At 47.8% G+C, this 144,179-nt stretch overlaps 1 long non-coding RNA gene across 1 annotated transcript; it reads right to left on the bottom strand.

Moving 5' to 3' along the window:
• Positions 1 to 64,681: 64,681 nt before the first annotated feature.
• On the bottom strand, positions 64,682 to 121,239 carry LOC119962865. Its single transcript, XR_005459984.1, has 3 exons — positions 121,209 to 121,239; positions 67,584 to 67,731; positions 64,682 to 65,785 (listed from the first exon to the last, which is right to left on the bottom strand). It is a non-coding gene; the product is annotated as an uncharacterized LOC119962865 (long non-coding RNA).
• Between the last annotated feature and the right edge of the window lie 22,940 nt (positions 121,240 to 144,179).

Genomic DNA, 144,179 nt, shown 5'->3' with positions numbered 1-144,179 from the left:
TCTATGATCTATGATTAACCTAGGACAAAAGTTCGGCACAACATCGTGGGCCGAAGGACCTGTTCTGTGCTGTATTTCTCTGTCTGTCTGTCAACACTGATAACCCCCCCAAAAAGATACAATACTCTATAGATAACCCTTAATAACTTTCCTAACAACATCCATGACCCAAAACACTTTTTAACAAAGAGAGTATGTTTGAATTCTCTACAGAGAAGTTATGGTTTTTAAATTATCAAGTGATCCAAACACCTTGTTTAACATTCAGAGAGAGACCAGTATACATGTGCTTGGTTTGAATGCAGCTCTCCAACAGAAAGCAAAACTAAAACGCAGAAGCAACAAGAGCTTCCAGCTCAAACCGAAAGTAAAAAGCAGAATCACATTCCAGCTCCATCCACATAATGATATCACTGCAGCCATTTGATAAAACACACTTTTCTTAAAGGTACTCTCACATGACACAATTATTAATAGAAGTCTGGCATTTATCGGAGGATTGGTGACATTAAGGGCAGGATTTAGCAACCACCCCGCCACGTGTTTTTTGATGACGGAGGCGGCTGCCAGCGAGATCTACCGACCCCTCCATTGTCAACAGGATTTCCCAGTGACAGCACCGCATATCGCTGGGAAATCCGTGCTCCAGCTTGGGACCGGAATTTCCTGCCACCGTGAACAGCCGGTAAATCCCACCCTAAAGATTCACAGCGAGACGAGTGGAATAAAATTTTGGCATGAATGCAAAATACAGGAATGGCTTTTATTGCCTGTTATGTTGCACACCTAATATTCAACTGTGTTGAAATCAATATTCTAAATTTTTCCTGCCCATTCGTGATGGGTTGGGAGAGGGGAGGGCTGGCAAAATGTTGGGTGAGCCTGAAGTCTTCACTCCACATTCCAGTTTGCCAGTGGCAATTAACTGAGCCACTTAATGTGGTTGAATAAAAGCAAACCTTGACGATCTCCCACCCAATTCTGTAAGGTGGGTCACTGGTCCTGAAAGGGTACACTCCAGGTGCACCTGGTATAAAAATATGATGTGGAGATCATAGAATAGAATCATAGATTTTACAGTGCAGAAGGAGGCCATTTGGCCTATCGAGTCTGCACCGCCTCTTGGAAAGAGCACTTTACTTAAGCCCACGCCTCCACTCTATCCATGTAACTCAGTAACCCCACCTAACATTTTTTTGGACACTAAGGGCAATTTATCATGGCCAACCCACCTCACCTGCACTTTGGACTGTGGGAGGAAACCGGAGCACCCGGAGGAAACCCACACAGACACGGGGTGAACGTGCAGACTCCACATAGACAGTGACCCAAGCCAGGAATCGAACCTGGGACCCTGGAGCTGTGAAGCAACTGTGCTAACCACGGTGCTACCATGCTGCCGGTGTTGGACTGGGGTGGGCACAATAAGAAGTCTTACAACACCAGGTTAAAGTCCAACAGGTTTGTTTCGAATCACTAGCTTTCGGAGCACAGCTCCTTCCTCAGGTGAATGAAGAGGCCAACAAGAGGCAAGGCCACATTGGATTTGGTTTTGGGTAATGAACCAGGCCAGGTGTTAGATCTGGAGGTAGGTGAGCACTTTGGAGACAGTGACCATAATTCGGTGACCTTTACGTTAGTAATGGAAAGGGATAAGTATACCCCGCAGGGCAAGAGTTATAGCTGGGGGAAGGGCAATTATGATGCCATTAGACATGACTTAGGATGTGTAGGTTGGAGAAGTAGGCTGCAAGGGTTGGGCACACTGGATATGTGGAGCTTGTTCAAGGAACAGCTATTGCATGTTCTTGATAAGTACGTACCAGTCAGGCAGGGAGGAAGGGGTAGAGCGAGGGAACCGTGGTTTACCAAAGAAGTGGAATCTCTTGTTAAGAGGAAGAAGGAGGCCTATGTGAAGATGAGGCGTGAAGTTTCAGTTGGGGCGCTTGATAGTTACATGGAAGCGAGGAAGGATCTAAAGCGAGAGCTAAGACGAGCAAGGAGGGGACATGAGAAGTCTTTGGCAGGTAGGATCAAGGAAAACCCAAAAGCTTTCTATAGGTATGTCAGGAATAAAAGAATGACTCGGGTAAGAGTAGGGCCAGTCAAGGACAGTGGTGGGAAGTTGTGTGTGGAGGCTGAGGAGATAAGCGAGATACTAAATGAATACTTTTCGTCAGTATTCACTCAGGAAAAAGATAATGTTGTGGAGGAGAATGCTGAGACCCAGGCTATTAGAATAGATGGCATTGAGGTGCGTAGGGAAGAAGTGTTGGCAATTCTGGACAAGGTGAAAATAGATAAGTTCCCGGGGCCTGGTGGGATTTATCCTAGGATTCTCTGGGAAGCCAGGGAAGAGATTGCTGAGCCTTTGGCTTTGATTTTTATGTCATCATTGGCTACAGGAATAGTGCCAGAGGACTGGAGGATAGCAAATGTGGTCCCTTTGTTCAAGAAGGGGAGTAGAGATAACCCCGGTAACTATAGGCCGGTGAGCCTCACGTCTGTTGTGGGTAAAGTCTTGGAGAGGATTATAAGAGATCCGATTTATAATCATCTAGATAGGAATAATATGATTAGGGATAGTCAGCATGGTTTTGTGAAGGGTAGGTCATGCCTCACAAACCTTATCGAGTTCTTTGAGAAGGTGACTGAACAGGTAGACGAGGGTAGAGCAGTTGATGTGGTGTATATGGATTTCAGTAAAGCGTTTGATAAGGTTCCCCACGGTCGGCTATTGCAGAAAATACGGAGGCTGGGGATTGAGGATGATTTAGAGATATGGATCAGAAATTGGCTAGTTGAAAGAAGACAGAGGGTGGTGGTTGATGGCAAATGTTCAGAATGGAGTTCAGTTACGAGTGGCGTACCACAAGGATCTGTTCTGGGGCCGTTGCTGTTTGTCATTTTTATAAATGACCTAGAGGAGGGCACAGAAGGTTGGGTGAGTAAATTTGCAGACAACACTAAAGTCGGTGGAGTTGTAGACAGTGTGGAAGGATGTTGCAGGTTACAGAGGGACATAGATAAGCTGCAGAGCTGGGCTGAGAGGTGGCAAATGGAGTTTAATGTAGAGAAGTGTGAGGTGATTCATTTTGGAAAGAATAACCGGAATACGGAATATTTGGCTAATGGTAAAATTCTTGGCAGTGTGGATGAGCAGAGGGATCTCGGTGTCCATGTACATAGATCCCTGAAAGTGGCCACCCAGGTTGATAGGGTTGTGAAGAAGGCCTATGGTGTGTTGGCCTTTATTGGTAGAGGGATTGAGTTCCGGAGCCATGAGGTCATGTTGCAGCTGTACAAAACTCTGGTACGGCCACATTTGGAGTATTGCGTACAGTTCTGGTCGCCTCATTATAGGAAGGACGTGGAAGCTTTGGAACGGGTGCAGAGGAGATTTACCAGGATGTTGCCTGGTATGGAGGGAAAATCTTATGAGGAAAGGCTGATGGACTTGAGGTTGTTTTCGTTAGAGAGAAGAAGGTTAAGAGGTGACTTAATAGAGGCATACAAAATGATCAGAGGGTTAGATAGGGTGGACAGTGAGAGCCTTCTCCCGCGGATGGAGGTGGCTAGCACGAGGGGACATAGCCTTAAATTGAGGGGTAATAGATATAGGACAGAGGTCAGAGGTAGGTTTTTTACGCAAAGAGTGGTGAGGCCGTGGAATGCCCTACCTGCAACAGTAGTGAACTCGCCAACATTGAGGGCATTTAAAAGTTTATTTGATAAGCATATGGATGATAATGGCATAGTGTAGGTTAGATGGCCTTTAGTTTTTGACTTCCCATGTTGGTGCAACATCGTGGGCCGAAGGGCCTGTACTGCGCTGTATCGTTCTATGTTCTTGGTGGGTTCTAGAAACACATATATAGACAAAGTCAGTGATGCAAGACGATACTTTGAATGTGAGTCTTGTGATTCAAAACAAACCTGTTGGACTTTAACCTGGTGTTGTAAGTCTTCTTACTATAAAAATATGGGCATGTACTCACCATTGTCATACTTTGCCAGCACATTGGCCTGTACTGCATTCTCTTTCTGAGCAGCAGATCGGTTGACCCCACTATCCCTTAGTATGACTACAGCCTTACTCACTTCACTCTGGGGAACATGGAGATCATTCCTTTTGACACAAAATCGTTTTAACTCTCAGGAACTTGGCTGAACTCACCCAAACTTATCGATGCATGTTTACAGCGATTTGCTGCTGTGGTCAGAACCACAGTCTGCTCTGCTATGTTGTCTGCCTGATACTCATTGCACAGGTTCTCTATGCCCCAATAAATCCCACAGACTTTCCCCGTAACATCCAGCAATCAGCACAAAATTGTCCACCTTATAGCGATAGAAACACACAAGCTTCCGAGCCTCACTACTTTTCTCAATACCATCCTTTCCCGTTTGAGGAAAGCCATCGCTTCTCTCCCATAGGTGCTCAGCTTCCTGTCACTCTTCACCTATCCTTTCAGATTATTGGGGTGATCAGTGTAGGGTTTCCTTTGGAATGAGGGTAAACTCATTATCATCAGCCAAGCCCATTGTCTGCCTGCCCCTTGCTAATTCCTGTTCCTCTCTTTGCATTTCTATAAGGAGAAGGATTGAATTTTTGAACTCTTTGAGGAGCATTATTTCTCAAGGTTTTCATATGTGACCTCAACCTTCAGCACTGATATCCATCTATGAAACATGTGCTGCTTAAATCGGTCAAGTTCAATGTAGTTCTGGCCCCGCTATTTTCACAGGATACAGCATTTCTGATGGTATGCCTCCAGCAATTTTTATGCACTTAAAGTAGCTTTGTTTGCCAATTCATATTTTGCCAAACACTCATCAGGAAGTAAGCTTTGTGAACCTTGCTGGTGAGCTTGATTTGCAACAGCAGGGTACGGCTTTCTACTGGCCACCTTGCTGAGCTACTGTCTCAAAAGGCTACCACCTCTTCGTCATCAAACTCAGGGATATAATTGGTAAGCCTCAGTAACTCGGTGCCTTCAGTGCACACAGGGAACCTGTAGCTATGCTATTAAAGCATCCTCACCTCCCTTTGGAAAGCTTGCACCTTCCCTCTTTTCTCACTCTCTGTTTTCTCTCTCTCTCTCTTTCTTTCTGCTTTTCTTTCTTCCTCTCTCTCCTTTTCTCTCTCTTCTCTCTCACTTTACTTGTATTTTCTCTCTTTCTCTTTCCACAAATTGAATTTTAGCTCTGGCTGTTTCTGTGTTAGCTGTGATTTCACTAAAGCTAGGCTGCCTGTTGCAACATCTCCAGGTTTGCAATCCAGTTGTCCGGCCACGAGTTCGAAAGGTTCAGGTTTCCTGGCTTTTGGATGAAACTCCAATTCCAACTCCTTAGCTATACTATTCACTCCTTGAGGAATAGAATCTTAAATTATCAAAAGTAATTTCCATCTGTTCGAGAAAGTTACTGACTTTGGTTATGGACATGTTAGCACTTCAGCATTGTAAACCCAAGAAAACTAGTGTAGCAGTTCTTTTTTAATTGCTTCGAAGGGACAATTTACTTTCCCTAGTCAGATTTTCTCATACACCTGTGGGATCAATCCCAGTCTCGAGCCCCAAAATTTCTGTTACGATTACATGCCGAGGTTGAAGTGACTCCCCTATTCTCCCACTAGAGGACTGACCGTAACAGGGTTTTTTTTTTTATGAATTCAGAGGGGATGTGCTTTGCCAATATTGTAGGATTCCCACTATTTGTGCTTTCAGATTACAAAGAATTATACAAGTTTTTTTTAGGCCAAATAAAGACAAGACCAGTTTACTGAAACTGCATCCCAAATTTAAAAACAAACGGCAACCATCATTTATTTGGCACACACTCAACTGGGTACATACACACACCACTACAGGTGGAAGAATAGGAGAATAGCTTAAAGGCTTTTGGCAGATCATGAAGCAGACAAAGCAAAGGAGTATACAGTTAGCTGGTCTTTGGCTGGTCTCGATGTTATGATTCTATGTTGCGGCTGTTTTGTTCAGTTGTCTTCCTGGATGTACTTGTAAGGAGCAGATTTCTACATTTTATTCCTCAAAGATCTTGATTTGCAATAGATTTCACTTCTCAGGATGGTTACTTTGCAAATCTGGGCGCAGTAATTCTAAGAGAGAGAGAGAGAGAGCAAACAACTTTGGGTGCCTGTTTCAGCACAGCATTCTCTTGATGCCTCTCCTGCTTTGTAAACAGTCCGTAAAAGGACTTTGCTAGTTGGATATGCCGGAGACATTCTATTCGTTCATATCTGCTGCAATCATTGTTATAGAACAGGTAATTGTATTTCGATGTCTCACCTCAGAAGCATTTGAAATGTTTCATGGTAGTGTAAAGCCAGCAGAAGATGGGCTCTTTCATTCTCCCCAGGGGATTGTGAGTCGTTTTATTTGTTCCATCCCACTTGATGGAATGCAAATTGTGTAATATAGCAATCTGGGAAGTTTTCACTGTCTTTCGAAGGTTTCCATTTAAAAAATAAATCTAGCCTGAAAAAGATACTTTAGAAACCTTTTTTTAAAAAAGCACATTCTCGTAACATCACAGCACAGACAAAGGAATTCAACTGGGCACCTTATGTTCATTATTTGTGACAAAATCAGAGACCATTTATTAAATAGTCAACAGACGAAAGGGGTCTCCCCACCTGGCTTGCATGAATCAGTTACACATTGGTTTTATCAAATGGGCCATTACAGTGCCTGTTGCCTCATTTCACCAGCAATGTTGACATTTAGGATTCATTTATCTGCGTATGGATAGGCTGTCTCTGTTTTACAACATGACCCTGACCCTATAGTTATGTTAGTATAGATCCCTCCCTGACTGTACTGGGTTTTTTCCTAATCACTGTAATGAAATAGAAGCCTTTTGCAATTGATGGGTAATTGTGTAACGTTTAACCATGGTTCAGCTTCAACATCTAATTTATTTCCCGTTCAATCTTTTTTCCTCTGTTCTTCCACCATTCTTCTGGAATCATAGGGGATGATTTTTGTCTGTTGCATTAATCAGGTGGACAGAATAGGCTTTGGGATTGTGTGCCCACCTGATTGTGCCAGTAACCTGAACAATCGTGGCAAGTTACTTGGGTAAAGAGAGACCTAATCAGAACTTCTGGAGAAACAAAAGAAGAACATTTTGATTGATTTTGTAAGGAAACATTAAATTTACAATTTTAATGAAAATGCACTTCATTTCTTGACTGAAATCCTTTGAGGTGGTAAAGAAATTGGTTCACCTGAGTATTGTGGCAAAACTACGGACATGACCTACCAGCCTCTCTGCGCCCAACTGGGGACGTGACGAGGCCTGTAAACCTCGCAAAATCCTCTCGGGAAATTGACCCGCCTCGTCATGCCTCTATCAAGGGGCGAAATTCTCCCAAAGGTCTCCCAGGTGATTGGGGGGTCCCTGGGCAGTTTGGCACTGGACAGCGTGGTACCCTAGCACTCCAATACCACCCAGGCACAGTGACACTGCTAGTCTAGCACCTTGGCAGTCCCATCTAGGAGTGATAGGGTGGGGCTGGATGGTGCAGACTATGAACACAAAACAGGAGGAAAATCTGTTATCTTGCCAGAGCAAAATATAATTTGCTTCCCCTAATACTGATAGAAATGTTTCCAGAATCGTCATATTTTATTATGTTTGATGGATTTGGTAAATCATGCAAGACCCTTTTTAGCTTGATTTCTCAATGAAATTTTCGCACATCACTTTAGTAGAAGTGCGGAAAAAGATAAAAATACCTAGGTATAATTAATTTTTATCTTTGATGCTTCTCCACACAATAATCTACCGTGCATCATCATAGATGTTGACAGATGAAAAGAGGTTCAGCTCAGAATGTCACTTTACCCAGAATGCATTTGGAGAAGAAAAGGCAATGTCCTCCAGGTATTTACTTTAATCTAGATTTCTCTGCAGTGTGACAGCACATGCTTCAGAATCTTTGGCAGATGAGCTTATTTTCTGAATAAAGCATTGAATTTAAAAATAAAAATAGAATTTATTGTTTTTTTAATCTGCAGGGCTATTAGATTGCTGGACACAATATCTGTTGATTTTTAGTTTTGCTTGCTGCCAAATTACTGTGGCTATAAATCACTTTCTTTATGCCGCTTTTCATATGATGCCTCCGTGCCTCTGCTAATAAAATGTTCTTTCCTTCTCAAGGGCAATTAGGGATGGGCAATAAATGCTGGCCATGCCAGCAATTCTCATATCCCACGAATTAATAAATAAATTGTAGCTTTTGCTTGGCTGTCAAAGGTTGTGATTATAATATGTAACAAGATAAAAACAGTGTGAGCATATTGTTTGATAAATGGCATTTTTTCTTCTTTTAGTTGAATTTGTTTGACAGTTTAAACTAATAAGACAATAGCATATTTTTTGTGGAGTAAGTAGGAGCACTGAGTAACTGAACCTGACTTATCCCCTGAAGAAATGTTTGAAAATATTGGGGTCAGCAGTGAAGCAACAGCACTCTAGCGATCTCTGTGCCCTTTTCCAACTAGTTTAAATCTGGCACCAAATCAAAGGGACGGCTTGGCAGCAGCAGTAGTGATGTCAGCAAGCAGGTAAGCAGCCGCATTCACACACAAAAAGCCTACTATCCATCACTTTTAACTAAGACATTCAGATACCAAAATAAATTATTGTGATTGAATTAAGATATAAACTAAAATAAAGATAAACAGACATTTAAAAAAAACTATTCAGGGTTGTTGTGCTACCAGGGCTAGCAAAGTGTCTGGAGCTGCAGGATATGTAAAGCTTTTTATCTCTCTATAAGTATGTGCTCCACAGGAAGTCAGTAATATCACTGGTCTGTCGATCAACATCTGCGATAGTGTTTGCCTGGAAAAAGTAAATTATGCGTTCTGCATACTGTGTTCAAACCTCGATGCTTGTGCCAAAGACGTTCAATCTTCCGAACAAAGGCATATTTGCAACAGATTTTTTGTTCAAACCAACCTTAATCCAACAGTGGACAGGAGGTTGTTGTTTGCCCAACAGTGTAGCAGCATCAACAGTAGTCCAGTTTTATCCTCGCCGCCAGTTTAGTTGGACAAAAACGAGTCTGAATCGAGTAGGTTAAAGAATTGCGAATAAATTATATGTACAATGTGCATCAGATCCCAGCCGAGTTTGCTCTGATGGTTCCATACCTGGCCCACTTTATAGAGAACTCCATCATGAATGTCCTTGGGCTCCCCACCCCCTTAGTGGGGAATCTTGTACTTGGCGAGACTGATAGCTCCAACACTGTAAGTCTCGTGCGGATTAGATCAAAAACAAAATGAACATTTTTGTCATCATGGAAAGAATTGATATTGTAGACAAAAATAAAATTAGTTTCTCAGAGTCATTGCAGGTGTTTTACAGTAATTTTGAAGTTGATAAATATGTAGTTAAAAACCTAGTTACAACTCCTTTAACAAGGTGTAATATTTTCATGTATTTTACAGTAAAAACTAGTCGACTAAAAGGTTGAGTTCTTGTCAGTTCATTGAATGCTAAGTGATTGATGTCTGAGGTGGAGGGGCTCAACTGTTCACTCTATGGAGGAATGTAGAATCATTGACAGCAACATCAGAATTTCCTCATTTCTCTGCGCATGTGTGGACTCCAGAAATTTCGATTTTAAACAAAATTAATGAATGGGATGCTGATCAGACCAGTATTGATTGCCCATCCTTAGTTGCCATTGAGAAGAGGGTGATGGGATGCCTTCTTGAACCATTGCAGCCACTGAGTAACGATGAAGTATGCTGACAGAAGTTGGGTTATTATTTTTGGGGTGTAATGAAGATACACTGGATGAAATTCTTTGGCCTCCCCAATGCGCGTTTCTTGGTGGTGGGAGGTGGCCCGTGGTTGGTCGTCGACGGGATGTTCTGGTCCCGCCACTGTCATTGGGAAATACCATTGATTCCACCCCACGCCGCCAGAAAACGTATGGCAGGGATGCACCATCGGTGGGACCAGAAGGTCCCGCCAGCGTGAACAGCTGGAAAATCTCACCGAAAGAAAAGAAACCCAAAGTTTGCCTTATTTTCTTGTAAATGATGTACAGTATAAGAGCTTAAAATGTATCTTTTTGATATTTTGAGTAGCATGTACATTGCATGAAGCAATGAATTATTGACTACTCATCATATTTCTCATTCATTTTTCATTGTTTCATAAAACAAGCTCCTATGGCAAAAAAGAGGCCTAGTTGCACTTAGTCATTGCAAAACAGGACTTTAATGTACCAGTCTCTAAACATTATGTAGAAGCCACCCAAAGGATTGAAAATGGAAAAGAAAAATATTGTGGCTACTAGATATCTGAAGTAGAATCACCACAGACCAGAAGGAGGCTGTTTGGCCCATCAATTCTGCATCGAACTGTGATGTTCTTTGCTTTCTGAAGTGTTGTGTCTCACAAAGAACCTCAAGCTGGGTTTTGAACAAAGCTACATTGGGTAAGATGTAAAAGCTTACAGATTTACTAAACTATGTTTCTAATTACAGAGCTCCAGAAATCACGACAATTCTCTATCTCACCTAACAACCTTCTCCCTGAATCAAGAGTATTACAAGATTCATGTTTATGTGCTTGATCACCATCTTGTGGTTGGATGCAGTTACAGTAAATTGTTAACCCTTCATTATTCTGGGGCTGGTTTTGCACAGTGGGCTAAACAGCTGGCTTGTAATGCAGAACAAGGCCAGCAGCATGGTTCAATTCCCATACCGGCCTCCCCGAACAGATGCTGGAATGTGGCGACTAGGGGCTTTTCACAGTAACTTCATTGAAGCCTATTTGTGACAATAAGCGATTATTATTACATATTGTCACATTCTCCTTTCTTTGAAGTTGTTTGGATATTCATTCAAAATATATTTACAGTACATGTGCTTGGTTTCGCTGTTATTGACCATCAGTTAACATTTTTTTATTTTCACAAATTACATTTGTTTGTTTTTTTTCTGAGATGTGTAGATCTTCTCAGTACAACCTTTTCTTGCAGTTGTGTTTATTCCAATGCTGCTGTTGTGTTCGCTGCTGGAACGATGTCTTCCTGACATACCGTTGGAGTTGCTATGAGTAGCTCTGTATCTACTGTGATGTTTGGAAATGTGGGTTGAGTTGTCTTCACCTTAAGATTGAACCCTCTTCCATTGCTATTACATAAGAATGTGGAGCAGCCTGGCATATGACATATGCTATGCTCATCCATCCATTTGGAAGTTGTGCTCTGATAGTATCACCTTGTTCTAGCGGAGATAGATTTTTTGCTGTTCTATCATAGCACATCTTTGGACTGTGGGAGGAAACCGGAGCACCCGGAGGAAACCCACGCACACAGGGGGAGGACGTGCAGACTCCACACAGACAGTGACCCAGCCGGGAATCGAACCTGGGACCCTGGAGCTGTGAAGCATTTATGCTAACCACCATGCTACCCTGCTGCCCCCCTTTTAGGAATTGGGTAGTCTTCCCGCTTAATATTCTGATTCACATCCTTGGGATCGATACAGATTCTCAGGTCAGCATTGGCTTTCTTCACAAAAACCATAGAACTGACAGTCAGTTAGTTCTTCCACTTTGGTCATTATTCCCAACTGCTGCATATGCTCAAGTTCCACTTTCAAATGTTCCCTCAAAGGAGCTGGTACCCTCCTTGGAGGATGAATTACTGGTTTGGCGCTTGTCTTTATCTGAATTTTGTCTTCAAATGGTAGTGTTCCCATACCATTAAAGATGTGAGGAAATTTCTGAATAATTGCCTCAATCTGGACTTTGCAATTGGATGAAATCCTGCGCGAGCTGTAAATGCATTTCACGAGCTGCAGAATCTCACATGCCTGAACACCAAGTAATGATGATCTCATTGGTTCAATGATCTCAAATTCAATCGGAATCTTTTTCTCTTTGAACTCAACAGTTAAGTAGCAGGCATCCATTGTGGTTATCAAGTTGCCATTATAATCACATAGTTAGAACATAGAACAGTACAGCACAGAACAGGCCCTTCGGCCCTCAATGTTGTGCCGAGCCATGATCACCCCACTCGAACCCACGTATCCACCCTATACCCGTAACCCAACAACCCCCCCCCCCCTTACCTTACTTTTATTAGGACACTACGGGTAATTTAGCATGGCCAATCCACCTAACCCGCACATCTTTGGACTGTGGGAGGAAACCGGAGCACCCGGAGGAAACCCACGCACACAGGGGGAGGACGTGCAGACTCCACACAGACAGTGACCCAGCCGGGAATCGAACCTGGGACCCTGGAGCTGTGAAGCATTTATGCTAACCACCATGCTACCCTGCTGCCCCTAAGTTGACAATCATTCTCGTCAATCTGGCTATGTCTGTCTGATTAATGAGATTAGCTCTTGCTCCAGTATCCAATTTCAGCTTTATGTTGGTTCCATTTATTATTAAAAGAATCGTCCACTCATCAGTATTTTGAACAATGGAAATCTGTTTCAAAGTTTCCAAATCAGAAATTTTCTGTTGTGCTTTTTCTATGCTTTCCACTGTTTCAACAAAGAAGGAACCTTCGAAGTCAAATACATCTTCCTCTGAGTCAGGTTTGAATGCTTGCTTAACATTTTTTTTTAATGCTTACTTCTTGCACAGCACTTCCTTAGTTCAATGTACTAAGCTTTTTAAACTGCTGTGAATTCTTTCCCGATCTACATTGAGATGCATAGTGGTTTAGCTTGTGACATTTCGCACAGGTTTTACCATATGCAGGGCATTTTTTGATCTGATGCGCGTTGCCACACCATTTACATGTCATGACATTCGTGACATCATGCGTAAAATGGCTGCTGTCTGGAGCACTTTTTTTTAGGTGCGCGACTGCATTACTGGCGTCGGCCATGTTGTTAATTTTCGCACCACTTTCTCCGACCGAATTGATTTCTGGCAAGTTTGCTTGCTCTACACCTACTGATGGTACCTTCTAACGTCAAATTAGACTGTTGCAATAACCTTTCCCGCAGCTTGTCACTCCGTAGACTATCTGATCTCGCAAAAGTGAGTCTGGGAGAATCAAAAAATTACATGTCTGTGCTTTAAGTCTCAGATCGTTATGAAGCAGTCAAGCATTTCACTTGCTTTTTGCACTCTTTGTCTGAACATATACCGTTCAAACATTTTGTTTTGCGCAACTAGCAGTGCTTGTCAAATTTTTCAATAACATTGGTGTGATTTTTTTCATCTGCCTCATTCTCAAATCGGAACGAGTTAAAGATTTCAAGGGCTTGCGAACCAGCCTCTGTTAGAAACAGTGCTATTTTTCGCTGATCACTGGCAGCTTCTAGGTTTAGGGCTGAGATATACAATTCAAACTGCTGCTTCAAATTGCTTAATCAACATCTACTTTACCCGAAGTACGAAATTGCCATGGAATTTGCAGACCTTCAATCTCGCTTCGACTGAGATTTGCTTTGACGACGTCATTGAAGTCAGACTCTGGTTAGAACTTTTTTTCAAGTTCTGTTTAACAGAAATTTTTTGCAACTTCTCTTCTCTTGCTGAACCTTTCTACTTACCTTCAGCGGGTACCTTACGATGTCCACTTCTGGTATCATGTGATGATCTTTGCTTTCTGAATGAGGATGGCTTTGAAGTGTGTCTCACAAAGAACAAGCTAGGTTTTGGACAAAGTTAATTTATTTACACTACAACTAAATAGATTCGACTTGTTTGCTAATATATAAAAGATTACAGATTCATTAAACTATGATTCTAATTACTGAGCTCCCAGTAACACGACTATTCTCTATCTCACCTGACAACTTTCTCCCCGAATTAAGAGCATCACGTGATGCACTTGTATGCACTTACTTGGATGCAGTTACAGTAAATTGTTAGCCATTCATTATTCTTACAATATACATATTGTCACACAACCCTGCACTCTACCTGGGGCCATGCCTGCACCCTATCCCTGCAACCCAGTAATCCTGAGATAACCTTTTTAGACACTAAGGGAGAATTTACCATGTCCGATCCACCTAATCCACACATGGACTGTGGGAGGAAACCGGAGCACCTGGAGGAAACTCATGCAGACAAGGGGAGAACATACAAACTCCACATGGACAGTCACTCAACGTCGGAATCGTACCTGGGTCCCTGGTGTTGTGAGGCAGTAGTGCTAACCACTGTGCCACCATACCGCCTCTTAGTAAAAATAGAAAATGTTGCAGATACTCAGCAGGTAAGCAGGAAAGTAATGTTTCAGGTTGATGACCTTTCAACAGGACTTTTAACATTTCCGGTGATCCAGACAAGTAGCCCAACAAGTTAAAATAGAGGGATTAAAAGAAATGGCAGTGACATAGAGCTGGGTGTCATCAGTGGTTATGTGGAAATAGATGCTGTGTTTTTTGAGGATGTAGCCAAGGAGTAGTTAGCATATGGATTATAATAGGTGAGGACTAAGAATAGATCCTTGAGGAGCACTAAAGATAACTGTGCTGAATTGGGAAGAGAAACCAATAGAGGTGCAACTTCAAGAGAAAAGAAGCCTTTGGGCCATCATGCCTGCAGCCTTATATAAAAGCAAAATAACAACAAAGTGCTTGAAAAACGCAGCAGGTGAGATTCTCCCTCCGGTGATGCTGGAATCAGGAAATGCGATTCAGTGGAGAATCGGTTCCAACGCCAAAATCGTGGTAGGTGCCAGTTTCACACGAAATTGCAATTCTCCAGCAACATGACAGCGGCGAGTATTCTCCAGGGCATCCGCGCTTGTCTGCCTCCACTAGGGTGAATTCCCGATGGCGAGGAGCACTTGGCTTTGAAAAATCATGATGTGGAGATGCCAGCGTTGGACTGGGGTGATCACAGTAAGAAGTCTTACAACACCAGGTTAAAGTAAAACAAGTTTGTTTTGAATCACTAGCTTTCGGAGCACTGCTCCTTCCTCGGATGCATGAAGAGGTAGGTTCCAGAAACATATATATAGACAAAGTCAAAGATGCAAGACGATACTTTGAATGCGAGTCTTTGCAGGTAATTAAGTCTTTACAGATCCAGAGAGAGGGATAATTATAGGTTAAAGAGGCGTGAATTGTCTCAAGCCAGGACAGTTGGTAGGATTTTGCAAGCTCAGGCCAGATGGTGGGGGGGTGAATGTAACGCAACATGAATCTAAGGTCCCGGTTGAGGCCGTACTCATGTGTGTGGAACTTGGCTATAAGTATCTGTTGGCGATTCTGCATTGTCATGCATCCTGAAGGCTGCCTTGGAGAACGCTTACCTGAAGATCAGAGGCTGAATGCCCATGACTGCTGAAGTGTTCTCCGACTGGAAGGGAACATTCCTGCCTGGCGATTATCCCGCGATGCCCGTTCGTCCGTTGTCGCAGCGACATATATATACTATATATACAATTGCAATCTTGTGGGCTGGAATGAGATTGTGTGGGGAGTGAAGTGTGTATGCGGTTGCAGCTTGTCAGCTTCCCGAGTGTCAATCGCGGACCCAGTGAATCCAACACCGCTTCTCATTGGAATCCATTGTGTTCTATATGGCACCAGTGCTAGCCTCTCCACAGTCACTGAATCGGTCCAGGTGCATCACCAGTTTTGCTATCGTGGAAGTCCTCGAATCCTGTCCCGGTGTCAACACTTAGTGTCACGAACGGAGAATCCACCGCGCATCTAGAACATAGAACATAGAATAGTACAGCACAGAACAGGCCCTTCGGCCCTCAATGTTGTGCCGAGCCATGATCACCCTACTCAAACCCACATATCCACCCCATACCCGTAACCCAACAACCCCCCCCTTAACCTTACATTTTATTAGGACACTACGGGCAATTTAGCATGGCCAATCCACCTAACCCGCACATCTTTGGACTGTGGGAGGAAACCCACGCACACAGGGGGAGGACGTGCAGACTCCACACAGACAGTGACCCAGCCGGGAATCGAACCTGGGACCCTGGAGCTGTGAAGCATTTATGCTAACCACCATGCTACCCTGCTGCCCCAAAGAAAGAACAAAGTGTTGACATTTCAAACCCAATTTGACTCTTCTTTGGAACTTGCATTTTCTGTTCACAATTTTCCCAGACCTTTCACATGAGAGTAATCTACACCAACCTATTTATTGTCCTTTCCTTATGCCCTGTACTTTTTTCTGAATCAAGTAGTTATTTAATTACCCCTTACAAACTTACCTCTTATCAACTTGGATAATTTATGCCAATTCATTTTATATTCCATTCGCATTTTTCATGAAAATAATTATTTTGATCTCGGCGTTATAGAACAACCTTGTGGCACCCGATTTGATGGCTTGTCGAGGCTATTATATCCCACGAGGGGCCTCTTGTGAGATTTGCGTTGCTCGGAACGCCTCGCCAGTGAGGGCGAGATCCAGATTAACATGCTTAAGTTAGATATTAGGCTAATTTAAATATGTTTGCATCCAATTCTCCCGAGGTGTAACAGTGCCTGCAGGGGGTTGGGGGGGGGGGGGGGGGGGGGGGTGAGGGTGGGGGTGGGGCTGGGGTGCTCCGAGGCTATTGGAGGTCCCTGGGTAGTTGAGCTCTGAGCGGAATGGTACCCTGGCACTTGCGCTGTCACCTGGGCACCTTGCAACTGCCAGCCTGGCATCTTGGCACTGCCACTTGGGTACACTGGCACTTCCACCCTGGCAGTACCACCCTATTACTGCCAGGATGCCTGGGAAGCATTGCTTGGCTGGGCAGGGGTAGTTCCGGGGTTCTAATCTTGCAGTGTCAGGGTGCCTGGTGCCAGGGATCCTGGGGTGCCCTGCCCTTGAGGTGAGGTAAGTAGGGTCTCAAGGACCCCCTAAGAAGTAAGTGGGGGCAGTTGGGGGGGGGGTTCAGGTCCAGAGCCACGATGTGGTGCCCAAGGGAGAGCCGAGAGATTGAGTTAGTATTTTTAAATGCCGCCCCGATCTCTTCCTGCAATGAACAGGCAATTAGCTAAGTGCGGCCTCGGCGGGCCGTTCCCAACTGAGGGCAGAAGAAAAAGAGTCCTGTTTGATAGTGGGTTGTTCTTGGCACTGCAGGCACCGAGAAAGACCCCGCCATACCTGCCCAAAACGCGCTCTGCATTTTGCATGTTAAATCGCGCCACTCATCTTTTTATGGTTTTGGTGCTAAATTAAGGATGGCAAATAAAAATCGAATCTCAGCAGAGCAAAAGGTAAACATTAATTGGAATTCTTGTGCCCAGACTACAGTGATAAATCGCATTAAGCACTAAATGAAAGTGAAACAGGACCAGAGTTATCGTTTTTTTTTTGCATGAACTATACGTAGATCTTTTCCATAAAGTCACAGGAAGGAAAATGCAAGTCTGTCAAATTCTGCTGTCCCTGCCCATATTTAATAATGATTTTTCTATTGCTCATATAGAAAGCTGTTTGAGCAAAATGAAAATGTAGCTGATGCTGATGTCTTATTCAAACCTATATCCAAAGAAACACCAATGCAACTTTCAATATTTTTTTTCTCAGTTTTTATTTCAAATTGCTTTTGAATGAGCTTATTTGAAAAACAGCAGGTGGTATTTTACCCCGAGTGGAAACTGCTGAAGCATTTTTTTTCAACTTTCTACCATTTTCATTTCTCTGAAACAAGGTACAGGAAGATCACCTGTCTCTGAAGAGCAGGGGCCAACTTTAAATGGCAAAGTCACCCCCAGATGACATTGCTGAGATGCTCATGCCTATTAACTGCAGACTGAATGAGACTGCTCAGTTTTGGACCTCCAAATGCAAGCAGATCGCAGCCGCCATCGAGACACAGCGGAGTTGTTTCATTTTAAAAAACTTTATAATGATAATGATCGTTATTGTTGTCACAAGTAGGCTTACATTAACACGGCAATGAAGTTACTGTGAAAAGCCCCTAAGCCTAGTTGCCACACTCCGGCGCCTGTTCGGGTACACAGAGAGAGAATTCAGAATGTCCAATTCACCTAACAGCACGTCTTTCGGGACTTGTGGGAGGAAACCCACCCAGACACAGGGAGAACATGTAGACTCCGCACAGACAGTGACCAAAGCCTGGAATCAAACCTGGGACCCGAGCGCTGTGAAGCAACTGTGCTAACCACTGTGTTACCTTACCGACCATATAAAGGTTCCTCCTTTACTGGTGCTGCAACGATATCCCGGCTCTCTTCTTCTCTGACATTTCCACTCTGCTCTCAATCACAATCTAACCACTTTTCACTTTGTCTGAGGGTTTCTGTTGGCAGTCTGACCTCCCCATGCGAATATCTACATCTATTCTTTGTTGTTGGCATTATCCCCACCACCTTTAAGAGGAGTAGCTTATGAGGAGAGACTAAGCAGACTGGGACTATACTCATCGGATTTTAGAAGCATGAAGGGAGGTGTTACAGAAACATATAAAATTATGAAGGGAAAAGATTAGATAGAAGCAGGGAGATTGTTTCCACTGGTGAGTGAAACTAGAACTAGGGGCATAGCCACAAAATAAGGAGCAGCATATTTAGGACTGACTTGAGGAGGAACTTCTTCATCCAAATGTTAATGGAATTCCCTGCTCAGTAAAGCAGTTGAGGTGACCTTGATGAATGTTTTTAAGGCAAAGGTAGATAAATTTTGAACAGTAAAGGAATAAAAGGTTATGGTGAGCGGGCAGGTAGGTGGAAGTGAATCCACAAAACGATCAGCCATGATCGTATTGAATGGCGGAGCAGGCTTGCGAGGCCAAATGACCTACTCCTGCTCCTAGTTCTTAGATAAGTAGAAGTCGAAGTCAGAATGTTGCAATGGGGCTGGACATAAATTCTCCCATGTCTCACACTCAAGATTCACTGGACATATCAACAGCTGCTTCATCCATTGCTTTAACCCTACCTATCACTCCTAGTTAAAATCTTATTTAATTTTCAAATGGATTAACGACATCATTTGTTTGCTATGTTCAGTAGCAGGCCGAGTAGATAAATCTTAAGAAAAGCATGTCAGATAAATGTGAGTCAATTAACTTGCTTAATATTGCCCTCTTAAAATAAGAATTCATTTTAGCTGAATGTAATATTTCTCAGTTGTGTCAGCCAATGATTTCTCTGTGTTTGCTTCATTACCCAGTTAAGCCTCACATTAAAAAACAGATTTATAGCTGATAGAATTGGATATTGACTGGAGTCAGCAGTCTTACTTGCAACAGAGAAAGTCCTAATTTTTGAATTTCACCCTTCTACCCTTGTAGTCTTGTAGATGCATTCTATACTGAAATGGCAATTAAGGGCTTTGAACGGAAAAAAATGATAGTGATGTCAGTGTTGTCATTTTATACAACATATGTTGAAACAACTTGCTATCTTCACGGCACCAAGTATCAGTTCCCCAGGGTAACATGCGATAGACCACAAAATGTAGTGGGTATGAGGTAGATTTTGAAGCGTTAAAATTTGGCTTTGGTGGTGATGGAAGGCAGCAAATAAATCAGCAGCCCATTTTACACCCATACAAAAACAAAATACGGTGAATGCCGGAAATCTGATACAAAAAAAGAGCAATTGCTGAGGAAATGAACAAGGTCAGGCAACATTTGTGGAGAAGGAACCTGAGTTAACATTTTACATTGCTGATCTTGCACCAGAACTCAAAGTTCAGCAGAATAGTTTACTCCCAGTATGATATTCTGACCCATGGAAAAGCAAATCAATTGGGATGTAATGGCTGCCAATGCGCTCTGTGTTATTGCTGAATTTGAATTTCACATTCTATTGGTCAATCTTGTGGAACACTAAAGAATTTTATTACAATGTGTCTTTTTAATCAAGAAAATATGTTTGCAGTTGTTTAATTGTGGAAATAACTCAAAGGAATTCAGAGGTAATGCTCTCCATGTTGTTTATTTTCCTTAATTTGCTGGCAATGCTGACACATTTTATTGACACCACTTATTTAGCTTGTTTTCATTTAAGTACAAAAGTCCTTAGTACTGGAGAGTTGCAGCAATCTCTTCTGATGCCTGAACAGCTGGCATGTTTAATTTCTGTATTATGACCCTTTTGATATTACTATAATGAGTGAAAGACCTGAGACCTGTACGTCACTCCAAATATTGCCGTTAAACTACCTGATATGGTTTAAGTAAAACACAAACAACCAAATACATAATCATAGACTGATTAAGGATAAATTAATCTGCTGGTAAATCTGTAAATAATGCATCTGTCAGATTAAAATATTTCACTCTTTGAATGTATGTGTAACATTACAATAAAATTCTGATACATTTAATGATCGTGCCTCTTAATATTTCAATTTACTAAGGTATCTGATCTAACTCAATGAAAAATATATTTTAGAAACGTAATTCTTTCTGTTTGCCATCAGTAACTGCATATTTTGGGTGGAGTCTTATTGAAAATGGCAAAGTGTCAGTTCTGTTGAGGTAAACTGCAAATTCAGCCGCCGCCGTCGCCAGGAATTCTCATGGAAGTTTGAGCCGCTTTGCCAAAAAAAGGTGAGTGACCGTGGTTTGCGCCTTCACTCTGGTGGGGTGGAGCCTCTTCGAGCTGGGAACCGGCTCCAAACAGAACAGGACATTATCTGTACAGGCACCCCAAGCAGCACTGCAGTCTAATGGCCCCAGCCCACATCACAAGATCTCAGGGACTTTCCTTGCCTCCCAACATTCAATGCCGCAAATCTTCCCCCCCCCCCCCCCCCCAGGATTCACCTGGCCTCCGGGATTCACCGGCCCCGCTCCAGGGAGACATACCAGGGCGCCGGTTGTACTGGTCCAAAAAATGTTGACGAGTCATAACAGTGCCAGGGAAGGCCCCGCGGGCCATTGGAGACCCCGGGTGCTCGGTGGAAGGGAAGGGTGGCACCCTGGCACTCTGGCACCCTGGGCACCTTGGCACTGTCAGTCTGGCACCCTGGAAGTGCCACTCTGGCATTACCAGGATGCCTGGGTTGCCAGGTTGGCAGTGCCAGGTTGCCCAGGTGCCAGGTTGACACTTTCAGGGCTCGGGTCTGAGGGGGGCCTTGCCAGGTCAAGGGTAAGGGCCCACAAGGGGTGTTATCGGTGACCTCCGCGAGGTTGGAAGGCTGAGTGGGGGTCAAAAGAGCGTGGGTTGCCTGAAAGTGGGGGTGTGTGGAAAGATCGGGCCTGCCGGCCAAAATAAACGCCCCGATCTGCGAGGAGCTATCTGAGTGTCACCTTGGCAGGGAGAAACTCCCCGAAGTTAAAAAAAAATGCGAAATGTCATTGGATTATGGGGTGGTTCTCTGCATTGCAGCCGTCAAGTAGCACACTGCTAAACGTGCCGCTCAGCGGACTTTAACCTGAGTCTGCTGAACCGCACCTGTTAACTCTGTTTCTCTCTCCACAGATCCTGCCAGACCCACTGAGTTTATCCAGCATTTTATGTCTTTACATCAAATACTTTAACATATGTTCATAGTTTTATTCCAAGAATATTCTTGTACAATATTAAGGACCAGGTTCAACATTATTGCAGTGGAACCATTTTCAATATTCCAACCAAAACATAGAAGTAAAAAGTGCCACCACTTAAAATCCTCCATAGAATTGCATGCTTGCTTTGAGAGAAACATTCTTATTTGGACCATGAATCTTTCATAGCATTTTGGGTTGATTGTTTTCAGTGGCAATAAAAGAAAACCTCTGACAGTTCAGTCGCAGCTAGGGAATTTATTGCAGTAGTGAAAACATGATGGGTGGGATTTAACGGAAACCTTTCTAAATATCATTTTGGGCGTGATTGGCGTGGTGTATCTCGATGGCCGCTCGGACACGGCCGTGAGTTTCAGGAGGGGATGTCAGCGACATTTCAGTGAGTGCATAGCCAATTGGAGGAGTCCCAAATACTACAGGTGCAACACTGCAGCACGGTGGTTAGCATAATTGCTTCACAGCTCCAGGGCCCCAGGTTTGATTCCTGGCTTGGGTCACTGTCTGTGCGGAGTCTGCACGTTCTTCCTGTGTCTGCGTGGGTTTCCTCCGGGTGCTCTGATTTCCTCCCACAGTCCAAAGACGTGCAGGTTAGGTGGATTGGCCATGATAAATTGCCCTTCGTGACCAGAAAAGGTTAGGAGGGGTTATTGGGTATGGGGATAGGGTGGAGGTGTGGGCTTAAGTGGGGTGCCCTTTCCAAGGGCCGGTGTAGACTCGATGGGCTGAATGGCCTCCTTCTGCACTGTAGATTCTATGATTCTATGATGCCATCAATGCTTGGCACTGTGGCCAACATTGCTAGGGTGGCGACCGTAGTGGAAAGCCTGGAACACAAGGTCAGCGTCTTGAGTGGTGATGTCGCAGACATGATTCAGTCTGTGCCAACCATGGTTGAGAGCCTCGACATAAAGTCCCAGTCACTGAGGGACATATCACATAAGCAAGTGGATATTGAAGAGGCACTCTAAAGCATGGCTCACTCACTGAGAACCTATGCTGAGGGTGTCAACACCATAATGCAGGCAATAGTGAGGCACCAGGACTGGCAAAGTCAGATAGCGCCTTTGTAGCTTACTCCAGCTGTCTCTCTGTCCCAGGAAGTTCCCCGGGGCTCTATGGGCACCATCAGGGAGGATGAAGCACTGGAGGCCAACCCGGGGCTTGCCACCAAGGAGACAACAGTGATCATCAGTTCTTCCAAATCCCCCCCTCCTGACACCAGCGTATGTCAAGGGCAGTGGGTAAAACCAGGTGGCATAGCGATGCCTGTGACATCGGTATGTCGGCCGGGGCCCTCTGCCTCCAGGCCCTCCAGAGGACATCCACCAAGGGCATCAAAGACCACAGGGCGGGAAAGCAGCAGAATGCTTCCACCTTTGATGTGCATCCCAGGGACACACCTGGACGTAGCATTAGACCATAAGGTCAAAGAGATTGAGGATCACTGATTGGACACCGGAGGTAGGGGGCCACACTCTGTCGCTAGGGGGAAAGAAAATGTCAAATTTTCACAATTGAAATGCATTACACCTGATACATGTGAAGCCTCTGTCGGGTTAATCTTCACAGCAGGCCTGTCTGAGCCCCTACCCTGTGTTGACCCCCAATCCCCCCACACCCTGGCCCCCGGGCTGAGTGGTCCAAGATTAAACGCATGTTCTGTTCAGAGGATGGGGGTGCGCGTGTTGTTCGCAGAAAGACAGGTGTCAGACATTAACATAAACTGAGTCACACCAAAGCTAAGCTCACAGCGAGTTATCATCACTCTCCTGCCTTGTATATTGACCCGCTGACAGTGCTGACACAGGCCCATCATCCTGGAGTGATGTTACACAGATCCTGGGAGGGATGCTAAGGTGGGGAGAGGGTGGAAGGTCAGGGAATGCAGAGGCGGAGAAAGGAAGTGAATGGGGGAGGAGAATGTGAGGAAAGAGGAGGGAGGAAGGAGGGGAATGGGAGGGTTGAGCTGACGGGCAAAACCTCGTTCTATGAGGATCTTGTGAGGATGAGGGCATTTCTGGTCCTCCAGGCATGTCAGATCTTTGCCGCCTGTCCTCCATCCTCTGGGACCTCCTGCGAATACTCACCAGCCATTCATTTCATTCCCTCCTGGTCCACCTCCACCTCCTCAGAGGAGGCCTCATGTCCCTCCTCTGCCTGCAGCATGTCGATCACTGTTGTGCCAGGTTGTGGAGGGCACAGCAGACTCCCATGACATAGAGGAGACCGTCTGGGGCATGTACTACAGTGCACCACCACAGTGGTCCAGGCATCGGAACTGCATTGTCAGCAGCCCATTGCATCATTCAATGTTAGCATGGGTGCCAATCGGGTCATCGCCTTGGTCACTGGTCTCTGCATTGGTGTCATCAAGTAGGACCTTAAAGGGTACCGTTACCCCCCCCAAGAGCCAACCCGACATCCTGGGATGGTCCTACAAGATGCCTGAGCTCTCTGAGTGTCGCAGTGTAGCTGCCATACATGCTCCCTGGGAAGCGCGCACTCACATGCATGATCTGGAGGGGTGGTCGCACATGATTCAAACATTCAGGGAGTAGAGCCCCTTCCTGTTAATTAAGGGAACTTCTTGGTGCCCCAATGTGCGCAAGGTGACATGCATGCCAACTATTATCCCCTGGATCTATGGCATCCTGGCGATGGTGGAGAATCCTGCAGCCCGGGCATCTCAGTGGGCTTGGTCCAGCTCAAACTTGATATAGTTAGCTGCCAGGGCATACAGGGCATCCATGCCCTCACAGGTGCACTTGTGGGCTGCAGGTTGTGAAGTGCCACACAAGTCCCTGATTGAGCCCTGGAATGAACCGATGGCATAGTTCAGAGCAGTGGTGACCTTCACGACCGCTGGGAACAGGTTTCCTCCTTCTCCACAGGGTGCCAACTCTGTGAGGACATGGCACAGGTGCCTCACTGTCTCTCTGTTGAGGCGGAGACCCCTGCGCCACATGCTATCTGTCACTTTCTCGATAGACTAACGATGCCTGAGCACCTCGGGCCATCGCTGGGGTGCTACTCTGGGTTCTTCTTCAGCCTGATGGGTGGCCCGGTCTTCAGGGTGTGTGGCAGCCTCTGCACATGGGGTGTTGCCTCCAGCTGCATCAGTGCTGCTGCCTTCTCCAGCATCTGGCCACCTGGGCTGCCATCAGCATTGCAAAGGCATCCTTTGTGCCACTATCCATTTTGGTATCTGTAAGGAACTGAAATGAAAATGAAATGAATGAAAATCGCTTATTGTCACGAGTAGGCTTCAATGAAGTTACTGTGAAAAGCCCCTAGTCGCCACATTCCGGCGCCTGTCCGGGGAGGCTGGTATGGGAATCGAACCGTGCTGCTGGCCTGCTTGGTCTGCTTTATAAGCCAGCGATTTAGCCTTGTGAGCTAAACCAGCCTCTGGAGAAGGAGAGGTAGCAACATCAGTTATAGCTTCCACCCTGGGACCCTCAAACCCCCCCAAGCTTTCCCCAGCCTTATATGTCTCACCTTCTCTCAGAGTGCCATCCAGCAAGCCAGTTGTGCTGGAGAACCTCACTCTGCACATTCACCCACAGCCTCATTAAGAGCCCCTAGACCCCAGAGCCCTGCCAGGAACATGAGGGAGATGGTGCTAGGTGCCCTCCCTTGATCCACGCACTCACACTTTGGTCGCGAGGATATCCCCAGTGCTGAAGCCAGGCTCTTGAGTGTTGGCTGCTGCCTCTATGGTGTTGGTGCTTTTAGAGGTCAGGAAACCCATTCAGGTTTCATAGAATCATATAAGTTACAGTGCAGAAGGAGGTAATTCGGCCCTATGAGTCTGCACCTACTTAAGCCCATGCCTCCACCCTATCCCCGTAACCCAGGAACGCCACCTAACCTTTTCTCTTTTGGACACTGAGGACAATTTATCATGGCCAATCCACCTAACGTGCACATCTTTGGACTGTGGGAGGAAACCGGGGCACCCGGAGGAAACCCACACAGACAGGGGGAAAATGTGCAGACTCCGCACAGTGACCCATGCCAGGAATTGAACCTGGGACCCTGGAGCTGTGAATCAACAGTGCTAACCACTGTGCTACCACGCCGCCCCTGCATTTATTTAATGCCTGTCATGTATCAAAGCACTTTACAGTCAATAAATTGTTTTTGAAGCAAAGTTACTCTTATCATGTGAATTCAGCCTCGCGTCCACTACAAGCGCAAATGGTGACACCGGCACAAAATCTCACAGAACTCGGAAAATGAGAATCTCGCCAGTGAAATCTCATTTTCTGATTTTCCCTGCCCCTCGCCAGTGATGCCACAAGGTTCCTACATCTCCATACATTTCAGTACATTTTAATATAATTAGTGGACTCCCCTGCCATATCGTCCCCTCACCTTTGAAATTCCCCCTTCGTCGACATGGCGTCACTGCTATGCATAAACGTAGAATAGTCAAAGGGAACCTGCCGGGGGTGCACAGGCAAGTATATGGAGTTGGGGGGGGGGTACATGCATGCCCCCTGGCATTGCCAGGGTGGAAATTCCAGTGGGCAGTGAGGAGGTCCCAGTACAGCATTGAGCGGGCCCTCTGCTGAGGTCCATTGGGGCGGGGATTCCCATTGAGCGGGGGACACGCTTTCATTTTATATATCAGAGATGTGCTGCCCTTTAAAAAAGGCACCCCAGTCTTGGGATTTCCAGCTGCCAGCTTTCTCCAACCCCCCCATACCAGTGTGACCGCTTGAACCATACCTCCAGCATTTTATTCTCAAAGTCTCTAAAAATATGGTGGGAAAAGCCAGCAGTGCAGCCGGCAAGTGACACAACACGTTTCTCACCTGAGCCAACATTTAGAAACAAAAAAGGAAAATACTGGCAGTAGAAAACAAGGCAGCCATTTTTTATACAAGAACAAAAAGCAATAAACAAAACAGGTGATTTGTTTAGGTGTTAGCTGAGGGATAAGTCTTGGCCTGGACATGGAGAAGTTCCCTTATTCTTCTTCAACTAAAGCTGGGATAATTTCATAGATCATGTTTCATAGAATTTACAGTGCCAAAGGAGGCCATTTGGCCCATCGAGTCTGCACCGGACCTTGGAAAGAGCACGCTACTTAAGCCCACACCTCCACCCCATCCTGGTAACCCAGTAACCCCACCTAACCTTTTGGACACAAAGGGACAATTTAGCATAGCCAATCCACCAATTCTTTGGACTGTTGGAGAAAACCAGAGCACCCGAAGGAAACCCACGCAGACACGTAGAGAAAATGCAAACTCCACACGGACAGTCAGCTGAGGCCGGAATTGAACCCTGGACCCTGGAGCTGTGAGGCAGCAGTGCTAACCACTGTGCCACCGTTTCACCCACAAAGCCACTTGACATAATGGACAGGGTAGCAGTTTAAAATCCCATTGATAACACGGCACCTATGATAGTATAGCACTCTCTCAGCTCCTCGGCCTCAATGTTCAACTTGTGCAGGTGAGTGGGGTACAGCAGGGGGAACAGTACTCAAGAGCCCAGTATTGGATGAAGAACCCAGCTTCCATTTGAATAAATATTTGCAGAGCCCGGCCTGACACAAAATGGAAGTGATTTCCTTGAATTCATATTGTGAGGTGATCAATGGAGGGGCTTTTTTTTGTGGGAAGGTGAGTGCTGAAGCTTGGACCAATGCCAGGATTAGAGAGGCTCGAGTCGATGAGGTTTGAATTAACGTGGTGTCACTGGAGTCACTAGTAACCTCACTTTGATCGTCGAGTGCCTCTGTCCGCACAAGCGGAGAACAGTCAGCCTCGCTGTCACGTTGCACATCTTGTATGGGAATTGTGAAGCCTTCGTCACTTGTCTCACATACAGTGGGTAGACCTTCAGTGTCTTCTTGTCGGTTAGATGAGCTGGGTAGTGATGGATATCAATTCAGTCGAGACGCTGAGTGTAGTGAACCAATGCTTTAATAGACTAAAAGTGTGCCAACCTGTAGCTCCTCCCGCACTGCAAGACTGCCCCAGATCGACGGGCTTTATACCCCCTCAGAGGGGCGGAGCCACAGGCGGTGCCAACATAGATTATCATAGAATTTACAGTGCAGAAGGAGGCCATTCGGCCTATCGAGTCTTCACCGGCTCTTGGAAAGAGGACCCTACGCAAGGTCACACCTCCACCCTATATCCATAACCCAGTAACCCCGCCCAACACTAAGGGCAATTTTGGACACTAAGGGCAATTTAACATGGCCAATCCACCTAACCCGCACATCTTTGGACTGTGGCAGGAAACCGGAGCACCCGGAGGAAACCCACGCACAACACGGGGAGGATGTGCAGACTCCGCACAGACAGTGACCCAAGCCGGAATCGAACCTGGGACCCTGGAGCTGTGAAGCAATTGTGCTATCCACAATGCTACCGTGTTGCCCCAACAGCGGCACCAATAACAACATTCCAACAGTATAACAGCAACAACCAATAACAGAACAGCAATAACAGTAAGTATATAAGCAGTGGCGATAGTGATAGTAATAGAACAGTCGAACAATAGTGAACATATATACAACAGCCTTATGTAGCCATACGTGGCTCACCACAGGTAGACTGTCAGAGACTTCTTCTGGTTGCTCAAATAATCTGGGTGGACTGTCATAGTCGCTTTGTTGTTCACGTGAGCGTGGTAGACTGTCGTAGTCTTCTTGCTGTGCACTTGAGCGTGGCAGACTTGCATCATCTGCTGCTGGTTTCTCAGTTAAGGTTGCTAGACCTTCATGGTCTTGTTCATGTAAGGACTGCGCTCTGGAGTCTTGCGTTGCTCCCATCGTGGAGTCTGTCAATGAGCTCGCTGTGGAGGTTTGTGTCGCTCGCTCTGTGGAATCTGGCATCATTCCTGTGTGTGGAGTCATGCAGTGGTCTCACTGTGGAGTCGATCTGTGCGCTCTCAACGGAGTCATGCAGTGGTCCCGCAGTGGAGTCGATCTGGGCGCTCTCAACGGAGTCGTGCAGTGGTCTCACTGTGGAGTCGATCTGTGCGCTCTCAACGGAGTCATGCAGTGGTCTCGCTGTGGAGTCGATCTGTGCGCTCTCAATGGAGTCATGCAGTGGTCCCGCTGTGGAGTCGATCTGTGCGCTCTCAACGGAGTCATGCAGTGGTCTCGCTGTGGAGTCTTTCTGTGTTCTCTGTGTGGAGACGTGCAGTGGTCTCACTGTGGAGTCTGTCATCACTTTCTGTGCGGAGTCAGGGACTCGTCGTGGTGCATGGACCACTCTCTGTATGGAGTGGGGGACTCTTTGTGGTGCGTGGATCACTCTCTGTCTCTTAGCGTCAGGCCTCTCTCTGTGGGCTTTTACCTCTCTCTGTCCCTTGGCGTCAGGCCTCTCTCTGTGGGCTTTTACCTCTCTCTGTCCCTTGGCGTCAGGTCTCTCTCTGTGGGCTTTTACCTCTCTCTGTCCCTTGGCGTCAGGCCACTGTCTGTGGGCTTGGACCTCTCTCTGTCCCTTGGCGTCAGGCCTCTCTCTGTGGGCTTTTACCTCTCTCTGTCCCTTGGCGTCAGGCCTCTCTCTGTGGGCTTTTACCTCTCTCTGTCCCTTGGCGTCAGGTCTCTCTCTGTGGGCTTTTACCTCTCTCTGTCCCTTGGCGTCAGGCCACTGTCTGTGGGCTTGGACCTCTCTCTGTCCCTTGGCGTCAGGCCTCTCTCTGTGGGCTTTTACCTCTCTCTGTCCCTTGGCGTCAGGTCTCTCTCTGTGGGCTTTTACCTCTCTCTGTCCCTTGGCGTCAGGCCGCTGTCTGTGGGCTTGGACCTCTCTCTGTCCCTTGGCGTCAGGCCTCTCTCTGTGGGCTTTTACCTCTCTCTGTCCCTTGGCGTCAGGCCTCTCTCTGTGGGCTTTTACCTCTCTCTGTCCCTTGGCGTCAGGCCACTGTCTGTGGGCTTTTACCTCTCTCTGTCCCTTGGCGTCAGGCCACTGTCTGTGGGCTTGGACCTCTCTCTGTCTCTTGGCATCAGGCCACTGTCTGTGGGCTTGGACCTCTCTCTGTCCCTTGGCGTTAGGCCACTCTCTGTGGGCTTGTACCTCTGGAGTACTTGAAGGTCTTGAAGATTTCTGCTGCACATGCACCCCCAATAGTGAGCAGAAGCTTTATTTTCTATTTACAGTTTCCTAGTGTAATGTATCTACATTAGCCCCTTGTGTATTTACAGTGATGTATATCACTACACCGGACATGACTCCAGGCGGGGAGCACCAAGGAATAAGAGATGACACACTCAATGAAACAGCAGATGCCACACCATCTAGGTCGGGCGCTACCAGTTGGCACTGAGATTGCCGTGGCACCTGAACTGCTGCAAAACCGGAATCTCGAACATCTTGCTTGGGCGCTGTTGCTGGTAGTCATGGATTTGATGAGTTGAACTATAGAGATTCAACAAGCACTCACTGGTACCATGTTGTGTTATGTTTCTTCGTGTAGCATAAGCTGATTTCTTGATGTATACTCTGACAAAGGAAGGTTCAGACTTGGAGATAGGTTTAACACATTTATTGAACTGTTAACAATTCTCCTACTTGAGTTCGACTCTCCTGCTGATCTTGCTATAGTAACTCAATCTAACTAATCAGTCTGCTCTAATCCATGCGGTGGGTGTGATGCTTCCTGATCTGCCCCTGACTCTCTGAGTGTTGCCTGTGGAAAGAGAAAGCGCATGTGTGCCCTGTCATTTTATATGGGTAGCCCCCCTTGTGGTAGTCTCACCTCTGGGTGTGTCTTGACTGCCCATTGGTCGTGTCCTATCTTACTGACCTATTGGTTGAATGTCTGTGTGTCATGATATCTCTGGTGCTCCCTCTAGTGTTTATTTAGTCTTAGTGTATTCACTTTAACCCTTTGTATATTTACATTGATGCATATCACCACAGGTGTTATGTTGGACACAAGGGGGAAGGGATAAAATTTGGAGCCTTGAATTAAACACGTTCATGGTCACAAGTCTCACGTACAGTAGAATAGGGGAAATGTATAACACTTCAATTTTCCCTCTTTGGTGAGGGCAATTAATTTCTTCCTGTACTGGAGTCAGGTCAGGTAAACAGTATTGCCCCCAGTTGTCATGCTCTGCGGTCCACTGCCTTGACCATATTTTGACCGGAAGAGTGCTGGTTTAGCTCTGTGGGCTAGACAGCTGGTTTGTAATGCTGAACGAGGCCAGCAGCATGGGTTCAATTCCCATACCAGCTGAGAATTCTGAATTCTCCATCTGTGTACCCAGACAGAAGCTTGAATGTGACGACGAGGGCCTTTTCATAACTCCATTGAAGTGTTAATGTAAGCCTACTTGTGACAATGAAAAGATTATTATTATTATCTTTCTGGCACAATGGTTCTATTGACTTATCAAAGCAATGTGCTCTGATTCCTGTCCATTATATACAACCACTAAATCTTATTTCTTGCCTGGAAATGATAAAATGAGCCTGGGTGCAATTATGCAACAGTTTTGTGGCTTTCAGAATCTTCACAGGCTTCCAGAATACTATTGAATCGAAAGGCTCCCTTACGATAACAAATCGCATCACTTGTCTAAAATCCTACATGCCATTTAGATTTCCAGTTGTGTTGTTGCAGTTTCTCGTTCCTCCATTTCAACAATCACAAGCTGCAGTGTCAAACTATGAAGTGCCCACAGGGCTAACCAGAAATGAAGTGCCAAGCACTGGCTGTGAGTGGAGCTTTCTTGCATGTGGTGTGATGCCCATATTTGCATCAGGAGCCTGTGCACTGCACTTTGCTAAGTACTGTTTCAGTTTTCACCTAAGTAGTTCAACATCATTGGGAGGTACTTTATGGGGCCTGTATGAGCAAGAAACGCAGAAGGTGGGATTACTTAATTGGGCTTTCCATGGCAGTTGCCACCCTCTCAGGGAGGAAGCAAAGTGCTTACATATCTGTGACAAAGCAGAACTCATGATTCCATCATGTGCTCAGGCACAAATGACTTTGGGCATCTGCAACATATTTCCCCTAATATTTTCTGCCTGTCCAGCAGATTCCTTGTGATTGTGGCCAGAAACCCCGCAGCCTAGGGCTCAGCAGGGGCATATTCTTTGATCGTCCTTGCAGATCAAAGTTATGCAGTATAAAGCTCACGAAGAATATAAGGGATACTCTCTGTATTGGGAAATACCTGGCCTTTGAAGCATAGATTTGACTCTAGTGGTGTTGTACTATTGTTTGTTGTTGTAGTACGTCTTAAAAGTGGTCATGATCAAGATCTTCAATGTTTCCACAAATCACTGTTCCGATTTTGACCATTCCTTCTCTGTCACTAGGTTAGCATAGAAGAATTCCCTACTTAACACGTAAGAACACCATCACCAACATGATTCAAGGAGAAAGTCCACCACATTACCAGGGCAGTTAGGAATTGGAAATAAATGTAAAATTGACACTGTAGCCGATATCCAGAAATCAAGATGAAGTGATCTTTGTGGATTAGCTTAATGAGGTCGGTAGATCAGAATATAGAAGGCAATAGTTTACCCATGTGTCCTCTTTAAGAGAATTGCAATTTCCATGCCATTGAACAAATTGCTAATGTTGGGATTTGGGAAATGCTGCAGAGTGCAGGAGCAATCTTGTTGACACTACATGCCTCGAGCAATTTACCAGCCAACACCATTGCTGTTCCAATGAATATGCTTCATTTGATGTAGAGTGACTGCAGATCTATTTTGGAACTCTGTCAAAATTGATAGGAGGGACATAGAAGCAATTAACTTTTTTGTTACATTCATTCATCAGATTTGAATGTCACTGCCAAGGCCAGCATTTATTGCCCATCCCTAATTGCCCTTGAGAAGGAGGTAGTGAGTCACCTTATTGAGCCACTGCAGGCAGTGTGGTGAAGGTGCACCCACAGTGCTGTTAAGTAGGGGGCTCCAGGATTTTACCCCAGTGACAATAAAGAAATTATGCTTTAGTTCCAAGTCAGAACGATGTGTGAGATGAAGATAAGAACATGAGAAAGAGGAGCAGGAGTATGCCATTCAGCCTCTTGAGCCTTCTCCAGCATTCAACAAGATCATGACTGATCTGATTGTAGCCTTAATTCCAGTTCCTTGCCTAATGACCACAATCCTTGACTCCTTTATTAATAAAAAATCTACCTAACTCAGTCAAGAAAACATGGCCGAGCCTCAACTATTCCCAGGGGTAGAAAATCCCAAAGATTACCGTATATCCAAGAGAAGAAATATTTCCCCATCCCCTTATCTGAAAACTGTGTCTCCGAGTTCGAGATTCCCACAAAGGGGCAAACATGCTCCCAGCACCTCGCCTTATGTTTCAATAAGATCTCAGAATTATAGAATTGTTACAGCATTTCTCTGCCTTTTCCCCATGCCACTGCACATTGTTTCTATTCAAATGATCATTTAATACCCTCAGAAATGCCTTGATTGAACCTGCCTCCACCACACTTCCAGGCTGTGCATTCCCGACCTGAACCACTTGCTGTGGAAAAGGTTTTCTCTCACATCAAATTTGATCTTTTTGTACCTCTCATTTTATGATTCATGTATGTGGACACCCAAATCCCATCTAAAGTGTGAAATTTGGCTGACCACTTCGAAAACCATTGAGCCTTGCTTTTGTCTGCTAAAATTACTCACTATCCTAGGATCATCCTGTAATGCAAATATAACACCTGGCTTATGTTCTCTATGACAGACCACCTTGTTCCTTTCTCTTCTGTCCACTCCACCCTCACCTCCAGCAATAAGTGAAAAGAATGCATGGACTTCTTTGCTACTAATATTGAAACATCCCAATCAAATTCTTCTGCTGAATCCCTCCCGGCCAAACTTTCAATAATGTTCTCCCTGTCTTAGCCCTTAACTCATGGCTATGATTCTCTGACCCAGTTCACCATGGGCGCTAATCCCATTATGGCCACTGAAGGGATTTGCGGCATTGTTATCTCAGTTTGCGATCTCCCCCGCATCCCACCGCGATGTAATCAGGTTAATGCCAAATGATGGCGTGAAACTGATTATCATAGAAACATAGAAAATAGGAGTAGGAGGAACCTTTTGGCCCTTCGAGCCTGCTCCACCATTCATTATGATCATGGCTGATCATCCAACTCAATATGTGATCCCACATTCCCCCTGTATCCTTTGACCTACTTTGTCCAAAGTGCTATATCTAACTGCTTCTTAAAAACATAGAGGGAGCGGTTCTCCCTAAGTGTCATTTTGAGCAGGTTTTGCGGAATGATTCCCGTCACGTGTTTGGGCACGATCCACGCTTTGTCCTTTTTTGGAGCTTGAAGAGATTCTCACTGAATCATCCTGCACTTCGGATTTTTTCTCAGGTGGGGAACTAAAGATGCCTGCAACATTGGCTCCTCAGAGATCGGGGTGTGTTTTTTAAAGAGTGCCCTGTCTCAAAGTTAGGATGACGGTCCCCCACACCTCCACCCACAGACATCGCAACAGTCTGAGGCATGGGCAAGACCTCCTACCTTCAACCATGGAGGAGTAACTTCCCCCATCACTAAATGCCCATGTGACCCTCCCCTCCCCTACACACCCAGGAATTAGGGGGACCAGGCCTCACCCTTTCCATCCTTGTCGACATTAGGACATTGCAACCTCTCCCAAATGAGTGTACCCAGCTATGGTGTTGCTGAGGCTCCTCCACCTTTAAGGCTACCCTTCCCTTTTAGCCCCCTCTTTCAAGCATCCCACTTTCTGGCCCGTCCATACACCACTTCAGGGCCCCCCTTCAACCACCCTACCTTCATGTCTCCCTTCACCCGCTCAACCCCCAACCCTTCATATCCACCCTTCATACATCCCTTCAGGCCTCCCCCTTTCAGACACCCCCTTGATCCTCTTGCACTCTCCCTGGCATCTGGCCACTGCCCTTGGCAGTGCTGACCTGGCACAACTGTTGTACAAACCTGGCAGTGCCAGGATTCCAAGCAGTGCCAGGGCACTGTTCTGCCCTGTCTCCGACTACCCAATGGCTCCAATTGCCTCTGAGCCCCCCCAGAATGACCATTACGTCTGCTTTATATTTTTGGAGACCAGTACTGATTTGTGGCAGCCTCAGGCTGTGGCGATGGGGCTGGTAAATCCTGGGACCTTGAACGGGCAGCCCATATTTAAATGAGTTTAATGACTCATTTGAATATGCTAATCTGGATCTAGCTCGCATTGTGCACAACGAGTTGGGTGCATCGCACTTGGCCAATGCTCAGTGGCAAACCCATTTATGGCCTCTCCCAGTATTCACTAGGAATGATGGGAGTGGCACCGGGGGCACCAAGGTGGGAAAATCACACCCACAGTGTTTTGCCTCAACTGCTTTCCATGGTAATGAATTCCAAAGGTTTACTGCTCTCTGGGTGAAGAAACTTCTCTTCATCTCACTCTTAAGTGGTCTACCCCATACATCAAACTGTGACCCCTGGTTCTGGACACCCCCACCATCGGAAACAGCCTTCATGAATCAACCCTGTCGAGTCCTGTTAGAATTTTATAGGTTTCTGAGAACTCCCCTCATTCTTCGGAACTCTACTGAACACAATCTTAACCGACTCAATCACTCATCATATGTCCATCTTGCCATCCCAGGAATCAGTCTGGTAAACCTTTGCTGCATTCCCTCTGGAGCAAAAACATCCTTCCTCAGATAAGGAGACGAAAACTACACACAAAATTCTAGGTGTGGCCTCACCAAGGCCCTGTATAAATTTAGCAAGACATCCCTGTTTCTGTAATTGACTCTTCTCACTATGAAGGCCAACATACCATTTGCCATTTTTACCGCCTGCCCTACCTCCATACTTACCTTCAGTGACTGGTGTTAGAGAACATCCAGGTCTCATTGCACATCCCTTGCTCCTGATTTATGACCATTCAGATAATAGTATGCCTTCTCATCTTTGCTACCAAAGTGGATAACCTCACATTTATCCAAATCATACTTCATCTGCCATTCACATGCCCATTCACTCAACTTGTCCAAAGTGCACTGAAAAATCGCTGCATCCTCCTCACAGATCACACTCCCACCAAGCTTTGAATTTTGAATTTATTTTAATATTCAGAAATAGCTTAACACCGGAGACTCTGAGGTCATCAGATGCCCCCCCCCCCCCCCCCCCCCCCCCACACGGCATGACATAATGCCGGCAGGAATCATTACCACACGGGGGGCTCAGAGGTGAGTATAACCACCGGGTGATAAGGGACATAGCCGGGCAGTGCCCTGGCAGAGCTCCCTTTCGCCATGGCACTGGCAGGGTGGTGCCAGGTGTGGGGCCAGTTGAGAACCTCATTGGGTGGAATTCCCATTATGTGGGGGGTGGGGTGTAGCGATGATGGGGGTGTGTGGAAACGGGCACTGATGCCCCGATGCCGGCAATGATGGGATGAGAGATCAAGCTCTGATGTCCGCGATGAAGGTGTGGGATCGGATCACCATGATACCTGCTTGGTGTGAGGGGAGTGACCTGAACATTGAGTGCTTGTGGGGAGGTTCCCCATCTGTCTTCTAGGATTGGGGCTGTTCCTGCTATCAGCCCGGGATCTGGTATCCATGGGGCAGGGGTCTTGACTTTATCTTTGAGATTGGGTCGCGCTTCAAAAACAGAGCAGCAAGCTATATGGAGCCAGGGTTGCCGCTTCTATCATGCCCCAGTCTGCCAGAGCGACAGTGTAAAACACAACCCCCTACTTCTATTTGACAAAGTGTCAGAAGATCTGGACTGAAAACCTACCCGTGTTTCTGGGGAGAAATACGCCAGTTTTCAGTCAGAATCTGACACTTTCCCATTTGTTTGGAAAATTCCACCCTGCATATTTCTCCAGTTTCTCGCCATTCTCCCTTTGTGCCCTCTCTGAGATCACCCTGTCTATAAGACCCACCCGCTGTTCCCTTTATCTCATTTCCATTAAACTGCTGATTACTCAACTTCTCCAACTGCCACTTAATGTTAGAATCCACAGGATCCCGACAGTGCAGAAGGAGGCCATTTGGCTCATTGAGACTGCATCAACCTTCCGAAAGAGCACTCGAACTAGGCACACTCCCCTGCCCTTTCCCCTTAGTCCCGCACATTGATCATGGCCAAACCACCTAAATTGCACATCTTTGAACTGTTGGAGGAAACCGGAGCACCCAAAGGAAACCCATGCAGACATGGGGTGAATGTACAAAGACAGTCGCCCAACGCCAGAATTAAAACCACTAACCACTGTGCAACCATAAAAACTGTTATTTTTCTTCAGGTGTTGTGTCCTTCTCTCCCTGAAATCTGTTGTCATCATCCATCTCCTCAAGAAACTGACCCTTGATCCCACTGGCCTTGGGAACTGTCATCTCATCTCCAATCTCCTTTTCCTCTCCAAACACTTTGAACCAATTGTCCCCTCCCAAATCTGTTCCCATTTATTCCAGGAATCTCACCAATCAGGTTTCTTCATCTGTTACAGTGCCAAAACAACTGTTACCACAGTCATAAATAACATTCAATTTCATTTTTTACAAAGGTAAACTCTCCTCTCTTTTCCTTCCTGACATGTCAGCAGCCCTTGACAAAATTAACCAGGTCATTGTCCTCCTATGCCTCTCCTGGGTGGCATTGTTTCCACCTAGTTCAATTTTTATCTATCTAATTATAGTCGTAAAATCACTGGCAGTGACCTCTCTTTGTTCTCCTGCAAGTATGTTCCCAAGTATCTATCCTTGGCCACCTCCAATTACTGAGAGAACCTGTTCAGCTTCTTCAAGTAAAAATAGAAACTGATTCAAAAGCTGCAGCCTTTTTTAAAACCACATGAGTATGACTGATCTACATAGTGATCTCGGCAACAGAGTCCAATGGCAGTGTTAGCTTTCATTGGGAACGGTATCCTCACAGTCAACGGCACAGTGAAACGGTCTGGGAACATTGTCCTCGCAGTGAGTGTCACAGTGAAGCAGTCTGGGAATGGTGTCCTCGCAGTCAGTGTCACAGTGAAGCAGTCTGGGAATGGTGTCCTCGCAGTGAGTGTCACAGTGAAGCAGTCTGGGAATGGTGTCCTCGCAGTGAGTGTCACAGTGAAGCAGTCTGGGAATGGTCTCCTACAGTAAATGTCACAGTGAAGCAGTCTGGGAATGGTGTCCTCGCAGTGAGTGTCACAGTGAAGCAGTCTGGGAATGGTGTCCTCACAGTGAGTGTCACAGTGAAGCAGTCTGGGAATGGTGTACTGGCAGTCAGTGTCATAGTGAAGCAGTCTGGGAATGGTGTCCTTGCAGTCAGTGTCACAGTGAAGCAGTCTGGGAATGGTGTCCTTGCAGTGAGTGTCACAGCGAAGCAGTCTGGGAATTGTGTCCTTGCAGTCAATGTCACAGTGAAGCAGTCTGGGAATGGTGTCCTAGCAGTCAGCGTCACAGTGAAGCAGTCTGGGAATGGTGTCCTAGCAGTCAGCGTCACAGTGACGCAGTCTGGGAATGGTGTCCTCGCAGTGAGTGTCACAGTGAAATAGTGAAGCAGTCTGGGAATGGTGTCCTTGCAGTCAGTGTCACAGTGAAGCAGTCTGGGAATGGTGTCCTCGCAGTGAGTGTCACAGTGAAGCAGTCTGGGAATGGTGTCCTCGCAGTGAGTGTCACAGCGAAGCAGTCTGGGAATGGTGTCCTCGCAGTCAGTGTCATAGTGAAGCAGTCTGGGAATGGTGTCCTCGCAGTCAGTGTCATAGTGAAGCAGTCTGGGAATGGTGTCCTCGCAGTGAGTGTCACAGTGAAGCAGTCTGGGAATGGTGTCCTTGCAGTCAGTGTCACAGCGAAGCAGTCTGGGAATTGTGTCCTTGCAGTCAATGTCACAGTGAAGCAGTCTAGGAATGGTGTCCTAGCAGTCAGCGTCACAGTGACGCAGTCTGGGAATGGTGTCCTCGCAGTGAGTGTCACAGTGAAGCAGTCTGGGAATGGTGTCCTCGCAGTCAGTGTCACAGTGAAGCAGTCTGGGAATGGTGTACTGGCAGTCGGTGTCACAGTGAAGCAGTCTGGGAATGGTGTCCTCTCAGTCGGTGTCACAGTGAAGCAGTCTGGGAATGGTGTCCTCACCGGCAGTGTCACGCCCATTGGCGTGAAAAAGGTCCACACCAACTTTAGACCACGGAGAGGTCACGATCTCATGCTGGTGGAGCGTCTCTTTGGGCTGAGCAGGCAGGAACCGCTGGCATGTCACGCAGTTGAGGACCATGTTTGAGATGTCCTCATTGATGCCGGGCCAATAGACAGCCTGCCGGGCCCTGGGCCTACACTTCTCAATGCCGAGGTTTCCCTCGTGTATCTGCATGAGCACCAAGCTCTGGAGGCTGCGCGGGATGACGATGCGATCCAATTTCAGAAGGATCCCCTCGACAACAGTTCGGTCATTCTCTATATTATAGTATTGGGGGCATTGCCCTTTCTGCCAGCCATCTGTGAGGTGATGTATGACCCGCTGCAGCAGAGGGTCTTTGGCGATCTCTTCTCGAATGATGTCGAATCGTTCGTCGGATGACAGGAGGGTGCTGGCACACAGTTTCACCTGCGCCTCAATGTCGTGTATGAAGTCTACCTGCTCACATGGCGAGGTGATGGCACGGGATAGGGCATCGGCGATGATTAGCTCCTTCCCAGGTGTGTAAACCAGTTCAAAATCATATCTGCGGAGTCAAAGGAGAATGCGCTGGAGCCTGGGTGTCATGTCATTTAAGTCCCTGTGTATAATGTGCACTAGGGGTCTGTGGTCCGTCTCTATGGTAAAGGTCGGGAGATCAGACACATAATTGTAGAATTTCACAATGTCAGTGAGTAGGCCCAGGCATTCTTTCTCGATTTGAGCATAGCGTTGCTCAGTGGGCGTCATGGCCCTGGACACGTAGGCCACTGGAGCCCAGGGCGAGGTGTCGTCCTTCTGCAGGAGCACCGCCCCAATGCCGTCCTGGCTGACGCCTGTGGAGATCTTGGTCTCCCTTGCTGGGTCAAAGAAGACTAGAACAGAAGCGGTCGTTAGCTTTGCTTTCAACTCAAGCCACTCTTCTTGATATGCGGGCAGCCACTGGAAAGTGGTGGACTTTTTCACCAGGTATCTGAGGGCCGTGGTGTGTGTTGCGAGATTGGGAATGAACTTCCCCAGAAAATTTACCATCCCCAGGAAGCGGAGGACCGCCATTTTGTCCTCTGAAGTCTTCATCGTGTTGATTGCCTGGACTTTGTCTGAGTCCGGCTGCACGCCCTGTTGTGAGATCCGATCGCTGAGAAACTTAGTTGACGACCTGCCAAAGGAGCATTTGGTTTTATTTAACTTCAGGCCGTTGGCATGTATGCGCCTGAAGACTTGCTGCAGATGGGCAATATGTTCCTCCGGGGTCGTGGACCAGATGATGATGTCGTCAACATAGACCCATACACCGTCAATGCCCTCGAGCATTTGCTCCATTATTCGATGAATGACTTCGGAGGCCGACGCAATGCCAAATGGCATACGGTTGTAGCAATATCTCCCGCAGTCAGTGTTAAATGTGCAGAGCTTCCTGCTGGACTCGTCCAGCTGTATCTGCCAGAAGCCCCTCGATGCATCCAGCTTTGTAAAGAATTTGGCATGCACCATTTCACTCGTCAGTTCCTCCCGCTTCGGGATCGGATAGTGTTCCCTCATAATATTGCGGTTCAGATCCTTGGGATCGATGCAAATGCGCAGTTCTCCAGAGGGCTTCTTTTTTTTTTAAATTTAGAGTACCCAATTCATTTTTTCCAATTAAGGGGCAATTTAGCGTGTTCAATCCACCTACTTTGCACATCTTTGGGTTGTGGGGGCGAAACCCACGCAAACATGGGAAGAATGTGCAAACTCCACACGGACAGTGACCCAGGGCCGGGATCGAACCTGGGACCTTGGCGCCGTGAGACTGCAATGCTACCGTGCTGCCCCCCAGAGGGCTTCTTGACACAGACCATCGAGCTGACCCAGTCTGTTGGTTCCGTCACCTTGGATATTATTCCTTGATCCAGGAGCTCCTGCAGCTGCGCCTTCAGACAGTCTTTGAGAGGTGCCGGCACCCGGCGCGGTACATGGATGACAGGGGTGGCATCAGGCTTGAGCAGAATTTTATAGCGGTAGGGCAGCGTGCCCATCCCAGTGAACACATCCGGGTTTTGCAATAGGAGCTCCTCAATGGCGGCCTGCAGAGTGTTGTTAGCTGAGGACGTGGCATGTACACGCTGAACGAGATGGAGGAGCTTGCATGCTCGGGCACCAAGCAGAGGAGGGTCACACACAAGGAACAGCACTTTTATTTCAAGTTGCCTGAGGACGCGCTGGACTTCGCGAAAAGGAAAGGACTGGGGGTGAACTGAGAACTTTTGAACTTTGCTGCAAAGTTCATGTTTTTTTTTGTTTTTCTGTTCTTTTTAAAAAAAGTTTCTCGTTTCTAATTTTGTGGAAGCTGTTTGTAATGCATTTTGCATTGATTTGGAAACAGAGATAGAGCTGAGTGAGTTAAGGTTTTCATTTGCACTGTTGGGGGATGGAGGTGTGCTTGTTTAGATTTTGGTGTTTTCTGTCGGGGTTGGATTACAGAGTATTTGATGCACTATCAATTACTACAAAGACGAGAGTAGAGAATAATCGAGGCTTTATTGAGCTGAGATGTGTGGCCTCCTGCAGCTGCTACCAGAATGGTAGCAGCTCCAATGAACACGCACATTTATACGCCGGCTTACTGTACTATATCTAATATACAGTTAGTGGTGACTATCACATTCACCCCCTGTTAATAAAAGGAGTCCAGCGGGGGTGGTGGAAAAATTTACAGTTCGGGGAAAATCTACACGTTCAGTCAGCCAGGTGCCTTGATCCTCCACTGTGATTGCCTCGGTCTCGGTGGTAATGCGGGCGGCAACTTGGTCGCCTGTGACTCCGGGAGCATGTTGTCCTTGTCTTCATCCCCGGGTAGAACCAGTGGGAGGACGGATCATCCTGGGACGGACGGTCCTGTGGTGAGGTGCGCTGGGGGGAGGGTGAGTGGCACTGGGGGCAATCGGAGGGGGGGGTGTCGGGTGGTGGGCCTTGGGGCGGATGCCCAGCTGGTGCTAGGTCCCGGAGGGAGACTGTATCCTGGCGCCCATCGGGGGCGTACTGCTGGTTCGCGTGCAGTAGTTGTACTCTTTCGACCAATGGGTCCGCCTTGTGGGTCCGCACGTGTTTGCGGAGGAGGACGGGTCCAGGAGCTTCCAGCCATGTTGGGAGTGAATCACCGGAGGTAGACTTCCTGGGGAAGGCAAGGTGGCGTTGATGGAGGGTTTCATTCATTGCAATGCAGAGTAGTGATCGGATGGAGTGATCGGATGGAGCGAAACGCCTCAGGGAGGACCTCCTACCAGCGGGAGACCGGGAGATTTTTAGACCGTAGGGCCAGCAGGACGGCCTTCCAGACCGTCCCATTCTCCCTCTCCACCTACCCGTTTCCCTGGGGGTTGCAGCTGGTCATCCATCTCGAGGCGATGCCCTTGGTGAGCAGGAACTGATGCAGCTCATCGCTTGTAAAGGAGGACCCCCGATCGCTGTGGATGAGAGCGGGGAAACCGAACAGGGCGAAGATGCTGTTGAGCGCTTTAATGACCATGGCAGAAGTCAGATTAGGGCATGGGATGGCAAAGGGAAATCGGGAGTATTCATCGACCATGTTCAGGAAGTACGTGTTTAAGTCGGTGGAGGGTTGAGCTTCTCGGGGCAATACAAAATCTCGTAATTGTAGGTGGAGAGCTCGATCCTCCACCTTAAGATTTTATCATTTTTGATCTTGCCCCGCTATGCGTTGTTGAACATGAAGGCAACCGACCGCTGGTCAGTGAGGAGAATAAATCTCCTGCCGGTCAGGTAATGCCTCCAATGCCGCACAGCTTCCACGATGGCTTGTGCCTCCTTTTCGACGGAGGAGTGCCGAATTTCGGAGGCTTGGAGGGTGCGGGAAAAGAATGCCATGGGCCTGTCTGCCTGGTTGAGGGTGGCGGCCAGAGCGACGTCCGATGCATCGCTCTCGACCTGAAAAAGGGAGGGACACGTCAACCGCATGCATCGTGGCCTTTGCGATGTCTGCCTTGATGCGGTTGAAGGCCTGTTGGGCCTCAACCGTCAGGGGGAAACTGTGGAGTGGATGAGTGGGCGGGCCTTGCCCGCATAGTTAGGAACCCACTGGGCACAATAGGAGAAAAACCCCAGGTATCGTTTCAGGGCCTTGGGGCAGTGGAGGAGGGGCAGTCCCATGAGGGGGTGCATGCGGTTGGGGTCGGACCCTAGAACTCCATTTATCACATCATAGCCAAGGATGGCTACGCGGTTGGTGCGGAACACGCACTTGTCCTTATTGTACGTGAGGTTCAGGAGTTTGGCGGTTTGGAGAAATTTGGGAAGGTTAGTGTTGCGGTCCTGCTGATCATGGTCGCAGATGGTGACATTATCCAGGTACGGGTATGTGGCCCGCAGTCCATACCGGTCAATCATTAGGTCCATCTCACGCTGGAAGACCGAGACCCCGTTGGTGAAGGGAACCCTAAGGAAATGATAGAGGCAGCCATCTGCTTTGAATGCAGTGTATTGACGGTCCGCCTTGCAGATGGGGAGCTGGTGGTAGGCAGACTTCAGGTCCACTGTGGAAGAGACCCGGTACTGTGCAATGTGATTGACCATATCAGATATTTGTGGGAAGGGGTACGTGTTGAGGTGCGTGTACCGATTGATGGTCTGATTGTAGTTGATGACCATCCTCTGTTTCTCCCCAGTCTTTACCACTACCACTTGGGCTCTCCAGGGGCTGTTGCTGGCCTCAACAGTGCCTTCCCTCAGCAGCCGATGTACCTCCGACCTGTAGGTGGATTGGCCACACTAAATTGCCCCTTAATTGGAAAAAATAATTGGGTAATCTAAATTGAAAAAAAACACAGTTATTGACCCTGGCTTGGACCGGTCAAGCTCGAAAACGGGCAGGGTGCCAGCAATGGCAAAGGAACTAAAAAGGATCATGGAGCAGATGGGGGGGGGGGGGGGGGGGGGGGGGGGGTGAATCCGTGGAGATTTGAGCAGCCGAGGGTGAAGGAGTTCTCCTTCTACTCACACGCGCATAAAGAGTACTCCCGGATTGATTTCTTCATTCTGAGCAGGGCCTTACTGGCAGGGGTTGTGGACAAGGGGTACTCGGCAACCACAATCTCAGACCATGCTCTGCACTGGGTTGACCTGCAGGTCAGTAAAGACAGTAACCAGCGCCCGCACTGGAGGTTAGATGTGGGACTTTTAGCTGACGAAGGGGTGTGCGAGCGGCTGAGGAAATGTATTCAGAACTACCTGCAGGTCAACGACACGGGGGGAAATTTCAGCAGCGGTGGTCTGGGAAGCACTGAAGACGGTGGTTAGAGGGGAGCTGATCTCGATACGGGCCCATAGGGAGAAGGTGGACAGGGCAGAGACGGACCGACTGGTAAAGGAGATACTACAGATCGATAGGAGGTATATGGAGACCCCAGAGGCAGGGCTTTTAAGGGAACGGCGGAGGCTACAGGCGGAGTTTAGCTTGTTAACCACAGGGAGGTGGGTGAAGCAGCTGAGAAAGGCGAGGGGGGTAGGGGTGATCTATGAGTATGGTGAGAAGGCCAGCAGAATGCTTGCACAGCAGCCTAGAAAGATGGAGGCAGCCAGGGAGATGGGGAAAGTAAATGACAGAGATGAGAACCTGGTTGGAAATTCAGCAAGGGTGAATAAGGCGTTTAGGGATTTCTACAGTAGGCTGTATGGGTTGGAATCTCCTACGGGGCCGGAGGAGATGAGGCACTTCTTAGAGGGTCTGAATTTCCCAAAGGTGGACGGGGAGCTGGTAGAAGGGCTGGGGGCCCTGATCGGGTCGGAAGAGATAGGGGAGGGTCTGAAGGCCATGCAGTTGGGTAAAGCCCCGGGGCCAGATGGGTACCCACTGGAGTTTTATAAAAAGCTCTCTGGGATATTGGGAATGGTGTTGATGAGGATGTTCAATGACGCAAGGGAAAGAGGGGTGCTGCCCCCGACGATGTCACAGGCCACAATTTCGCTGATTCTGAAGCGGGACATGAACCTGGAGCTATGTGGGTTGTACAGGCCGATATCCCTGTTGAATGTGGATGCCAAACTGCTGGCCAATATATTGTCCTCCAGGATTACTGATTGTGTTCCGGACGTTATTGGGGAGGACCAGACGGGGTTTGTTAAGGGTAGGCAGTTGGTGGCCAATGTAAGAAGGTTGTTAAACATTATCATGATGCCCCCGGAAGGTAGGGAGGTGGAGGTAGTGATCGCAATGGATGCAGAAAAGGCTTTTGATCGGGTAGAATGGGATTATTTGTGGGAGGTGCTGGGACGGTTCAGATTTGAGCGGGGTTTTATTGACTGGGTCAGGTTCCTGTTTCAGGCTTCTGTGGCAAGTATACGGATGAATAGGACAACATTGGGCTATTTTAGACTGCACCGGGGGATGAGACAGGGATGCCCCCTCTACTCAATGTTGTTCGTGCTAGCTATAGAGCCGTTGGCAATTGCTCTGAGAGCCTCAAGGGGCTGGAAGGGGCTGGTCTGTGTGGGTGGGGGACGACCTGCTTCTGCATGTTTCGGACCCAATAGAGGGGATGGAAGAAATCATGAGGATTCTAGGGGAATTTGGCCGGTTTTCGGGGTATAAGCTAAATATGGGGAAAAGTGAGATATTTGCGGTCCAGGCGAGGGGACAGGAGAGGCGATTGGGGGAGCTGCCATTGAGATTAGTAGGGGGAAGCTTTAGTTACCTAGGCATTCAAGTGGCGCGGGAATGGGACCGGCTGCATAAATTAAATCTGGCCCGACTAGTGGATGAAACGAAAGATGATTTTCGGAGGTGGGAGGCACTTCTGTTGTCACAAGCTGGGATGGTGCAGACGGTAAAGCTGACGGTCCTCCCGAGATTCCTGCTCGTGCTTCAATGTCCCCCATCTTTATTCTGCGGTCCTTTTTTTAAACAGGTCAACAAAGTGATCACTGGCTTCGTTTGGACGAGCAAGATCCCGCGAGTAAGGAAGGTAATGCTTGAGAGGAGTCGGGGAGAGGGCGGGCTGGCGCTGCCAAATTTTAGTAACTATTACTGGGCGGTGAATATAGCCATGATCAGGAAGTGGGTGGTGGGGGAGGGGTCAACATTGGGAGCTTATGGAGGCGCCTTCATGAAAGGGTACCAGTCTGGGGGCGTTGGTAACTGTGCCTCTGACGTTCCCACAGGGACGGTACTCCACCAGCCCCATGGTGGTGGCGGCCCTGAGAGTCTGGGGGCAATGGAGGAGACATGTGGGAGCAGAGGGAGCATTGGTCTGGTCCCCAATCTGTAATAATCATCGGCTTGCCCCGGGAAGTATGGATGGGGGGTTCCGGATATGGCGGAGAGCAGGGATTGAGAGGATGGGGGATATGTTTACAGAGGGGAGTTTTCCGAGTATGAGGGCGCTGGAGGAGGAGTTTGGGTTGGCGAGGGGAAACAAATTCAGGTATCTGCAGGTGCGGGACTTCCTACGTAAACAGCTCCTACCGCTAAGGCGAATTCAGGACAGGGTACCTTTCAGAGGGTGGGTAGGAGAAGGGAGGGTCCCTGATTTTTACAAGGAACTTATGGGGTCATAGGAGACGCAGACCGAGTAGCGGAAAGCGCAAGTGGGAGGAGGAGATCGGAGGAGAGATAGAGGATGGTCTGTGGGCTGAAGCGTTGAGTAGAGTCAACACGCCCGCAACATGTGCCAGGCTCAGCCTGATACAATTCAAGTTCGTTCATCGGGCTCACATGACAGTGGCCCGGATGAGCAGATTCTTTGGGATGGAAGACAGGTGTGCAAAATGTGCAGGAGGACCAGCGATCCATGTCCACATGTTCTGGGCATGTCCGGAGCTTAGGGGGTTTTGGCAGGGGTTTGCAGATGTCATGTCCACAGTGTTAAAAACAAGGGTGGCACTGAGTCCAGATGTGGCAATTTTCGGGGTGTCGGACGATCCGGGAATACAGGAGGAGAAAGAGGCAGACGTTCTGGCCTTTGCTTCCCCGATAGCCCAGAGGTGGACACTATTAGCTCGGAGGGACTCAAAGCCCCCAAAGTCAGAGACCTGGCTATCAGACAGGGCTAGCTTTCTCTGTTTGGAGAAAAGCCTTGAGAGGGTCAATGTTCGGGTTCGCCCGGAGGTGGCAACCGTTTGTCGACTTCTTTGCGGAAAATTAATCATCAGCAGAAGGGGGGAAGTTAGTTTAGCTTAGAGTAGGGGGTTAATAAAGGTGGGACCTGTAAGGGAGGGAGACGGCTTTTGCACGATGTTTATAGTTTCATGTACATTGTTTTTTTTGTTATTGCTATAACATCAAAAATACCTCAATAAAATGTTTATTAAACAAAAAGAAAAATGGATGAGATTCTGCAACCAGAATTTATGGAGCAAGGAATTAGATTAAAAAACAGGACCCAGAAGGTAATAATCACTGGATTACTTCCGGTTCCATGTGCTAGAAATAGGAGGTTAGTCCAGATGAATGCATGGTTGAAGAGATGGTGCATGACAGAGGGACATTGGGACCATTTTGGGGGATGGTAGAACCTGTACAAGGCAGACAGGTTGGCCAGGATTCTCCCTTCTGGGGACTAAGTCGCCACGTCGGCGGGAGAACCATCGGCAACCACCCCGGCGTCAACAGCCCCCGAAAGTCTGGAATACTCTGCATTTAATTTCATTTCATTTTCAGGGGCTAGGTGGACGGCAGAAGGGTTGGCGCCGCTCCAGCCGGCGCCAAAGGGTCGGCGTGAGTAAGTTCATGCACCGAAGGGCCGGCATGATCTTGCACGTGGTTCCGCGCATGTGCAGACCGGCTGGCGTATTTTGGGGGGGGGGGGTTTCTCTTCTCCTCACCGGCCATGGCGGAGCCCTAAAGGGGCCGGCGCGGAAGGAATAAGTGCCGCGCGGAACAGGTCCGCACGCAGATCAGTGGGCCCCTATCCCGGGCCAGGCCCCCCGCCCCCGCCAACTTACCTGCCAGGTCCCACCGGAGTTGAGCAGGGCGCGGGGAGCAGCAGGAGATGCACAGTCAAAAATGGAAGAGACAACAAATGAGTCAGGAAGGTATAGGATTTCTGGATCAGTTAATTCACAAGGGAATTCAGCAAGATTGGAAAATAATAATCTTTATTATTGTCACAAGTAAGCTTACATCAACACTGCAATGAAGGTACTGTGAAAACTCCCGATTCGCTACTCTCCGGCACCTGTTCGGGTAAACTGAGGGAGAATTCAGAACATCTAATTCACCTAACAAGCATGTCTTTCGGGACTACTTGCCTTTATTAGCCGAGGCATAGAGTTTATGCTGGAACTGTAATAAAACGATGGTTAGGCCACAGCTAGAGTATTATGTGCAATTCTGGAATCCACATTATAGGAGGGATGTGGTAGCACAGGAAAGGGTGGAGAGAAGATTTACCGGATGTTGCCTTGGCTGGAAAGTTTTAGTTAAGAAGAGAGATTGGCGAGACTCGAGTTGTTTTCCTTGGAGTAGAGGAGACTGAGGGGAGACATGACTGAGGTGTATAAAATGATGAGAGGCATAGATAGAGTAGGCAGGAAAACACTTTTTCCCTTGGTGGAGGCAATAGGGGGCAGGAGGTATAGAGGGGATGTTAAGAAACACTTTTTCACCCAGAGTGTGGTGGAAGTGATGGGCAATAAAAATACCTGCCTAATTAGTGATGCCCACATTCAGGGAGGATCAAATAATGACAAGGTGTGTTGTGGTGCCTGCATGCCATTCTAATGAAAAGGTGCTCGGTAAAGCAAGGGTTAATGTGGTACCGGAGAATAGCACAACCCGTGGCATGATGTATGTCACATGGTAAGAGACTCAGACAGGAAACAGTCTGCATGGAGACAACAGCTCCATGCATGACCATACCTTGGATCTGTAAATAGTTAAAGACTACCAATAAATGGTGCATGTTTAAACATACAAGTCTTAAGATGTTCTCATTGAGACATTTAGAGAACCAATATTGTGACAAGGTGTTTACAAAATGGGATTCACAGGAGACAATCACAGCAGACAATGGACCACAGTTTATTTCCAGTCCGTTCACAGTATTCTGAACCAGCTACAGAATTCAACACTATCTGACATAATGATACACTGCACAATTTAATGATGGCATTGAACAATTCAACAGGATGATAAAGGGGAAGAGAAATTTGCTAAACAATCCAGTGCTATCCCACTTTTCGCATTTTGATCCACTCCGTACTCTCTGATTGGAAAGACACCGGCCTTATGGCAGGTTGTAAATTTTGCAAGGCGTTGAACATTCTTAAGCCATTGTCGTTCACTCAAAAGTATTTCAGAGCAAAAGTAGAGGAAATCCCAAAGAGGCAGGGTGAAGAAATAGCAGACTTTGACAAGTGAATGGGCAAGGAGACCACAATTTGAATTTGGTGATTGGGTTCACACCAAGCAGCCAAATTGCAAACTTAAGTTCACATCATCTCTACCTGGACCAAAGCAGATCAAGTGGTTGCTCGACTCCAAAGCTTATTTGTTGGATGACGACACAAAGTGCAACACATGTTTGAAAGTAAATAAACCAGGACGTTTTGAGGATAGTGATTATGAAGATACATTTCTTTGAGATACTGTGATGTGAATCATCCACCTCATCAAGCTGATCAGGCAGAACCACAATCTCAAGTCCACAGATCTCTGCTGTCATCAACAGCCTTCACATCTCAAAGACTATTCCTTTACTGAAAGAAAACAGACACCCTGAACTCTAGAAAATGACTCCATGTATATATGTTTGTTGTTTTAAAAGTTTTAATTTCTAATACATTATTTTAGTTTACAAGGGGGGGGGGGGGCATGCAGTCTTCAATTCTTCAATTGTGTGATGTTTGATTGTGTGTTTCTGTTCACTATTCACTGTGTGCTGTGTATTGTTCATGAAGCATGGGTGTGGTTACAGAGTGAAACAGAAACTAAGCAGAAAGCAAGAAGCTGGATACAAAGGGGGGCAAGCATTTTAGAAGCACTTGTAAATAAAAATGCTGTGCACATACAAACTGGTGTAATCTCCATATCTCCCAGGCACAAAGCACAACAATGGCAAGTAACCAGAGGATGGTCACTGGATAACAAGGATTACCCATTGATGACATGGCTCATGTCCCCAGTGCACAATCCATGCACACCTGAGTAGCATGCCAAAGTGCTTGTATGGTAGTACGTGGACTTTCTATTGCTTCAGGCTGAGTTTCCAGTGCAACAGCCAGACGTTGTCTGGCTTCTGATTGCTATGCAATTGTCATGACCCCCTGCGCTAGTGCACGGTCAATTCCAGCCCCACTTGACCTGGAGTTGCAATGCCAGGGAAATTAGATGCTATTTTAAAATATCTGAGGACCTTGGCTGAGCCCAATAAACTGCAGATTTTAAAATTTTAAACACAAATAACCTTTTATTATTTAACAGTAATATAAAAATGTTGACCAAAAGATGCAACTGGCTATCCTGTACCCCTTTCCCTACCTGCCTCCAATTTGACCCACCCTATATACATACAAACACACACAATCAACACAGAAAGAATGGGTGTTGGAGAGGGATGAAAATAATGATAAAATAAAAGTATGAAAGATGTCTGATGCACGAGGATGGCTTCCATTTCAAGTCTTTCAGGGGTTTAAGCTTTTGTTTCGATACTACTTCCTTCTCAGTTTGAGATGCTTTTCACTGATCATTTCAAATATATAGTCAAGATGTGCCAGGCATTCACTGGTTTTAGAACAATAAAACAGTTCTTTACTTCAGCAGCAAAGGAGAGAGAGACCTGCTACTCCGTTCAAGGTCTAATCACTTCTGCCCAGCTCTCTCAGAAGCATCTCACAGGAACCAATCACTGACTGTTGTCAGCCAGAATAATGTCCCCAGCCAATCCACAAGTTTCCAGCCAGCCAATAAAACCAACTTCCTCCAAAGCTGGTTCTTAAGATGTACCTGACGCCGACGAGTTTATTTAATCCTCACAAAAAACACATTGCCGTGACCAGCAGGCTGCCTTAGCTTAAGCTCATGCTTCAATGTACATTCCGATTATGGGTCCACGGACCAAAAGTAATAAAATAAAATAAATGGGAACAAAGGGTAACACAGTGGTTAGCACTGCTGCCTCACAGCTCCAGGGATAATTCCAGCCTCAGATGACTATGTGGAGTTTGTAGGTTCTCCCCGTGTCTGCGTGGGTTTCCTCCGGGTGCTCTGTTTATCTCCACAAGTCCATAAGACCATAAGACATAGGAGCAGAATTAGGCCACTCGGCCCATCAAGTCTGCTCCGCAATTCATTCATGGCTGATATTTTCTCATCCCCATTCTCCTGCCTTCTCCCTATCACCCCTGATCCCCTTATTAATCAAGAACCGATCTATCTCTGTCTTAAAGATACTCAGTCCCGAAAGATGTACTTATTAGGTGAATAGGACATTCTGAATTCTCTCTCAGTGTACCCGAACAGGCACCGTAGTGTGGCGACTAGGGGATTTTCACAGTAACTTCATTGTAGTGTTAATGTAAGCCTACTTGTGACACTAATAAAGATTATTATTATTATTATTATTAATCGCCATTTGTGGGATTCTCCATTTCGGAAACTAAGTGCTGGTGCCGGGACTGAATCAGTGGATTTCTCTGACAGCAAAATTGGTGTCATTCCCAGAGCAATTCATCAACCGTTAATGGGCTAGCACGGCGCCATGGGGAACATGATCAATTCGAATGGTAAATGTCTGACAAGCTCCAGCCATATATTAGCAATCCACTCCCCACACATACTGATCCCAGCCAACAAGATGGCGGCAAAGAGAGTGGCACCACAATTCACTGATGCTGAACTGGAGACCCTGCTGGATGCAGTGAAGGAGAGAGGGCATCATTGTACCCCGGGGTTGGAAGGAGGCTGCCACCCGCTGCTGTGCACTGGGTCTGGGCGCAGGTGGGAGAGACCCTGAGCACCATGGGCAACACCGCCAGGACTGACCAGCAGTGCCGTAAAAACCTGTACAACATTCTCAGGGCGCACAGGATGAGTAGGCAGCATGTGCCCCGGTACTAAACCCTGACCCACACACCCCTAACCCAACCCTTCTCCTCCACCACCCGGAGAGCGACTGAACCCGGCACCACCTACCAGCACCCATACCGGCTGCCATGGGCGGGTGCCCTGACCACGAAGGCCATCAGCTACCCACTTCCCCCTCCACCACCACCAGCCCCACCCCATCTCCCTCTTCACTACCCCCACACACCCCTCCACCACCACCCAACCACTATTCCAACAGCCCCCTTCCACCACCACCAGCCCCACCCCACCTCGTACGTCTTGCAGGATCTCAGGCAATGTGGCGTGCCCTTCTGCCACGCCGCACCCCAACCACAACCCTCGCTGGAGAACAGTGAGGGAGAGGATACGGACAGCGAACAGGAGTTCTCACACCGCAGTCCAAGACACCCCCGAGCAGCAGTCCGGGGATGACACTAACTTCCCATCACAGGCATCTCCAATCCACCTTCCCAGAGGCACTCACCTTGGTTGGGCATGTTAGTGAAGAGGCTCCTGAGATTCACCCTGCTCCAGCCTCCCACCCGGCGCAAACTGTGCTCCGCAGGATCCGCGCATGCGCCGTGGCGCCGGTGCCAACCCGCGCATGCGCGGTGGCCTCCCTCAACGTGCCGGCCCTGATGCAACATGGCGCGGGTCTTCAGGGGCCGGCGCGGAGTAAAATAGGCTCGGGGAGCGAGAGGCCGGCATGGTCAATACTATTCATAACAGTTGCTTATGAAAGATCTGTAACATCTGCTGGCCCAATAAAATTTCCTATGAGCACCTATATAAAAAGACTGCCTGCCACAGCATTATCCTTAAGATCAAATAAGATGGTTCGGGCACATGCTCAGAATGTACTAAGAGCGAAAACTGAAGGTTGTTCTAAGATGGACACCAACTGTGAAATGTAAATGGGGCAGGTCAAAAATAACATGGCATAGGATTGTGGTGGCAGAACTGGAAGAGATGGGGCTCACAGGGGGTGAGGCACAAGTTACAAAAAAGACAGGGCCAGATGGAGGTACATCGTTGTGGATAACCCAGCCGGGATTAAGAGAATAACTAACTAACTTGATGGATATCCCAGGCCTTGGGTAACCTGAGAAACAAAATGAGGCAAGGAGGGCATGACTCATGAGGCAATTGGAGTCCCCTGATCTCTGCCTTTGAGATCTTGCTCACCTCCAAATTCTCTCCCGTTCCCCATGATGTCTCCCCCACACACTAAGATCTGCACTACCTGACCAGGAAAGCTCTCAGTTGTGCCCCCCGCAACTCCAACCCTCCCCTCCCCACACCCTGTCTCTCTACCTGTTTTATCTCTTCTTAGGCTACAGCCTTGTACCATAGACTTTCTTTCCAGACAGACAATTGGTCAGACTGTCAATCAGGCAGTCACCCTGTCAACCAATGTTGGCGAGGTGGGTGAGAAACATGTGGAAAAACTTTAAAGACGTCCTGTGGTTAATTTCTCCAGGACTTCCAGGATTCCTGAGCGGAACTCCTCCCTGCCCCAGATCCCTCCCCATAAATATTGGAGCCCCTACTCAAATACTGGACGCTCTAACTCATGAACTATCCAGTGTATCCAAACAGTTTTTATATTCTTTGCTCCAGTGGAGCATTAACATTCACAAGAACTGTCAGAAATGCTGATTCCTCATTTCGTTATTCTGTTAAAATAGTTGCCAATAATAAATAAATCATTTGTTCTGCTTGACTTTTGCTTGACCTCTGTAGGCTCACTGGAGATATTAATGAAACCTCAATTGACTTCATTCGTTCTGTAATCCTCTCACTTTCAAGCTTGACTTGACCTATAATTAGTAACAAATGAAGCAAAAAATACATATAATTGAATTGCTCCTTTACTCTTTATTCTACATATTGAAGCACCTGGCATCAATCTCAGATTTCATCCTCGTAAGGTTTTGTGGAAGTTCTACGCTTCCTCATCAATAGTTTCAGCAGCACTTGTGGATCTTGGTTCCCTTTGTTGAAGCTCCCAGAGCATGTATCCAAAACATCCATCTTGTTTTTCCTGAGAACAGTGGCATATCTATTTAAACAGAAGTAAAATGACCTGCTTCATTTTTTCTCCAGCCCTAGATAAGAACATAAGAACTAGGAGCAGGAGTAGGCCATATGCCCCCTCGAGCCTGCTCCACCATTCAATGAGATCATGGCTGATCTTTTGTGGACTCAGCTCCACTTTCCGGCCCAAACACCATAACCCTTAATCCCTTTATTCTTCAAAACACTATCTATCTTTATCTTAGAAACATTTAATGAAGGAGCCTCAACTGCTTCACTGGGCAAGGAATTCCATAGATTCACAACCCTTTGGGTGAAGAAGTTCCTCCTAAACTCAGTGCTAAATCTACTTCCCCTTATTTTGAGGCTATGCCCCCTAGTTCTGCTTTCACCCGCCAGTGGAAACAACCTGCCTGCATCTATCCTATCTGTTCTCATAATTATATATGTTTCTATAAGATCCCCCCTCATCCTTCTAAATTCCAACGAGTACAGTCCCAGTCTACTCAACCTCTCCTCGTAATCCAACCCCTTCAGGTTTGGGATTAACCGAGTGAATCTCCTCTGCACACCCTCCAGCGCCAGTATGTCCTTTCTCAGGTAAGGAGACTGATGGAACCATCAATTCACCAGACACGTGTTTCCGATGTGAATCTAGGCTTTAATCGACTTACTTCAGAGCCAGCCTGTTACCCGTTGATGAACCCGAAGTGACCCAGGCTGACTCTGGACACGGATACTTATACAGCTGCAGTAGGGGGAGGAGTCATGGGCGGAACCAAGGGTGCAGACCAATACAAGTTCCTAAGTGCTCCCAGTGCTACTCCGCAAAGTGGTAGGATGGCGCTACTGTGCTTACAATAACAGTGTGAATTAGTATATATACATTCATATATTACATTCGCCACGTTCACCCCCTGCAAAAAGATCAAGTCCGGCGGGGGTGGTGGCCCAGTCTATAACGTCAGTCTGTCCGGCGGTCGGAGCACCGGGGTTGCAGCCTCTTGCGGTGGCTGGACGGGTGTAGTGTGTTGGGGTACGATGACGGGCTCCAGGGAGGGTTGTATTCGAGCTTCATACTCTTCTGGTTCGACCGGGGACTGGGGGCGCTGGGGGCTGGCCGGCGCGGGTGCGCGGAACTGGTGGAGCGAGCACGTGGGCTCGGGAGCGCAAGGGGGCGGCAGCATGGGGTGTAGGGTGAGAGGTCCTTCTGTGGGGGCAGAGGGGGCGCTGGATCCAGCGGGTGCCAGATCTCGGAGGGATACCGTGTCCTGACGGCCGTCAGGGAATTCGACGAATGCGTACTGGGGGTTGCAGTGGAGCAGGCGCACCTTCTCAATAAGGGGGTTGGTTTTGTGCCCCCTGACGTGTTTCCTCAGGGGTACGGGGCCCGGCGTCCTCAGCCATGCCGGAAGTGAGACCCCCGTGGTAGTGCCCCTGGAAAGAATGAAGAGCCTCTCGTGAGGGGTCTGGTTGGTCGCCGTGCATAGGAGAGACCTAATAGCGTGGAGCGCTTCTGGGAGGACTTCCTGCCACTGGGAGACTTGGAGCTTTCTAGACCGGAGGGTCAGTAGGACGGTCTTCCAGACCGTCACGTTCTCCCTCTCCACCTGCCCGTTCCCCCTGGGGTTGTAGCAATGCCCTTGTCGAGCAGGTACTGACGCAGCTCGACGCTCATGAAGGACGAACCCCGGTCGCTGTGTACGTAGCTGGGGAAACCAAACAGGGTGAAGATGCTATGCAGGGCCCTAATGACTGTGTGGGAGGTCATGTCGGGGCACGGGATAGCGAATGGAAAGCGGGAGAACTCGTCTACTATGTTTAAGAAGTAGATGTTCTTGTTAGTTGAGGGGAGTGGCCCTTTGAAATCAATCGCGAGGCGTTCAAAGGGCCTAGACGCCTTGACCAGGTGGGCCCTGTCTGGCCTATAGAAGTGCGGTTTGCACTCCGCACAGATCGGGCAGTCCCTGGTGACCGCTTTTACCTCCTCGTTGGAGAAAGGCAGGTTTCGGGCCCTGAGGTAGTGGGCGAGCCGGGTGACCCCCGGGTGGCAGAGGTCATTGTGGATACTTTTTAATCGGTCGATCTGCGCGCTGGCGCATGTCCCGCGGGATAGGGCATCCGGAGGCTCGTTGAGCTTCCCTGGTCGATATTTGATATCATAATTGTAGGTGGAGAGTTCGATCCTCCACCTCATCATTTTATCGTTCTTTATTTTGCCCCTTTGCGAGTATTCGAACATGAAGGCAACCGATCTTTGGTCAGTGATGAGGGTGATCCTCCTACCTGCGAGGTAGTGCCTCCAGTGACGGATAGCCTCCACAATGGCTTGTGCTTCTTTCTCGACTGAGGAGTGTCGGAGTTCTGAAGCGGAGAGGGTACGGGAGAAAAATGCAACGGGTCTCCCTGCCTGGTTTAACATGGCTGCAAGAGCTACAACTGAGGCGCCGCTCTCTACCTGAAATGGGGTGGATTCATCCACCGCCCGCATGGCCGCTTTGGCGATGTCCTCCTTGATGCCATCGAAGGCCTGCCGTGCCTCGGCTGACAGGGGAAATCGTGTGGTCCTAAAGAGTGGGCGGGCTTTGTCCGCATATTGAGGGACTCACTGGGTGTAGTAAGAAAAAATCCCAAGCACCGTTTGAGGGCCTTGGGACAATGAGGGGGAGGGAGTTCTAAGAGGGGGCGCATGCGGTCCGGGTCGGGCCCCAGGACTCCGTTTTCGATGACATAGCCGAGGATGGCTAGTCTGGATGTGCGGAAAACGCATTTCTCCTTGTTGTACGTTAGGTTGAGTTTCTGTGCCGTCTGTAGAAAATGGTGGAGGTTGGCGTCGTGGTCCTGCTGGTCATAGCCGCAGATGGTGACATTGTCCAAGTACGGAAATGTGGCCCGCAGCCCATACTAGTCCACCATTCGGTCCATTGCTCGTTGGAACATCGAGACCCCATTAGTGACGCCGAAAGGGACCCGCAGGAAATGGAAGAGGCGGCTATCGGCCTCGAATGCCGTGTAGTGGCGGTCCTCCGGGCGGATTGGGAGCTGGTGGTATGCAGACTTCAGATCCACTGTGGAGAAGAGCCGATACTGGGCGATCTGATTTACCATGTCTGCAATCCTGGGGAGGGGATACGCATCGAGGAGCGTAAATCTATTTATAGTCTGACTGTAGTCGACCACCATACGGAATTTTTCCCCGGTCTTAACGACCACCACCTGAGCTCTCCAGGGACTATTGCTGGCCTCTATAACCCCCTCACTGAGTAGCCTTCGGACCTCTGCTCTGATAAATACCCTATCCCGCAGGCTATACCGCCTGCTACGAGTGGCTACGTGTTTACAGTCCTTAGTGAGATTGGCAAAGAGAGGAGGGGGAGGGATTCGCAGCGTAGCGAGGCTGCAGATCGTGAGTGGGGGCAGGGGCCCGCCGAAGCTGAGGGTGAGGCTCTTGAGGTTACACTGGAATTCTAGGCCTAATAAGAGTGGCGCGCAGAGTTCGGGCAAAACGTAGAGTTTAAACTTCGAGTAATTAGTGCCTCAGATTGTGAGTGTCGCGGCGCTGCGCCCCTGGATCTGGACCGAGTGGGAGCCTGATAGTTTGCTGCGCAGGGAAAACGGAGAGCGAACAGTGTCTTACCAGGTCTGGGTGTATGAAGCTTTCAGTGCTCCCGGAGTCGAAGAGGCATGGCGTTTTGTACCCGTTGATATGGACCTCTGCCATCGAGTTTCGTAGGTTCTTCGGTCGGGATTGGTCTAGAGTGACCGCGTTGAGTTGCGGGTAGTCGGCGGCTCGATCAGCTGTGCTGGAGTGGCCCCGTGATGACTGCCCTCTGAGATCGTAGTCTTGTTCGAATTCCTCCGCTGAGTTGTCCGAGCGCGGAGATGCCGATCAGGCCTGTGGATCGCACGTGGCGGGCGGCGAGGAAGATGGCGTCCAAGATGGCGGCCCCCATGAGTCGCACGTGGCCGGCCGCGTGGTGGAGGTTTTCCAAGATGGCGGCCCCCATGAATCGCACATGGCTGGAGGGGGCGGAGTCGGGGCATAGGCTGCAGCGTTTCAGGCCCCACGGGGCTGAGAGTGCGGGGAGCAGTTACTGCGAGTCGCTGGGGAGTTGGAAGCTGGGGCCCATTTTGCGAGGTACACTCTAGCGTAATGCCCTTTTCGCCCGCAGCTGCTGAAGGTTGCGTTACGGGCCGGGCAGTGCTGCCGCGGGTGCTGGTTCTGGCCGCAGAAATGGCAGGCTGGAGCAGCATAGTGGCTGGCTGGAGCGGCATAGGGGCTGGCTGGGGCAGCATGGTGGCTGGCTGGAGCAGCATAGTGGCTGGCTGGGGCAGCATGGTGGCTGGGCGGCCGTGTAGCACAGGCCTGGGGGAGTCGCTGGTCGGGGGCCCATGATGGGGTCGTGGGGTCCACGGGGAACGAGTTAAGGCTGCAGAAGGAGAACTCCATCGTGGTCGCAGCTTCCACAGTCGTTTCTAAGTCCTGGGCCCCCTTTTCCAGCAGTCGTTGGCGCACATAGTTAGACCTGAGGCCCGCTACAAAAATATCGCGTACCACCAATTCCCTGTGTTCAGCCGCGGTAACCGCTTGGTAATTACAGTCATTGGACAAATTGTTAACTTCTCTTAGGAATTTGGCGAGTGATTCCGTAGGCCGGTGACGGCGAGTTGTAAACACATGGCGAGCGTAAACTTCATTAATTGGCCTTACATACATTTTTTCAAGAACTGCTAGTGCCGCAGTATATGAACTGGCCAAGTTTAGTTGTGTTGAGATTCTATGGCTCACCCTCGCGTGCAGTAGACTCAGCTTCTGATCCTCTGTAGTTTCGGTTGTGCTCGCTTCAGCCAGGTAGGCCTTGAAGCACCGGATCCAATGGGAGAAGATTTATTTAGCCTCTGCATCCTGCGGGTTGAGTTCCAGGCGTCCAGGCTTGAGGGCCGATTCCATAATCGATCTTACTGTTCTTAAGTCGATTAAATTGATGAAACCATCAATTCGCCAGACACGTGTTTCCGATGTGAATCTAGGCTTTAATCGACTTCAGAGCCAGCCTGTTACCTGTTGATGAACTCAAAGTGACCCAGGCTGACTCTGGACACGGATACTTATACAGCTGCACTAGGGGGAGGAGTCGTGGGCAGAACCAAGGATGGAGCCCAGTACAAGTTCCTAAGTGCTCCCAGCGCTACTCCCCCTAGTGGTAGGATGCCACTCCTGCGCTTACAATAACAGTGTGAATTAGTATATATACATTCATATATTACATTCACCACAGAGACCAAAACTGAACACAATACTCCAGGTGTGGCCTCACTAACACCTTATATAATTGCAGCACAACCTCCCTTGTCTTAAACTCCATCCCTCTAGCAATGAAGGACAAAATTCCATTCGCTTTCTTAATCACCTGTTGCACCTGTAAACCAACTTTTTGCGACTCATGCACGAGCACACCCAGGTCTCTCTGCACAGCAGCATGTTTTAATATTTTATCATTTAAATAATAATTCCTTTTGCTGTTATTCCTACCAAAATGGATAACCTCACATTTGTCAACATTGTATTCCATCTGCCAGAACCTAGCCCATTCACTTAACCTATCCAAATCCCTCTGCAGACAAGAGCTTCCAGTCTCTGATATAAAAGCAGAAATCTGCAGATACTGGAAATCTGAAATAAAAACAGAAAATGCTGCATAAACTCAGCTGGTCTGACAGCATCTGGGGAGCGAAACAGAGTTAATGTTTCGGATCTAAATGATCCTTCTACAGAACTGGCACTGGGTAGGGGGGGGTGCGAGGTTGGAAAATCATGTATTATGATCTGAAAAGTTAACTGTTTCTCTCCATAGATACTGCCCGCCCTTCTGAGTTTATCCAACATTTTTATTCGGGAATGCTGACCTGGGGAGGCTCCAAGACGCAGTGAAGGCCAGGAGGGATGTCCTGTTCCCTCAAGGGTCCCGGAGAGTCAGCCACAGGGCAGCTACTGCTGCCTGGGATAAGGCAGCGGCAGTTGTGTGGTAGTATGGCTAGGGAGATCATATTACCTTAGAACCAGGCTGCCATAGGTACAGCAGTCCCGCTGCCCATTGGCCCAGGCAAGTCATGTGCCTCTCTGCCAATTGGCTGTGGCTAGTCATGTGACTCCCCGCCGATTGGCCGAGAGGATGGTTATAAAAGCTCGCACCATGCGACAGTCGGCCTTTCCTTGTATGACCACTGCAGGGCTCACATCTAGCTTATCAAAGCCTAATATTTGAATCCTCTCTACGACTCGTGTCAAATTGATGGTACATCAAGTTGTGAGCATCGGGTGTGTGACCAGGAGGATGGGCCTCCAGTGCCGGAAAAAGATCAACGACCTACACTGAGCAGCACGAGTGAGTGGACACCAACAACCCCCCCTCCCTCACCCTCCAGAGACCTTTCTGACCCCGACGCGAGCATCCATCCCCCAACTCTGCCCCAGAGCCCCCAGAGAATGTGAGGCAGGGGCATTGAAGGCAATGGGACAAAGTAAGCAGCTGGCTGCCTCCACCTCTGATGTGCATCCTGGAGACAATTCTAGATGTGGAGCACCATGGCAACACAGTGGTTAGCACTGTGGCTTCACAGCTCCAGGGTCCCAGGTTCGATTCCTGGCTGGGTCGCTGTCTGTGTGGAGTCTGCACGTTCACCCTGTGTCTGTGTGGGTTTCCTCCGGGTACTCCGGTTTCCGCTCACAGTCCAAAGATGCGCAGGTTAGGTGGATTGGCCATGCTAAATTGCCCTTAGTGTCCAAAAAAAAAGGTTGGGTGGGGTTACTGGGTTACAGGGATAGGGTGGCGGGTGCTCTTTCCAAGGGCTGGTGCGGACTCGATGGGCTGAATGGCCTCCTTCTGTACTATAACATCTATGATTTTCTTGAACAGCGTAGCAATCAATGTCTGAACAGCTTTGGTCACTCAGTTCCCAGTGTAACTGGGGGTGCCATGAACAGGCCATACCTTTTGAAATCTAGGCTTGGCTATTTGTTCACTGAGTGGCCTGCTGGGCCATTTCAGAGGCATGTTAAGAGACAACCACAGTGCTGTGGGTCTGGAGTCACATGTAGACCAGACCAGGTAAGGATGGCAGATTTATTTCCCAAAAGTGCTTCAGTGAATCAGATGGGTTTTTATAACAATTTCATGATCACCATTTTATAATTGAGCTTACATTTTCCCAGCTGCTGTGATGGGATTTGACTCCAAGTGTGTTCACTAGCTCTCTTGATTACTAACACTGTGATAGAGAGCGTGGAATTATCCATTTTTGAGACTAAGTGAGCTGGCGGGTGACTTCAGGGGCGCTTTTCCCACTAACCAGAATAGCGGAATCGCATGCCATATTCTGCGTTAGGAAACTCATTGATTGTGCCCAGCCTCCTCACTGACCGCGGGATCCTCCATTCCAGCCACCTAACAATGGGATTTCCCATTGTGGCCACCTCACACCACCGGGAAACCCGCGGGCACGGGTGCGCTACCGGCAGAACAAAGAATCCCGCTGATGGAGAATCCCGTCCAGTATTTGGGCAGGACCGTTAATGCCCCATTTAAGACTTTCCTGACCATTAAATTAAACAAAGAATATTGAATGGGCCTGGCACGTCTCACTTCCAATTGGTACTGAGTGCACTTAATTCTTCCACTGAATGAACTAAAAGAGTGACAGATTAAGAATCAAAAAACACACTGGTACGACCCCCTAAGGAGCCAATTTCTTGGAGTACGAGCTCCCCAGGTGATCGGGGGAACCCCACAGGATATATCCCCAGGTCAGGGAGGGAGATCCTGTGAGGAGAGGAGAGAGCAATTATTGCACTATTAGAGGTAAATAGAACAAGTTCTATCCTACATACCCGGCCTTGTGTGGAGTCCTTTTGGTCTCAACACTCACACAATCTGGAAAGCAGTGAGCAAAAAGGAAACACAGGTCGCATGAAGAAGAAGAAAGAACTTGCAATTCTACAAGGCTTTTCAAATACTCAGGTTGTCCTAAGTTGCTTTAAATTACTTTAGAAATATAGGACGGGAGGCGTTTGCAGGGTGAAGTACCTGGAAATTCCTGGGACATTGCAGAAGTCGGGCAGTGTTCTCGGACCTCGGATCGAGGCCAGCCTAGAATCTAGCGCAGGTTTGATGGGGTGAGTAGCCTCCTACACTGATGAATGACTTTACGATTCAGTGCTGGAGTGGAGCTCAGAGCCACAATCAGGGACAAATATGCTGCTGCAGAAGTGGAGACTACCATCAGTATGTAATAATTTCTACCTCAGCCTAGAAAGTAAATGTGAACACTTAACACATTCAAATAAAATTCTTTAATACTATCTTATCAAAAGCATTAAACTGTTTATTTTAACTTTGTAAGTTTATACAGGTTAGCTCCTCCATTAAAATACAAAGTAATGTTGACAAACATTTTAAAAATGATATGCTTGTAACTTTTCAGTTATTACCTATAAAGGTCCTGCCTGCAAATTAAAGCTGTAACAAATTGTATTGTGTCCTTAGATTGCATCTGTCTTTCTGAGACTTCTAATGCCTATTGATTTTTATCCCATGGCCCATGTCCTTTACCATTTCAGAGTTTCTGGAGCCCAGTAGTAAATGTGCATGTCAGCCAATTGTAATAGTCTCTCGATGTCTTCACTAGGCTTATGTTGTATGTGATGTGACGGCTCTGACCTTTTGTGACTGAACATTCATTAGTGGTTCATTACATCTTGCCTTGTACATATTGTGCACCTCAAAGGATATCACCACTGGTGATTCTGAATTTGCATGACTAACACAGATTACCAGCACTTGTGAAGTTCAAGGATGCTAACCAAGTGAAAAGCATTAATGGTTATACTTTTTGTTGTGTGTTAACAGCTATAGAGTAAGTTTCTAAGCATGATGAGTACCAGATAAAATGCCTGCTGCTGTTGGTCTTCCTGCTTCTGCAATTTTTCACCAGTTTCCATACAGTAAGTGGATACAGTGGTGAAAAAGAAACTAAAAAGAAAACTTTAAGGCAGCCAGGAGATATGGAGCTGTCATGCGCTTTTAATCAAAAATACAAGCTTTATCCTACAAATTTAGTTAACATTTGTATAAATACACACAGTAAGAATTTTTATCAACTACAAACATAAAGGCCCTACACAGCTACAGTAATCTATGTATAACCCTTAATAAATTCCCCCATAACTGTTCCAATTCAATAACAAGATCCAAGTCAAACCCCAGAAACCCCTTTTCAAAGGTGTGGTCCAGCACACGGCATTCTCACTGGCATTAGGCTTGTTATTGATACTCTGTTCCCCTTTTCAAACAGCAGGTTTGAATTCCTTCCAGAAAGCAATTATCTCTTTTAAGTTGCCAAGCAGTCTGAAAACAGCTTTTAAACTTTAGAGAAACACTTCTTTCAACCTATGCAGTTCAAACCAGTCCAAACTCAAAGCTAAATTAAAACGCACAGAGCCACAGCCCAGCTCCACCCACACAATGACATTACTGAAGCCATGTGATAAGACAAAAACATTTCTTGTAGGGACACTCCCATGCCACCCTCTCCAGAGATATGGCTTCCTAGGTAGCAGGAGTGGTCAATATTCCCAATGTTCTGTTCCCTGATGGTGATGGGAGCGAATGGGTTGCCTTCCAGCCATCACTGTCTTGGTTTTCTTGGAGCTGATGTGTGGACTAATCTTGGCTTTTCTACTCTCAACACTGGTGGTCATGTCTTGGAATGTGCGCAATTCTTCAGACCAGCAGTGCCGTGTAATCTGCAAAATCCAGGTCCATCAGCCAGGAGTCATGGGATGTCAAAGTGAGCCCTCACCATTGCCTTCCTCATGATGAAATCATGATCAATAGGAAAAGGAATGGGGAGAGTATTCAGCATTTTGCCGTACTCTTGTAATGATGCTCAAGTAGCTTGTGGTGCTTGTGCTGGTCTTGAATCAACAGCTGGAGTCATGGTATAAGATTTTGAAGATGTTAAGATACAGTTTCGAGATGCTATACAGTCTTGTGATGTACCAGAGCAACTGCCGATGGATGCTTTTGAAAGCCTTTTTCGAATCAGTGAATTTGATAACAAGTGGCTTAAAACTCTAGACTCTGATACTCTGATGTTTCTGAATGTAATGATCTGATTGCTGCATGTTCTTCATGAAGGGTACTGTCTACTAATACTTTCAGTCTGTTGAGGAGCACCATGCTGAAGACCTTGCCAGGTATTGACAGCAGCGTTAATTCTTTCCAGTCATTGCAGCCATTGATGTTCTCTTTGTTTGGCAGCTTGACGATTACCCATCACCTCCAGTCATCCAGGACATCCTCTGCAGTCCAGATTTTGTTGGTAGAGATGTTCAAATTTGACAGAATAGATAGGGATAAACTGTTCACACGCCTAAAAGAATCAAGAATAAGAGGGCACAGATTTAAAGTGATTTGCAAAAGAAGCAAATGTGATGTGAGGAAAAATTTTCACACAGCGAGTGGTTCAGATCTGGAATGCACTGCCTGGAAGTGTGGTGGAGGCAGATTCACTTGTAGTATTCAAGAGGACATGAGATGATTATTTGATTAGAAACAATGTGCAGGGATACGGGGAAATGGCAAGGGGATGGCACTAAGTCATGGTGCTCTTTTGGAGAGTTGGTGCAGACACGATGGGCCCTAACCCTTCTGCGCTATAACACGTATTAATTGGCGGTACGGTAGCACAGTGGTTTCCACTGTTTCTTCACAGCTCCAAGGTCCCAGGTACGATTTCCGGCTTGGGTTACTGTCTGTGTGGAGTCTGCATGTTCTCCCCGTATCTGCGTGAGTTTCCTCCGGGTGCTCCAGTTTCCTCCCACAGTCCAAAGATGTGCAGGTTAGGTGGATTGGCCGTGTTTAATTGCCCTTAGTGTCCAAAAAGGTTACTGGGTTACGGGGATAGAATGGGAGGTGTGTGCTTGGGCAGGTGCAGACTCGATGGGCTGAATGGCCTCCTTCTGCACTGTACATTCTATGATTCCTGGCTTGGTTCACTGTCTGCGTGGAAGGGAGGCACAGACAGTGCTCTCCTATAGCTCTTCTTCATGGCTTTATTCCCAGCTTCCATTCTTATTATTGTCTTCCTGTTTTTGGTCAATGTTAATTTTGTGATTCCTCTTGCTCTTGCCAGCATTCTTTCATCAATTGACTTCTATATTGGGCCAGTGATTCCTTGTTCTTTGTTGATTCCTCTTCTCCTCCTGATAGTGACTTCTACACTCACTTGTCCTTTGGTTTCTCCATTACACGGTTGCTCCGTCATGGCCACCGTGACTTAATAGTTGTTGCCTTCTTCAGCTTCAGGTGGATTTGCCAAACTCAAGATGGTGGTCAGATCATCACCTTAACACATTCGGACATCTTGCAAGATGCACCTTTATTTGGATTGCCACCTTGCCAAGGTGAAGAGGCTTGAATGTTCCATTGATCACAAGAATAATGTTGTCAGGAGTCTTAAACTCCTGACAGGGTCACCCATGACAGTTGGGTTGGAGGGGCGGATCCAGACAACATGTAATCCAAAACAAGCCCTCAATGGCAAAACAGCCGGGAGATACTCATATGTTATCAATGGCTGCAATGGCTGATGAAGGTTGTAGCAGTAGGCAGATCCCCGGTCGTAGAGGTTCCCTGCCGCTGTCAAGGTCTTTGTGTGTATCTGCTGATGTTCAACAACATTTCCATGTTAAAAGATGGTTCTCACCAGGCGTCTGCCGAGAGTAAAACAATTTGCACCCCAAACACAAAAAAAGCCCTGCAATAATTAGTAAGAGGTGATGAGGACCGAACTGTGAGACCTGGAAGTCCCTAGCTTCGGACTGGCACATTTGCAGTAGAGTTTGATTCAGTCAACTTGCTCTTGGAACAGGAATAGGAGGGCATTTCGGCAGCTTTCTTCATGACTGAGCAGCCCTCTTCAGGATCCACTCTTTTCACCCCTCATGGGAAAGGGCTCGAAAATGTACCCGAAAAATAGTCTGTTCTGTCCCCAACCTGGCTGGAAAACCACATCCAACGGCCTCATCTACCTGCGGTCAGAAAATCAAAGTTAAACTCAATTTTGGAACCTGGAATGTATGAAACCTCATGGATAATGAGCAAAACAATCAACTGAAATGGAGAACTACTTTTGTTGCCTGAGAATTCAGGTACTTCAATATTGACGTCACTGCCCTGCAAGAGACCCAAAGAGCAGGTGAAGGGGACCTGAGGGAAGATGGCAGTGGTTACACCTTCTTCTGGAAAGGGGGAAGTGGTGGCACAGTGATATTGTCACTGGACTAGTAATCGAGAGACACAGGGTAATGGTCTGGTGTCCCAGGTTCAAATCCCACGATGGCTAATGGTGAAATTTTAATTCAATAAAAATCTGGAATTAAAAGTCTAAAGATGACCATGAAACCATTGCCAATTGTTGTAAAAACCCATCTGGTTCACAAATATCCTTCAGAGAAAGAAATCTGCCATCCTTACCTGGTCTGGCCGACATGTGACTCCAGACCCAGACACCGATACGGTTGACTCTTAACTACCCCCCGCTGAAATGGCTTAGTAAGCCACTCAGTTCAAGGGCAATTAGGGATGGGCAACAAATGCTTGCCCAGCCATCGACACCCACAACCCAAAGAATGAATTAAAAAACAGATTTTCAGTGGACGAACACTGAAAGAAATGGGAAACCTAGATGAAATTGGTTCAAATAAAACACCCTCTGCTGATTTCATTCTAACATTTAAATGATTTGTTGCTTCCTGTGAGCGTAATGTCTACTTGCACTCCTTCTCCCCCCCCCCCCCCCCCCCCCCCCCCCCCCCCCCCCCCCACTCTCCTTCCTCCCCCAATCAGGGTTTTTCCCTGATCTTCCACCAAATTTTTTGCAGCCAATCAGAATTCCTGAAGAGGTTCCTGGCACATATTAATGTGAACGGCTATTGATTATGACAATTTGAAGCTGTAATGTTCCAGATACTGAGACTTGGCTTGTCCCCCATTTCCTCAGAACACCTCCCCATCCCAACACACTAACTTTAAATAGTTTCTTCCTTAACCTTCACCAAATTCTTATCCAGTCACAGGGTTTACTCAGAATCCGCTGTGCTTTAAACTGATCTACAGCCTATAGGTGTCAGCCTTTGTTCAGTGGTAGTATTCTTGCCTTTGAGTCAGAAGGCTGGAGCACACAATCTAGGCTGGCACTGCACTACAATACTGAGGGAACGTGCCACCATTCGGGTGCTGACTTTCCTTCTCAGCTGGGTGTAAATGTTCCCATGGCTATTTCTGAAGAAAAACAGTTGAGTTTTTTCAATATCCTATTCAACAGATCAACAAGCATCACTGGAAGATATTATGGTAATAATTTGTTTCAATGCCGTTCGTAGAATTTTTCTGTGTGAAAATTTACCACCCTCTTTCCGTACTTCTCAACAGACACTTTGAAAGCACTCTGGGTCATGCTCAGAAAGTGAAAGACTCTGTTGAAATCTACAGGGTTCTCCATGTTCATCATCTCTTTCTTCAGTGTTGCCAAATCACTTATGGGACTGGAGGTACAACGTAATGGCTGTAGATAAGAGATCAAGAGCTACACTGGCTGCTTCACTGGTTCAGATAAACATTAAAGTATCTCATAACTCTGTTCAAAGATCTGCTGGAATTTCTCCTGTTAGCCAGGCCAACAAGTGACACTGCAAAAAAACAAAAAATATTCATTCAGTTCTTTGCTTTTTTTTGGAGATCTAGGCATGTGCCAGGCAGCTTCCTACACAGTTACTTGCAATGGAGTTGCAATTGTGTTAGATTGCCACTCCACTCGAAAGCTCTTACCTGAAATTCCAAGTGATCCTATCTCGTCCGACCTTCTGACATGGACCTGGCAGGTTCTGGGTAGCACAGCATGTCCCCAGGGCTTAATGTCAAGGGCTGTGGAGTCGAATATGAGTAAGCCATGCGTCTTTTGTCATGGCATTAGCTGCTGTAAACCAGATGTTTGAGAAATTCTTCAACTGGTTAAGCGAATAAGGTAAGAGAATAGAGTTCAGCCATGTTGGGGTTAGGATGGAAGTGGGGGGACCAGCCGGGTGTCGTGGGGGTCCTGACCTGTGGTGGTGGGGAGGGGGGGGGGGGTCGGAGGGGTCTTGGGCCAGGCGTTTAGGAGGATGAGGCCTGGTCAGGTCAGCTTGCTCTCTGCTGTGGGGGGGCCCTGTCGGCCTTGCCTTGGGGTGTTTGTTTTGGGCCATAACTTGTGGGGAAGTTGAGTTGTGTTGCAGATTGAGGGGAGTTGGTCAGGTTCGAATTGGTGTCTGGTCAGGTAGTATTGTGTCAGACCAGGACTTTGGTTGGGAAAGGGTTGGGTAGAATGACGACCATGTGGGTATGTCTGTTCGGGTCGTGTTGGGCCAGGTTGGGCCTCAGGAGTGGGATCCAGCCAGGTTAGGGTGGGCCTTGGGGTGGGGTGGGGATGAGATTCGGCCTGGTGTTGGAGAGTAGGTGGTCAGGCAGTGTGTTGGTTGGGGGAGGATGGATCTGGCCATGCCTTAAGAGAGGTGTCTGGGTGATGTTCTCTGGGGGAGGTGGTTGGGAAATCCTATGAGAGTGGTGGAGAAGACCTGTGGGGTAGAAGTAATTGGGGTTTGCGGGTGTGCCCCCTGGCAGTTTGTGGGAAGTCCCATTGGTGTGGAGGGGGGTTGGCATCAGTGTGGGTCGATACTCAGAAGCTAGAAGTGGTTTTAGTTCTTCTGACAATTGTCGGAGAGCTATTGATGCAACACAGTTGGAACCATCCGAAATTTACAATTTAACCCACAATTTACAGATGGTTCCCAGTGCAGGGCAATTTCCTAAGGGAAACTTGCACTTTCCAGGTAATTGCTGTACAATTCTTACCTCAGAGCTTTTGGTCACATTGGGGGTTGGGTGGTGGGGGGTTATCCAACACACTGGGTGGGATTCTCCGATCCCCCGCCGGGTTGGAGAACTGCCCGGGGCCGGCATCAATCCCGCCCTCGCCGCGTCCCGAATTCTCCGCCACCAGAGATTCGGCGGGGGAAGGAATCGCACCACGCCGGTAGGTGGGCCCCCTGCGGCGATTATCCGGCCCGCGATGGGCCAAAGTCCCGCCACTGTCAAGCCTCTCCCACCGGTGGGAATCAAAACACCTACCTGACCGGCGGGATTGGCGGCACGGGCGGGCGTCGGGGTCCTGGGGGGGGGGGGCAATCTGACCCCGGGGGGCGCCCTCACGGTGGCCTGGCCTGCGATTGGGGCCCACCTATCGGCGGGTGGGTCTGTGCCTTGCGGGGCGGTGGGGGGGCAATCTGACCCCGGGGGGTGCCCTCACGGTGGCCTGGCCCGCGATCGGGGCCCACATATCGGCGGGCGGGTCTGTGCCTTGGGGGCACTTATTTTCCTCCGCCTCCGCCATGGTCTTCACCATGGCGGAGGCGGATGAGACCCCCTCCCCTGTGCATGCGCCGGGATGACGTCAGCAGCCGCTGACACGCCGGCGGATGCGCGGACCTACGCCAGCCGGCGAAGTCCTTTCGCCCCAGCTGGCGTGGCGCCAAAGGCCGTTCACGCCAGCCGGCGGAGAGCCAACCACTCCGGCGTAGGCCTAGCCCCTCAATGTGAGGGCTTGGCCCCTAAAGGTGCGGAGACTTTCGGACGCCGGAGTGGTTCACGCCACTCCAACACGCCGGGATGCCCCGCCCCGCCGGGTAGGGGAGAATCCCAGCCACTATCTATTCTCCTAATCCAATTATTATGAAGATTATTGTCTTTATAGCAGGCTTGATGTCATTCACACGAGGCACTGGATCGGGCGGCGTATAACGAGAAGGTGAATGGTGCTTCCATGATGAACAGCGTTACAGCTCCACATCCGCTGGGCCATGGAACCAAGGGCTCCCCCTCAAAGGCATCCTGCGTGTCCATCTCGGAGTCGGAGTCGAGAACCTCTGTCATTTCGGCGCCCCTATATCCATGGGATTGTGCAATGAACTAAGCAGGCCATGAGTGCAGTGGCAGAGGGCGATCTTGAGGATGAGCTGTGTCCGAATCCGGTAGCTGCGGCTGGAGAAGTCATTTCCAGGGAGGGGGAATCTGTGGAAGAGGTGACCATCTGGACCGAATGTGGTCAAAATGCTTGCACACATGGTTTCCCGTCCCATTCTCATCGCCAGTTTTGTGAGGGCCACAAAGAATCCAGCATGAGTTTGTAGAGTCAAACAGAAAGTAACTTTATTTACAATAATATGTACACAGCAGCAGTAGTTCACACTGCTTCCGTCTCTAGCCGATACGACACTGGCCAGCTCTATTTATACACCTGCAACTACTTATGATTACCCTGCCCCACGCATTGGGGGAACTCATACTCCCCAAGAGACATGGGATTAGTCCCCAACCAATAGGATTCAATCAGGTTATAACATCTGTCCAGGATAAAAATGTAAAGACTAACATTAGACTGTTATAAAAATCCTTTATAATTGCTCATACCTACATTTAATTGATTTTCAACTGGTACCCTCAGTTACAAGACCCCGGAAACTCAGAAATATTAGTTGATTGACTTCAACCAGTAATAACAAAAGGAATAAAACTGGAGATGTTAAGATTCAAAACAGAGGTAAAAAAACCAACATAAGTGTACTTTACCTGAATGCTCGTAGTATTCGGAATAAAGTAAATGAGTTGGTGGCACAAATTATCGTAAATGACTATGATTTAGTGGCCATTACTGAAACATGGTTAAAGGATGGTCACGACTGGGAGTTAAATATCCGAGGGTATCAAACTATTCGGAAGGACAGAGTGGATGGTAAGGGAGGTGGTGTTGCTCTGTTATTTAAGGATGACATCCGGGCAATAGTAAGGGATGACATCGGTGCTATGGAGGATAAGGTTGAATCCATTTGGGTGGAAATCAGGAATAGTAAGGCGAAAAAGTCACTGATAGGAGTAGTCTATCGGCCACCAAATAGTAACGAGATGGTGGGGCAGGCAATAAACAAAGAAATAACTGATGCATGTAGAAATGGTACAGCAGTTATCATGGGGGATTTTAATCTACATGTCGATTGGTTTAACCAGGTCGGTCAAGGCAACTGTGAGGAGGAGTTTATAGAATGTATCCGCGATAGTTTCCTAGAACAGTATGTAATGGAACCTACGAGGGAACAAGCGGTCCTAGATCTTGTCCTGTGTAATGAGACAGGATTGATTCATGATCTCATAGTTAGGGATCCTCTCGGAAGGAGCGATCACAATATGGTGGAATTTAAAATACAGATGGAGGGTGAGAAAGTAAAATCAAATACTAGTGTTTTGTGTTTAAACAAAGGAGATTACAAGGGGATGAGAGAAGAACTAGCTAAGGTAGACTGGGAGCTAAGACTTTATGGTGGAACAGTTGAGGAACAGTGGAGAACATTCCAAGTGATTTTTCACAGTGCTCAGCAAAGGTTTATACCAACAAAAAGGAAGGACGGAAGAAAGAGGGAAAATCGACCGTGGATATCTAAGGAAATAAGGGAGAGTATCAAATTGAAGGAAAAAGCATATAAAGTGGCAAAGATTGCTGGGAGATTAGAGGACTGGGAAATCTTTAGGGGGCAACAGAAAGCTACTAAAAAAGCTATAAAGAAGAGTAAGATAGAGTATGAGAGTAAACTTGCTCAGAATATAAAAACAGACAGTAAAGGTTTTTACAAATATATAAGACAAAAAAGAGTGGCTAAGGTAAATATCGGTCCTTTAGAGGATGAGAAGGGAGTTTTAATAATGGGAAATGAGGAAATGGCTGAGGAACTGAACAGGTTTTTTGGGTCGGTCTTCACAGTGGAAGACACAAATAACATGCCAGCGACTGATAGAAATGAGGCTATGACAGGTGAGGACCTTGAGAGGATTGTTATCACTAAGGAGGGAGTGATGGGAAAGCTAATGGGGCTAAAGGTAGACAAGTCTCCTGGCCCTGATGGAATGCATCCCAGAGTGCTAAAAGAGATGGCTAGGGAAATTGCAGATGCACTAGTGATAATTTACCGAAATTCACTAGACTCTGGGTGGTCCCGGTGGATTGGAAATTAGCAAACGTGACGCCACTGTTTAAAAAAGGAGGTAGGCAGAAAGCAGGAAATTATAGGCCAGTGAGTTTAACTTCGGTAATAGGGAAGATGCTGGAATCTATCATCAAGGAAGAAATTGCGAGGCATCTGGATAGAAATTGTCCCATTGGGCAGACGCAGCATGGGTTCGTAAAAGGCAGGTCATGCCTAACTAATTTAGTGGAATTTTTTGAGGACATTACCAGTGCAGTAGATAACGGGGAGCCGATGGATGTGGTATATCTGGATTTCCAGAAAACCTTTGACAAGGTGCCACACAAAAGGTTGCTGCATAAGATAAAGATGCATGGCATTAAGGGTAAAGTAGTAGCATGGATAGAGGATTGGTTAATTAATAGAAAGCAAAGAGTTGGGATAAATGGGTGTTTCTCTGGTTGGCAGTCAGTGGCTAGTGGTGTCCCTCAGGGATCCGTGTTGGCCCCACAATTGTTCACAATTTACATTGATGATTTGGAGTTGGGGACCAAGGGCAATGTGTCCAAGTTTGCAGATGACACTAAGATGAGTGGTAAAGCGAAAAGTGCAGAGGATACTGGAAGTCTGCAGAGGGATTTGGATAGGTTAAGTGAATGGGCTCGGGTCTGGCAGATGGAATACAATGTTGACAAATGTGAGGTTATCCATTTTGGTAGGAATAACAGCAAACGGGATTATTATTTAAACGATAAAATATTAAAGCATGCCGCTGTTCAGAGAGACTTGGGTGTGCTAGTGCATGAGTCACAGAAGGTTGGTTTACAAGTGCAACAGGTGATTAAGAAGGAAAATGGAATTTTGTCCTTCATTGCTAGAGGGATGGAGTTTAAGACTAGGGAGGTTATGTTGCAATTGTATAAGGTGTTAGTGCGGCCACACCTGGAGTATTGTGTTCAGTTTTGGTCTCCTTACTTGAGAAAGGACGTACTGGCGCTGGAGGGTGTGCAGAGGAGATTCACTAGGTTAATCCCAGAGCTGAAGGGGTTGGATTATGAGGAGAGGTTGAGTAGACTGGGACTGTACTCGTTGGAATTTAGAAGGATGAGGGGGGATCTTATAGAAACATTTAAAATTATGAAGGGAATAGATAGGATAGATGCGGGCAGGTTGTTTCCACTGGCGGATGACAGCAGAACTAGGGGGCATAGCCTCAAAATAAGGGGAAGTAGATTTAGCACTGAGTTTAGGAGGAACTTCTTCACCCAAAGGGTTGTGAATCTATGGAATTCCTTGCCCAGTGAAGCAGTTGAGGCTCCTTCATTACATGTTTTTAAGGAAAAGATAGATAGTTTTTTGAAGAATAAAGGGATTAAGGGTTATGGTGTTTGGGCCGGAAAGTGGAGCTGAGTCCACAAAAGATCAGCCATGATCTAATTGAATGGCGGAGCAGGCTCGAGGGGCCAGATGGCCTACTCCTGCTCCTAGTTCTTATGTTCTGATGTTCTTAAAACAATTCCTTGTACAAGAAGATTTTTGAAGAGATTTCTTCGAAATGGGATAAACCGTGACATAAATATTTCTAGCTTGCTACCTTGTGCATTTTACATAGAAACATATGTAGAAAATAGAAGCAGGAGGAGGCTGTGGTGATACCCATCACTGTATATAGACAAGGGGTTAATGTAAATACACTACAACTAAGTAACCACTAGAGGGAGCACCAGAGATGTCATGACATGCAGACACACAGTCAAAGGGTCATTACAACAGGACACAACCAATGGGTAATCAGGACACCCAGAGGTGGCATTACCACAAGGGGGCACTTCACAACCCATATAAAAGGACATGCTCTGTCTCTTTCTACAGACAGACATCTAGAGAGCACATCTGGGTTGATCAACAGCATCACACCCAGCATGTGGCTCAGAGCAGGCTGGTAATGATAGACTGAGTTGCTACAGCTAGATTAGCAGAGAGTCAAACTCATTTAAGAACTGTGTTAATAGTTCAATAAACAAGTTGAACTCATTTCATAGTCTGGAGCTTCCTTTGTCAAAGCATACATCAAAGAAGCAGCTTATGCTACACAATATAACACAACAGAGACCATTTGGCCCTTAGAGCTGGCTCTGCCATTCATTTTGATCATGGCTGATCATCCAGTTCAATATCGAGATCCTGCCTTCCCCAAGCATTCCTTGATCCCTTAGCCCTAAGAGCTATATCTAATTCCTTCTTGAAATTACACAATGTTTTTGATTCAACTGCTTTATGTGATAGTGAATTCCACAGATCCACCACTCTGGGTGAAGAAATTTCTCCTCACCTCAGTCCTAAGAGGTTTACCCCTTATCCTCAAACCATGATCCCTAGTTCTGGACTCCCCCACAACTGGGAACATTCTTTCTGAATCTTCCCTATCTAACCCTGTTAGAATTTTATAGGTTTCGAAGAGATCCTCCCTGACTGTTCTAAACTTCAATGAATATAATCCTAACTGATTTAGTCTTTCCTCATATGACAGTCCCGCCATCCCAGGAATCAGCTATGTAAATATTTGCTGCACTCCCTACATAGCAATAACATCCTTCATCAGATAAGGACACAAATACTGAACACAATACTCCAGGTGTGGCCTCACCAACTCCCTATACAACTGTAGTAAAACATCGCTATTCCTGTACTCAAATTCTCTCGCTGTGAAGGCCAACATACCATTTTCCTTCTTTACTGCCTGCTGTATCTGAGCGACTGGTGCACAAACACACCAAGGTCTCTTGAATATCCACCTCTTTCAATTTACACCAATTTAAATAATAATCTGCCTTCCTATTTTTGCTACCAATGTGGATAACCTCACATTTATCCATGTAATACTGCATCAACCATGTATATGCCCACTTACTCAGCCTGTCCAAATCCCGCTGAGGAATCTCTGCATCTTCCTCACAGCTCACCCTCCCACCCAACTTTGTATCATCTTCAAATTTGGAAATACTACATTTAGTTCCCTTGCCCAAATCATTAATATATAATTGGGGCAGCAGGGTAGCATTGGGGCAGCAGGGTAGCATGGTGGTTAGCATAAATACTTCACAGCTCCAGGGTCCCAGGTTCGATTCCCGGCTGGGTCACTGTCTGTGTGGAGTCTGCACGTCCTCCCCCTGTGTGCGTGGGTTTCCTCTGGGTGCTCCGGTTTCCTCCCACAGTCCAAAGATGTGCGGGTTAGGTGGATTGGCCATGCTAAATTGCCCGTAGTGTCCTAAAAAAAGTAAGGTTATGGGGGGGTTGTTGGGTTACGGGTATAGGGTGGATACGTGGGTTTGAGTAGGGTGATCATGGCTGGGCACAACATTGAGGGCCGAAGGGCCTGTTCTGTGCTGTACTGTTCTATGTTCTATGTTCTAATGTGGTCAGTTGGGGCCCTAGCACAGATCCCTGTGGTACCCCACTATTCACATCCTGTCAAGCAGAAAAAAAAAATTCTTCTGACTTTTCACTTCCTGTTTGCTAACAAGCATTTTATCCATTTTAAGACACTGTCCGCAATCCCATACCCTTTAACTTTACATCGTAATCTTCTACGTGAGATTGTGTCGAAAACCTTCTGAAAGTCTAAATAAACTACATCCACTGGGTCTCCCGTGTCAGCACTACGACTTACACCTTCAAAGAATTCCAGTAGATTTGTCAAGCATGATTTCCCTTTCATAAATCCATGCTGACTTTGTCTGATTATACCACTGCGTTCCAAATGCTGTGCTATAAAATCTTTGATAATGGACTTTAGCAACTTCCCTACTCCTGACCTTAGGCTCACTGGTCTATAGTTCCCTGTTTTTCCTCTGCCTCCCTTCTTTAATAGTGAGATTATATTAGCAACCCTCCAATCTGTAGAAACCATTCCAGAGTCTAAAGAATTTTGGAAAATGTTCACCCTTGTACATATTATTTCTAGAGCTAGTTCCTTAAGTACTCTGGGATGAAGATTATCAGACCCTGGATATTTATTCACTTCCAATCCCATTAATGTCCCTAAAACCATTTCTTTTCTTATGCTAATTTCCTTCAGCTCCTCACTAAAACTTGTGTTTCTTAGAACCTTCAGTACATTATTCAAGTCTTCCTTTGTGAAGACAGAAGCAAAGTACAAATTTAGTTACTCAGTCATTTCTTTGTTCCACGTTATGAATTCCCCCGTTTCTGACTGTCTACATTAGTTTTTGTTTTATCTTTTTCTCTTTACATTTCTATAGAAACTTTTACAGTCAGTTTTTATGTTCCCCACCAGCTTATTAAATATGTTGTATTTTCCCCTTCTGGATCAATCCTTGGTCTGCCTTTGCTGAATTTTAATTTGTTCCTAATTCTCAGTTCGATTGCTTTTCCTTGCTAATTTGTATGCCTCTCCTTTGAATCTAATACTAACTCTAATTTCCCTTGTAAGCCATTGTTTTGCCACGGTTCCCTTTCTACTCTTGCACTAAATAGGAACAAACAACTTTTGGAGTTCACCGTTCGTTCTTTGAATGCCTGCCATTGCCTGTCCACTGTCCTTCCTTTCAGTAATTTTTCCCAGTCCACCATTGTGGGTTGTGAATAACCTGAAGAATAGGTCATTGTTATCTGTAAATGGTTATCCCGCAGGAGTTACTACCTCCAGTTGCAAAATCAGTTGAGTTAAGATAGAGCAATTATAAAAGGCTTTTATAATGGGCATATGTTAGTTTTTCCTTTTTTTCCCTGGACAAACAACTTCCAAGTAATTGAATCAGGACAATAATCGATAATGTCAATAGAATGTAAACTGTAGCCCAAGGATCCTGTCCTTGATAAGTGCTTTATCAAAAAACGTTTATGATACTTTCCTGCCGAGAATTTAGTATGGCATACATTGGAATCTAAGGTAATTGTTCCAGTGACAAGCAATGAGGTAAATGCATTCCAATCATTAAGTGCATTCCAACACTCAAACCTGTGATTGCAATGCATTTACTGCTCTTTGATGTGATTGATGTTTGTAAACATTGGGGTTTCAGCACTTAGAGTCACTCATCCATAAAGGGAGATGAATGAGTCAAGGCTGCAGCTAGTTTGTGGAAGCCGTCAGTGAACGGCTTGCAGCTAATGGGTCTGAGGGAGTGAAACATAGGTCACAGCTGTTCTCCTTTGAGGAATGGACAGGTGGCACCTCCACGTAAATATTACAGCTGTAATACTGCTCTGTGGACCATGAGCTTGGTGTCGAGTCTTGGTCTGCAAGCATTCTTCCTCGGGTGACTGAAGGCACACTTGAACGCAGTGTTGAAACTTATCGTTGATGTCTATCCTTGTTGACAGTAGGCTCTCAAAGTATGGAAGATGGTCCACTTTGTCCAAGGCATATTCAGACTTGCTAACTGTTTCGTTGAGAGTGTTTTACAAATATGGGTCGGTTAGCTCAGCTGGCTGGGTGGCTGGTTCGTGATGCGGTGCAACGTCAACAGTGCGAGTTCAATTCCCCTACCAGTTGAGGTTATTACATGAAGGTCCCCACCTTCTCAACCTTGCCCCTTACCTGAGATGTGGTGACCCTCAGCTTAAATAACCACCAGTCAGCTCTCAAATGGGGAGAGCAGCCTATGGTCCTCTGCACCTTTGGCGACTTTTACATCTAGCTTACAAATAGCTTGTCTATCAGCATGGTTGCGTGCTTGGATAACATAGTAAACTTGGGAGTTAAGAAAAATGGAAACTAATAAAGGAGATTGAAAAAGAAGTGGAATTGAAAAAACTCATTGGCTAATTTGCATTAACTTGGTTGGAATTGGTCCCAATTAAGATATATTGGAAAGCAATTTCCAGTGCTTGCACATGAAAGCGCCTCAGTTGAACATTTTCAGAACATGTGCAAAATAATATAGTGCAATGTTAAACTGAATAAAATCATTGTTATCCCAGTTTGCTACTGTTGCGATCCTGTTGACTTGCAGCCTGACTGACAGGGCAGGAGGGTGTTCACAGACAGTTAAAAAACAGGCTCAGCAGTGCAGAAGTGGCTTCATGCGCAGTGCCTGTTTTTATTTGTTTCCCGTTGGATAAATACTTTTAATTTGCTTACTGTTACATCTGAGTTCCCCAAAATATCTCAGCATCAAGAACTCAAGCCTGAAACTGTCGGTCTACAATTATGTATTGCATCATTGAGCTCCCCTAATTTAATCAAAAATCTAGCATGCTGTCAATGTTACTCTTCATGCCATGTCACTATTAGTTCAATCGATATCAAAGCTTTATTATTAAGCATTAAAGTAAAAATCTCAGAAATTCCATAAACATTTTGGCTCTGACGCAATTAATCTTAAATAAGACTTGTTTTCTGAAAATGCGAATTATAGAGATTTGTTTGATCTGGGCCATGAGTTGAAAAGTTGTCTATTGAGCAAACAAATGCCTCATGGTGTCACAAATTATTATTTTACAACCAGAAAATTCTGCCATTGAATGATTCAACATGAAATGACGGTGCTTATCTCTTCAGAAATATTTTATGCTGAGCAACATTGGGAAATAAAAACTTGTCTGCATGGGGAGGGGGCGGGGGGGGGGGGGGGGGGGGGGGGGGGCGAGGGATGCAATTTGCGACGGGCCTAAGCCTGATCCCATTGAGGCAGACAACTAGGGCAAACTCTTTTGCTTCTTCATTTCCTTGATTGTGGTGTGCAGCTGAGTACAGCCCACAGTGCAGGCCAGCTGAACACTTAGCATTGGCATTTACAGCCTGTGAGGCCAGTATTTCTTTACATATTCTTTCATGGGATGTGGGCATCATTGGCAAGGCCAGCATTTGTTGCCCTTCCCTGATTTCCCTTGGAATTGAGTGGTTTGCTCGTCCAATTCAGAGGGCAGCTGAGATTTAATTACGTTGCTGCGAGTCTGGAGTCTAATGTTGTCCAGATCTTGTGCTGCATAAGAGGGGAGGAGGAGGAATGGCAGGGTTATAGTGGTTGGGGGTTTCAAATGCAAGGGGAACAGACAGGCTTTTCAGGCTTCTCAGGCTTTATGGCTGCAAAAGAAACTCCAGCATGGTAAGTTGCCTTCCTGGTGCCAGGGTATGGGATGACTCTAAACAGTTGCAGAGCATGCTGAAGGGGGAGGGCAAACAGACAGATGTCATGGTACACATTGGTGCCAAAGATATAGGCAGAAAAAGAGATGAGGTCCTGCAAGCAGAACTCAGGGAGCGAGGAAATAGATTAAAAACAGGGCCCAGAAGGTGGTCATTTCTGCATTACCTCCAGTGGCACAAGCTAGTGAGTATAGAAATAAGAGGTTATTCCAGGTGAACGCGTGGCTAGAGAAATGGTGCAGGAGGGCGGGCTTTAGATTTCTGCGACATTGGACCGTTTTTGGGGCGGTGGGACCTGTACAAGGCGAATGGTTTGTACCTGAACTGAAATGGGACCAGTATATTTTCAGGGAGGTTTTCTAGTTCTGTTGGGGCGGGTTTAAACTAACTTGGCAGGGGATGGGATCATGAGAGAAGGTTCCGAATATATTATTCTCCAAGTCTGAATAAAGATTGTCAACTTCCAGTTGACACAAATACTTTATTCAGTGGGTTCGTTCTGTCTCCAGAGCTCAACCAGATGTTATACAGTCAAGAGGCAAAACAGGAAAAGCTAAGGTAAGCTGCCTATGCTGAGCTGTTTCTGTGTGCTGCTGCCCACTCAGCCCTGTGCTTCTAAAAGAGGTGGATCCTCCCTTGGGTCGGACCCTTTATACCCGCCTCTGGTGCTGCCCTCTCATGATGCTGTGGCTGTTACATCTGTGCTGTAGTCCCTGGTGTATGCGCAGATGTACAGATCACTACATCCCTCCTTTTTATTTGGCATGTTTTCTGTGCAGGTCTCAAGAAAACTGTACATAACAAGGGTTGAGTGGGAATATGCATGTCTGTACACTTTGAAAATAATAATGGTTATACAGAGCCAATTAACTGTGTTCTGAGTCCATTGTGAGAAATGTCCGTTGTCTTGTTTTTGTTTTGAATTTTCTTTATAAATCTAATCGGTCGGGTGCCTTGCGGCTTCTGCTGGAGTGTCTTAATGGTTGGAGTGGTGATGATGGTTTGATGTCGTTGAGAGTGTTGTCTGGCGTTGTGTGGTGAGGGACGCCCTGTTGATGAATGGACTCATTCAGGTCCAGTGTAGGAAATACCGGTGTTTAGGGTTGAATCTTTAATAGATCCCGGCGGTTGTGCCGAAAGAGTATTCCTGCTGCCAACTTGACAATGTAGGACCGCAGTGCCGCCTGTCTGATCACCGTGGCTGGATCAGACCATCCTCCTTCTGGGTCCCTGAGTCTGATGATGTCACCTATTGTCAGTGGCTTGAGTGGGATTGCATGTTGATCGTAGTATCGTTTTTGTTTGGAGCGCAGTTCCCGCATTTTGTCGAGAACCGATGCGTTGTCGGGGTCTCGGAATTGCATTGCCGGTAGGGTTGTCCGGATGTCTCTGCCGAACAGCATTTGCACTGGCGACAGTCCTGAGCTCAATAGGGTTGCTTGGTACAATAACAGAGCTAGGTTGATGTCGGAGCGTGAATCGGTTGCCTTGCTGATGAGTCGTTTAGTGATGTAGGCACCTTTTTCCACTTTCCCATTTGATTGTGGGTAGCGTGGACTGGATGTCACATGCCAAAAGTTGTAGCTGTCTGAGAACTCTTTCCATTCCCAGCTCGCGAAGCAGGGACCATTATCTGACATAACTGCGTGCGGGATTCCATTTCGTGAGAATGTCTCCTTGCACGCCTTGCTTATAGGTGAGGACGTGAGATCAGGGAGTTTCATTACCTCCAGATAGTTTGAGTAATAATCCATGATCAGGACTTAATCACGACCTGTGGCATGAAATAGGTCGATGCCCACATTTGTCCATGGCGATGTTGTGAGTTTGTGTTGCTGCAGTGGTTCTTTGCACTGATCAGATTGATGTCTTTGACAGGTGTCACATGTCATGACCATGTTAGTGAAGACTTGGTTCATACTGGGCCAGCACACAGCCTTCGTGCTCGCCTTTTGCATTTTTCGATTCCGAGATGGCCTTCATGAATTTTGCGTAGCATCTCGGCGCGTAGAGTGGACGGAATGACAATCTGCACATTGCGTAGCAGGAAGCCATCAACCTCAGTCAGCTCTGACTTGACATTTTGATATTGTGGACATTGACCCCTCGTCCAACCGTGCTGGAGTAGGTGCAGCACTCTCCGTAAGGTTGCGTCTTCCTGCGTCTCCTGTTGAATTAATCAGAGCTTCTCATCAGAATTGGGGAGATTTTCCATGCATAGCTGTATTTGGGCCTCAATTTCTCTGATGAATGCTGGTGGTGAGCTGTCTGTTTCGATTGATCTGGACAGTGCGTCAGCAATGGTGAGATCTTTCCCCGGAGTGTATACTAGGGTGAAGTCATACCTTTGCAGCTTCATCATGATGCGTTGCAGGGATAACAGCAAGGCTATTTTTCTGGCATCAGACGCAGTGGTCAGATCCTTAGCTTCCAGATAGTTATAAACTGCAGTATGAAAAGTTTCCAATTGGAATGAATATTACCGGTGGTTTTCAGCAGGCATGGAGCTTGAATTGGGTCCATCTTGCCAATTGGTCTCCAAAGGGTCCGAATGCTGCAAAGCCTTCCTTAGTTGAATGTCCGGTGCAAATTTTTCTTCTCTTGCTGGTGTCTAGCTAGCTTTTCTGAAAAATTATACCTGGTACCATATGTTATTCTCTAAGTCTTAATAAAGATTGTAGACTTCCAGTTAACACAAATACTGTATTCAGTAGGTTCGTTCTGTCCCCAGAGCTCAACCAGATGTTATACAGTCAAGAGGCAAAACAGGAAAAGCTAAGGTAAGCTGCCTGTGCTGAGCTGTCTCTGTGTGCTGCTGCTCACTAGCCCTGTACTTCTAAAAGAGGCGTATCCTCCCTTGGGTCGGACCCTTTATACCCGTTTCTGGTGCTGCCCTCTAGTGATGCTGTGGCTGTTACATCTGTGCTATAGTCCCTGGTGTATGTGCAGATGTACAGATCACTACACAGCACAGCCAAAATTAAAAGAGACATCCAGTGAGTCAGGAAGGTATAGAGGGCGCGATTCTCCGCCACCCACGACGGGTCGGAGAATAGCGGGAGGGCCTTCCTGACATTTTTCCCGCCCTCCCGCTATTCTCCCCCCCCCCCCCGCCCAACTCCCGACACGAATCGCTGCCGCCGTTTTTTTACGGCCGGCAGCGATTCTCAGCTGATAGATGGGCCGAAGTCCCAGCCCTTTACGCTGTTTTTACGAACGGCAAACACACCTGGTCTGGCCGTTCGTAAAAACGGCGGGAACAACTCGTTTTTTATAACCATGGCACCGATTGGCACGGCAGTAACACGGCCGTGCCAAGGGTGCCATGGGCCCGCGATCGGTGGGCACCGATCGCGGGCAGCAGGCACGATGCCCGCGCACTATTTGTCCTTCCGCCGCCCCGCAGTATCCATTCGCGGGGCGGCTGAGGGGCATCCCGGCCCGCGCATGCACGGGTTTCGCGCAAATACGCGATGACGTCATCCGCGCATGCGCGGGTTGGAGTCTTCCAATCCGCGCATGCGCGGCTGACGTCATATGACGCGTCAGCCGGCGCTAATTCCGGCAAGCGGGCTTAACAAAATTCGTTAAGCCCGTGATGCCGGAGCTTACGGCGTCGGGCTGCTAGCCCCGACCGGGGACCAGAATCGGTTCCCGGTCGGGAAGGGGCGCGCTGGCGTCAAACCCGGGCGGGTTTGACGGCAGCCTTACGATTTCTCCCGTTTTGGGAGAATCGCGCCCCAGAATGTCTAGACCAGTTAAATCACAAGGGAGTTTGGCAAGATTGGATGGTATTTATTTTAATGCAAGGAGTCTGAATAACAAGGCAAATGAATTGAGGGCACAAATTAAAACATGGGGCATGATACCAATGTTGTCACTGAGACATGGTTGAGAGAGGGGCTGATTGGCAACTCAGTATTCCAGGGTACAGAATCTTCAGGCAAGCTAGAAAAGGAGGTAAAAGAAGAGGGGGTATCGGAATTGTGATCTGAGAATCAATTACAGCAGTTACGAGGGATGATATCTCACAAGGCTCTTCAACCGATGCCATATGAGTAGAACTTAAAAACCAAAAAGGAGCAATCACATTGTTGGGAGTGTTGAATAGGACCCCGAACAGTCTGAGAGAAACAGAAGACAAGATATGTAGGCAAATTTCAGAGAAGTGTAAAAGTAATAGGGTTATTCATAGTGTGGGATTTCAACTTCCCCAATATTAACTAGGGTAGCCATAGTGTAAAGGTTTAGAGGGAACAAAGTTCTTCAATGCATCCAGGAGAACTTTTTAAGTCAGTACATATAAGGTCCGACAAGAGAGGGTGCTGGGGTCCTGGACTTAATTTTAGGTAACAAAGCCTATTCCTCGCGGCCATGGAGCACAGGGAGTGGACCATCTCTGTCTGGGACTGCACCACATCACGCTGCGACTGTGCCACCACCTTCTGGCTTTGTGTCACATCAGCCAGTGACTGTGCCATCTTGCTCTGGGACTGGACCCCCTCCCTCTGCGGCTCCGCCACATTGGCCAGCGCCTGGGCAATGCCACTGTCGTTCCCAGCCATGACCTGCTGTGACTGGGCCATGCTCAGGAGCGCTGCTGTGGTTTCCAGGTGATTGTGGGACATGGTTGCCTGTGGGGTGGCCACCCTGTCCTGGGTCTGGGCCAGTGCCTGCACAGAATGTCCCAGGCCTTGGACATGCTGATCCATAGCTGAAACTGTTGTCCTCAATGCCTCCACCGTGTACACCACCTGTGTGGTGTTGGGTGCCACGCATTGTCGGCACCACTTCCTACTTCTGCACGTGGTTGGACTCCTCCAACTGCTCATGCAGGTACTGGATCCTCGCCAACAACCCCTCATGTAGTCTCTGGCTCTGCGACTACATCTCCATCATGGATGGGACTGTTTGTTCCCGAAGCCCGACACCCATCTGAACGGCAGCACGTCCTAGGGATCGGGCTGCCTTGTGACCGTCCATCCCTCGGGAGTTCCTACCTCCAACTTTTGTACCGTGTCCCAAGAGGCTCTTCACTAAAGTGTCGAACCGAGGTGAGTGTCTCTGGGATGGTGGAGGGTGTTGGGATGGGAAACCTGTGTCATCCTCCGACCCGAGCTCCGGTGTCTCCTGAATCTTGGGTGCAGGACGTCCAAACTGTTCTCCTCGTCGCTGCTCGGCTCACAGGGAGAGTCCGGCTGTGGCACTGGCTGGGGGCTGGGGATGCCTGATGGGCCTGCCACATCTCCAGCTGGTCCTGCAAGACACAAGACAAGACGTATGATTAGAACGCGGGCCGGGGGGGAAGTGGGGGTGGGCGTGTGGGTAGGGGTGGGGGGGTGGCGCTGTTGGCATGAGGGTAAGGGTAATATGTGGGTGAGAGTGGTTGGCGGGTGTTTGACATGTGTCACAGGTAACTGCAACCCAGCTGGGTCTCACTTCCTCACCTGCAGCGGAGATCCACCTCGGCGACCTCCAGTTCCTCTACGCCGCCGACCTTGTCCAGGGCCTTCTGCTCGCCCCTGGTGAGGGGCCACAGGTCTGGCGGCCCCCTCCTATCGTTTCCCACTCCCGGCAGTTGTGCACGGCCTTCTCCTGGGGGGTGGGGAAACAGAAAGCGACAGTGTTAGACAGTCCGACGCATGCAGCAGAGGGGGTGTGTAGCTGGTGGCCTCAGTGGCCAGGCACCAGGCCATGGCAGCTGGTATGGGTACTGGGTTGTGGTACAGGGTGGGGGTTCAGCTGTCCTCCTGCTGGGGAGGGTAGGTATGGGGGTGAGGGTGATATGTGGGTGAGAGTGGTTGGGGAGGGGATGTTTGACACGTGTCACAGGTAACTGCAACCCACCGATGTGTGGGACCCGGGTGTGTGGGACTCAGGTTGGTGCCAGGGGCAGGGGCACGGTGCTGCTAACTCACCCTGGCTGCCCTGAGGAGGTCGTGCTGTTTTTTCTGGCAATGCTGGCCCGTCCGGATGGTGTTGCCCATGGCGCTCATAGCTCTTCCACCTGCGCCGAGGCATGGTGAACGGCGGCTGGCAGCCTTCTTCCCGAGACGGGGTCCGAAGGGGAGGCAGAGAGCACAGAGTCTCACTCGATGCAGATGACCTGCTCCTCTATATCTCGGACCCACAGAGCAGCATGGACGGAATCATCGCGCTCCTGAAAGAGTTTGGAGCCTTCTCGGGCTACAAAGTCAACATGAGCAAAAGCGAGATCTTCCCAGTACACCCGCAAGGGGGGAGGGGGGTGGGAGGGTGGGGGGCAGCACTAATGGGACTGCCGTTCAAACAAAGCCGACACAAATTCCACTACCTGGGGATCCAAATAGCCCATGACTGGAAAGGGATCCACAAATGGAACCTCACCAGCCTGACGGAGGAAGTAAAAGAGGACCTGCAAAGATGGAACACACTTTTCACAGTAACTTCTTTGAAGCCTACTTGTGACAATAAGCGATTTCCATTTCCACTCCCACTCTCCCTCGCGGGGAGAGACCAGACGATCAAAATGAACGTACTGCCCAGGTTCCTCTTCCTGTTTAGATCCATTCCGATCTACATCCCCAAGGCCTTTTTCAAAGTGCTGGACAAACTTATCATGGCGTTCGTATGGGGGGGTAAAAATGCTAGGAACCCAAAGAAGGTCCTACAAAAAACAAAATCCAGGGTGGGGGCTAGCCCTTCCGAATCTACAATTCTTCCACTGGGCGGCAACAGCCGAGCGAGTAAGGGGATGGATCCAGGAGCCAGAAGCCGAGTGGGTGCGTGCGGAGGAGGCCTCCTGCAAGGGGACCTCCCTCTGGGCCCTCGCCACGGCAGCACTCCCATCCCCACCCAAAAAACACTCCAGCAGCCCAGTGGTGACAGCCACCCTCCAATCCTGGAACTCCAACTCCAACTGCGGCAGCAATTTGGCCTGACCAAAATGTCGGACAAGGCTCCCATCTGCAACAACCATAGGTTCACACCAGCACTGACTGACGCCACCTTCAAAAGGTGGAGGCAGGACGGGGGGACACTGACAGTCAGGGACCTATACACGGACGACAGGATCGCAACACTGGACGAACTGACAGAGAAATTTCGGCTAGACAGGGGGAACAAGCTATGGTACCTGCAGCTCAAAAACTTCTTACGAAAGGAGACAAGGACGTACCCACAACCGCCACGACAGACACTACTGGAAGACCTACTGGACGCAAGTATCCTAGAGAAAGGGAACTGTCATGACATGTATGACCGACTGGTAGAAAGGGACGACACCGTACTGGACGCAACAAGAAAGAAATGGGAGGATGACCTGGGGATTGAGATAGGGTGGGGACTCTGAAGCGAAGCACTGCATAGGGTCAACTCCACCTCCACGTGCGCAAGGCTCAGCCTGACGCAACTAAAAGTGGTACATAGGGCCCACTTAACAGGAAACCGTATGAGTAGGTTCTTCCCGGAGGTGGAGGACAGATGTGAACGGTGCCAAAGAGGCCCGGCCAACCACGCCCACATGTTCTGGTCTTGCCCCAGACTTGTGGAGTACTGGACAGCCTTCTTCGAGGCTATGTCCAAAGTGGTGGGGGGGTGAGGGTGGAGCCATGCCCGATAGTGGCGGTCTTCGGGGTTTCAGACCAGCCAGATCTATTCCTGGGGAGGAGGGCGGACGCCCTTGCCTTTGCTTCCCTGATCGCCCGCCGTAGAATCCTGTTTGGCTGGCGGTCAGCAGCACCGCCCAGAGCTGCAGACTGGCTGTCCGACCTCTCGGAATCTCTCCAAATGGAGAAAATCAAATTCGCCATCCGAGGGTCGGACGACGGCTACCACAGAACATGGGAGCCATTCATGCAATTGTTCCGGGACCTGTTTGTGGCCAACGAACAAGAGGAAGAATAGTCGGGTGGCCAAGAATCAGGGGAAAATGGACGGGAATCGGGGGAAGGTAGCCGGGGGGGGGGGGGGGGGGGGGGGGGGGAGGGCTACGGGTTCGTTATGGGGGTCTGTTCGCATGGTTTTACGCTTATTTCTTTTTCTTGTTAATTTATTGTTTTTGTATTGGAGGGGAGGGGTTACTGTTTTTCTCTGTTGTGATAAAATTTGTTGTTGAAAACGTGAATAAAAATTATTCCAAAAAAAAGGAAGGACAAAGCCGCAAGCAATGGTCTGATGGCAAGCTAAGGCCCAAAACCAAATTGTAAATAAATGCCTATAAACATGTGCCTCGGCCATATTGGGGAATGTAAAATATGTATGTTGGTTAAAGGGGGCGGCCACAGTTGTTATTATGAAGATGCTTACCTGTAAATATACATGTTTTTTTGCGTGGTTTTTTTTCTAATAATTTGTAATTTGTTGGATATAAAATATGAAAACTCAATAAAAAACATTTCTAAAAAAAGAAAAAGAAATTGGCTAGCTGGAAGAAGACAAAGGGTGGTGGTTGATGGGAAATGTTCAGCCTGGAGTTCCGTTACTAGTGATGTACCACAAGGATCTGTTTTGGGGCCGCTGCTGTTTGTCGTTTTTATAAATGACCTGGAGGAGGGTGTAGAAGGATGGGTGAGTAAATTTGCAGATGACACTAAAGTCGGTGGAATTGTGGACAGTGCGGAAGGATGTTACAAGTTACAGAGGGACATAGGTAAGCTGCAGAGCTGGGCTGACAGGTGGCAAATGGAGTTTAATGTAGAAAAGTGTGAGGTGATTCATTTTGGAAGGAATAACAGGAAGACAGAGTTCTGGGCTAATGGTAAGATTCTTGGTAGTGTGGATGAGCAGAGAGATCTTGATGTCCATGTACATAGATCCCTGAAAGTTGCCACCCAGGTTGATAGGGTTGTTAAGAGGCGTATGGTGTGTTAGCTTTTATTGGTAGAGGGATTGAGTTTCGGAGCCATGAGGTCATGTTGCAGCTGTACAAAGCTCTGGTGCGGCCACATTTGGAGTATTGCGTGCAATTCTGGTTGCCGCATTATAGGAAGGATGTGGAAGCATTGGAAAGGGTGCAGAGGAGATTTAGCAGGATGTTGCCTGGTATGGAGGGAAGATCTTATGAGGGAAGTCTGAGGGACTTGAGGCTGTTTGCATTAGAGAGAAGAAGGTTAAGAGGTGACTTAATCGAGGCATACAAGATGATCAGAGGATTTGATCGGGTGGACAGTGAGAGCCTTTTCCTCGGATGGTGATGTCAGAGGTGACATAGCTTTAAATTGAGGGGAGATAGATATAGGACAGATGTCAGAGGTAGGTTCTTTACTCGGAGAGTAGTAAGGGCGTGGAATGCCCTGCCTGCAACAGTAGTGGACCCGCCAACATTAAGGGCATTCAAATGGTCATTGGATAGACATATGGATGATAAAGGAATAGTGTAGATGGGCTTTACAGGTTGGCACAACATCGAGGACCGAAGGGCCTGTACTGCGCTGTAATGTTCTATGTTCTATGTTCTAAAACAGGGGTGGGCAAACTTTTCCGTGCAAGGGCCACATTCAGAAATTCACAATTTTAAAGGGCCGCATATTATATTAATTAATAGTCCCGGTTGTAACCAATTAGCGTGCGGCATATACCTCAGCGCTTCCCCCGGCGGCATCCTGCCTTTAACCCTCTTTTTCTCTACTTTTCAAAAATGGCACTTCACCTGGTTATGATTCTGGGCGCCTCATATAGAACATAGAACAGTACAGCACAGAACAGGCCCTTCGGCCCTCGATGTTGTGCCGAGCAATGATCACCCTACTCAAGTCAACATATCCACCCTATACCAGTAACCCAACAGCCCCCCCCAATTAACCTTATTAAAAAAAATTAAAAAAAAAAAAAATTTTTTTTAAACAAAAGAAAGATTTTTTTTTTATGACTTGATCTTGGTGGGCCGCATAAAGACCTTTGGCGGGCCGTAGTTTGCCCACCCCTGTTCTAAAAGGTAATACTACGCATGTGCAGCAAGTTCCCAGCCGAGCATGAGCGAGAGACCTGGGGCACGATTTAATTGGAAATAAATCTATGTCCATTTTTAGGCAGGTTAAGAGGAGTGTTTCTCGGTGGCTGCAGTATCAAGAATCACCCAACTATTCAACGGCACTTTGCCGTCTTTTCGGGCCTCAGGAGTTTATCTCCGCCAACGCCACTCTTAGAGTCATTTCTTACTGGCGAGCCCAGAAGAAAAGGCTTCTCTTTGATCGCGGCACCAATTTGTCTGGCTGCCCCAATCTCCACCCTCTCCGCCTCCATTTTCAACACCACATCCCCACAAAACCTCAGGGCGGCCTGCAGGAACGCACCCACACATCCCCTCCACCTGGTAAGCCACCTCCCCCGGGCCTGATCACTGGCAGTGCCAACCTGGCATCCGGACACCCTGGCACTGTCAGGGTGCCCAGGTGGCACCGTCAGGACACCACGTTGGCAGTGCCAGGGTGTCACCCTGTCCTGTTCCCAGACACGTGGGGGTCTCTAATATCCTGGAAGATCCCCCCAGGTGCCATTATGACTGCTCCACATTTGTGAAAACCAGTACTAAACGGCACCCTGGTGAGGTCTCCCCAGTGCGGCTGTGCGGTCCTGGGCACCACATATTTAAATTAATCTAACGGATCATTTATATATGCTGATCTGAACCCTGCCCAGTGAGGGCGAGATCCAAATCGCGACGTCTCGCAAGACTCTGTTAAATCTCGCGAGCCGTTTTGAACATCTTAAAACACAAAAGAGGCCTCTCACGAGATTCAGGGGCCTCGTCCTGACACCAAGTTGGGTGTGACGAGGTCGGTAAATCCCTGAAGTTTCTAGAGTTTCCCACCTCCACACTGAAAACGGTGAGTTTGAGTTTCACCACAAGAGATAAATATTGTCCAGGACACTGAGCATAACTCTCCTGCTCTTCCTCAAAATAGTACATCTTTCACATCCAGGTGGGAGGGCAGGCAGGAACTCTGGTGAATTGCTCATCCAAAAGACAGCACCTCCAGTAGTCTCCCTCAGTACTGGAATGCCAGCATAGATTATTGTGCTAAAATCGCTGGAGTGCAAGGTGAGAGTATTACCAACTAAACCACAGCTGACAAAGAGCTCCTCTTTTCTCTGCATCAAGAAACAGCTCTTTTAGTGCCATTAGGGAAAGTACTTTGGTCTGCTGACGGTCTTCGTACAATCTTTTAAGAGTTTTAAGTGCTTGAAAAATATAGATGACGTAGCTTACACCGTGAGAGTCACTTACTGGGCTTTATATAAGTTTTCAGCTTTCAGCCAGGACAGGCTGAATATAGGAACATAAAAACAGAGAAGGCCATTCGGCCCCACGAGCCTACTCCAAATTCATTTGCTCAAAAGAAATTATCCAAACTCTGGATTGAAAGCTTCAATTCTCCCCAGATCGACAATCTTTTGGGGAGAAGCATTCCAGATTGATGCTCTTTCTGTGAAGAGATGGCTGCTGATTGTGGTGATATGCCTATGGGCTCTATCATAGTTGGATGGTGTGCAACCTCCAAACAGCAGGTGGCAGTACAGATATATCATGTGATCTCCAGACCAAGGTTATGTGACCTGGGACCCGGATATAAAGGGAGACACATCCGGCCATCTTCAGGAGAAGATGTAAGTTCCAGAGGAGTAGAAAGACTCTATGATGACCTGTTCTGTATCAGATTGCCATCTTACCACATGAGACACAATAAAAGGATTCTTGTTTGGACTTTTAAAAATGAAAAATGAATTGAAATGAAAATGAAAATCGCTTATTGTCACAAGTAGGCTTCAAATGAAGTTACTGTGAAAAGCCCCTAGTCGTCACATTCCGGCACCTGTTCGGGGAGGCTGTTACGGGAATTGAATCGTGCTGCTGGCTTGCCTTAGTCTGCTTCCAAAGCCAGCGATTTAGCCCAGTGAGTTAAACAGCCCCTACATATATATGTAGACATGTTTATATACATGTACATATACATGTATAGCCCCTAATACATAATCAAAGTATTGGTGAGTTACTTCATGAAATACAAGGGACCAAAAACAATATGGTACCACGAGTGCTGAAGATTTAAAGATAGCGACAGTAGTGATAACGTTAGGCATTTGGCTTGAAGACCAATCTGGAGAACTGCAACCTGAGTTGACCCAACGCGTGAAAACTGCTGAAGCTCAAGATGGGCAGACTGAGGGTCCCCCACCAGCTTCAGATATCCGGTAACGTAGATGAGAACTGGCGGTTGTTCAAACAGCAGTGTTTTGGCCTCGGGCCTGCAGGCCCAGCCTGATGAAAGGTGAATGACGTTGCTTCTAACACTGGCAGGTTCACAAGCACGCAAAACATATAACTCATTTGTCTTTTAACGTGAGGGGGATGAATTTTGATGAAGTGATAAAGCGCTTTGATCAGCATTGTTCCCCCACGAAAATGAAAAGTTTGAGTACTTTGGGCGAAATTCTCCCCCCCCCCACGACGGGTGGGAGAATAGCGGGAGGGCCTTCCCGACTTTTTTGACGCCCTCCCGCTATTCTCCCCCCCCCCCGCCGAAATCCCGACACGAATCGCTGCCGCCGTTTTTTTACGGCCGGCAGCGATTCACAGCTGTTAGAAGGGCCGAAGTCCCAGCCCTTTACGACTTTTTTACGAACGGCAAACACACCTGGTCCTGCCGTTCGTAAAAACGTCGTGACCACCTGGAAAAAAATAACCATGGCACCGATTGGCACGGCAGTACCACGGCCGTGCCAAGGGTGCCATGGGCCCGCGATCAGTGCCCACCGATCGCGGGCAGCGGGCCCGATGCCCACGCACTATTTGTCCTTCCGCCGCCCCGCAGTATCAATACGCGGGGCGGCTGAGGGGCAACCCGGACCGCGCATGCGCGGGTTTCGCGCAAAAACGCGATGACGTCACCCGCGCATGCGCGGGTGGAGTCTTCCCACCTGCGCATGCGCGGCTGACGTCATATGACGCGTCAGCCGGCGCTAAGTCCGACAAGCGGGCTTAACGATTTTCGTTAAGCCCGACTTGTCGGAGCCTCCGACGTCGGGCTGCTAGCCCCGACGGGGGACCAGAATCGGTCCCCCGTCGGGAAGGGGCGCGATGCCGTAAAACCCGCCCAGGTTTTACGGCAGTTTGACGATTTCTCCCGTTTTGGGAGAATTTTGCCCTTTATGTTTCGTATGCGTATGCATTTGACAGTTTTGTCACAGGTTTGAGGCTGAAGGCTCAGTCATGCAACTTTGGTGACATAGAATCTTCCTTAATCCTCGACCAAATTGTCTTTGGTTTGCTTGATGATAATCTGTGGACGATATTATTGTGGGAGGAAGGTTTGGTGCTGGAAATGGCAGTGAAGGTTTTCCAGGCGAGCGAGATTGTTGTACAAAGAATACCCGCACTTCTCAAAACATTTTGGCGCCAATGTGGATGAGGAAGCTAGCGCTATTAGTGCTGTGACGCATATCAAAAAGAAACAAGGCCTCAGTGCAGGCAGCCATTTTAGCGGCCGACAGCAGCCACCACCACTATCTTCTGACAAAAATGTGGCACTTGACATCCCCCATGGCAATGTCCGGCCTATGGAAAAGTTTGTTCCAGGTAAAATACAAGGGACCAAACACAACACTGATTTCCTGGATATTACCACGGTAATGACAGCAAAATTCTTTGTCATTACGCCACTGGATTGATAAACAGGGACAGTGTTATACCGTCAATTCACTGAGAGACTGTGAGAACGAGTGAATATAAGACTTTATTATCCAGGAACTCGCCTGCCAGTGTCTGCTGCACAATTGAGTGCCACCCACAGGTGACCGGTGTATAAATTGCCGTGGGGAGGGCGGAGCCAGAGGCAGAGCCCATCGGGGTTCCAGTACAAGATCATAGGTCACAGCACTATACAGACAATTCATATTTAGGTGAATACATTCACCACATTCACCCCCTGTTAAAAAAGTCAACTCCAGCGGGGGTGACGTGGGATCATCAAATATTCAGTCTGTCTGGAGGCCGGATCGTTCTTTTAGACATCCTCAGCTCTGGCGATGCAGCAGGTACGGTTGTTGCAGGTGGTGACTCCTGGGGCATGATGTTTGGAGCTTGAGCTTCAGTCCGGCGTGTCGGAGATGGTTGAGCGGTGGGGGTAGGCAGGGGGATGGTGGGTGGCAGCAGTGCAGGCGTGGGACAATACAGGAGACCCAAGGGGGCGTAAGGGGCGCTGGGGGTGGCGGTAGGCAGCGGGGAGGGGGGCGCATTGGCAAGGGAACCAGCTGGCGCCAGGTCCCGTGGTGAGACTGGATCTTGCCGTCCGTCCTGGTGCGCGATATAGGTGTACTGGGGGTTAGCGTGCAGCAACTGGACCCTCTCGACCAGGGGGTTGGTCTTATGGCTCTTCGTATGCTTCCGGAGAAGGACAGGTCAGCCAGGATGGAAGCGAGACCCTGGAGATGGACTTCCTGGGGAAGACAAACAAACGGTCATGAGGGGTCTCGTTCGTGGCAGTACAGAGGAGCGACCCAATGGGGTGGAGGGCATCGGGGAGGACCTCCAGCCAACGGCGTATCGAGAGATGACTAGACTGGAGGGCCAGAAGAACGGCCGTTCATACCGTCACATTCTCCCTTTCCATCTGCCCGTTTCCCTGCGGGTTATAGCTCGTAGTCCTGCTCGAGGCAATGCCTTTACTGAGCAGGTTCTGACGCAGCTCATCGCTCATGAATGATGTGCCCCGGTCGCTGTGGACGTAAGCAGGGAAACCGAACAGTGTTAAGATGCTGTGCAGTGCCTTTATTACAGTGGCCGAGGTCATGTCGGGGCAGGGAACAGCGAAGGGGAAGCGGGACTACTCATCAACGAAGGTTAGGAAGTATACATTACGGTTGGTGGAAGGGAGGGGCCCTTTGAAGTCAATACTGAGGCGCTCAAAGGGCCGGGAGGCCTTTACCAGGTGGGCCTTGTCTGGCCGGTAGAAGTGTGGTTTGCACTCCGAGCAGACCTGGCAGTCCCTGATCATGGCCTTGACCTCCTTGGTGGAGTAGGCCAGATTGCGGGCCTTAATAAAGTGGGTAAGCTGGGTGACAGAGATCATTGTGGATAGCCCGAAGTCGGACAACTTGCGCGCTGGCGCATGTGCCGCGGGACAGGGCATCTGGGGGCTCATTGAGCTTCCCAGGATGATACTTGATATTGTAATTGTATGTGGAGAGTTCGATCCTCAACCTCAAGATTTTGTCATTTTTAATTTTGCCCCGTTGTGCGTTGTCACACATAAAGGCAACCGACTATTGGTCGGTGACGAGGGTGAACCTCCTACCGGCTAGGTAGTGCCTCCAGTGCCGCACGGCTTCCACTATGGCTTATGCTTCCTTCTCGACCGCCTGGTTGACTGGCGGCCAGCGCGATGTCTGACGCATCGCTCTCTACCTGGAAGGGGACAGATTCGTCCACCACGTGCATTGCAGCCTTAGTGATGTCGACCTTAATGTGGCTGAAGGCCGAGCGGGCCTCAGCCGTCAGGGGAAATGTGGTGGTAGATGTAAAGGGAGCAGCGCCTTACCATGTCAGGGTGAACGAAGCTCTCCGTGATCCTGGAGTCGAAAAGACAGGGGGTCTCGTGCCCATTCACCCAGACAACCATCATAGAGTTTTTCAGGTGCTTTGGCTGCGACTGGTCGAGGGTGACTGCGACAAGCTGCGGGTAGCCTGCGTGGTCGGCGGTATCGGGGTCACAAAATGGCGGCCCCCATGAGTCGCATGCTTCGGGCTGGGTCGAAGATGGCGACCAAGATGGCCGCCCACATCGGTGGCACGTATCGGTCAGTGCCGGAGCCGGCGGCCAAGATGGCGGACCCCACGAGTCGCACATGTCGGTCGGTGTTGTAGCCGGCGGCCAAGGTGGCGTGCCCCACGAGTCGCACGAGGCTGATGACGCGTCTAAAGGGGGTGTTCCCGGCTGGCACGCAGCCACATTGTGGGGTCTGCGGGCCTGTGAGTCCATGGTTTGGGCCTGATGAGTTTTTGACATTTGGGCTTGAGGTCGGCCCAGACAGACTCTGACAGACACAGTCGCTGCACGTCGCTGTGCAGGCTGGCCACGCTGCCGGGGGTGTTGATCCTGGCCGCAGAGGTAGCACTGCGGTTCCCCAGTTTGAATGGGCAGCCGCACGGCCGCGCACTGTGATGTAGTCGGGTCCGATGGGGGCCGCGACGATGGTGTCCATGAGGGGTTCGCCGGGTCTGCGGGGAAGACACCGAGGCTGTGGTAGGCCACCTATAACGATGTGTCCTGCAGGTCAGAGATCCCGTTTTCCAGCAGGCGCTGCCTGATGTAGTTTGATCGGACCCCAGCCACGTAGGTGTCCCAGATCTGCAGCTTCATGTGTTCCTCCGTGGTCACATCACGATAGTTGCAGTTCCTAGCGAGTAGAGTCAGGGTTTCCAGGTACTCGTCCAGCGATTCCCTGGTGCTTCGATGGCGAGTAGTGAGGCGGTGTCGTGCAAACACCTCATTTATGGGCTTCACGAAACACGCCTTGAGGGTCGCGACCGCCGGCTCATACGTGGTAGCTTTTTCTATCATCACGGAGATTCGATGGCTCACCCGAGCGTGGAGGAGTCGCAGCTTGAGGGTTTCCATGGGAGGGGTTGCGGAGGAGTCAAGTTAGACCTCGAAACAGCGTGCCAGTGTGAGAAGATGTCCTTGGCCTCTGTCGCTTGCATGTCGAGTTCGAGTTTATCTGGCTTTAGAGTGGCTTCCATGGTGCTGTTGCTGGATAATAAATTGTTATACCATCAATTTACTGCGAGACTGTGAGAACGAGTGAATATAAGGCTTTATTATGCAGGAACTCGCCTGTCAGTGTCTGCTGTACAAATGAGTGCCGCCCACAGGTGGCCGGTCTATATACCGTCCCAGGGAGGACGGAGCCAGAGGCGGAGCCCACCAGGGTTCCAGCGCAAGGTCATAGATCACAGCACTATACAGACAGTTCATACTTGGTGAATATATTCACCACAGACAGGAAAACACAAGCTGTGCTCTGTTTCAAAGTCTGAAATGCGTTTAACTGATTGTATCTGGAACCTTTGATTTTTTTCATGCAGATTTGGGGTTCACAATGCAATTTGCGAGCTGCAATGGGGTCCAGATGGAGTATGATTGTGGCAGTGGGAAGGTTAGAAGACCCACCTCGGTTCTTGGAGACAGTGTCCCAGCTCCCATCATTAAACAATCCCAAACCTCACCCTCACCTCCCCACCCACCCTTCCATCTATCTAGTCCTCCTCAGATGCCCATGCTCTCTCCATGTCCTCTCAGATTCCTCATGCCTCGTCCATGTATCTCCCATCATCATTCATCCAATATCCATTGTGTACTGTCCTCAGGAGCTACAAAATAGCAATGGGGATTGTTTGAAAAGCAGGTGTAAACAAATTAAACCTGTGACAATTTAATAAAACTCTCCTTTGAAGATCTGTCTTTGATATTGAAAAAAAAACTGCAATCCATATGCAGAGCTAAAAAATCCTACCCAGAGTACATGATTACAATGTCTTAAAACAGTTAGTCCTTCCCCTGAGCAGCTGAATCAGCAAACCAAAAGTTTTTGGATACATTTTAAACATTCCTAATGACCACAGCTAAAACATTGGCTTTGAGGGCAGCACGGTGGCACAGTGGTTAGTACTGTTGCCTCACGGCGCTGAGGTCCCGGATTCGTTCCCGGCTCTGGGTCACTGTCCCTGTGGAGTTTGCACTTTCTCCCCGTGTTTGCATGGGTTTCGCCCCCACAACCCAAAGATGTGCAGGGTAGGTGGATTGGCCACGTTAAATTGCCCCTTAATTGGAAAAGAATTAATTGGGTACTCTAAATTTATAGAAAAAAAACATTGGCATGCAACCCTAAGAGACAGAAATTGAAAGAGCAGATGGTGAACAAAATTTCCGGCTCATGACACTGTAAACGCAAACCCTGCTCGGGTGGAGAATTGGGCGCCCAACCAATGTCGAGGTCCATGCCCGGTGCCGATTTGGGTGCCATGCTCCGGTCCCTTGCTACTAGCGATAACGAGGGTTGTGCCCGCAGCAGCGGTGGCATGCAAACCGGCATTTGCATGTATTTGAACGTGATTAGTGCATTTGACCCACTGTGCTCTGGGCCTCCACGATGCTACACACCTCTCAGGCAGAAGTCACACAGGCGCGATTTACTACAGATATTTCCAAATGGGGAGTGCGCATCTTGGTTGCTGAGGGGGAGAGAGAGGGTAAGAAAAGTTTGAAAAACGGTTAAAAATTGTACCACTTGCTGGGGGTGTGGCTGCCAGGGCCAGGAGGAGTAGCGGGGAGCGATTTACTGACAGCTCCGAGTATTCAGGGTGTCCCCCTCGGGATCGGAATGGCCTGGCTCAGGCCGCCATTGCTGCAGTGCCTGTTTTAAGTGCACCCACTAGGCACAAGTTACAGGCTCTTGGCAGCTCACACTGCTGACTGCTCACTGTGTCCTCTAAATGTTCACAGAACCTCTGGACATTTGGGAGGCCACCTCTCTGGAAACCCTCAGACCCCAGCTGACCCATCAATGGGGTAGGCATGGCCAAGCTCAATCAGTGGCACACCAGGTGGATGCAATTTTGAGAGACAGAATTAATCTGAATTTGGAGAGGCAGGGGTTAATCAAGAACAGTCAGCATGGTTGTGGTAGTATGATTAGGGGTATTACGGTACCTTGGAAGTGAGCTGCTATTGGTGCAGAGGACTCGCTGCCCATTGGCCCGGGTAAGTCATGTGCCTCTCAGCCGATTGGCTGAGAGGTAGGTAGCTCCACCTACAAGGCGGGATATAAGGCCCCGTGCTTCCTGGCAGGCGGCCTTTCCTCTGTACGTCTGCTGCCGGGCACACATTTGTGCATTAAAGCCTATCGTTTGGATCTCATCTTCGTCTTGTGTCCATTGATTGTGCATCAATTTAATGCACAAGTTTTTAAAGGATGGAGCTTAATATCAAGCCGGAGTGCCTTCAACTCAGCCCGCACGCAGCAAATGCAACAGCAGCATTTAAACACTGGCTGGCTTGTTTCAATAGTTACTTAAGCACAGCCGAAAACCGCCCGACGAGGGAACAAAAACTGCACATCCTCCACTCGTGCGTTGGCACTGCCGTGTATGCGCTCATGGAGGACACAACAGACTATGACGCAGCCATGGACTTGCTTAAGGGACATTTCATCCGGCCGGTGAACCAGGTCTACGCTCGGCATTTACTGGCCATGAGACAGCAATTCCCTGGTGAGTCTTTAGACGGATTCTACTGGGCCCTCATTGTTCTGGGGAGAAACTGCGCCTGCCCACAAGTTTCTGCGGCCGAGCACACCAAACTTTTAATCAGAGACACTTTCGTTGCGGGTATGCAATCTTCCCAGATCCGCCAGAGACTCTTAGAGAAAGAAACTTTAAGCCTCACCGAAGCACGGGCCCTCGCCTCCTCTCTAGATGTCGCTAATCGCAACGCCCGCGCGTACGCTCCCGACCGGTAAGACGCTGCGCGCTTCCCGTTTACCCGGTGAAACAAAGAATCGCTCTGGCCTCCGGTTCACACTCGGTTCAGATCACAGGGTGCTGCATAGCAGACCTCAAGGCCAAGGGGAGGGAGTTTAAAAACTCTAAACTCTTTGTCCTTCCTCACCTCTGCGCGGCAGCACTCCTGGGGTTAGATTTCCAATGCAACCTCCAGAGTTTAATGTTCAAATTCGGCGACCCTATGCCCCACTACTGTCTGCAGCCTCGTGTCCCTCAAGGTCGATCCCCCATCCTTGTTTGCAAACCTCACCCTAGATTGCAAACCCGTCGCCACCAGGAGCAGACGGTACAATGCCCAGGACCGGACCTTCATCAGGTCCGAAGTCCACAGGCTCCTGAAGGAGGGGGTTATCGAGGCTAGCAACAGCCCCTGGTGAGCACAAGTGCTGGTGGTTAAGATTGGGGAGAAAAATCGGATGGTCATAGACTGCAGTCAGACCATCAACAGATTTACGCAGCTGGAAGCGTATCCTCTCCGACCTGGTCAACAGGATCGCGCAGTACAAGGTCTTTTCCATGGTGGACCTTAAATCCGCCTACCACCAGCTCCCCATCCGGTCAAGTGACCGAAAGTACACTGTGTTCGAAGCGGATGGGCGACTCTACCACTTCCTCAGGGTTCCTTTCGGTGTCACAAATGGGGTCTCAGTCTTCCAAAGGGAGATGGACCGAATGGTCGACCAACATGTTTTGCGGGCAACCTTCCCGTATCTCGATAATGTCACCATCTGCGGCCACGACCAGCAGGACCACGACACCAACCTCCGCAAATTCCTCCGTACTGCAAAATGCCTTAACCTGACCTATAACAAGGATAAGTGCGTGTTTAGCACCGACCGTCTAGCCATCCTCGGCTATGTAGTGCGTAACGGAGTGATAGGCCCCGACCCTGAACGCATGCGCCCCCTGATGGAGCTTTCCCTCCCCCACTCCCTCAAAACCCTCAAGCGCTGTTTGGGCTTCTTTTCATATTACACTCAGTGGATCCCCAATTACGCCGACACATCCCGCCCACTCATCCAGTCCACTAAGTTTCCCCTGTCGATGGGGGCCGGCCAGGCCTTTAGCCGCATCAAACCAGACATTGCAAAGGCCATGATGCGCGCTATCGACGAGTCCCTCCCCTTTCAAGTCGAGAGCGACGCGTCGGATGTTGCTCTGGCGGCCACCCTCAACCAAGCGGGCAGACCCGTGGCCTTCTTCTCCCATACCCTCCACGCTTCCGAAATCCGCCATTCCTCAGTCGAAAAGGAAGCACAGGCCATAGTCGAAGCTGTGTGACATTGGAGGCACTATCTAGCCGGCAGAAGCCAATGGTCAGTGGCTTTCATGTTTGATAATGCACAGAGGGGCAAGATAAAGAACGATAAGATCTTGCGGTGGAGGATCGAGTTGTCCACGTACAACTACGACATCTTGTATCGTCCTGGGAAGCTAAACGAGCCTCCCGATGCCCTGTCCCGTGGCACCTGTGCCAATGCACAAGTGGACCACCTTCGAACCCTCCACGCAGACCTCTGCCACCCGGGGGTCACCCGCTTTTTCCACTTTATAAAGACCCGTAACCTGCCCTACTCCATTGAGGAGGTCAGAACAGTGACCAGGGACTGCCACATCTGCGCGGAGTGCAAGCCGCACTTCTACCGCCCTGAACAAGCGCATCTGATAAAGCCTTCCCGCCCCTTTGAACACCTCAGCATGGACTTCAATGATCCCCTCCCCTCCAACAACCACAACACATACTTCCTCAAAATGATTGACAAGTACTCCCGTTTCCCTCTCGCCATTCCCTGCCCCGACATGACCATGACCACCATTATCAAAGCCCTGCTCACCAACTTCTCCCTGTTCGGTTACCTCGCATATATTCATAGCGATCGGGGGTCCTCATTTATGAGTGACGATGCGTCAATTCCCGCTCAGCAGGGGCATCGCCTCCAGCAGGACGACCAGTTACAACCCCCGGGGTAACGCACAGGTCGAGAGGCAGAACGAAATAAAAAAAATGAAAATGAAACTTGGATTACGGGCTGGTCAGAAGGGCTGATCAGTGGCAAATGGAATTCAATCCGGATAAGTGTGAGGTGATGGACTTTGATAGGCCAAACAATGCAAGGGAATACATGATAAACGGCAGGATCCTGAGAAGCACCGAGGATCAGAGGGGCCTTGGTATTCATGTACACCGGTCCCAATCACAACATCCACCTTCTGAGCTATTGGTAGGGGTAGCTCAATCCTAATTGGGCAATACAGAAGCAACATTCTTGAAATCTTAAATAAACACGGAAAATGCCAGAAATACTCATTAGGCTCGGCAGCGTCCGTGGAGAGAGAGAGAGAGAGAGAGGGAGAGATGGAGTTTAGTTTTCAGCGGCGTGACTAACTCTTTTGAAATAAGAACTAGGGGACACAGACTCAGGATAAGGGCTAGCTCATTCAGGACTGAGATGAGGAAGAATTTGTTCACTCAGAGGGTAGTAAATCTTTGTAATTTTCTAACCCAGAGGACTGTGGAAGCTCAATCATTGAGCATGTTCATGAAATAGATTTCTGGAGAATAATGATATCAAAGGCTATGGTAATAGTACAGGAATGTGGTATCGAGGTAGATGATCATCCATGATCTAGTTGAATGGCAGACCAAGCTTGAGGGGCTGAATGGCTCACTCCTACATCCTTTCATGTAATTTACAACCTCTTCCCATTCCCATTTGAGGATCTCGCCAACTGGGTGCAAATTCAAGCTTTGGTGTGCGACCCCAAAAAGATCTTTAAGCGGTGTGTGCAAGAATCCCAGGAAGCTGCCATGATGTTTCCTTCTTTGGCAGCCCACCGTCCTGATCTCTTCATCTCCTGAAACAGACTTACCAGCTGGTTTGTTGGAGACAAGCTTCTTCCCCTCTGTTACCAGACTCCTAAACGACCCTCTTATAGACTGACCTGATCAACACTACACCCCTGTATGCTTCACCCGTTGCTGGTGTTTTCTGGTTACATTGTGTACCTTGTGTTGCCCTATTATGTATTTTCTTTTATTTCCTTTTCTTTTCATGTACTTAATGATCTGTTGAGCTGCTTGCAGAAAAATATTTTTCTCTGTACCTCGGTACACGGGACAATAAACAAATCCATCCATCCATCCAAGAAGCACACACTTCAAATTCGACTGCTAATGCCTGTGAGAAGTCGAAGCAATGATGTCCAGGAGCGATATAATTACAGTTATATGACAACCAGATGTGGCGATGCATAAGTCATTGACCTGCTGAAGATGTATTTCCTGTGCCCAGATGGATTCAGAAAAGCACTTCAATGAGCACAAGCCAGAGTTTTCAGAATGGCTGTGGTTTGCTGCACTCTGCACAGTTGCATCATTTGGATCTGGAGGATCCCCCCCCCTTAACCTTACTTTTATTAGGACACTACGGGCAATTTAGCATGGCCAATCCACCTAACCCGCACATCTTTGGACTGTGGGAGGAAACCGGAGCACCCGGAGGAAACCCACGCACACAGGGAGAAGATGTGCAGACTCCACACAGACAGTGACCCAGCCGGGAATTGAACCTGGGACCCTGGAGCTGTGAAGCATTTATGCTAACCACCATGCTACCCTGCTGCCCCAAATATTACTGACCATATTAATGTACCTGCTAGCTACAGCAAGTGGAACCATAGGATTAACACCTTGATGACAGGCAGAGTTATGTAGCTCCCAGAGGGAACCACCAGTGGAAGTGAAGATACTGGCCATTGAAAATTAGGATAAGAGGGTGAATTATAGAGTTGTGTGGACAGCTTCAGGAAATTTGGTCCAAGGTGAGACAGTAGCAGGAAATAGTGGACCGGGAATGAAGTGAGGGGAGCGGCTCCTCCAGAGCATTCCAGAATAAAACGATGACAAGGAACGTACCAGATAGTGATAACAAAACTTTGACAAAGAGTCGTCCAGACTTGAAACATTAGCTCCCTTCTCTCCCCACAGATACTGTCAGACCTGCTGAGATTGTCCAGCACTTTCTGAACTTGGTTAACTGTTTTGTTTCAGTCAAACCCTCAGGGCAATGGCAACAGCACCAATAATCACCATCTGAAGAATGGTAAGAAGTCTTACAACACCAGGTTAAAGTCCAACAGGTTTGTTTCAAACACGAGCTTTCGGAGCACGGCTCCTTCTTCAGGTGAATGGAAAGGCTTGTTCCAGAAATATAGACACAGTCAGAGATGCCCCGGAATGCGAGCACCTGCAGGCAATCAAATCATCAAAGATGCAGAGAGAGAGGTAACTCCAGGTTAAAGAGGTGTGAATTGTCCCAAGCCAGTTCAGTCGGTAGGCCTCTGCAAGTCCAGGCTTGTTGGTGGGGGCCGAATGTAATGCGACATGAATCCCAGATCCCGGTTGAGTCCGCATTCATGCGTGCGGAACTTAGCTGAAGAATAACAGCAGCATCATGAACATCAATAAGACCACCTGTCTGCATGCAGGACATAATAACAATAATCTTTACTAGTGTCACAAGTAGGCTGACATTAACACTGCAATGAAATTACTGTTAAAATCTTCAAGTCGTCACATTCCGGCACCCATTTGGGTACACAGAGGGAGAATTCAGAATGTCCAAATTACCTAACAGCACGTCTTTCAGGACTTGTGGGAGGAAACTGGAGCACCCGGAGGAAACCCACGCAGACACGGGGAGAACGTGCAGACTCTCCACAGACAGTGACCCAAGCCGGGAATCAAACCTGGGACCCTGGTGTTGTGAAGCAACAGTGCTAACCACTGTGTTACCATTCGCCCATCCAACTTACATTACATCCAGCTACCTTAAGAGGAAGCAGATAGTGAATAAGGAAACTGAGCATTTGGAAGAGTCACTACTGGCAGTCATCATGTCATTCAGGTTATATTAACAAGAAGTGACAATCTGATTCAGGTAACATTGCCCTGACTTTTACACTAATGACACGGCTGGAAATGTGGATATAACAGAAATGTACAAAACCAACTCAGGCATTGTGGCAATCCTGGTATCTGTCTCCGACATAGGGCTGAACATTATGGTGGGATGGACTAATCTGACCCCATTTGTTTGGGAGTCAGAATTCAAATGACAATATTGTCAAGAATAATGCATAAATGTTGTTAATTGGCTGGGTTGTAGCAATTTGAAATGTTTTAATGTGTCAACCGGTGGGTATCAGAAACCCATTAACTTTGAGCCACCATGTCACCACCCCAGATAGGATTAGTAGAAGTCGGAAAACCAAAGTAATACCACATGATGTTACAACAGATATGCTGGAGATGACCCATAATTCACCCAACCTCATCCTGCCACTTGGCTGATTGGGCAAAGCAAAATTTGGAGCATTTATGCCTGCTAGGTAAAAAAGACATGAGGATGATTGCAATTCACAGCAGAGAGGACAGAATAAAAATTGCAGCTGCAAAGGTTCAGCAAGAAGGTTTATTACAAGGGTTAAAAATTATTAATATGACTGACTGAATGTAATGTTGGGTTAGGACTTGATAGATGGTGTTAGGTCAGATATTGAAGAAATAAGATTTGGTGCTGCGGCTCTGCACATGTATCAGGCTGTGGAAAAATTAAACCTCATCATTTTTCAGGAATAAGGACAGGAATTAATAGTTACACAGCTCACTCCAGATGCCCCTACATCCCAAGGGCACCATCAGGAAGGAGGGAATTCCGGAGGCTGACCCGGAGCCTTCCAACAGGGAGACAACGGTGGTGTCCAGCTCTCCTGAAACCTCCACTCCTGACAACGCCACGTCTCGAGGTCAGCGGGTTGGACAGGGTGGAACGGCGAGGCATATGCCACCGGCAAGTGGGCCGGGGCCCTCTGGCCTTAGGCCCTCCAGAAGATACACACTTGTGGCATCAAAGGCAACAGGGCACAGTCAGCAGTAGACTGCCTCCTCCTCTGATGCGCATCCTAGGGACACAGTTAGATGTAATGGCAGAGCACGGAGGGTTAAGGTGATAGAGGATCACTCAGTGGGCACTGAGGGGGAGAGAGGAGCACCATCATTAGCTAGGGACAGTTAGGATTTCAATTATTCACCATTAAAGCACAGTACATCCGAGACATGTGAAGCCTCTGTCACATTATTCAGCACTGCGGGCCGGCTGTTCCGGCTGCCCCCTGTTGCCCTCTGCTCTCCACTAGCCCCAGCCCCCCGAGCACATTGGTCATAGATTAGGGGCCCCCTGAGACATACCACATGCAAATGATGGATGTGTGCCACCGGGTCCCCTCCCACAACTCCTTTACCGATACATTGATGACTATTTTGGTGCCACTTCATGCTCTCGTCCGGACCTGAAATAATTAATCAACTTCGCTTCCAGTTTCAATCACTCTATCATTTTCACCTGGTCCATCTCAGACACATCCCTTCCCTTCCTTGATCTTTCTGTCTCCATCTCCGGCAATTGACTACCTATTAATATCCACTACAAGCCCACTGACTCCCACAGCTATCTGGACTACAGCTCTTCGCACACTCCACCCTGTAAGGACTCCATTCCTTTCTCTCAACTCCTTCGCTTCTGTCGCATTTGTTCCGATGATGCCACTTTCCAAAATGGTGCTCAAAAAATGTGCTCCTTCTTCCTCAACCGTGGTTTCCCACCTACAGTTGTTGACAGGGCCCTCAACAGTGTGCGGTCCATCTCCTGCGCCACTATCTTCGGCCCCCCCTCCCAGAACAAGGATAGAGACCCCCTCATTCTCACATTTCATCCCACCAGCCTCCGTGTGCAAAGCATAATCCTCCGCCATTTTCGCCAACTCTAGTGTGATGCCATCACCAAACACATCTTCCCTTCACTCCCTCTGTCAACATTCCGCAGAGACCGTTCCCTCCGAGACAATCTAGTCCACTCCTCCACCATACCCAGTACCTCTCCCATCACCCATGGCACCTTCCCCTGCAATCGCAGAAGGTGTAACACCTGCCCCTTTACTCCTTTCATGCTTAACATCCCTGGCCCAAAACACTCATTCCAGGTTAAGCAGCGTTTCACTTGCATCTCTTCCAATTTGGTCTACTCCATTGGCTGCTCCCAATGTGGTCTCCTCTATATCGGAGAGACCAAACTGGGTGATCTCTTTGCTGAGCATCTTCGGTCTGTGCACATTCAGGACCCTGACCTTCCTGTTGCTTGCCATTTTAACAAAAGACCCTGCTCCCATGCCCACATGTCTGTTCTTGGCCTGCTGCAATGTTCCAGTGAAGCTCAGCGCAAACTGGAGGAACAACATCTCATCTTCCGGTTAGGCACGCTACAGCCTTCCGGTCTCAACATCAAATTCAACAACTTCAGATGATAAGCTCCACCCCACCTAAACCCCCTTGTTTTCATCCCATTTAATTTTAACTGTCTTTTCTTTATATATTAACCCCCCCCCCCCACCCCGACCAGCATCTTATCCACCTTTCCGTACCATTTCTCTACTTTGCTTCCTCCTTCCCCTCCCCCCATATCCACATCTGTCAGAGTTTACCCTCTGATGTCATTTTCTCTGATGTTTGGCCTTTCACATCTTTTGTTCTCTCTGGGGACTGCCATTAACACTCTTTCCCCTTGGTTTCTGTGGCCATTAGCACCCGGTTTCCCTGGGTTTCTGTGGCTATGACTCTTCTTTCATTTTCACTCCACAGTTTAAATATTTCCCACATTCTCTGACTGTTAGCTTTGACAAAGAGTCATTGGACTCGAAATGTTAGCTCTTTTCTCTCCCTACAGATGCTGCCAGACTTGCTGAGATTTTCCAGCATTTCCTTTTTGGTTTCAGATTCCAGCATCCGCAGTAATTTGCTATTATATGGATGTGTGCATGCTGTCAGCAGAAAGACAGGAGTCAGACTATGGCACCAGATTGAGGAACACCAGAGCTTTCCTCACAGCGAGGTATCTGCTGCCTTGTATATTGACCCACTGACAGTGCCGACACAAGCCCATCACCCGGAAGTGTTGCAACACAGATACTGGGAGGGTGGAACAGGGTGGTTGGGGTGGCAGGGGGAATGGGTGAGCATGTGATAAATGGTCTGGGGGGGAAATTGGGTGGCGGGGAATGGGTGGAATGGGGAGGAGGAGGTGAGATGACAGACGAAGCCCCAATCTATGAAAAGCGGGTGAGGATGAGGGCCTCCCTGGCCCTCCAGGCAAGTCGGACCCTCGCCATTGCCACCACCTGTCCTCCATCTATCGGCTGCTCTCGCGGGTCCTCTCAGGGCTTGTCCTCCGGCCCTTCCTGCTCCGGCGTCTCCTTATCATCCTCCTGTGACAAGGCCGCATGTTCCTCCTCCTCCTCCACCTCCAGCATGTTGCCTCACTACTGTGTCCGGCTGCGGAGGGCACAGCAGACCGCCACAAAGTTGGTGACCCTCTGGGGTGTACTGTAGTGCACCCAGTGTGTGCAAAGTGACATGCGTGTCATTTATTACCCCCTGGACCTGAGGCATCCCAGTGATTGCAGAGAATCCTAATGCCTGGGCATCCTGTGAGGCATGGTCCAGGTAAAGTTTATGTCGTCGGATGACCGGGCAAACAGAGCATCTGTGGCTTCACGGATGCACTGTGGGCTGTAGGTTGGGATATGCCACACAAGTCCCCGCTCAAGCCCTGGAATGATTCACAAATGTAAAAGTTCAGGTGACCTTGACAGCTACCGGGAGTTGATATCCTTCACGTGGCGCCAAGTTCATAAGCATGTAGCATAGGTGCCGCACCGTCCCCTTGTTGATGCAGAGCCACAAATGGTCTGACATCTTCTCAAATGACCTGTACACCTTAGATCATCGCCAGCCTCCCCGCTGGGTTCCTACCTGGACTAATGGCCGGCTGGGTCCTCAGAGTGTGAGGCGGGGCCCTGCACAAAGGCGGCCTCCTTGAACCTGCGCCGACACTCCTGCTGCCTCCTTCTCCAGCATCTGGCCACCTGGACTGCTACCAGCACCACAAGAACAGATGCTGCATGGTCCACAATACCATCCATATTATAGAATCTGTAAGGAATTGGGGAAGGTGAGAGACCAACATCAGTTATGGCTTCCACCCAGGTACCCTCGAGTGCCCAAAGACTCCCCTCCCTTACACGCCCCATCGCCTCTCAGGGTGCCATCCAATGATCTGGTTGTGCTGGGGGACCCCACCCTGCACACACACACACGGGCCACAGTAGGGGCCTCTGAGCACTGGACCCCAGAATCAGACCCCTGCTGGGAAATTTACTAGGACCGGGTTCAGGTATCCCCATCTCCACCCCCTCCCTGATCCAAACACTCACCCTGTGGTCGCGGGGATATCCCCAGTGCTGAAACCCAGCTCAGGGTGTTTGATTCTTAGTTGCTGCCTCTGTGGTGATGACTCCTCCAGTGTTCAGGCAAAGTGTCCATGCCTCACAGTTTGGTTGAGACACCAGGCAATGCCATTCCTCTGAGGCATGGTCAGCGGTAACAAAGATTTGAAAATGTGCTAAATAACATGCCACATTTCGCACTAACCATGAAACAACAAGGAACCATCACTGTTCCATATTGGTAACAATACAAAGCTATATGAGCTCATTTTCACAAAAATAAAACAAATACATGGTTAAGAAGGTTGTGCAATGCTAGTCTAAGGCAACAGGAGAGCTCCTACATGATGGCTTGGAGTCAATGGACTGGTCCATATTTAAGAATTCAGCAACCAACCTAAACGAGTATGCCACCACTGTCACAGACTTTCTCAGCAAATGTGTAGAAGACTGCTAATCAAAGAAATTAATATGTACATTCCTCAACCAAAAACCATGGCTTAATTGGGAGATTGACTCCCTACTGAAGACCAGATCAGAGGCATTCAAGTCAGGCGACCCTGAGCTATACAGGAAATCCAGGTATGACCCCCGCAAAGTCATCAGGGATGCCAAGAGACAATATCAGACCAAGCTAGAGTCACAGACTAACAACACGGACCCTCGTCAGTTGTGGCACGGGCTACGAAGCGAAGCCAAGCAGAATCTCTGGAAACAGCACACCCCTTCCCGATGAACTCAATGCATTCTATGCTCAGTTCGAGCAGGAAACCATCAAATTGGTGTCAACTGCCCTAGCAGCCCATAACACACCCATACCCACCGTCACAGCTTCTGAAGTCAGATCAGCCTTCCTGAAAGTGACCCCTCAGAAGGCGACGATTTCTGACAGGGTCCCTAGTCCTGCGCTCAGATCCTGCACATTCTGCTTCAAGAAGACCACCATCATTCCAGTGCCAAAGAAGAACCAGGCAACGTTCCTCAACAACTGTCATCCGGTGGCCTTGACATGATCATAATGAAATGCTTTGAGAGGTTGATCATGAGGCACATCAACTCTATACTCCCAGAATACCTAGATCCACTGCAATTCGCATACCGCCACAACCGGTCCACAGCAGACACCATCTCCCTGGCTCTACACTCATCCCTGGAGCATCTCGACAACAAGGACTCCTAAATCAGACTCCTATTTATTGACTACAGCTCTGCCTTCAACACCATAATTTCAGCCAAGTACATATCAAAGCTTCAAAACCTAGGATTTGGCTCCTCACTCTGCAAATGAATCCTCGATTTTCTGACCAATAGACCACAATCAGTAAGAATGAACAACAACACCTCCTCCATGGTAGTCCTCAATACTGAGGTCCCGCAAGACTGCTTACTTAGCTCCCTACTATACCCCCTATACACAAATGACCGCGTGGCAACATTAATCTACAACTTTGCCGGTGCCACGACCCTAGTGGGTCAGGTCTCAAACAACGATGAGTCAGAATACAGGAGGGAGATAGAGAATCTAGTAGCATGGTGTAACAACAACAATTTCTCCCTCACTGTCAGCAAAACTAAAGAGCTGGTCATTGACTTCAGGAAGCAAAGTATCGTACACACCCTGTCTGCATCAATGATGCCTAGGTGGAGATGGTTAACAGCTTCAAATTCCTAGGTGTGCACATCAACAGCAATCTGCCCTGGTCCAGCCACGTTGACGCTACGACCAAGAAAGCACAACAGCGCCTATACTTTTTCAGGAAACTAAGGAAATTCAACATGTCCACATTGACACTTACCAACTTTTACAGCCCAGTCCATCACACAAACCCACCTCCCATCTACTGACTCAGTCTACACCTCCCACTGCCTTGGGAAAGCATAATCAAAGACCCCTCCCACAAAGTTTATTCACTCTTCCAACTTCTTCCATCAGGCAAGGGATACAAAAGTCTGAGAACACGTACTAACAGATTCAAATACAGCTTCTTCCCCGCTGTTACCAGGCTCCAAACGACCTTCTTATGGACTAAACTGATCTCTTCACACATCTTCTCTACTGAGTAGTACTACATTCCTGTACGCTTCACCCAATGCCTCCAAATTGGGATCCTCCTGCACCCCGGCATTTCCGTAAATACACCCCTCGCCGCGCGGCGTATAAGCACCAGTGATATATCATTAGCGGGCCTGACCTTCTATTCTCCGGGGCCTCCGCGATTTCCCACCGGCTGATGGGTCAAGTTTCCGACGACACGGCTCACTTGTAGCCTCAGCGGTTGGGAACCCAGCGTGGCGGCTGCAGACTGTGTCCAGCGCTGCCGCTGCCGGGAGCCGTTCTGCTGGCTGAGGGAGCTTCTGCAAAGGGTAGGAGGACTGGTGGACAGGGGGTGGCTCGGCGAGCAGTATTTGGCAGGTCAGTTCCGCGCACAGCCGACGCCATATTCTCCGGTGCGACCTCTACAGGTCGTCGCCGTCGCATGCGCGGCCACGGACCCGGCCATTCTCCAGTGGTTTTTGCCGTGGGAGCCGGGAGTTTTACTCGGCGCAGCTGCTCGCCCCTCATTGGTCGCAGGATCAGCGAGGGTTCGGCGCTGATGTCCCCGTCGTAAAACTCCACAAATACTGCGCTGACGTTAACACTTAGTCTCAGATACGATGAATGCAGCCCTATGTATTTACATTATGTAGTTTATGTTTGCCCTATGTATTTTCTTTTCATGTATGGAATGATCTGTCTGAACTGTACGCTGAACAATACTTTTCACTGTACCTTGTTTCACATGACAATAAACATATCCAATCCAATCTAATCCCTCTCAGGTTTCTCAACCTGCGGAGGATAAGCCTGAAAGTGTGGTTTCATGTCCAAAACTTAAACCATGGAAATAATCTGTCCATCAATGTGTGACTTGTTCCATGCATCAGTGCCATTCTCCATCCAGGAACTGTAGCTGTTCAGGCCCTCCCACATGGCCCAATCTCACCAGAACCAAATCCTGGCATCCATATATTCCACTGGCACTCAAAGTGCAGTTGAACATCCTTGACTTCCAGTGTGTTTGACACATGGTGATGTACCAGTTACATGCAGCATTCACCACACCAACAACAAAAGCATCAGCAACCTGTGGAAGCATTTCTTCAATGTCGTTCACATTTGGCCCATTTGGAACAATGTCGCGCACCAGTACCGCAGCAACTTTTTACTTCAAGCTGGATTGTCTCCTGGGCACATACGTTCTGCTGAGCCCAGTGTTCCAGGACTCTGGGGGTGTTCGGTGGGATAGACAAGCTGCAGGTAAATTGCCCCTGTTACGGGTACACACCATCCAGAGGGGGTGGCCTGTTAGACTCGCAGGCGCTGAGCACCTTGCCCCCTCAGCCCAGGGGTGGCACCCCACCCATTACCCCCGACTGGGCCTGTCGGCCCCTAAGGGTCCCCCCCCCCCCCCCTTTCAGACCCCTCCGGGCACTGGGGCAGCAGTTTCAGTTTCCCCAGGCAGATTTCAAAGATGGCTGCTCACCTCCTACAATCCCTACAGCTGCCATTGTGCTAGCATCATGTTTTAAAATAGGTGTGTTAAAGGGTGCTCGCTGGGGCGCTGCTTAGGTCATGCGAGGCAGTTAGATAGGTGGTCCGTCACATTAGCGATATGGAAATTGGCCTCAATTGGTTTCTCATCACATCCCGGCTGGTTCTGGAACCCACCAACTGGAGCGGGCCGTTTTGGTCAGATACTGGTTGACGCCCGGCATGGATCCCAATTTCGGTCTCTCCTGACATCTAACTGACTTGCATGGATCTGCGCCAGATGAAACCCAATGGTTACATTGCACCCTTACTCTCCCAAATGGAAATTTTCGTGCAAGAACTATGTGTGTGTAATAAAATGTGTTAAATAAATGGATGGCGAGGATTTATTCAGGTATCTGTGGGAAGTGTGCCTTCCATAGAGAAGAAACATTTCAGATGATCAGTAGATGATCAGCTATTTAGGACTGAGATGAGGAGAGATTTCTGCACTCAGAGTGTTGTGAATCTTTGGAATTCTCTGCCCCAGAGAGATGTCAATGCTTAATTGTCGCATATATTCACATCTGAGATCAATAGATTTTTGGATACAAAGGGAATCAAGGGATATAGGGTTTAGATGGGAAAGCGGAGTTAAGCTTGAAAGACATCCATGAAAAATCCATATTGATTGGTGCAAGAGCCATATGGTCTACAGCTGCTTCTATTTCTTCTGCTCCTACATAGTTAGGAGGGTTAGTACCACTGGTAAATGGATAGATGGGGGAATGGAGAAATGCACAGACAGAGGGAAGAGTGCTCCTGCAAGGTAAGTTGATATGGGGAGTTGGTGTGGTGTGCTGGATGAAACTTGAGAAGGCAGCTTGAGTGGTTGCTATGGTGTATCAGGATGTCGTTGAATATGTTTAACTTAGTTCATTAAACCGCCTTCGCATTTGAAACCTGGAGCAACGCCATGCTCCTGCGGTTGACCTTCTCAGCTGCCTCCAGCCAGTCCTTCTTGGCTTCACTGTCAGGCTTCTTCCTCCCATTATGTAGAAAACAGTATCTCCCTGCAGGTCCTGACAGCCCACAGCATCACATCTGGGGCACTGAAGCAAAGATTGAACATATGCACTACATTCTGCTCCCAACCCCAGAATCCATCTAATTTTACATCAGCAATGCTCCTTTAAATACTGTCGCTGAAATCAACTCTGGCAAAGCATCACCATGCTCACTCCATCTCATTGGTCAGAGAACCCTGAAATAATATGTTAATGCAGTGGTTGGGGTAAACACCCACCTACAAGTATCTGCTTCACTTACCTCTGGGTTTCCCACATGCTATCAATCACCCCCTCTCCAAGTACAAGACAAGGGTATATCCAGGGCCATGATATTAGCCTGAATGACTGATACACTTGTCGAATGTACAAGGTCAGCATCAAAGCCCTTCATAAACATCCCCTCAGGCTCCAACAGCAAAGCCATCTTCAACTACTGCACCAAAATTCCCAATTTTATAACACTATCATGCCAGGATTTTCATTCCAAGGCTTCATAAAATGTTGATGAACAAATAGCATCCAGATTTTTGAAGGGTATTTTACATCTCTACCTCACTGCTGCGTATGTAAATGCCCTGCCTGGTTTGCTATCCATCACTCTCTGGGCGAGATTCTCGATTTCTGAGACTGCGTTGATGCCAACGCAAAATCCCTGGATATGTACGACTGAAAAATCTGCACCGCATCTGGACCGATTCCTCTACTATTGAGGGGCTAGCACCGGGGCCGCGTGGTACACACTCGATTCCATTGAAAAATGGTGCAGGATTCACTGGGTCCGTGATTGACACTCGGGAGGCTGACAAGCTGTCATATACATTACACTCCCCACACATACTTATCCCAGCCAAAAAAATGGCACTGGTTGCGCTGGAGTGTGCCCACACAGCTGATACGTGAGCTTGGAGTCAGCGGGCATCCGGGGGGTGGCCTGGCGGGACATCCATACGACCCATGGCACGAAGTTCAAAGTGGGCTGTTAGCGGTGTGCGCAGCTGCATGGCTGCCTTGCCAGCTGTGGCAATGGTGTTCTGTGCCCGTCCACCCCGACCCCACAGCCCACCTCCTCATCACCCTACATTCTTCCCCCGGCCTGGCAGAAGTCCCCTGGCCAGCGGCACAACTGTCAGAAAACTATGGCGATTCTGGACACCTTCCGTACCTCCTCTCTCTCCCTCAGCAGCCGCCATAACAGTTTCACGATTTTTAAAAGCACAAGTGAACCACGCCGTTGGGTTTTTGCCATTAAATCGGCGCCTGCCGCGATTTCAGCGCCGGAACCGATTCTCCGCCCAATCACCTTTCTCGATTTCGGCGTCGACTAACGGAGCATTCCACCCTCTGCCTTTGTAATTGTATAAGATAATTGGCAAAAGAACCAGAGGTGAGGTGGGAAATTATTTTATGCCATAATTCACTGCTTCAAAAAGCAACTTTCAATAATAATTTCCAAAGTGTGGCTCGTTAAGTAATACTGGCCCGAGTCAACGGAGAAATTTTGAAGTGTCATTTTGAGCACGATTGGCGGGGTGTTTCTCAACGGCCGTGATGGCGAGATTGCGGCCCATATTTAATGGCATTTAGTGTCAGAAATAAACTGCCGCGAGCTTCTCAGCATTACTGGCTGCATCGGCGTCTGATTCGGCACCCCTCCTCCTCCACCCCACAGCGTCTCTAGCAAGGGGGAGCTTCTTTTCAGCGCTCCCTCACCACTCACCCCCCAATCAACATACAAGCATAGTAGCCCACAGATATGCTACTTGCTTTGGCGATGTCGACCAGGCAAGGTTTCTCGACACAAACGATGAGAGACGGGACATCCTGTTCCCCAAGGGGTCAGGGACCAGCAGCAGGGCTACCAATACCGCCTGGGAAGCAGTGGCAGCGGCTGTCAATGTGGGCAGCATTAACAGTGTCCAATTCAGAAGAAGACCAAGAACCTCCACCGAGCTGCAAAGGTAAGTTACCACCACTCTGTGGGCATCAGTTCTGCCTGCCACACGTCAAAGTCCCAACGTTCCTCCTCCACCCCACAAATAACTGGCGGACACATCTCACCCGCCACATATCTGATCTTCCTACTTGTTCCTCAGCACTCCCAGCACCCCCAAACCCTTCATGTCCAGTTGCAGTGCCCACACATGCCAACAACTATAGATGCCCCTATTTATCAAGCGTGCGGCTCACAGTGCGGTTCTTTGTCATCGCAGGAGAAGATAGCCCATAATACGCAGGAAAGGACCAAGATGCAGGCGGAATACCAAAGATTCAAGTCCTCACGCCCGATGAGGAAAGGACCCAAGAAATCATGGGGTTGTCCGAGGAGAGATCTATCACCGAGAGCGAGGCTGAACAGGCAGAGATGAGAATCTACTATCACAGATGACCTGCCTTAAGTGAGTTTTTCATGGCAGGCAAAATGATCCTTTCCTCTCACTGACCACATGTCCAGTCTGTCACAGGATCTCCATCTTATAAGCCTGGGCCATTCAAAGTCGGCCTTCTGTCATCCAAAAGTCCATCGCAGAGGAGAGCTCCAGGGACACCACCTTTGAGGGATCAAAGCTGTCTGCCCCACCTCCCACCAGCACAGAGACACACACCTTGGTGGGCAACATTAGTAAACAGGCTTCTGGTTGCACAATCAGTAGGTGATTCACATCAGGTAGAGGCAGGAACCTCAAAAGGAGTCCGTCGTTGGAGGTCTGCTGGATCCCAGGACTCAGCTGGGTTCCAGTCAGATGCCGAGCCTCTGGGCAATGTTATTCTGGAGCTGATGGTGATGTTGGAACATGGTTGTCTGAGACAGGAGAGGATGTCAGCGACATTGCAGCAAGTTCAAAGCTGATTGGAGGAGTCCCAAAGGCCAATGGGCACAGGATATGATGCCGACAATGCGCGGCACCGAGGCCAAGACTGCTAGGGTGGCGACCGCAATGGAAAGCCTGGAGCATGAGGTCAGCGTCTTGAGAGGTGGTGCCCAAGGCATGGCTCAGTGTGACAACCATGGCTGAGGGCCTCAACATTTTGTCCCAGTTGCTGTGGGACATACCCCAGATACAAATTGACATTGCCCGGCCAAGTCGCACAGAAACATCACCGAGGGCATCAACAGCATGATATTGACGTGAGTGGGTGCCGTGAGTGATGGGAGTGGCACACGTTGGACATTCAGGGAGTTCAACCCCTTCCTGTTAATGAAGAGCACTCTCTGATGTCCCAGTGCGAGCAGGGCGGCATGTGTGCCATCAATTACCTTCTGGGCCTGGGGTATCCCAACAATGGTAGATTCCTGCGGCTCAGGAATCTAAGTGGGCCGGTCAGCTCAAATTCAATGTAGTCTGCTGCCCGTGACCATGGTACACATTAGTAAAAACAACATAGTTAACAAAGGGATGAGGTCTTAAAAGCAGAATATAAGGAGTTAGGAAGAAAGTTGAGAAGTTGGACCTCAAAAGTAGTGATCTCAGGATTACTACTTAGTTGTGAGAGAACACTTGGGGATGAGTGACCATAATTTGATAGAATTCTTTATCATGGTGGATAGTGAGGTGGTTGATTCTGAGACTAGCTTCTGTATGTCAGTAATGTAACTATGCTGGTATGAGGCATGAATTGGCTATGGTTGACTGGGAAACATTACTGAAAGGAAGGACAGTGTCAGGCAATAGCAGGCATTCAAGGAATGAATAGATGGACTCCAAAAGTTGTTTATTCCTATTTGGTGCAAGAGTAGAAAGGGAACCATGGTCAAACCAGGGCTCACAAGGGCAATTAGAGATAGTTATAGATTCAAAGAAGCAACATACAAGAGGCTGGTTTAGCACAGGGCTAAATCACTGGCTTTGAAAGCAGACCAAGGCAAACCAGTAGCACGGTTCAACTCCCTCCCTGAACAGGTGCCGGATTGTGGTGACTAGGGGTTTTTCACAGTAACTTCATTTGAAGCCTATTTGTGACAATTAGCAATTTTCATTTCATTTTCATACAAAGTAACAAAAAAAAGCAATAGACCTGAGGATTGGGAACAGTTTAAAATTTAGCAAAGGTGAACAAATAGATTGATTAAGAAGGGGAAAATACAATATGAAAGTAAACTAACAGGGAACATAAAAACTGACTGTAAAAGTTTCTATCGACATGCAAAGAGGAAAATATTGATAAACACGAATGTAGGCCCCTTACAGTCAGAAACAGGGAATTCATAACAGAGAAATAGCTGAGGATCGAAATTCATACTTTGTTTCTGTCGTCACAAAGGGAGACATGAATAATGTATCGGGAGTTCTGAGAAAAACAGGGCAAGATTCTCTGTCCCGGGATGCCTGGATTGCATTCCCTGGTGGGACAGAGAGCCTACCATCGGGGCAAAACCGGGATCGGTGCCAGGTGCCAACCCGATCACGATGTTCCGACCCCCGCTGGCAGCGGGAACGAGATCCGGCAGGGAATGCAAATTAATACAACTGCCAGCGTATGTTCCAGCCTCCTGTGATTCACCGGGTCTCACGACTGGGAATCACATGAGCGTGGATCACTTGTCATCTTTACCAGAATCTTAAAGTAGTCTTTACCACCTGGCGTGGTGGACTTCACAATAGGCCAAAGGGGTAACCCACCAAGGAGTTACCCCCTTAGCTCACTGTGAGGTCCACCACTTCAGATCCACTCTGGTAGAGATCATCTGAGACCAACCAAAGGGCCACCCTCCCACAATTCAGTGCCTGTCCACCCCCCTCTACCAGACCTCCCCCCCACACCCAACCCAGTGATCCCTGAAATAGGGAGACCCCCAACGACGCCTGTAATAGGACGACTCCCAGGAATGCTTATAATAGTGGGACCTCCCCAGGGACCACTGTCATTGGGAGACTCATACAGGGACTCCCTGCCTTAAGATACCCCCACACAGTCCCCCCCCCCCCCCCACCCCCACAGACACTCCCCTGAAGAAAGAGACCCCTGTCTGGAAGGCATAGAGCAGTGCAGACAGAGGAAGTAAGAGGAATTACAGCTATAACACTTACCTTGCAGCTCCACCTGTCCACTCCTCAAAGGAGAACAGCTGTGACCAGCATCTGGTTCCCACAGATCCATTAGCTACCGGCCATTCATAGCTTTCTCATAGTGGTCTGTGATTGACAGCTTCTACAAACCATCTGCAGCATTGGTTCATTCACTTCCTTTCACGGTTCAGTGGCCTAAGTTGTGAAACCCCAATGTTTGCAAACATTGACTGTGTCAAAGAGAGGTAAGTGCATTCCAAGCACTAGGTGCATTCCAATCACTCAAGCAGATGATACAAAATTGGGTGGGATGGTGAACTGTGAGAAGGATGCAGAGGTGCTTCAGCGGGATTTGGACAGGCTGAGTGAGTGGGCATATGCATGGCAGATACAGTATAATGTGGATAAATGTGAGATTATCCACTTCATCGCAAAAGTAGGAAAGCAGATTATTATTTGAATGGGTGTAAATTGAGAGAGGTGGATACTCAGCGAGACCTTGATGTTCTCGTGCATCAGTCGCTGAAAGTAAGTGCGCAGGTACAGCAGGCAGTAAATAAGGCAAATAATATGTTGGCCTTCATAGCGAGAGGATTTGAGCATTGGAGTAGGGATGTTTACTGTAAATATCTTGGGCATTGGCGAGGCCACACTTGGAATATTGTGTGCAGTTTTGGTGTCCTTCTCGGAGGAAGGATGTTCTCGCTATGGAAGGAGTGCAGCGAAGGTTTACCAGCCTGATTCCTAGGATGGCGGGACTGTCATATGAGGAGGGACTAAATCAGTTAGGATTATATTCATTGGAGTTTAGAAAAGTGAGGGGAGATCTCATTGAAACTTACAAAATTCTAACAGGGTTAGACAGGGTAGATTCAGAAAGAATGTTTCTGATGATGGGGGAATCCAGAACGAGGGATCATGGTTTGTAGATAAAGGGTAAACCTTTAAGGACTGAGGTGAGGAGAAATTTCTTCCCCCAGAGAGTGGTGAATCTGTTGAATTCACTACCACAGAAAGTAGTTTGTGCAAAAATGTTTTGTCATTTCAAAAATGAATTCAATATATTTCTTGGGACTAAAGTGATCAAGAGATATGGGGGAAGGCAGGATCAGGCTATTAAACTTGATGATCAATCATATCATAATGAATGGCGGAGCAAGCTCAATGGACCAAATGGCCTCCTCTTTCTATTTTCTATGTAGGCTACTATGTAAATGATCAACAGTATCTTTATACAAAAAGATGAAAGCAAACAATTTAACAGTCCATACATCACACTAAACATGAACCAACAGGCAAAGGGTACTGTGTCATACACACAAGCACCTGCTTGCCACAGAATATTGGTACAAACAGTTCATGTAAACATTAAAGAGTTAACAATACTATAGAGTCACCAGCAATGTTCAAAAGCATTTCTTCAACACCTTCATCAAATTGTTCATTCAGATAAACCCGTCTCTCTCCCTCTCTCTCTCTCTCTCTCCCCCCCCCCACCCCCCCCCCACCCCTCCCCCCCCCACCCCCACCCCCCCCCCCCCCCCCCCCACCCCCACCCGCCTCACAGCTCCCAGCGGTAGACTCTTAACAATGAAAAATTGCTCCGGGTTGAGTAACTAACCCCCTTAAAGGACACTCTCTGAAGGAGGACTGACAGATGAAGATAGTCTGGATCGACTGGGTTTGTACTCGCTGGAGTTCAGAAGAATGAGAAGGGATCTCATAGAAATATATTAAATCCTGATAGGACTATACAGGCTCGGTGCGGCAAGAATGTTCACGATGTTGGGGACATCCAGAACTGGGGTCACAGCCTAAGAATAAGGGGTAAGCCATTCAGGACTGAGATGAGGAAGAATTTCTTCTCTCAGAGAATTGTGAACTTGTACAATTATCTACCACAGAAAGCTGTTGGGGCTGGTTTGTTGGATATATTCAAGAGGGAGCTGGACATGGCCCTTACGGCTAAAGGGATCAAGGTGTATGGAGATAAAGAAAGAGTGGGATACTGAATTTGCATGATCAGCCATGATCATATCGAATGATGGTGCAGGCTCGAAGGGCTGAATGGCCTAATCCTGCACCTATTTTCTATGTTTCTATGTATGTTATCCCCTAGTCCAATCAGGAATGGAGTTGGGAACTCGCTGAGATGTGTTGAGTCTTGTTCCAGCAGTTGAACCCATGAACTGTGTATGGAAAGGTAATTTTAAAACACTGTAAATAGTTTTTATTACAGTTGTAATAAATTGTTTCTTAAAAGTTACCTGATGGAGCTAATTGTTGAAGTTATTGCACATAGGGTACTGAGTCTGATGGTGTCCTGCAATACCCTCCATTAAGGATCTCAGTCATTGTGGTGTTCGACTGCATTCTCTGGACAAGGACCTCCCTGGAATGAAGAACTTATCATATGAAGAACGGTTGAGGACTCTGGGTCTGTACTCGTTGGAGATCAGAAGGATGAGGGGGGATCTTATTGAAACATACAGGATATTGCGAGACCTGGATAGAGCGGATGTGGAGAAGATGTTTCCACTTGTAGGAGAAACTTGAACCAGCTCAGACTGAAGGGACAATCCTTTAAAACAGAGATGAGGAGGAATTTCTTCAGCCATAGGGTGGTGAATCTGTGGAACTCTTTGCCGCAGAAGGCTGTGGAGGCCAAATCACTGAGTGTCTTTGAGACAGAGATAGATATGTTCTTGATTAATAAGGTGGTCAGGGATTATGGGGAGAAAGAAGGAGAATGGGGATGAGAAAATATCAGCCATGATTGAATGGCGGAACAGACTCGATGGGCCGAGTGACCTAATTCTGCTCCTATGCCTTATGATCTTATGTGGACCACAGTGAGGCCTGGTTGGGGACAATGCATTGTGGGAGTATCAGGAGAGAGGGAGGAATTTGACACTAGCAAAGGTGACCATAAAGGTGCCCCTAGTGCACGACAAGGTGGCCTTTCCCTGTTATATTCTGGGAAGAGGTTGTCCCTCCTCCCTCTCCTGAGTGCCCAGCCTCTGGCTCCTCTGCCATATTTCACTTCTCTGTGATGCAGAGACAGGCTTTGGTACAAACTACCCCAGGACAATCAGCAGCTTCAGTGATGGCTGCCTTTGATATCTTGCACCCACCTTCATTTCTGCCTCCACCAGCTTTAATTGGACAGGAAACTTATCACTGCATCAGTTAATGGCTCTCCCAAGGAAAATCTGAACTTCGCTTTAGTTTCCCAACAGAAGCGGGTTTCTGCCACACAAAAAGAAACCGTCTCTTTTTTCCGCCTCTGTGGTGAAAATCCATTCCAAGGTGTTTCCATTTGTGTGTGAGGCCAGAAAGATAAGCTAACAGGATATACTCTCCCTCTCTCATCGTCCCTCATAGCTTACCATGAAGGGCAGCTGCTACCACACGGTTCTGGCTGACCATGAAACTCTCCTGATCTTACCGCCTGCCATAGGCATATCAAAAGGATTTACAGGTGACAATCAACCTGCTTGTGTATGTCACAAATGCACCTTCCTTGACCATCAAGTCCAGGGGTGGGACTCAATGCTGGAACATCTGGCTCAGAGATGGGGACACTACCCACTACACCCCAAGACCTCTTATAATAAAGTTAAAGGAATATACAGGATATTGAAAATAACCCGGAAAATCTTGAACTTGCAACCATAGAGGGTAGTTGAGGAAAACAACACAAGCAGATAAACACGTGGGGGAAAATGTATAGAAGTATCTGTCAAAATAAATTCTGGACAGGAATGGTAGGAACCTCTAAGTTACATCATTTCTTCCCCATTAATATATTACTATAAAACTTGCACCTACCTCTGGCTGGTGATTCTTGAACTGAGAAAACCTGCCATAAAAAAATACATCATTCATAATATGGGCAGAGATAATGCATCACTGATCACAATATATTTAGCGATTCCATGTGCACTCATTTATGCAGCATAATCAGATGAACATATGCTACTGTACGTTCTCCTTAATTCCAAATGTAATTAATCCATTTGACTTTTCGAGCAATGTTTCAAATAAATGAAACAAGCAAATCCACAAGCTTCTGACATGACACTAAAACCAGATTGATTGATTGATATTGATTGATTGATATTGATTAATTGATATTTATTTGTCACATGTACCGAAGTACAGTGAAAAGTATTTTTCTGCGGCCAAGGGAAAGTATACATTACTTACATAGTAGACAAAAGAATAATCAGCAGAGTACATTGACAATGGTACATCAACAAATAGTGATTGGTTACAGTGCAAAACAAGGGCCAAAAAGAGCGGCATAGGGCATCGTGAATAGCGTTCTTATAGGGAACAGATCAGTCCAAGGGCGAATTGTTGAGGAGTCTAGAGCTGTGGGAAGAAGCTGTTCCTATGTCTTGATGTGCGGGTATTCAGACATCTGTATCTTCTGCCTGATGGAAGGGTCTGGAAGAGGGCAAAGCCTGGGTGTGAGTGGTCTCTGACAATGCTGACTGCCTTTCTGAGACAGCGGGAGGTGTACACAGAATCAATGTGGGGGTGGCAAGCTTGTGTGATACGTTGAGCCGAGTTCACCACACTATACAGTTCCTTGCGATCTTGGGCTGAGCAGTTGCCATACCAACCGGTGATGCAGCCGGATAGGATGCTCTCTATGGCACATCTGTAGAAGTTTGGAGAGTCGATGCAGTCATGCCGAATTACTTTAGCTTCCATAGGAAGTAGAGATGTTGTTGGGCTTTCTTGAATATTTCATCAGCGTGAGTGGACCAGGACCGACAGTTGGTGATGGTGACCCCCAGGAACTTAAAGCTATCGACCATCTCCACTTCTGAGCCATGTCTCCCCCCCACCCCCAGCAGATGCGGCAGGCATTTAAATTGCCATTTACTTTGGCAGGATCATAATATCCTGCTGGGTGGAGGGGGCTACAAAATACTCTGCCAAGAGGCAGAAAGCAGAACAAATGGTGGACAGATGTTTTTTAGATTGAAGGGAAGTATACAGTGCTGTAGCCCTGGTTATCGGTGATAGCTCCACTGTTATTTTTGGAACCTGTCCCTCATCTCCCTTGTTAGCCATGGTTGCCTCGTCCTTTACCCTCCCACTCCAAGTTCCTCTGCAGCTCAGATGAGATTTCCCGAACCGAAGCACCAGGCAGGCAACAAACCTTCAGGACTCTCCAATTACCACTACATTTCTTTTCTCTCCCCCCACTTGAATGGCTCCCTGTACCAAGGTGCTGCGGTCAATTTTCTTATCCTCCCCACTGTCCCCCCTCTCATCCACACAGGGAGCAAGAACCTCAAACCTGTTTGACAAGGGCAAGGACTGAGGCTCCTGAAACCCTATCTCATGGATCCATCTACCTACTCAGTCATAATCACACTCTCCTGTCCCTGACCACTGGCCCAATTCAAGGTAGCTAATCTAAGGGGTATGACTGCCTCTTGAAACGTAGCGTCCAGGTAACTATCCCCCTTCCAGATGTATCGCAGCGTCTGAAACTCAGACTCCAGTTTATCAACTCATAGTCCAACCTCAAGCAACCAATATTTCCTACAGATGTGGTCACTAGGAACAACAACGGGGTCCCTCAGCTCCCATATTATGCAGGTACAACATATTGCCTGAGTCTGCATCTCTATTTTATTGAATTAACTTTTCATTTTTTTAAATTTCTAGCTGGTTTTTAGTCTTTCTAATCTGACCATTTGTCCCGACTCTGGCTTCTGACACTCAGCCGGTCTTCTATCCAAGCTAATAAATTACCCCTAATCCCATGTGATCTCACCTTGTGAATTAACCTTCTGCGTGGCTCCTTATAAAACGCCTTCCGGAAGTCCAGATATCCTACATCTACAGGATCCCCATTATCCACTTTGCTTGTTACATCTTTGAAGAACTCTAGCAAATTAGTCACATGATTTATCCTTCATAAAGCCATGCTGACTCTGAAGGATTGTATTTTGACTTTCCAAATGTCCTGATATCACTTGCTTAATAATTGTTTCTAACAAATTCCCAACAACAGATATTAAACTAATTGGTCTGTAATTTCCTACATTCTAGCTCCCTCCCTTTTGAATAGGGCCTTTACATTAGCACTTTTCCAATGCACTGGAACCTTTTCCGTGTCCAGGGAATTTTGGAATATTATAACCAATGTATTCACTATCTCCGCTGCCACTTCCCTTAACTGCCTGCCTTGTCTGCTCTCAATCCCAAGAGTTTATTGAGTATCGTTTCCCTATTGGTGCTGATTGTTCTAAGTTCCACCCTTCTATTTCCTCTGAATTACCCGTCCTTATAGGGATGAAATGAAAATTGCTTATTGTCACAAGTAGGCTTCAAATGAAGTTAACTGTGAAGCCCCTAGTCACCACATTCTGGCGCCTGTTAGGGGAGGCTGGTCCGGGAATTGAACCGTGCTGCTGGCCTGCCTTGGTCTGCTTTAAAAGCCAGCGAGTTAGCCCTGTGCTAAACCAGCCCCAGTGTGATGGTACTACTGTCCTCCACCATTAAAACTGCAGCAAAATATTAATCAGCATCTCTGCCATTTCTGTGTTCCCCACTATTAACTCTCCAGTTTCATCTTCCAAGTACCAACATTGACTTCAGAAACGCAAGGGCGGAGTATACTAAGTCCAAAGCACTAAATACCAGTTTAACATGCCCCTGCCGATGCAGAGCATAAACCTTGTTTTCACCACTAGGGAGGGACCGGAGGATGACACCCAAATCGGTGCCGGTCGGGACCTCGATTTTGGCTGGACGCCCGATTCTCTGGCGGATCGCATGACAGCGTCGTGAGGCGAAGAATCGAGCCCATCATTCCCTTTCATTTCATTTGATTTCCTCCTTCATGAAATGCTTTATGTGCCAAGTGCTCCTTCTATATAATCGTCATCAAGTTTTCAAATGGTAGCATTCTGAGCAGTTAATGTTAAACACAGGAAATGAAATATTAATGCTCACTTTGCTAATGCATTTGAGGGGCGGCGTGACCACACAATCCAGAATGAACACATTTAAAAACATGTCAAGCTGCACAGTGGAGCTGCTTGTTTTAGCCTTTATCCACAAATGGTTAAAAACAACAGCGATTTGCCCACATTAAGCTAATTTTGTGCGACAGATTCAGTTCATGCTTCAGCTGTCAGAACAACTGCTGGCACCAAACTGTTAGTAATCTTGACATTGCTTTCAGCAGTTGGTATATAACAGGCTCCATTCAGTGAATGTGAAGGCAACATTTGGTTTAGAAAACTAAACAGTGCATACAGTAATGTTACACTGAAATCATGTTTACTGAAAATCTACACAGGGCAGTAAAATATGCAGTCCTGTTCCTTCTGAAAACAGATAGATTATGTGGAAGGAAACTATCATCATTAATAAGAAAATGCACATAAAATTTTGCTCCGCTTGCACAAGGGGTCTTAAAGGATCATTGTAGTTCGCTGATAAAGAAATAAAACAATTTTGTTTCCTCTTCCTTGATTAATTCAACTAAAAATACACATTTTTCTTCTTTCTATTTGAAATGTTTTGCGGCAAATGAGGGCAACAGAAATCTCTCAGTCACTGGGGAAAAATACAAACAGTAAACATATATCTAAAGTCTTATATTTTCCACTTGTAATACATTATTACAACATTGTTTTTAATTCCAACGATATAATTGAGTATTTTAAAAATACAAGGTATGTTGATCCAAACTCAGCTTTTTACTGATAGTAACAAAACATGTTTAATCCTAATTTTCCACAATTAATTCCATATAAATCTTGTTAAATATCTTAGGGGCAGCGTGGTAGCACAGTGGTTAGCACAGTTGCTTCACAGCTCCAAGGTCCCAGGTACAATTCCCGGCTTGGGTCACTGTCTGTGTGGAAGCTGCACATTCTCCCCGTGTCTGCTTGGGTTTCCTCCGGGTGCTCTGGTTTCCTCCCACTAGTCCCGAAAGACGTGCTGTTAGGTGAATTGGATATTCTGAATTCTACCTCAGTGTACCTGAACAGGCGCCAGAATGTGTCGACTGGGGGATTTTCACAGTAACTTCATGTCAATGTTAATGTGAGCCTACTTGTGACAATTAAAAAAAAAATTATTAAAGAGGAGTCCTAGATAACTAATCAACAGTGGCAATTTAATTACTCAACTGTAAAGGAAGTCTTTAGCCTTTGGGAAATACTTGCCACTACTCACTAAGCTGCAAAATATTATTTTCTGTTTTAAACCAGTTAATCTGCCACAAATTAGTAACACACCAACATCAAATGTGATCAAGATACTTCCACTGATTGTCTGCAACTACACGAGAAAAAGCATCATTCTGCAGCCGCTGAAAGTCTGAAATGAAAAGAGGAAATGCTGAGAATACTCAGCGAGTCTGGCAGCATCGTTGGAGAGAGAAGCAGACTTAACAGGGTGTTGGGAAAGACCTTTTCCCAGCTAAGGGAAGGTGGGTCTGTGCATGAGAGCTAAATCCCCTGAAATGGATGTTGGCTTGGAAAGCCACCATCACCCCAACATTTTTGGGGTTTCTCCAGTACGATATTGATGGGGAACTTCCAAACTAGCCCCCCCCCCCCCCAACCCTCCGATTCCTCCTGACTCCACCCCTGATTCTCTGACTCCATCCTCAGACCCTCCGATTTCCCCTCGTCCTTTCGACTCCTCCGATCCTCCCACTAGCCCCCGACTTTCTTATAAAAATGCTGCCTGCGCTGCTGCCAATGGAATAGAGGAGTGTGCTGGCCTAGTCTTCACCAGGATTGTGAGCTGACCCTGAAGTAGTCCTATACCAGTTGAATCTGTGACACCAGTTTTGTCTATCATTTGGCTGATAGTTGCGGGTATAGGACTCTAAAGGATGACCTTATGACGGTGCTTGGTCTGGGCCTTGCACATCATCAAAGGGTTTGGATAGAGGTAGCTTTTTCCGTAATGAAAACAGAAAATTCTGGATAAACCCAGCAGATCTGGCAGCACCTGTTGTGGTGAATTATACTGCATTGCAATTCACACTGCATTGCAGTACATTATATTATGTCCTTGTGCGCTCTGTATGTGAGCCATTGCGCGGCTCTGCCCACAGGGGGAGATGAGGAGCTTGTACAGGGCTCCACCCTTGGCTCCGCCCATGGCCCCTCCCACTACTGGAAGTATAAAGCGCTGCAGCCGTAAGCCTGCTCTCAGTTCCTCTGGTCGCAGGCTGGTGAATAGTATTAAGACTATTAAAACCACAGTTTACTTCCAATCGTGTGTCTAGTGAATTGATGGTCACATCACCTGTGGAGAGAGAAACAGAGAGCAGATGTTTTAAGTCCATACGATCCTTCCACAGAACTGAAGAATGTTCAAATGTAATAAATAGTATCATTGAAAAGGCGGGTGGAGGAGGTGATGCAGAATAGAAGGACAACAATAGTTCAGAGCTAAGGAGAGATTGAGAAACGTGCCAGGAACATAAGACAAGGGGTGTTAATGGGGCAATTAAGGTCAGAAGATTGTGAATAGTGGCAAAACATAAATTAACAGAATATGTTAATGGAGAATAAAGTTCTGTGCTCAATTGGAGAAATTCTGAACAGCAAAGGACAGGTGGCCATGTGACGTGGTTGGGTAGTGTTGGGGCAATCCAAGGGATCGGAAAAATGAAAAAACGTAAAGGGGGCATGCGGTCAAGATGGAGGGGACAGTTCACAGTCTAATATTTAACTTTTTCTATGATTAACTATTATTTATAAGCATCTTAGGGCTCCATTGGTGCTTCTCCTTCTGATTCACTGCCCTAGCCGTTCCCTGGCTGCCTTATATATGATGGTTTTCACTTTCCTGCCACTATTGGTTTCATCATGGACCCTTGAAATTCAGTAGATTTTCTGTTGCCACCATGAAATGTCTGATAAATTGTGCCAGGATGCCTTTAACATAGACTACTCGAAACACGGTATCCAGGAGCAGTCAAACATTATTAACTATATACAATGATGTACAGGGATAGAAAAGTATAATTTCTCTGTCAGCTCTAGTGATACGTGATCTGACATTATTGATCATTTATGTTAGCTATTAGCATACTCGTCATTAACCCTTCATATTATACCTAACCAACCCTGTCACCACCATCCTACCCACGTAACTTACTCATTCACTAACATGCTGAAAGCTGTTTAAATATCCCAAAGCCTTTCATCGTGCCATAAAAGCTTGGCTTCCCCATGTGATCTGCCTACCAAGAAGGATTCCAAGAACAGGTACACTCCAAATTTCTTAAGAGGTGCAATTCAGAAATCCGGATCAGAAATATGGAGCTCTGATGCTGTGCAAACAAATAGGAGTGGAGTGGCAATTTGACAGTGTTTGCCACTTGTCAGAAGATTCAGCTCCACATATGTGCTTTAGTAAAGGACTTCCTGCTTTGCAACCACCTCACCTGCTTGGTTAAGGTGCTGACATTGCATGGACCTCTGCCGAAAATGCACCTCTGTGTCAAACGACCCTCCAAGGATCTGCTGAATCATCCTGATTACCTGCCTGCCAATACCGAATGGGTGGCCATTTCCACCTCTGGAAAAATGTCTGGAGATGTCAATATGTCGGGCAATTGGCATGCCACACTGTGGTATGAATTTTCTGGCTCACCCATCTCCTTACCACCTCCATGGCAGAATCCAATGTCATGTGTCGAGTTAAGTAAACAGCAAGAATAAAATGTTGCACGGGATTGAAGAGCACTGTTCCTGGAAGTGTCTGGTACCAAACTCTTGGGGTAAAATGGCAGACTAGAAAATATAGTGCATGAGTTTCCCACTATATTGCGCCCGGCAACAATCTGGGTGCGCCGGGAGCATTGTGGGGAGGTCCAAAACGGGCATCGCATTGGGTACAAAACCGCACGTGAGTCACCTGACAGGCGCCGCCCAGTGCAATCTGGATCAGGCCATCGCTGAGCATGATCCAGATAATCATATTTAAATGAGCCATTTGGTCACCCCTATTTTAAGCTGGATTCTCCCAGCACATGGGAATCACTTGCCAAACCAGCAAGCCCTCAACCGGGCTCCGATTAATACTGGTCTACACAGGCGTCATGGCAAGTTCGAGGTCCCGGAGGCCATTGAAGTCCTCGGGTAGTCGGGAACAGAGCAAGGCAGTAGCCTGGTTTAGCTCAGTAGGCTAGGTAGCTGGTTTGTGATGCAGAATAAGGCCAGCAGCGTGGGTTCAATTCCCGTTACACAGTAACTTTGTTGCATTGTTAATGTAAGTCTACTTGTGACAAAGATTATTTATTATTTATCCTTGAATAATATTAAATATTTTACTGGTGGAGGTTTTGCAAATACTAATTGCCCCAATAATAATTTAACTCGCCCAAGGGGAATAGTTCAGTTCAGATGCTACATTTTATGATCCATTGACTTCAATGGAGGGTAAAATTAAACATGGTGTAAAATGAGCATCCAAATGGAATCCTTACAGTACCATCTGACTAGCATATGCTAAAACCAGGGGTAACTATCCAATCTCTTGAAATTGCATTCTGCTTCAGTAAGAAATTGGTTCAAGAGCAGTTACAGAATTTTTGCATTCTGAACACATAAAGATTGCTTCTGGCAGTTCATCTGATTCTCTGTAGTTTAATGTGTAGTAAATATGCAAGGAAACCATTGGAGAAGTGAAATATTTGCGGAAATATGTTTACTTGCAAGAGTAAGAGTGTCATCTCTGGCCTTCACACTATTAGCTCCCAGCCAGTTACACCACTCTGTGTGAATATGCCAGCATGAGAAGTGTTACTTTGCAAGACATTCCACCTCCATGTGTACTCAAGTATTCTCACAGCATGCATTGCTGCTTCATGGCACCTAGCTCCCAGGTTCAAACCCGGCTCTGGGTCACTGTCCATGTGGAGTTTGCACATTCTCCCCGTGTTTGTGTGGGTGTCAACCCACAACCCAAAGATTGGGGCCTCACGGTAGCATGGTGGTTAGCATCAATGCTTCACAGCTCCAGGGTCCCAGGTTCGATTCCCGGCTGGGTCACTGTCTGTGTGGAGTCTGCACGTCCTCCCTGTGTGTGCGTGGGTTTCCTCCGGGTGCTCCGGTTTCCTCCCACAGTCCAAAGATGTGCGGGTTAGGTGGATTGGCCATGCTAAAATTGCCAGTAGTGTAAGGTTAATGGGGGTATTGTTGGGTTACGGGTATACGGGTTACGTGGGTTTAAGTGGGGTGATCATTGCTCGGCACAACATCGAGGGCCGAAGGGCCTGTTCTGTGCTGTACTGTTCTATGTTCTATGTGCAGGGTAGGTGGATTGGCCACGTTAAATTGCCCCTAAAATGAAAAAATGAAATGAAAATGAAAATCACTTATTGTCACGAGTAGGCTTCAATGAAGTTACTGTGAAAAGCCCCTAGTCGCCACATTCCGGCGCCTGTCCGGGGAGGCTGGTACGGGAATCGAACTGTGTTGCTGGCCTGCTTGGTCTGCTTTAAAAGCCAGCGATTTAGCTGAGTGAGCTAAACCAGCCCCTACTGAGCTAAACCAGCCCCTAGTGAGCTAAACCAGCCCCCAAAAATGAATTGGGTACTCTAAATTTGTATTAAAAAAGTATTCTCACAGCAACAAAGCAATAATCTAATTAGTGGCTTTTCAAATAAAGATATATAAGAATACCATGCTTTATAAAAGCTGTACATTGACTTTCTCCTGAATGTTCTTCACTATGGCTGGCCTTATCAGGCCTTTCCAGCCACTTGCATTGTCATGGGCCGAACTAATTTCAGCGTCAGAAACGATCCTTCGCCCAATTGCGTTTCTTGATTCCTGCATCAGCTGACAGAGAATCCCGCCCATAGAGATTGGCTTTAATTGGTGATTATTGGTTTCTCACCATGACTAGGCGGGATCTGGAACCCGCCATTGGGAAAAGGCTGATTAGGTCGGAAATCGATCCGCGCCCAGCGTGGATCCCAATTTCGGCCTCTCACGCGATCTAACCAGCTCGCATAGATCCATGGCAGGCACAATGCCACCGTTAGATTGCACCCCATGTCCATTGATTGCTCTGTGGGGGACTGGGAAGCACAAGCAGTTCTGGTCCCGCTGCTGTGCGTACACGCTACGTGTAAAATTCTTGCCTCAGCTATCTTTAAATTTGTACCACATACTGATCGTTTTAGTGTCAATGCTTGATTTGTAAAAAAAAGGCTAAAGCAGCTTGTGAATTATATTTCTTTTTTATTTGGTTCTTTGGATGTGAGTGCTGATAACATGGCAAGTATTTATTGACCATGCCTAATTGTGCTTGAAAGGTTGATAGGCTAATAAAATATCTGAAAATTTAATGAAAATGCAAAATTGCCTGAAGGAAAATCTAAACACGCTCTGCCCATCAAATGAAAGTTAAATAAAATTGTATCGATCTTCATTTAGATTCCAAGTAATCGGACATTCTTTCTGACGTTATCAGGCATTTGCAAATAGTTCATTGACGAGATTTCAGAACAGCAGAAAAATCCTGACCGAGCTGAGGTTTTGTGTTAAATAACAGTTCCAGCGGAATCATCCCAAAATGTTTAAAACTGCTTCTCTGAGGGTGCTCTTTTCTTAACTCAGTTTATGATAGTGGAATATAAATTTTAGTTAAAAATGTGGCAGCAAGGGAAATGCTCAAAGATTGCATCTCTTGGATACTTTTGTATCTGACAAATTTTTTACCAAAGTAATAACTTTGCAAACCCTCAGAATAAATAATAAATGAGTGAAAAGATAGAAAATAAAGGACACATATACAGCTATGGGCTATACTTAATGTTCTCAATGTGGATCTCACCTACTGGGTACAGTCATCTCTGTGGGGAGGCATGGCCAAATTACATGTCTCTCAGGCCAGCAACCCTCCAATTCTGGCAGTGCCACTGGGAGATGTGGCTGCTGCCGATAGAATTGAGGGACCTGATTAGGAATCATAGGACTGCACAGTGGTACGGTGGTACAGTGGTTAGCACTGCTGCCTCACAGCGCCAGGGACCCGGGTTTGATTTGTGGAGTTTGCACTTTCTGCCTGCTTCTGTGTGGGTTTCCTCCAGGTGCTCCGGTTTCCTCCCACAGTCCAAAGATGTGCAGGTTAGGTGTATTGGCCATACTAAAATTGCCCCTTACTGACCAAAGGTGTACAGATTTGGTGGGGTTACGGGGATAGGGCGGGAGAGTGGGTCTAGGTAGGATGCTCTTGCGGAGGGTCAGTGTTCACCCAATGGGTCAAGTGGCCTCCTTCTGCACTGTCAGGATTCTGTGATTCCTGGACAGTGAGGGTGGGATGAGGGTTGTCTCTGGGGGATGGGCCAGGGGTGGGGGGGAAATTGGAGATAATAGCAGGGTGCTTGCTTTCCACCCCCCATCCCTCCCCCCCCCCCCCCCCCCCCCCCCCCACCCACCCCTCCTGTCTCTGGTACATCTGATGGGCAGTGGGTAGAACAGGGCAGCACCACATCACTTGCAACACCCAAGAGCAGCTGGGCCCATCCAGGCCCTGTCAACCCGGATGACGGCCGCCAAAAGGGACGAGGTCACAGAGCGGGAACCACAGCAGGCCACCTCCGCTCCTGATGTACCGCCTGGCTATCCACCAAGTCGTAGCATTAGGGCCCATAAGGCCAGTAAGGTAGACACCAGTTAAGTTGGCACGGGTGCAACACCCAGTATAGGGGCTGGGGCACAAACCTGTACATGTATGCTCACCGAATCACAATTAATACCTGTTCACAACATTGCAACCTGCCTCAGTGCTGTCAGATGGGTGTGAGGGATGGGCTGGGTGGGCTGGCTGCAGAGAGGTGCTGGGGGAAGGGGAGAGATGGACAGACGTTGAGTTGGGTTTGGGCCAGGGAGCCCAGTTCAGTCAGCGTACACAGCTTCGGTGCCGCACCTCTTAAAAGCTAAAACTTGCAATTTTTCTGCAGTGGAACCTTCCATAATTAAGGACCAGATTGTATTTGGTGTGAATGAAAATAAGCTGAGGGAATTGTTGCTAAGAGAATTGGAGCTGTCCTTGGAACAAACAGTAAAGATTTGTCAGGCTCACGAGCTAGCAGCACAGCATTCTAAAATATTTCTCAGTAATGGTGACGCCTTCTGCAGGAGAAAACTCTGGTTGCTGCCTTTTTTCCAAAAACGTGGGAAACTGAGAAAGTTACTACAGCTCCTTGCACACCAACAAGCAGGCTAAAGGTCAGAACAAAGTATTTCTGTGCAAAAGATGTGGTCAAAGGCACAAATTAAGTCAGTATCCAGTGTTTGCCAAGTTTTGTTCCAGATGCAAAGGAAAAAAATCACTTTGCTCAGAATTGTTACCCTAAGCTCAATCCCAGGTCAGTCAGCACAGTGGATGACACAGTCTCCAGTGATTAAACATCATTGTTTGTTGGAATAATAACAACAAATAGTCTTTTGGAGATACCAAAGAATTCTCCAACACTTAAAATATGCAAACTGATGCTCCATTTAAAATAAAGGCAGCTGCTACCACTTGAAGTGAATGGTACAGTGGTCCAACTGAAGTTAGACACTGGTGCTAAAGCCAATTTAATCAACATGACTGATTTATAAAATATAAAAATTCAACCGATTAAAATAAATCACAAAATATCTCTGAGAGATTATAATGATTCAAGCATTAAATGTTATGGTGCTAGTGACCTGAGTGTGGTGGTGAAGAACACACTTTATTCCATCCCATTCTATATTGTATGCGAGGACATGGATTCATTATTAGGTGATCAGTCCTGTGAAGAATTAGGTTTAGTGCAGTTGGTATATAGCATCCACAGCGGAATGGATCAACACTGCAGCAATTCTGAGAACATTATCAGCAAATCCAGCAATGTGTTCACAGGTCAAGGTACACTACCATTCACCTACAAGATTCAAATCAAAAAGGATGCAGCACCTATGATACAGGCACTCAGAAGAGTACCTGCACTGCTTTGGGATCGCCTCAAAAAGGAACTAGTCAGAATGACAAAATTAAAAGTAATCAGAAAAATAGAAGAATCTACCGATAGGTATACTCCACGCTTTGTGTAAAGAAAAGGAATTGCGATATTCGTATATGCATAGATCTTAAACATCTTTTACTGTTTTTCATCTGTTGTCTTGTATATAGTTTACCCCAGTTAAAGTTACTAAATCATTTATAACTTTAGCTACAAATGTTCTTGTAATAAATCAGGCCATCCGATAAAATCAAAAGACTCCCTCCCGGCCGGGAGGTTCACCGTGGTCCCCTTGCTGTCTTTCGTCCTATGCTAGCTATCCCTGCTAGTGTGGTGGCCCATCTCCTGAGGCTGATCTTACCCCTATCTTATCCCTGCTGTCTGACTGCTCTATCTGTCTGTGCTTCACCCTCAACTGAATTCCTCTGTCCTTGCCTTTCCCTGTGACCCGGTCTTTTTGATCAGAGCGAGGCAGCACAGTCCCGCACAAACATATCAAGTGTCCAAGAAGCCTTTCTCTTTCTCTTTCCTCCTCTGTTCCACCTTCATCGCTGCCTCGCCTGCCCCTTGTATAGACCGTTTGACCACACATATTTGTTCGCCTCCGCTGGGGTGTTAAAGTCATGCTCCTTCTTGTGAAACCTGACCCAGAGCCTGGCTGGGAACAGCATTCCGAATCTTACCCTGTTCTTGTACAGGGCCGATTTTGCCTGATTAAATTTTGCCCTGCGTTTTGCCAAATCCGTCCCAATGTCCTGATATACCCAGATTTTGTGTCTTTCCGACATACTTGCCTTGGTCTGTCTCGGCCCACCTCAGGATCCTCTCATGATCCTGATATCAGTGTAGCTTTGCGATGACCATCCTTGGTTGTTCTCCCACCTTGGGTTTCGGCCTGAGCGACCTGTGTGCTCTGTCGATTTCCGGGGGGGTTGAGGAAGCTGTCTCTCCTGACTAGGTTGCCCACCTTTTGGTCGGCGTAGCCTCCCGGGTCCCTGCCCTCTATATCCTGTGGCAGACACACAATTCAAATGTTCTGGCATCGGGACCTGTTTTCTTGGTCCTTTTAAGCTCCCTTGGGCCACCAGCAACCGTTTGACGTCTGCCTCCAGGGCAACAATCCTGTCGCCCTGGTCTGTTGAAGCTTTCTCCAATTCATAGATTGTTTTTTCCTGTGTTTCCACCTTCTTCCCCAAACCGTCAATAGCTTTTTGCATGGTGACCATTGCCTCTGTCACCGCCACCTTGACCGCCACCTGGATTTTGACCTTAATCGTCTCCTTCATAAGGAATATCTTCCATCTGTCTCCAGGAGGTGGGGGGGGAGGCTGATGCTCGGGTCGTTGGGATCCCTCTCTCTTGGGTGGCCAGGGCCCCCTTGCCTCGTGGGTCTGCCGGTTCGTCCGCCTGCTGCTTGTGGCCTTTTCCACCGCTTCTGTCGTCCCTTCGACCCCTCCCGTCCGCTAGTTCTAATCTTTTCTTCTCTCAGTTGAGGTGAAGGTGCTTTCGAATTTTCAGGCAAAATTCACCTAAAAGAGCCTATTTGATACTGGTCTGGAGGAGAGACACTGTATGTCCACTCAGCACATCACCGTCACTGTAAAACACTGACTATGAGTGTACTTTGGAGCATCACCCAGGCACAAGAACTCCACACGCAGACACATTCAGTCACCTGCCCCCATCCACAAAGGCGCCAGCTCCTGCCTCAGTTGCGGAGGTGATAGCTGCTCTCCATTTCATGGACACTTTGACAGCAACAGCAGCTTATATCAGAAAATAGACCCAGACCCACCCCTAGTTGTCGAGGGTCCGACAGGTAGTCCATACAGAGTCCAACGGAGGGCTATACCAGACTGGCTGAGGGCCTACACCTCCAGGCACCCCGAGATGAGCATTGAAGACGGCATCCTCCTGTGGGGGATGTGGGTGGTTGTACCCAAACGGGGCATGCGCCCCTGCTGACAGACCTCCATAATGGGCACCCTAGAGTGGCCAAGATGAAAATGTTGGTGCACAGCTATATTTGTCAGCTTGGACTGGATGCTGAGATTGAGTAGGTGGCCAGCAATTGCACCCCATGCCAGGAATGCCAGATGCACCCCTGGGAGTGGCCCGGGAATCCATGGTCTCCCGCACACATCGATTTTGCCGGCCTGTTGCAGGGGGCCACATTCTTTATATTAGTGGACGACCACTTGAAGTGGCTTGAAATACACTGGGTTCCCACGGCGACGACACGAGCAACTACAGACAGAATGCGAGGTATTTTTAGAGCGCATGGACTGCTGAGGTCCTGGTGTCCAACAGTGGGGCGGTATTCACAAGCCAGGAGTTTGCTTTGTTCATGACCATGAATTGCATCAGCCACATGCGGACGGCCCCGAACCACCCAGCCTCCAATAGGCTAGCCGATCGAGCGATACAAACATTCAAGAGAGCTCTGAGAAAAATGATCTCGGGATAGGGGAAAACGCAGTTGGTACGGTTTCTCTTGAGTTACCTATGATGCCTAATGCCACAACCGGTATTGCACTGGTGAAGTTGTTAATGGGCCGATCACTCCGGACATGTCTCAGCCTCATACGGCGCGACATTGGGGGCGGGTCCATCAGCAGCAGAACAGACTCTCACACCGCCCACGGCCTTCACGACAGATGATGAAGTTTACCTGAGGAACATCGGCACTGGAGCCACATGGATCCCTGGGGTAGTCCGCCACGCGATGGGGCCAGTCTCCTACGTGATCCAGGTACAGGGCACAGAGACACACCATCACCTGAACCACATATAACGGTGCGACCAGCACTGGCACAAGGCCCGGAGGCCCTCTGTTGGACCCAGACCCCTTCCTCCATACAGCCAAAGAGGAGCCCAAAGGTCAGAGAGGAACCAGGGCCCTACTCGCCCGTTCTGCCTCCTGTTGAATGTCAGGACACCAGGGGCCTGTGGTGCCCGCGGATCCGACCAGCAGCAGCACAGACAGCATCGTTGATTCCAATATGGACATTGGACCGCCCGGCAATGATACACCAAAACCGATTGAACCGGCAGCATTGTCGCCGTGCAGCTACAACGGTCATCATGGAAGCAGCGGTCACCAGTACGCTACACACTTTCCGGGCCAGCTGTACCATCCCTGGATTTCTGCCCACAATCTAAGTGTCCACGAGGCCGTCCACCTGAGGACATGACATTTCACGGACTTGGAGAGGTGTTAATACCCACTACAAGCACAAAACTTGTATAACATCCGATTCCACTCCTACATCTCAGAGTATGAGCTACCCAGGTGACTAGGGGGTGGAACTTCCTCCCAATTGGAGGAGCTCCCCACAGGATATAAACCCTGACCTGGAAGCAGTTTGGGGAAAGAGACCCTGTGCGGAGTGGAGAGGGGAGAACAGCGATTGTTGTAACCAGTGTGGAATAAATAGATTTATAATGTCAGCCTGGCCTCTTGTGGAGTCTTTGCCTCTGCCTACAAAATGTAGCATTAATTTCATGACTCTTAACATGCCACAGAATACCTGTTTTTGATGTCACCAGGCTGCATAGAATTGTGGGTGTTTACAGCACCGAAGAAGGCCATTCATCTTGATGAGTTTGTGCCAGTTATCTGCAAGAGCAATTTAGTTAGTCTAATTCAACGCTCTTCTCCTGCAACCCTGCAATTTATTTTCTTAAGCTGCTTACCCAATTCTCTTTGAAAGTCACAATTGTATCTGACTCCACCACTTCTCGGGCAGTGCATTCCTGGCTGTAAGTACTAACTGCATAAGAAGGTTTTCCTCAGAGGACACTGATTTAAGGTGATTGGCAAATTAATAATAATAATCTTTATTAGTGTCACAAGTAGGCTTACATTAACACTGCAATTAAGTTACTGTGAAAATTAGCTCGTCGCCACACTCTGGCGGCTGTTCCGGTACACAAAGGGAGAATTCAGAATGTCCAATTTACCGAACAAACAAGTCTTTTGGGACTTTTGGGAGGAAACACCCGAAGGAAACCCACGCAGACCCAAAGAGAATGGCCGCACAGACAGTGACCCAAGCCGGGAATCGAACTAGTATCCCAGGCGTTGTGAAGCAGCAGTGCTAACCACTTTGCTAGCGTGCCACACTAAAAGAAGCATAGGTGACATGAGGAAAAACTTCTTTATGCAGAAAGAGCGTATTGTGGAGGCAAGTTCAATTTTTGCTTTTAAAAGAGAATTTGATGATTATCTGAAAAGAAATAAACTGCAGGGCTACATGAGAAAGGTTGGGGAATGGGTATAAATATGATGCCGAATGGCTTTCTTCTCTGCTTTAACTATTCTATCATTCTACATCACCGTTGGCTTTTTCTTTTTTAAATTTTTTTTAATTCTCCTTTTTCACATTTTCACCCAAATTTACACCCAACAATAAACAATAATCAGTAACGAATGTAATGTCAACCCCCATATCAATAACAACGATCCCATCCTCCCAACAAACCCCCAAATATTAGCCCGCATGTTAACAGAAACAAATGACAAAAGGGAACCAGGAATCACCCATAGTCACCATGAACACATACAGTCTCCCTCCCTACAACCCTCCCAGCCCTAACCCCCCTAATGTTCGATATGATCCAATTCTTGAAAGTGCATAATGAATAACGCCCATGAATTGTAGAAACCCTCCATCCTTCCCCTCAATTCAAATTTGAACTTTTCAAGCGTCACAAATTCCAGCAGGTCCCCCCGCCACGCCAGGGCACAGGGTGGAGCGGTTGATCTCCACCCTAACAGGATCAACGAGGCAAAGGCTACATCCAACCCCGGCTGGTCCAACACCCCGAATATGGCCTTCCGTGGGCCCGGGTCCAGTTTCACGTGCACCACTTTAGAGATTACCCTAATGTTAACAATGGAAAGGGACGGGTCAGGCTCGTGGGGCAGGGCCCTGAGGTATGATGATGGTGGATAAGGGGGTGGTGGTGAGAGACCCCCAGTTATGATAGTCACGTGGAACGTGAGGGGGCTATGAAGCCCAGTCAAGAGGTCAAAGATGCTGGCACATCTTAAAAGTTTGAAGGCCAATGTAGCAATGCTGCAGGAGACTCACCTGAGGGTGAAGGACCAAGTGAGACTTAAAAAGGGCTGGGTTAGCCAGGTGTTTCATTCTGGATTTGACGGAAGAGCTCGAGGGGTAGCGGTAATGGTTACCAAGAGGGTACGATTCCAGATGGAGAAGGTGGTTGCAGATCGGGGGGGGTAGATATGTGATTGTGACAGGAGTGCTGGAGGTGAGGCTAGTGGCACTGGTAAGTGTATATGGTCCCAATTGGGACGATGTGGGATTTGTGAAGAAGGTGTGTGGGGCCATCGCCGACTTGAACTGATAGTGGGGTGGGGCGGGGGGGGGGAACTGGAACTTGGTGCAGGAAACAAAATTGGACAGGTTATGGCTGCGCTCGCTAGTCCCGTCTGGGGGTGGGGGGGGGGGGGGGGGCGATGGCACCATCGCTTCTTTTGCCAATACCTTATAACATCCTTTGGTCCTTGACACGTCCACCAATGGGAAGAGTTTCTATCTAGTCAATCTAGACCTCTCATGGTTTTGAACATCTCAATCAAATCTCTCTTCTTTATGGAGAACCCCAGCTTCTCCTGCAAAAGCAAATTACTGCAGATGCTGAAATCTGAAACAATGCTGGACAATCTGAGCAATTCTGATAGCATCTGTGGAGAGGGGACAGAGCTCACATTTCAAGGCTGGATGACTCTTTGTCAGAGCTCGAGAGAACTGGTCATAGGATGAGATTTCTACTGTTGTGGGGGAGGGGGACCATGGAGCAGTGGGGCTGGATAGAGTACCAGCAATAGAAGATTGACAAAGATGTCGCAAAGACAAAGGGAATATAAATGGTGGTGATAATAGTGCTGTTAGTTGTACATTAATAATAATAAGAGATCAGAATGTGTTAATGGCAGAACAAGGGTAAGCTGTGTGTCAAAGAACAACTGGGATCAGGGAACAGATGGGCCTAGTGGGGCGAGGCGAGACAATGGTGAGGTTTATGTCCCAGCTTCCCTATCTGTAAACCATTCACATAAGTCTTCCTGCAACGTCCGTAAAGCTTTGGCATTTTTCCTAAAGAATGGTACCTAGAATTAAGCACAATACTCTGGTTGATGTCGAACTAGTGTTTTATACAGGTTGATAAAACCATAAGACCATAAGACTAGAAGCAGAATTAAGCCACTCAGCCCATTGAGTCTGCTCCGCCACTCAATCATGGCTGATACTTTTCTCATCCCCATTCTCCTGCCTTCTCCCCATAACCCCTGATCCCCTCATCAAAACATCCTTGCTTTTATATACTATGCCTCTATTTATAACGTCCTGCAACCTGTTTTCTTTTCCACCATTTTCTCTACCTGCCCTGCCAATTCAATGTTTTGTGCATATACATCCCCAAGTCTCTCGATTCCTGAATTCCCTTTCACTGTGATGTTTGTTTTTCATGAAGACTCCGCCTTCTCAACCTTGCCCCTCGCCTGAGGTGTGGTGATCCTCAGGTTAGATCACCACGAGTCAGCTCTCCCCCTCAAAGGGGAAAGCAGCCTATGGGCATCTGACTATGGTGACTTTACCTTTATCGTAATGTTTGTTACAATTATAAATTGTAACATTATTCAGTGATCTCCTCATTCTTCCTACTAAAATGTATTACTTCTGTCTGATTACACTGTGGAGCAGGACTGACAATGGTGCTGCCTGAATGTGGAGTGGAAGAGGAGCTGTGCAAGTTTAGGAATTTTGGAACAGAACGTGAGCCTTTGGCAGCTGAATGAGAGACCAAACTGAAAATAAATTGGGTCGTTGTGGGATCCTGGGATGTGACGTACATCCACTGTTATGAAGCAAAAATAAACCAAGTGCATTAACAAGAAATCCACCGCACTAAAGAGACAATTGATTAAACAGAGGGGGGATGAGATTTGTTTTTCATGCAAGGTGTTATAATCTGGGTTGCACTGCCTGTAAGAGCAGCCGAAGTTTAATCAGTAATTACTTTCCGAAGATTGGTTGATTGATATTTATTGTCACATGTACCGAAGTACAATGAAAAGTATTTTTCTGTGGCCAAGGGAACGTACACAGTTCGTACGTCGTTGACAAAAGAATAATTGACAGGGTACATTAATAAATGGTACATCAACAAATAGTGATTGGTTACAGTGCGGAACAAGGGCCAAACAAGCAATACAATACAAGATAATTGGATGAATATTTGAAGGGAAGGAAATTGCAAGACTACATAGGGAAGGAATAGGGGAATAGGAATAATTGCACAGCTCTTTCCAGGAGTTGAGAGCAATGGGGTGAATGGCCTAATTCGGTGTTGCATCATTCCAGGTCTGGTGTTCGACATTTAAAGAACTGTTATTTCATAAAGAGTTGATGCTTGCCGGGTGCAGTCCGTCAAAATAACGGTGCTTCCGAGGTTCTTGTTCCTCTTTGAGTGCCTGTCCATCTTCATCCCCAGGGCCTTCTTTAGGAGAGTGAATAGCAGTATCTTGAGCTTTGTGTGGGCACATGGGACTCCGAGAGTGAAGAGGGTTTTCCTGGAGCGAGGGAGGGATACCCAACCTTTTGGGGTACTATTGGGTGGCCAATGTGTCAATGGTGCGTAAATGGGTGATGGAGGGGGGAGGGGCGGCGTGGAAAAGAATGGAGATGGCATCATGTAGAGGTACGAGCCTGGGTGCCATGGTAACAGCGCCGTTGCCGCTCTCCCCTAAGAGGTATACCATGAGCCCGGTGGTGGCGGCGAGCCTAAGAATCTGGGGACAGTGGAGACGGCATCAGGGGGAAACAGGGGGCTCGATAGAGGCTCCATTGGGTGGCAATCATCGGTTCATCCCGGGGAACAAGGATGGGGGATTTAGGGGGTGGCAAAGGGTGGGCATCAGTAAATTGAGGGACCTGTTTATTGGCGGGAGGTTTGCGGGCCTGGGGGAACTGGAAGATAAATTTGGGCTTCCCCAAGGGAACATGTTCAGATACTTGCAGGTAAAGGCGTTTGCTAGGCGACAGGTAGAGGGATTCCCTTTGCTGTCCCCGCGGGGGACGATGGACAGAGTGCTTTCGGGGGTGTGGGTCGGAGAGGGGAAGGTGTCTGACATCTATAAGGTAATGCAGGAGGTGGAGGAGTCATCAGTGGAGGATCTGAAGGCTAAATGGGAGGGGGAACTTGGGGAGCAGATAGAGGACGGGACTTGGGCGGATGCCCTGGAGAGAGTCAACTCTTCCTCTTCATGTGCGAGGCTTAGTCTCATCCAATTTAAGGTGCTGCACCGGGCCCACATGTCCGGGACTAGGATGAGTAGGTTCTTTGGGGGTTAGGACAGGTGCACCATATGTTCGGAGAGTCCAGCGAATCATGCCCATATGTTCTGGGCATGCCCAGCACTGGAAGAATTCTGGAAGGGGGTGGCGGGTGTAGTGATCCTCGCCTGAGTGTGTACAGAAGGGGCTGATGGGAAATGGAAGTACCACCAGGGGGCAGCGCGGGGACATATAAGAGTGACGCCAAAGGCCCGCCCTCGCCCACTTTGGCCGGAGGGGCAAGGAAGCAGGACAGGTCGGAAGTTGAGCTCAGGGCTGCAAGTATTTGGGCCTAGTTGCAGAGCATAGAAAAGCAGTATATTCACAAGTGCCATTCTGTAAGTAAAAGCCAATGAAGTAATTTATTGTGGAACACAATAAACCATCCTTCAACTTCTGAACGACTTCGAGCATTCTTTCAAGAAACATAACATGGTACAGGAGTGGCTTCCTTGAACAGAAAGAACCAGCGCTACCAGCAAAAGCAACAGGCCGGCCGCCCGACTGTGGAAGACTTCGCAGCCTCTCGACTCCAGACGACCTTCTGAAACAATGGATCACACGCTACTTCCAGGGACAATGACAACTACAGGTAATTTAAATTACAACTGGAAAATGTTTAAACAGCAGTTTCAGATATACTTGTCAGCTCAGGACTTACTTGCAGCCACCAATGACAGAAAAATTGGACTTTTACTCGGATCGGCAGGCCAGCAGGCGATAGACATTTATAACTCTTTTACATATGCTGATACTGAAGATAAAACCACGTATCAAGTGATAGTGGCAAAATTTGATGAACACTGTAAATCTCAATCCAATGAGATCATTGAAAGATTCACCCTGCGTAACAGATTCCAAAAAAACGGGGAGACTATCTCCCACTTTGTGACAGATCTACGCTTGCTAGCACAAGGCTACAACTATGGTGATTTAACAGACTCACTCATCAGAGATCAACTAATCTATGGTCTTGCCAACGGAAATCTAAAAGAATCATTAATGCTGCAAAATGATTTAACACTTAAAACCACCATAGATAAATGCTTACTACAGGAGCAGAAAAAGCAGTAGTTACTGGAGCTCTTTGACAAACATTCATTGGAAAATACTCACCACGAGGCAGATGTAAAAATGGTGACCTCTCCTCACAGGCCATCTCTTCCGCTCTCCGGCCCGTCTGCGCATGCGCGCCATCCCGAAAGACGTGATCCCGGAAGTAATCGGTACGCGCATGCGCACTTCTCGCAATACCGGCCCCGGACTTAAAGTCGCACTGCGCATGCGCGAACGCAACATATGCATGACGTCATGACGTGTCATTATTGTGGCTCCGCCCATTTAAAATAGCAATGTCCTGCTCAAGGAAAAAGGTGCAGAAAGTGTTCAAAAATGAATCACTTCGCCTCCCAATGTCAGTCCACAGCCAAATATTACTCAACAATGCAAAGGCATGGAAACTTGAAAGTACGCACAGTTGATGTAATGGACACTCCGGCACCCGAAGACAATTTCTCCGACCACAAAGAATTCCACTCCTGGGAGAACACGTACAGCATTGGAATTCTAAACGCCACAGCGGAACCACAGGAGCTGACGACAAAACCTCGACACGTGCATGCCATCGACTCCACAAGCGAATGGAGTGCTACGGTGCAAGTCAATGACTTCCCCATCACATTCAAGCTGGACACGGGAGCCTCCGCAAACTTGATGATGAGCAAAGATCTCGCATCCATCCCAGGGACGCACGAGATGTTACCTGCCGCATGCAAGTTAACTGACTACAACGGAAACCTGATCACCTCAAAGGGATCCTGCCACCTACAAGTTGCCAACAACACGGTCACAACAGGACTACGATTTGAAATTGTAGATGACAAAAGATCCTCACTGCTAGGTGCTCAAGCCTGCAAGGATTTGCGGCTAATTCAAAGGATCTTCATGCACGCGGCTGAATCATCACACATTGTCGATGACATACAGCTGCTACTCAGCGGGTACCCCGACGTCTTCTCTGGCATGGCATGGCGTACCGCTACCCTACAAATACAAAATCCTGCTCAAAGAGAATGCCATACCGGTCGTTCATGCCCCACGGAGGGTGCCGGCTCCATTGCGGGACAAGCTAAAAGCTGAACTTCAACGTCTCCAAACTCAAGGCATTATCTCACGAGTCACACAGCCGACTGACTGGGTCAGCTCGCTGGTGTGTGTTAAGAAGCCGTCTGGTGAACTCAGGATCTGTTTAGATCCCAAAGACTTGAATACGAACATTCCCCAAGCGAGAGGAGATAACGAGCAAAATGGCACAAGCTCGCATATTTACTAAGCTTGATGCCTCACAGGGTTTCTGGCAAATGCAGCTTGATGAGTCCAGCCGCCTGCTGTGCACCTTCAACACGCCGTTTGGCAGGTACTGTT

The sequence above is a fragment of the Scyliorhinus canicula genome, chromosome 3 (assembly GCF_902713615.1).
Source record: "Scyliorhinus canicula chromosome 3, sScyCan1.1, whole genome shotgun sequence".
Lineage (NCBI taxonomy): Eukaryota > Metazoa > Chordata > Chondrichthyes > Carcharhiniformes > Scyliorhinidae > Scyliorhinus > Scyliorhinus canicula.
Note: the sequence above shows the minus strand (reverse complement) of the source record. Positions and strands in the feature narration are given on the sequence as shown.